This window comes from Scardinius erythrophthalmus (genome assembly GCF_964197995.2).
Source record: "Scardinius erythrophthalmus genome assembly, chromosome: 9".
NCBI classification, from domain to species: Eukaryota; Metazoa; Chordata; class Actinopteri; order Cypriniformes; family Leuciscidae; genus Scardinius; species Scardinius erythrophthalmus.
Genome location: NC_138229.1, coordinates 6,606,835 through 6,721,030, shown reverse-complemented (window position 1 = coordinate 6,721,030; position 114,196 = coordinate 6,606,835). Strand labels below are relative to the sequence as shown.

General features: G+C 38.6%; 5 protein-coding genes and 1 long non-coding RNA gene across 10 annotated transcripts; all 6 read left to right on the top strand.

The window, feature by feature from the left end:
* The first annotated feature begins 12,711 nt into the window (after positions 1-12,711).
* LOC308695555 (CD48 antigen-like) lies at positions 12,712-27,484 on the top strand. The gene is made up of 7 exons (XM_081373739.1): positions 12,712-12,955; positions 14,153-14,461; positions 14,710-14,973; positions 15,158-15,283; positions 25,850-25,890; positions 26,303-26,359; positions 26,543-27,484. The coding sequence occupies exons 1-7, from the start codon at positions 12,901-12,903 to the stop codon at positions 26,669-26,671; spliced, it is 981 nt and encodes a 326-aa protein (XP_081229865.1). The 5' UTR covers positions 12,712-12,900; the 3' UTR covers positions 26,672-27,484.
* Positions 27,485-32,474: 4,990 nt separating this feature from the next.
* Positions 32,475-36,888, top strand: LOC308696173. Of its 2 annotated transcripts, none has more exons than XR_014030789.1 (4): positions 32,475-32,782; positions 34,971-35,294; positions 35,632-35,841; positions 36,178-36,888. It is a non-coding gene; the product is annotated as an uncharacterized lncRNA (long non-coding RNA). The 2 variants fall into 2 exon arrangements; XR_014030790.1 differs by having other exon boundaries at positions 35,632-35,984; positions 36,059-36,571.
* Positions 36,889-41,750: 4,862 nt separating this feature from the next.
* Positions 41,751-48,203, top strand: LOC308695530 (uncharacterized protein). 2 transcript variants are annotated; one of them, XM_081373706.1, is made up of 14 exons: positions 41,751-42,542; positions 42,630-42,862; positions 43,037-43,137; positions 43,224-43,380; positions 43,654-43,734; positions 43,824-43,871; positions 43,979-44,104; positions 44,188-44,355; positions 44,446-44,600; positions 44,714-45,039; positions 45,131-45,309; positions 45,748-45,920; positions 46,003-46,229; positions 46,754-48,203. In XM_081373706.1, exons 1-9 carry the CDS (start codon positions 42,458-42,460, stop codon positions 44,575-44,577), a joined length of 1,131 nt encoding a protein of 376 aa, XP_081229832.1. In that variant the 5' UTR covers positions 41,751-42,457; the 3' UTR covers positions 44,578-44,600; positions 44,714-45,039; positions 45,131-45,309; positions 45,748-45,920; positions 46,003-46,229; positions 46,754-48,203. The 2 variants fall into 2 exon arrangements, with proteins under 2 accessions (XP_081229832.1, XP_081229831.1); XM_081373705.1 differs by having other exon boundaries at positions 41,893-42,542; positions 46,003-46,217.
* Positions 48,204-59,286: 11,083 nt separating this feature from the next.
* LOC308696255 (CD48 antigen-like) lies at positions 59,287-78,153 on the top strand. Its single transcript, XM_081374777.1, has 8 exons — positions 59,287-59,358; positions 59,583-59,658; positions 59,802-60,101; positions 61,257-61,523; positions 61,682-61,810; positions 62,217-62,260; positions 76,978-77,103; positions 77,321-78,153. The coding sequence occupies exons 2-8, from the start codon at positions 59,604-59,606 to the stop codon at positions 77,468-77,470; spliced, it is 1,071 nt and encodes a 356-aa protein (XP_081230903.1). The 5' UTR covers positions 59,287-59,358; positions 59,583-59,603; the 3' UTR covers positions 77,471-78,153.
* Positions 78,154-85,473: 7,320 nt separating this feature from the next.
* LOC308696256 (CD48 antigen-like) lies at positions 85,474-96,483 on the top strand. Of its 2 annotated transcripts, XM_081374778.1 has the most exons (7): positions 85,480-85,626; positions 92,661-92,966; positions 93,207-93,470; positions 93,646-93,780; positions 94,428-94,468; positions 95,766-95,825; positions 96,000-96,483. In XM_081374778.1, exons 1-7 carry the CDS (start codon positions 85,578-85,580, stop codon positions 96,171-96,173), a joined length of 1,029 nt encoding a protein of 342 aa, XP_081230904.1. In that variant the 5' UTR covers positions 85,480-85,577; the 3' UTR covers positions 96,174-96,483. The 2 variants fall into 2 exon arrangements, with proteins under 2 accessions (XP_081230905.1, XP_081230904.1); XM_081374779.1 differs by lacking the exons at positions 94,428-94,468; positions 96,000-96,483 and having other exon boundaries at positions 85,474-85,626; positions 95,524-95,898.
* A 6,395-nt stretch (positions 96,484-102,878) lies between these two features.
* On the top strand, positions 102,879-107,466 carry LOC308696254 (uncharacterized protein). 2 transcript variants are annotated; one of them, XM_081374775.1, is made up of 7 exons: positions 102,879-103,053; positions 103,484-103,786; positions 103,934-104,191; positions 104,335-104,454; positions 105,311-105,360; positions 105,487-105,624; positions 105,766-107,466. In XM_081374775.1, the coding sequence occupies exons 1-7, from the start codon at positions 103,005-103,007 to the stop codon at positions 105,916-105,918; spliced, it is 1,071 nt and encodes a 356-aa protein (XP_081230901.1). In that variant the 5' UTR covers positions 102,879-103,004; the 3' UTR covers positions 105,919-107,466. The 2 variants fall into 2 exon arrangements, with proteins under 2 accessions (XP_081230901.1, XP_081230902.1); XM_081374776.1 differs by having other exon boundaries at positions 102,946-103,053; positions 105,311-105,354; positions 105,766-106,622.
* Positions 107,467-114,196: the final 6,730 nt, after the last annotated feature.

Genomic DNA, 114,196 nt, shown 5'->3' with positions numbered 1-114,196 from the left:
ATGGTAGCCGTCAAAGTTGAAGAACACTTTATGGGAAGGTCAGGAAGCCATTTTGAGAGAGAAAGCAGTGCAGAAGTTCGAACAACAGCACTGTGCAATAAAGAGATCCTTGAGTGGCTAAAATGGGATAGCATCGGTGCTGCTTGTGACCCTACCTGTGGAGGGTGTCGCTGTGGAAAGTGCCCACCGGGAGGAAAGGAGATGTCCCTGGCTGATGAGAAAGAGCTGAAGTTAATAAAGGCAGGTCTAACCTTCAGGGAGAGATTCGCCCACAGCGATCAGCCACACTGGGATGCGAAGTACCCCTGGAAGGAAAGCCCAGCCTCTCTTCCTAACAACCGAAAAGCTGTGGAAGCAACATTCCTGAGGGCTAAGAAGCGGCTTGAGAAAGACCCCCTGTGGAAAGAGGCTTACATGAGGCAAGTCCACGAGATGGTGGGGAGAGGAGCTGCTGTTAAACTCACTAAGGATGTGATGGATAGCTGGAAAGGTGCTGTGTGGTGGGTGAGTCACTTAGCCGCTCCAAATCCCCACTCAGTGACTACGCCGGTTCGCCTCGTCTGGAACAGCAGTCAGGAGTTCCGAGGGGTGAGCATGAATAGCATTTTGCTTAAAGGCCCAGACGTCCTAAATCCCATCAGAGCGGTGCTCCTCAGATTCCGGGAAGGAAAACATGCAGCCATCGGAGACATCACCAAGATGTACAATTCGGTTTGGCTGGAGGAACAAGAGGTCCATGTGCATCGGTTCCTATGGAGAGACTCACCGAAGGATGAGATTGAGGATTATGCTGTCGTGAGAGTGTACATGGGGGACAAACCAGCGGGGTGCATTGCACAAGTTGCCATGCGAGAGACTGCGAAGTTGCCCCAGTTCTCTGATATGAAGGAGGAAAGAAGAGTCATCGAGGAAGACTCCTACGTCGATGACCTCCTCTTGTCCCACAATGACCCACACTGTTTAGACAAGATCCAAGAGGGAGTAGAGAAGATACTGAAAGAAGGAGGCTTCTACCTCAAGCCTTGGGTCCGGTCTGGTCAAAGTGGGAGGCGGGATGGGACAGAGTCCAAGCCAGTTACTCTGACGTTGCCCAACCAGCTAAGGGAGGAAGATAACAAAGCCCTGGGGGTTGGTTATCTCGTACAAGAGGACAAACTCTTTGTGATGGTCTCCATCAACTTCTCCAGAAGAAAGAAGAAGATGAGAACTGAGACTGACCTCACTGAAGAAGAAGTGGAAGTAAAGACACCATACCCACTGACTCGTCGTGTTTTACTGAGCCAGATCGCTGGGCTGTATGACCCGATCGGTCTAGTAACTCCTGTGAAACAGAAAGGTGTGATCCTTGTGAGAAGAGCCTTCCAGGAAGCTGGCAAGCTTACGAAAGACACCTGGGATGAACCTCTATCTGACGAGCTCAGAGGAAAGGCAATTGAGCTGTTCAAGGAGTACACTCGTTTGAGTAGCATCAAGTTCCACAGGAGCCTCACGCCATCTGACTGGAGGGGTAAACCCTGGGGAATCACGTTTTCTGACGGGAGCTGTGAGTCCTATGGCGCTGTACTGTACTTGCGATGGGTAACATCAAATGGTGTGGCCACCCGGCTGGTAGAGTCAAAGGCCAAGTTAACCCCCCTCAACCAGAAAGGTGACGCAGTCAAGGCTGAGGTATGCGGGGCTGTCTTTGCCACACGTCTAAAGGGATATGTATTGAAACATGGACGATTAGACGTGGAGAAGTGGTACCACTTCATTGACAGTAAGACGGTAATGGGAGCCATCCAGAGAGAAAGCTACGGTTTCCAGACATTCTTCGCGAACCGAGTCGGGGAGACTCAGAAGGCTGGACCCGTAACTGACTGGTGGTGGATACCAGGCGAGATCAACGTCGCTGATCTAGTCACGAGGGGGTGCTCTCCTGAACTGCTGGGTGAGAACTCTGTGTGGCAGAAAGGTCCTGAGTTCCTGTCTAGTCCAGTCGAGGATTGGCCCATGAAGTCCGCTTCAGAAGTGGCAGCTGATGCTAGGGAAGTGGTGAGTAAACTCCAAAGAAAGGCCTTTTCAGCAGTACTCACCAGAGCTCAAGCCAAGAAGCTGTTGAACCCTGACAGTCTTGGTGGTGAAGATCAAATAGTCACAGATGGAGTTAGCAGGGCGTCAGCGTCTTCAGAAAATGGGATGAAATTGACCTTAGCCGAAACCAAAGAAAAGGAGACACTGTGGGGAGCAATACTCATAGACCAAGTGGAACCAAGAAGGTACAGTTCTCTATCTAAACTTTGTGGAGTCGTTGGTTATGTCCGCAGAGCTGTGCAAAAGTGGTTGGCCTGTGTAGGCAGGGCCTCTATACCAGCAAAGTGGGAGGCAGTATTGACAGTAAAGGAACGCAAAGCTGCATTCCAAGACCTGTGCCTAGCCGCCCAAAAGGGAGTTACGTTTCCTGTGACGACGCTAAACAGACTCGTTGTTAGCAGGGATGAGGCTTCAGGGCTCCTAAGATGCTATGGTAGAGTCCAGGCCATTACCCAGGGAGAGACCGGTGTGCCCCTGGTCCCCTACAATGCGTGGATAAGCACTCTTCTCACACGAGAGGCCCATAAAGCTAACCACGAGGGTGTTGCTGGCACACTCCTCCGCGTGAGGTCTAAAGCATGGGTGGTGATGGGACCAAGGATTTCCAGAAAGGTCATTGACTCCTGTATGCACTGTCGAAAGACCAAAGCGAGAATGTGCAAACAGATGATGAGTGAGCTCCCCCTCGAACGAACTGAACCAGCCGCACCCTTCGAGTTTACGACATTGGACCTTTTCGGTCCTTATGTTGTTAAAGATACTATAAGACGAAGAATAAAGATGAAAATCTGGGGTTTGGTGTTCAGCTGTATGGCTTCGAGAGCAGTACATGCCGACATTGTGGAAGATCTGTCGACGGAAGGGTTCTTGAAAGCATACCATCGCTTCACAGCTCTCAGGGGTCACCCAAGAAAGCTCTGGTCGGATCAAGGGACCAACTTTGTGGGTGCCAGGCCAGTATTACAGGAACTTTATGAGTTCCTAAGTAGCATTGACAAGGATCAGGTCCAGGAGAAAGCGGCAGCTGTAGGAACTGACTGGATGTGGGTGTTTCACCCGGCGGACTCTCCCCACCGAAATGGGGCAGCTGAGGCAGCTGTCCGTGTACTCAAGAGAGCGTTAAGCAGTGTTGGCAAAGAAGGTAACCTGACAGCGCTGGAGTTTCAGACCCTCCTGTACCTGGCTGCTAACCTGACAAATGAGAGACCAATCGGTGCCAGAGCCCAGGTACAAGATGAGACCGTGGAAGTCATCACTCCCAACTCTCTTCTGCTTGGTCGCGCAGGACCCAGTGGGGACTCCCGAGGGTTTAAATATCCAACTTACCCTGTAGTGCGGCTGAGAGCAATCCAGATCGAGGTTGACAAGTTCTGGAAGAGATGGAGCCAGCTGGCAGGTCCGGGCCTCTACATCCGTCAAAAGTGGCACGCGCCTGCTAGAAATGTTGCAGCAGGGGACTTGGTGTGGTTAGCTGACCAGAATGCGCTGAGGGGCCAGTTCAGGCTGGGTCGAGTCATGGAGGCGTGTCCTGATGTGAAGGGTGTGGTACGAGATGTGAGGGTGAGAACATGTCGAAGCTGTCCAGTTTTTGGCAGACAGGTCAAGAAAAACCAAGGTATGGAGAACTATCCCTCCACCATCCTCCACAGGGACGTTAGGAGGTTGGTGGTTCTGCTTCCAGTGGAGGAGCAGTAAAGGATCCCCACCATGGTGTGTTTCGGTTGATAAAGGATCCCCACCATGGTGTGTTTCGGTTGATAAAGGATCCCCACCATGGTGTGTTTCGGTCTATAAAGGATCCCCACCATGGTGTGTTTCGGTGAAGGTTCAAGACGTTCCCCACTACCATCCTTCCGTAGGTTGGTGGTGTGTTTCGGTAAAGGAGGTTGTAATGTTACCAAGGACAATGCGTGTTGTTTATGGACACTAAAACCAACTTGAGAAGATAATTATTAATGTTATGACATAATACGTTCATATCTGAGTATACAATATTATTTGCATTATCATGGAGAGAATTTCATATCTAGAAGTTTAACTGTTTGGTTATGATGGCCTACTTGGATTCTAGAATCAGTAGACCAAGTGGGAGGTGTAGAACTTTCCAGCAGGTATATCTAGTGTATATATATATATGTGTATATATGTATGTATATATATTACAAGATGTTATTATTACGTTCTGAATTATTCGAGAAAACTATTGTGTACATTCCAAATGCAAGCATATTTATGTTATATTTCGTGTTATAATCTTACTAGGTTACAGGTTTGTTGTATTATCATTCCTGATCCCCTGAATGTCTGTGTATGCTTAAAAAGTTAGTGCGCAGGCGCCTTTAGTTTTAGGTTTCATTTTCATTTTAGTTGATGGTCAGGACTGGTACGCCTTGCCGGTGAGTGACTGTAAACTAACATTGCTAGTAATTTGGGTTGATATTTAATATCACTTGAGTGTGTAGTTTTATTAGTTAATTCTGGTGTTTGTGTTTTCATTGCAGGTTTACAACCTAACCTAACCTAATTTGACTAAGGTTGACTAACGTCACTGACAGGCTAGCGTAGCGATAGCATTCAAGCTACCTTGTGTGAGAGAGTATTGTGTATGTGTGCGCAATAAAATCTCAAAAAGTGACACGAGTTGTATCCGCCGTACTTGTCCTGAAACCCTTCCAGTGGGGAGTTTATTGAGCTATAAAAGGTAGCTTAGTAAAGAACTGGACAGACACTGACAACACAAACACATAACTAAACAGAATTACACTATCCACATCATTCCAAACATATTCCCAAAACATCCCATAACCTAATAATAATAATAAAAATAAAATAAATAATTAAAAAGTGCTATAATGCCACCATTGTCTTGTATTACTAAAAATGCGATTTAAAAGAATCACTGCCATTGGGACAAAAAATGTTTTATACGCATTTCTTAAGGCCAAAGGAATTTGGAGTCTTTGCCATTTCGAAAGTAGTGTAAATGAGTATGGTCATTAAATATCTTTCTGCCCAGTGATCTTATTTGCTTGATTGACTATTTGTGAAAATTTGTTCTTCTGTTTAACTGTTTGACTGTGTGATTACCACACCATGAAACAATATATGTAAGGACCTATAAACCATTGATACATAGGTGTGAATGTTTTATTAAACTGTCTTTCTTTAGTTATTGTTAAGCTAAGCATGATTATTCAGGGGACATTTTAAAAATACAACTTTTTATATGTATTTCATAAGATTCAAGACCAGAAACAACCAGAAACGGGAGATAATCGACCCAACACAACCTACTGCACAGTAGGACAACACCAAAATCCAGCAGGCCCTGTCGAAACAAACCTTACAATTTATTCAACAGTGTGCAAACCACCAACCAAGAAACCACCCACCATTTCATCTGAAGACGCATAACATGAAACTGTGTTTGTCACATGGGGAAGTTTCACAAGGGCTGATCTCAAAATGGCATTCAGCTCTTACTATCTCTGTATGGTAGAAAAGATAAAAACAGTATATGCTAGGCTATTCTGAAATTTGGCCAAGGCTTTTTGTGATAATTAAAATGTGTTTTCTCTAGCATTGGTTTTGTAGTATTGGTTTCAAACATCCAGACCAGGGCTGCATTTCCCAAAAGCATCGTAAGCCTGCTAACGCCTGCGTAAGTTGATCGTAGAACAAATGCCACCAATGGTCTATACGTTCAACTTAGGTTTAAGATACTGTTGAGAAACTCAGCCCTGAACTTCCAAAACTAGACGGTGATCCCTTTACATTCTACATGGTTGTGGTTTCACTGTGCGTTGAAATCATTCTGTGGACATTGTGTCCATTCACATCCAGCACGTGAGCAATATCCAAAACCGATTGACCAGATTTAGCCGTTTTAACAAAATCATCCTTGGTTGCAGATGACAGCTTCTTCCACGGTCCACCATGGTCATTTTTACTAAAACCCTCAAAATAACACCTAATAATATAGCTAATACCCGCCACATAGTGATTTATTGAAATAAAGGCTGGGGATAAAGAGTGCAAGCTTGGTATGACGACTTTGGCCTAAAATTACATTTGCACATACAGTAGGTAGCCTATGTTTCATTGCGTCATGACAATTAAACAATTGAAACATGGAATGCATACATTAGTTTTACACTCACATCATGCATAAAAAATATTCAATACATATTTAAATCAAAAGCTTAAAGTGCGAAGAAGCCACTTTTCCTAAGAGGGACATCACTTTTGGCCACTACTGTATGTAAGGACCACCCATCGGCCCAACAATGGAATCCAACGGCTTGGGCGAAGGTATAATACGTGTAGTAATACTTAACTTAGTAGAATTTAGTTTCAGTTTTACTTCCGCTCTATGCTTAATCTGACTCCAATTTCAAATGATTATTAAATTTAGACTTTTTCCAATTAGGAACTAATCACAAATATTGGTTATGTATTAATTTAGATATTTGATGGGTATCCCATAATTTTTAATAATTCGTTCATTAGGGACCCTCATGTCGGCTGGTCATGTTCTCACGGACACAAACTCACCAGTTCTGATCTTAGTCAGAGTGTGCAGGTCAAACTAATACATTTGAGTCGAACCGCTCCATACTTGTTCATACAAAAAATGTAGTTTATGAGTGTTCTGAGTGCAGGACTCAAGACACTCACACAGCACTGGGGGGGTTTCTGGTTACAGATTCCCCATGACTTTTCTGCCAGTTTCCCCTAAATACCCAAACCAGAACAAAAGAGTTGTAGCCTAAATATTTACTAAACAAATATTTTTGGATTAGTTGGACCTGCTCTCCTACCCTGGTTTTGTTTGATGTTGTTTGGACTTGTTTATGAGTTTGACTTCAATGTTCTTAAAATGTCCAAGCAATTGGGATGAAATCAACAGCGTGTGGTGAGATTTAACTTTTGGCTTCTGAAAATAATCTGATAGGTTGACAAGTGCAGCCTGCTTAGGTCTGCACTCACACTGCAAAGGGCTAGTGGTTTATAAAAAAAGAGGTTAGTAACCGTAGCCTACAGCAGTTTTTTGTGTCAGTTTTTCAGCTTGTGTCGTGCTACAGTAGTATCACTTTGGGCAGTTTGAGTTCAGTTTTACAGATGCAAGGACAGGCTATAGTGACGAAGAGCAGAACAGCAGACATACAGTATAGGCTACAACATTACATTTAGTTTTTGCAATATGCTGTAATAAGCATTTTTGGCTAGACCACTTAAATAAGGTTCACTGAGTGTTTAGACAAAACGATCAACTTCTTCTTGACAAGTAGGTGCTATATACCCAGCTGGATCGATCCAATCTGTCTGTTGCAATGGAATTTATTCACCTTCTAACGCTCTTCATGACAATTCTGATCTCCAGCACAGGTATGAAAAGCTGCTCACATGATTAATGGTTAATTATTATTTCTATTATTATATGCAATACATTACAGTATTCATATTTTATTGTTTCATTTCCATAACTGGCTAGATGGATGTTGTTTATATACAATATTCAAACATTCAAAATATTCCGGAAATTCTCTTAAACTGATTTGGAGATCACATGACATCCAAGGAGTAGGTCACTAATATTTGCATTTATTTGTATTATAAATGATTTACAACTGTCTAAGGCCAGCCGTAACATAAATGAATGTGCGCTTACTCACAATCGTATAAATGATGTCAAACAAAATTAGATTTTAATCACAAGAAACCTAGTGAAAACCAGAAACAAAAGGAACAAATTCAGGAGTGGAGTTTGGCTTCAGACTTCGACTCTTTAAAGGACACTGTTCCATTATAAAAGAACGGTTCGAATGAGGAATCAGCAGTCGATAAAGATGCACATTCTGGTGAACATATGCAACTGTCAACTAGGCCACGCTCTTTGAAGAGTTAGCCTTTCTGCAGTAGATTTCCGTTTCACAGCAGGACAAGCTGCAATGATGAGCTGCCCAACCTCATGGCAGTAAAAACATTCACGGCTTTCCATATTGTCACTATCTCAGTTATCTTTATCAACATCTTTAGAATTCCGTGTACGAACAAAAGAATTTTGCTTAGCAGGTGACGAAAAAACCTGCCACTTGGTGAGTGAGCACAAATTCATCAGAGAAAAGCTGCTTCTGTAAGAGTACTTTCTGTTCCAAAAAAAAATAATTAAAAAAATAATTAAAGATCTCTACCAAGCAGTCAATGAATGTGAAAAAAATCACCATTTGTCTGAATGTGTTGGGTATTAAAGTGACGGATTAATGTGGAATAAGTTAAAATGCCATATTCACAGAGTTTTTTTTTAATTTATTTTGTAAATAAAGGACACTCTTTTGTTAGTGCCTCTTCTTTAGCCACACGGTTCTTTATTGGTATTGATGGTTAGATGAAGAACCTTTAATGGTTCTTCAATCCATGGAACATTATCATTGCTCAAAAGGTTCATTATAATGGAAAAAGTTTCTTGAGGATATTAAATGTTCTTTACACTAAGGAAAAAATGGTTTAAGAACTGTTCACTGAAAGGTTCTTTGGGGAACCAAAATCCTCTTTTGGAACCTTTGTATAAAAATAAAGGAAAATTGAGCCAAACCCATATTGAAACTAAGATAACAGCTCCGCCTAGTGGAGAAATTATGCACAATAAATACATAAAAGTCAATTTGGGTTTTTGCAAATAGTGATGACGTGTTTTGTGGGCGGAGTCTGGTGGCAGAAAATGACAGTTTTGAGTGAGTCATCTATGGAAGCCACAGAATAAAAGATCTCACAACACACACACAAAAAAAAAAAAAAAAAAAAAAAAACAAACAAACAAACAAACACAAAGTTCATTTTATTAATTATACTTAAAGTGTATAATATATTTTTAAGTATACTTTATGTAGTAAGTATACTAATATTAATGTACTAGTAGTATAGTTACTTATAAGTGTACTATTTCAATACTACTTGAGACTAAAGTGGCCCACATTTTAGTTTTTAAAGTATACTTTAAGCAGTAGTAAAACTTTCAGTACACAACTAGCTTACAAATATTTTTTTTGTTTGTACTGCAACTTACAAGTGAATGTATAGGTATGATAGTTTAGAGTTCTTAAATACTTGTAAAACATTTTTTAGTTTACGAAAGTACATTTTTAAATATAGTACATTAAGTATGTAGTTTTGTACAGCAAGTACTTCATACTTAGGCCTGGTTTCACAGACAGGGTTTAGATTTAGCCAGGATTATGACTTAGTTTAATTAGGACATCTAAGTAGCTTTTATATACGTGCCTTTAGAAAAACAACAACAATGGCATTGACGTATTTTAAGATACTTTACTGTATTTCTACAATGTGCAAGCAGCTGCAGTGATGTACAGTAACTGTGGCGTCTGCTCCCTAATGGTCTAAATAAATACATTTAAAGGTTAAAAGTCGTTGTATTGTTAAAAGTTAAAATTTAAACCAAGGCATGACACATTTTTTAAAAATAACTTCTCTTCTTGTTTCTCTCCTCAGCATCCAGAAACCATGTGTTTGTACAGACGGGAGACTCTGTTAAGCTGGACATCAAAAATAAAACACTGCCACACTTTATAAGATTTGTCTGGATAAATGATAAATCAGTCAATGTAGTCAGATTTTCAAATCAATCTGGAGATTTAACATCTCACAGTTTATATAAGGACAGAGTGGATTTTAACACGGAAACCTTCTATCTAACACTGAAGAACATGCAGAAGACCGACAGTGGACTCTACACAGCAAAAACAATAGGAGAAAAAGACACAATTGTTGCTGAACACAATATATCAGTTATAGGTGATTGTTGGACAATTTTTCAGATCAGAATTTCAAGAGTATCTGCGCTATGATGTGGCAGAAACATGGAGGATATTATTAATTGTGCATCTACTTACAGAGTAAAAGTTTACAATGCATTTTTTTTGTAAATCTCAAGTAAATCTGCAGTGGCTAAAAATATTATTATTACACGGAAATGGAAGCAAATACAATGTTTTACATCAACTAAAATATGATGTGATGTGATGCAGTGGTTGTTCTGGTGTGGCGAGCAGAAGTCAGCTCACTTCATCTAAAAAGGATCCAAGTAAAGTGTCAAATAGAAAGTTTTCTCACCCAACATCAAGGGAGCAGAAAAGCACCAGAATAATTGTCTTTGTTGCATTGCATTGCTACAACATGCTCTTTAAAAAGTAATTTAATCCATATCTTCAAGCAAAATGTTCTTAAATATGTGTTTCAGATCCAGTGGATTTTCCTGTCCTGAACTGGAACGCCACCATGATCAGTGTTAACTCCTGTATTGTGAATGTCTCGTGTAGTGGTTATGTCCTTACACTCAGCACCAGCTACCACACCAACAACTGCAGTGAAGAGCAAGTGACATCTACTGAAATGCAGACTCTAATCCTGCATTGTATAGAGAACATAGTTGTTTGTAACTATAGTAACCCAGTCAGCTGGAAGAATGACACCATAGAGATTAACCGCATTTGCACACCTCATGAGCAAACCTTAAGTAAATAACTTACATCATGTAATTAATTTCTTTAAAAAGTATTCTCAATACTGAGATACACTCAATGATTGTTCTGATGGCTGTAGTTGTTATTGTGATGTCTTGCATTTCAGCAGAGAATCCCAAAGAAAGCAACAGTCCTCTCAATTGGCACTTGATCATCGCTGTTGTTCCACTGGTGGTTTTAGCAGCAGTTTCTGTAATCTGCTGCTCTTACAAGAAGCATAAAAAAAGGTATTTTTGTCTTAATGAAATAAAAAGGGCTGTATCCTCGATTTATTCGAGGTACTCAATTGCTGTCTGAAGGAAAAGCAAAGAACACACACAAATAGTCACACTTACACTTTCTGTGATGACAATAATGATCAGTTGTTTCTTTAAAATAATACTATTCTAAATCTCTTAGGGGCCCAAGAAGAGAATCAAACAATTTATGCACAAGTTCAGGTAATATTTTTTGTGCAGCCATCTTAGATAATAAATGCTCTTAATTCAAGAATGAATTAATGAATTCTAACCCATAATTCTCCAGAATGTCAATTTATGCTGTAGAATTATTGGAAATACATCAAACCTCTTCAGTGTCCACACTACTAGCCATACCTTAAATGTAAATGTAAATGTACAGAAGGATTTGTGACTGTTAGATTGGTTTGTTCCGCAGCCAAAGATTAAAGAGCAAAGACCCCTGGAGATGTTGGAGAAATCAGCGAATCCTCAAACTGTCTATGGGTTTACAGGAGAGCACAAACAAACTCACAATACCAGTCAGAACATGCCTAGCCCTGAGGTAAGAAAGAGAAGAAGACATTTACTTTCCTCATTGTGCAGACACTTAATACATGCTCATTCAAAGCCTTGTGAAGACAGACAGACAGACAGATAGATGGAAAATATATGTAGCCTACTTAGTTTATATTTACTGTATGTATATTCACAGATACGGGCACAGGTGCAAACAGAAAATCACCCCAGCACCACCTACAGTACAATAGGACAACACCAAAAAACATCATTTCCTACTGAAACTGACAATACAATTTATTCAATAGTGTGTAAAAAAAAAAAGGTAGACAACTTGGTCATTCATAACTGAGGATGAATATGTAAAAATGTGTCTGCAAACAGTAGATTCAGTGTTCATCAATAGAAATCTTAAAATAATATACTAACACATTTTAAACTTGCTATGCAGAATGTTAGTCAATAGTATGAGTGATAATTGTATTGTTGTAGTTGCCTGATTGTCATAAAAGTGTTTGTTTTATTAATTGTGTTCTACTTATTTTTGCAATGACACAGCTCATAATATTAACTGGATTTATCATGTCTCTCTCTTGAGAAACATTTCTTTGTATATTAAATGAGTGTTCCAGGTTAAATGTGATTTTGGCACTATTAACAGTATTTTGTCTCACTTGCAAAGGAGAAGATTTTAAGTCATATTTTTCACAAAACAGACAAAAACAAAACTCAAAAAAGTAATGACAGAATTGTACTTTTGTACACAATTTATACAGTAAAGTATAATTACAATTGATATGAATGTCCAATAACAATAGCAATATAAATTTGTTATTGTACATTGTTATTGTGGAAACAAAGAATGATATTTTTGTTAATGAAATTACGAACACATTAAGCTTTAGTTTTTGGGACTAAAGCTGGGACTTGAAAACGACGGTCAGGTGACATATACTGTATATCATTAATTCAATATGACAAAATAGCTGTAATTGACTAATGGAGACATTACAGTATCTTTAAATAAATTAAAGACTATTATGGCCCTGTTTCCACCTGGTTAAGCCACCTGCCTTTTTTGGTGGTATGATTACAAGTGGCCAGCGATAAATGCAGGTGGAAACTGGGTAAAAAGTAATATTTTAAAGTAACTGAGATCAGCTGATTTGAAGCATCAGCTACAGTCTGATTTGGTTTAGCATTTTGGAAAGAAAAAGGCCAATAGAAAAGTGAAATTAGTTCTGAGAAAAGATCTAGCATAATTTGTTTGCAGATGCCACAGGATGTGGTGCAGATTGTAACCTGCTATATATAGAATGCCTTTAAAGTTTCTGTAAAAAACGATTAAAAACCTCCTGAGCCACACACACACACACACACACACACACGGTCCAGCATATATTAATGAGAAGGAGATGTGTTTATTTAATGAGAAGTCAAAATGTGCTTACACTGTTTAAAACAGGACTTCTGAGGAACTTTCCATTTCCGTTATGAGTCTCAGCAGCCGTCATTTTCAGTTCTGTTTTTAATCTTTTCATTTTGTGAAGATGGCAGTACATAACCTACTCGTATTTCTTCTTTCTCTTCTGACCTTTAAAACAGGTAAAAACACATGTTCATTATGTTGATTGGTTATTAATGGTTGTTGTGACTGCATGTGACTGCACATGGCATGGCTCAGATACTGTCATTGCACATTATATATATTTTTTATACAATTATAAAATTTAAACTTATTTAGCTAAATCTCAGTTTTTGATAATTGATTTGTAAAAATATTCTGAAAGAAATTTACTATACACTCTCATGTTTTTAAGTTAAAAAAAAAAAAAAAATTACTACAAACTAAAATAGCTGTGTAAAATCTTAATTTTTTTTCTCCCTTTTTGCCATGCTTGGAAAATACAGATACACCACCATCTAGCAATAAGTGAATTGTAGAACGATTGTGCCAGTGTTAAAGTCTTTCGACTTTTTCTGTACTGAGAGGAGTCACTAAACTTTTTTAAATGTGACAGAGGTTTATCATTCCTTTTTATTTTGACATCTATTACAAGCAATGATTTGTTTGTAATTATTTTAATTATAAGTGTAACAATAGGTAATTATAGGTGTAAAGAGTGTTGTGTAAGTGTGTGATGGTTAGTCACAAAATGTCTGGCAGTTCTGATTATGAAACTCAACAATAATGTAATATCATATCAAAGCATGTAGCATGGATGCATACTGAGACATGTATCATGCAAATGGGGGAATTTCTTCTATTTAAAAGCATTTTCATCATATCAGTGATAACACAACAATTCTCTTTACTCAGTAAGAAGTTGTGAATTTAACTGTTATTTTGAAGTCCAATAAATGACATCTGTAGGCGGTCAGCTCTACCAAACCAACTACGCCACTATGAGAGCCAAAGGAATTACTTTTGAAACAGTGGGCTCTCTAGATTGTTTAAACCAAAACATGGGGCAATCAGACTATAGTTTATTTAGGTAATCAGAAACAAATATCTCCAAATATGTGCATTACAGCTGTATTACGTTTTTATTATGCTATTCTCTCTTGAAGAAAAGTTTTATTAAATGTCAAACATATTATTTATTTGATCATGCCCATTTCAGGAAAAATGTACAATGGGTCTTTCACCAGCCACACTCAGAATCAATACTGTATCTCTCTCTCTCTCTCTCTCTCTCTCTCTCTCTCTCTCTCTCTCTCTCTCTCTCTCTCTCTCTCTCTCTCTCTCTCTCTCTCTCTCTCTCTCTCTCTCTCTCTCTCTCTCTCTCTCTCTCTCCTCAGGGTTCAGTGCTGAGATCTCTGTGTTTGTGAAGACGGGAGATTCTGTTCAACTGGATATACAGACACAAGAACTACCAAAGTTTGATCTTTTATCCTGGAGAAATGATAAGTCAGAGAGTATAGTTAGATATATAAGTGCAACTAAAGAAGTAAAACTTCATTCTTCCTACAAGGACAGAGTGGATTTCAATAATGAAACCTTCTCTCTCACACTGAAGAACATGACGAAGACAGACACTGGACTCTATACAGCAAGAGCAAGTGGAGATTCAGAGAAAGATATTGTTACATACAGAGTATCTGTTATAAGTGAGTGTGATTTTGCTTGGCATTTTCAGATAAGACTCATTTATGTTCTGTCTTTTATTCTTTTGACTGTTGTACAATACAAGTAGTGAAATTAAATGTAAAAAATAAATCTTAAATATATATATAAAAATTATTCATAATTTATCTGCCAACGTTTCAGTCAGTACATTCTGTAAACAGCTATAGGAATGTGACAGCTTACAATAGAGTGATGTATGATATTGTTAAAAAATAAATGTGTGTTTCAGACGCTGTTGATGCTCCTGTTCTGACTGTAAACTCAAACTGGTCCAGCAGTGACTCCTGTACTGTGAACTTCACATGCAAAGCTCATGACCTCATGATAAACTCTAGCTATCAGAACAACAGATGCTCTCCACAGGAAGTGACATCACAAAACAACACTCTCATCCTGCACTGCAGTGAGGAATCCATCATCTGTAACCATAGCAACACTGTCAGCTGGAAAATAGACAGAATAAACATTACACAGCTCTGTGTCAATAATAAAGGTACACACACACACACGCACGCACACACGCACACGCGCGCACACACACACACACACACACACACACACACCAAATCAAATATTTAGTTTTGGTTGACTAAATGAAGTCTAACTACTGAATTGATTGACCTCAGAATACCTGAACTGTCAACTGTAGTTCTTAATAATATGTGTCTCATTTTCAGAGGACAACAAAGGTGACGACGAGACTAAGCCACCTCTCCTGTTTTGGCAATATATTTTGGTGGCAGTGTGTTTTTTTTTGGCAATTGCACTATTTCTAGCATTTCTCTACAGCAAGCGTAAAAAAGGTATGTTGTCTTGTACATTATTTTCCATATGAAAAACAGATCTCACCATCGGTTCATCAGTAAGATCAGGACAGAAATTGATTTGTGCTTGGCCAAAAAAGAAGGAATGACAATAATTATTCAAATGTTTAAGCAAAAGAGCATCAAAAGAGTAGCATAAGATCAAATGTGATGCAAAGGATTACTAAAATCTTATATCTGAAATGTTTTACACTACACCTGATACATGATGAAACCTCTTTCTATACAGTCAGATACAGAAGGACAGTGGACGAACATAATACTACAGAGAATTTAGTTTAGAGTTTAGTTTACAAAGTTTAGAGCAGTTTAGAATTCATAGCCAATATAAAAATCTCTTTTGTGCTTAAAGGGGTGGTTTACTGCCTTTTTTCTTTGCTTGATTGTGTTTATGGGCTGCAATATAACATGTCTTCGTGTTTCGTTTGTTAAAAAACGCCTTATTTTTCATAAATTTCACCTTTATTGTAAGCCGCTTCCTCCTCTGTCATTTGAACGACCGGTTGACTTCCTGATTCTATGAAACCACTCCCTCAGAAAGAGGCAATGGGCTCAGATTGGTTAGTTCGGCCGGTGTGTTGAAGTCCAAAGTAGTCGATTGCCGAGTTCACGCGCGTGATCATAGGTACTAAACCTATGCGCGTGAACTCGGCAATCGACTACTTTGGACTTCACCCGAAAAACAGGATGTAAACAAAGGTATTTGCGCTGGCTTAAATAACATCATTTTTATACATTTCTTTCACATCTACTGCAGTCAGATCCACTCGTGTTCACTCAGAAGGAATCACTCACATTTTCTGTGCACTTGTAATGACACATCAAGGATGTTAAGAGGCTAAAAGCAGGTTTAGTACTTGCGCTATTGAAGTCAACAGGGTGCAAATTTTAAAAATAGAATAACTCGGTGTAGGCAACACCGATTTTTGTCGTTGTTCTCTGTATTGACAGCACTCCAAATGTACAAAAAAATGAGCTCAATGTTAAAATTGACCGGAGTTCTCCTTTAATAGAAAGCCAGTTAATATAAAGTATTTTTGACTCTTTTGTGTTGAGATAACGATGACAAATTCCTCCAAACCTGGCGACAAGGTAAAGGTTATTTACAGGGACACATTAGACAATGTTTGCAAGGCAAGATATGATGAGAAATTGAGTTATATCGATGGAAAGGATCCTTACACAATGTCGAAAGAGGACTGGTTATGTAGGCTAATCCTGCGGCGTACCCCGATATTCAGGAAATGGACATTGCCAAGTATCTCATCCACACCGTTAGTGCGTACACTTTTGACGAATTAAGAGGAAGAAAGTCTCTGGAAGCATACAATTATTTTGTTAGAATGTGCGAGTTAAAGGGCACCTATTATGCAAAATTCACTTTTACATGGTGTTTGAACATAAATGTGTGTTGGCAGTGTGTGAGCAAAACCACCCTAGAATGATAAAAATCCACCCAGTAGTTTTTTTACTATCTCAATAAATCATAAGCACTGTCTCAGAACACCCTGTTCTAGATTTCCCTCACTGTGACGTAGAAATGAGCTAAGCCCCACCGACGTGATTTGATTGACATCTGGTTTTGGCATAGACCCCGCCCTCGGTGATCTGCATCCTCCATTGTTTCAACGACAGCCGGTAATGTCTCCTAAGAAGTGTACGTTAGGTGTTCTGTTGTGGGATGTAAGAATGGACATACTAGTCTTCACTGACATCAGAGCCACTGAAAACGCAGCGGATGGATTTTATTTATGAAGAAAAGGCACCACTTAAACTTCCTAAATACGAGATTCATTTTCTGACTGACTGTTTAGTGAACGAGGGTCAAAGTTAATCCTCAAGTGTGGATCGTTGCCTACAGTTCGCGATCCAACGTCACCTCCAGAAGAAAGAAGTAAGTGTATTTTATGATTTATGAGCAAATAGTCATTTCAATCGATGTCAGCCAGTTCAACAACAAATGCGTCTAAAGCTATTTATTGTCGTCGTCATAGGATGTCTCAACAAACAACGTCAGACAGTTTTATGTCACGTAGGCATTTTTTTTGCAGCATTTACAAATGTAAATAAATTAAGGTCTGCTCTATCTCCATAGACAGTAGGCTATATAAACGTCTATCTCCCTCCCCTTAAGAAAAAAATAAATAAATCGTTTGTACTTAGCAAACGTTATCACAGTAGTGTGTGTGTGTGTGTGTGCAGGTTCAAAAAATTGCGCGAACGTTATCACAGTAGTGTGTGTGTGTGTGTGTAGTTTCAAAAAATTGCGCGAACGTTATCACAGTTCGTGTGTGTGTGTGTGTTGCACATCCATAATGGCAAAGGGGACGCGATTAAAACTTTGTAAGTACATAAATGTATCAAATAACCATTCCGAGACGTTTAGTCCATTCTCATTCGTGTTTATTCTGTGCCGGAGTCTCTTCATCATCTAGGTCCAGCAGCAGGGCGGGGATATACAGCTCATTTACATTTAAAGTGGTAGACGCCAAAATAGCTCTTTTTAAAACAGGCCCCAAAAATGACATTTTCAAATGGTTATAATAAATTAACTGTGGGGTATTTTGTGCTGAAACTTCACAAATGCATTCTGGGGACACCCAAGACCAATATTACATCTTCTAAAAAGGGGCATAATAGGTGCCCTTTAAAATTTTATATGGTCGCATTTGTGCGAGTGCATGGTCATGTAGGCTACTACTCAGTTAAATTCACGCATGAATTCTCCTGCATTGAACTTGTTTTAGCGCCCGCCAAAGTGCATTTTTGTCCCGCCAAAGTCTTATTTGATCGGTGAGTAATGTAGATGAACTGGGCGCATGTTTAACTGAAAGAACGAGCAGATAGAGAGAGAGAGCCGGTCGCGCGCGCTCTCTCTCTCTCTTCGGAGCCAGGCGAAAGGGTAAACAAAACTTCACCGTCTCCAAACTAAGCGCTGTCTTGCTCTCTCTCCCTCGTGGAAATGTTAGTCTGCAGCCCTGCATTGACGGTTCACATCGCTGTAGCCAGGCGGCTGATATCTGCACAGCCTTTGTTATACGGTACATTTAGACTCAGTGTCAAGACAACACCATCTGGGTAAAAAAACAACAACAACACAACGCTCCGAACTCATTTAGTGTAGGAGAGAGATGGAGAGCAGAGGCACGGAGCGATGTGCTCCAGGTTTAGCCTTTGCCTCTGGCTCGACCAGCTGATGTGGCCACAGAGAAAGTGATGAAGGTGGACAATCGTCAGAGTGTGCTTCTGCCCAGCCAACACCTCTCAAGGGCTGTGTCGATAGTAGCCGCCTGGGTTTTGACAGCTGATGAGAGCTAACGTTAGCGCATTTAGCTAGCCCATCTTGGAAATGATTAGATAAAGTGTCACATCTCCAGAGCACAAAACCTCTAAATGTTCACAAGAGCAGCACTGAAAATTAACTGCAGCCAAACGGAGAATAATCGTATGATTTTCATGTTCAGAATAATGCCAATTCAGGATATTATCATGATCCGTAACACAAACGCTTGACCCACTTGACACACAAGATGGCGCCGTAAGGAGTTGCGGGAGAAATGTGACGTCATCGGAAATCTATTTATAACTATTGGCAATTTTAATGGCCCTGCAGTGGACAGAAGAAAAGCGAATGAATAACATAGTTCTCTTTCAAACATTCGCTCGGTATCTCACTATGGGAAACGCCTCTGGGCGTGACAGATCTGGAAGTACCAATTACACCACGTCTGTCAGTTGACAGACCAATCACGACAGTGATGCGGGAGTCCCCTACCCACATATAAACCACTGTAGTGGTCCCTACTTCATTCTTCGATCTCTTCCCCGTGAAGATCAAATTGGAAGCTATCTTTTCAGTAGGACCTGTCTCGAAATAGTTGTTTAACGGTTCTGAGACGAGCCGTCAAGGTACGTCGCTGAACGCAGCTATTTTTGTGAGCGGGTTTTTCTTTCCACTGTAACGGTGTTATTAATCTGGTATACTTAAGAGAATTAACGCGTTACGGCGAATTCTTTTAGATATTCCCTTATTCTGAGTTGCACGTGTCGGTGAACTTAGATAATACTATTATGGCTACTTCAAAGTCTGCAAACGGCGGACCGAAAGCAGAAACTTCTCGCCCGTGTGCGTGCGGCTCGATGATATCGGGCAAGGATCCTCATCCTTTATGCATCGCATGCCTGGGGGTGAGACACGCACAGGCAGCCCTCGCTAATCCCGAGGGCTGTCGTCACTGTTCTCTCTTCCCGTCGAGGGTGTTAGAGAGAAGAGTGCGTGTCGCGGCCACTAACAAGGGTGATCCCTGCTTTTCTCCGCCACCCGCGGAGGAGGCTAAACAGCCTCCGGCGTCCTGCAGCTGGGGCGAATACATGGACGAATTCTCCCCGCAACTACCTCCCCTCTTCGGATCCGTAGGGCTTACGGATGTGAGAGAGGAGGATGACGAGGACGACGAGGCCATCGCTCGTTTGTTAGAGGACGATGGTGAGGATGATGACGAAGATGCGATCCTCCCGCCAAATCCACCCCGGCCGGACAGCGCGTTAAGCGAGGGTTCACCCTTCCCGGCTCAGGCGGAGCTCGACCTGCTCGAAATGTGCCGGAGGGCGGCGGCAAAACTCTCCATAGACTGGCCATCACAGCAGTCGGGCCAGGGGGCAGAGAGAGATCTCTATGACGGCAAGAGACTGCCGTCACGTGCCCCACCAGCTAAGCAGCTCATTCCAGCGGTCCCCGCGTGCGTTTCGGAGATGAAACGTTTCTGGGATAAGCCATTTTCTCACAGAGTTCCCGTAAAGGGATTTTCTAGGCTGGATGTGGATAAAATGGAGGAGTTAGGGATGTCAAATTCCCCTCCTGTCGAGCTGTCGGTTGCACACCATCTCCACCCTAACCGCAAGACAGCTTTTTCCTCGGCTTCAGCCTCACTGCCAGGACGCACTGATCGTCTAACGGCCTCAGTGTTTCAGAAAATTTATCGCTCTTCTGCACTGGCAGTGAGAGCTCTTAATGCCACCTCTCTCCTCACTGCTTATCAGGCAGAGCTAATGGAAGAGATGGGGAGGCAAATGGATGCTGGGTCTCCAAACCCAGCCCTCTGGGAAGAGATTTGTGTTATTGCAGATCTCAACCTGAGAACTTCCAGAGGTGCGGTCCAGAGCTGCGGCCGCAGCATGGGCTTGGCAGTGGTCGGCGAGCGAGCTCTCTGGCTGGGGCTGTCAGGGCTGTCAGACAGAGAGAAAGCAGACTTCTTGGATGCTCCAGTTGAGCCCAAAGCCCTTTTCGGGGCATCGGTCACTGCAATGAGAGAACGGTGCGATCAAAAGAAGCAGGAGGGTGAGGCTTTCCAGACCTGCCTCCCTCGCAGATCCACCGTTAGGGTTTCTCATCCACCACGGCCTAGGTTTGAAGCCCCACAAGGGGGTGGTCGGCCAGATTTTAGAAACCCCAGACCTTCTCAGCCTCAGCGTTCTGAGCCACAGTCAAAGCCAGCTCAGCCGAGGGGTAAACCTTCCTTCGCGGCGGCTGCAGCCAGACACCGTCCGGCAAACCCTCAGGGAGGGAAGAAACGGCGGGCAACCTAGTATTTCGTCAGGTTCAGAACAAAGGGATGAGCAACAGCACTCACGGAGTATCTGTTGCTATCCTCCCTCGAAGAGAACGGTCATTTTCTCCCCCTCCAGCCAAGAGAAGGCGTCGGACAGGGAAATTGTTCACAAGTTCTATAATGACCAGTTCAGATGTGAAGTTGGCACCAGTTCCCCCAGTGCCTCACAGAAAAGTTTCCCTCCCTCCACCCACGGGGTTACAACAGAGGGCAGAGGGCTGTTTTCCAAAAGACATGTGTGCTATGGAAATAATAAACACGTTCCCTGTGCATCCAGGCAGTGTGCCGAGGGCACAGCTATGTTTGAAAATAAAAACACACACAAAAACAAAATTGTCAAAATCAGAGCTGCAGTCCCCAGCTCCACCACTAGTGGGCGCCGCCGCGTCACTAGTGGACGAGAGCTGCTGCGGTCCGCTCGCTGCTCAGGCGGAGAGCTGGCGCGCATGCGCAGTACACCCCTGGGTTTTATCCACAATAAGCCGGGGTTATCGTCTGCAATTTGCTGTAAAACCTCCACTTTTCAACAGTGTGTTAATGTCAGCAGCAGAGGGGGAGTCAGCTCAGGTTGTGGAGGAAGAAATAGCCTCTTTATTGAGCAAAAGAGCTATTCGAGTTGTGCCGCCGGAGGACAGCCATCAGGGCTTTTACTCCCGGTACTTCGTTATTCCCAAGAGAGGGGGAGGTCTCCGTCCTATTTTGGATTTACGGAACCTCAACAAACACCTCAGGAAATACAAGTTCAAAATGTTGACCTTAAAAACGTTATCTCAAACTATTCGTCCCAAGGACTGGCTTACGTCAGTCGATCTGAAAGATGCATATTTTCACATAAGCATCTACCCAGCACACAGGAAATTCCTCAGGTTTGCCTATCGAGACACAGCCTACGAGTTATTGACAGTTCCCTTCGGCTTGTCTCTAGCGCCCAGGGTATTCAGCAAATGTGTGGAAGCAGCGCTCACACCGCTGAGAGTGATGGGTCTCAGAGTGTCAGCATATTTGGACGATCTGCTGCTGTGCGCGCCGTCATGGCAACAGGCAGAGAGAGAGACAACAATGCTCGTGTCTCATTTGCAGAACTTAGGTTTCAAGATAAACGAAACGAAAAGCTGCTTGGTGCCTACACAAGAGATAATTTACCTGGGTCTCAGACTAAACTCAGACCTGTATCGAGCTTCTCTGTCCGAGGAGCACGTCAGGTCTATTCGCGGCTGTCTATCCCTTTTTCAGAAAGGAAACAGAGTGTCATTCAGACTGTGTTTACGTCTTCTAGGTCTGATGGCCTCGACAGTTTCTGTCATTCCCCTGGGACTGCTGCGAATGAGAGAGTTTCAGAATTGGACGGCGGCGCAGGGCTTGTGTCCAAAACGTCACCTCAACCGCAGAGTGATAGTGACGTCACGCTGCATGCACGCTCTCCGTCAATGGAGAGATCGGTCCTTTCTCGAGTCAGGGACTCCGCTGGGAACAGTTTCTCTGAGAAAGGTGGTTACGACGGATGCGTCGCTCACAGGTTGGGGTGCAGTGTGCGAGGGCAGGATAGCGAAGGGGAAATGGCCCGTCTCGCTACAAAACACACACATAAACTTCCTGGAACTGTTAACAGTTTTTCTGGCTCTGAATCATTTTGTGCGGTTCTTAAGGAACCACCACATTTTGATCAGGTCGGACAACACAACGACGGTGGCATACATAAACCGCCAGGGAGGCACACGTTCCCACCGGCTTCACAGTCTAGCACAGAAAATAATCTTGTGGGGCGTGAAGCATTTTCATTCACTACGGGCAACCCACGTCCCGGGAATAATGAATGTGGGGGCGGATCTCTTGTCCAGGGGGAATCCTCTGTATGGAGAATGGACTCTCCACCCTCAGGTAGTGAGCCAGTTGTGGGAGAGGTTCGGCCGGGCTGCCGAGAAGCGGTTTTGAATTTGATTGTGCGGGTAAAAAAGGGTTTGGGCGGGTGGACAAAATTTGGGCTGGTTTGGGATCAGTTCGGCGGTTTTCAAACATCTACATTTTAAAGTCTAATTGGTTAAAAAACTAAAATAAAGTGTGCATGTAGTCCATAAAATCAGTCATCATGACATTACTGTACACACACGCCCATGCAGAGTCAGCTGGCATTGGTGTTGACATCACCGACGAGCACGCACTTTTAGCCAATCAGCGATCAGCAGGCAGATGCGATTGAGCGCGATAAGTTGTAGCTGTATATTCAAGTGATGGCTAATGCCTCTACTAAGTTGTATGTACACAGTAAAGAGTGAGATAGTGAGCAACTCTAAAAATGTACACTTGGTGGGAGATATCGATGGTGACTATAACTCTGAGAGGAGAGCACAGTTATGTCCATGGTCATGTGCACACTAGCCTAACTGTACCAGACATCGTCAACTTTACACCGTCCAGACTGCACTATACTCGCCCCTGACACCTGCTGAAAAAGGTTTGAATCAACGATGAATCAGTTTTGACTGCTAAATTCTGCGTTATGTTCTGCATTGTGTACTTTCCTAGGGTTAAAGTCATCGGTTCATTTCTTGATTGCCGTTTTGACAGTGTCCATCTGGACATTTTAGTCATATTGGCTAATTCTCCTTAATTATTGCCGTTTTGATCTGTTTTCCTGGATTTTTTTTTTTTTTATTTTTTTTTATCATTGTTATTTGTTTTAAGGAGATACAAATTGTGCTTATCAACCTTGAATGACATGGTAATGAAATTATATCATATTATTTTGGCAGTAAAATTTTGGGCGGTTTTTTCTTGTAGTGGGCGGGTTTTGGTGAGCTTTTGGGCTGGAAATCACCGTTCCAATCTGGCAACACTGGAAAAGGGCAGAGGCAAATATTATCTCATTATCACATCACACGCATATCCTTTAATGGTGCGTTCACACCGGACGAAATTTCGCTTCAAACTTTTGTTTTGACGCGGGAATTGATACAAAGTGGTCAAGCGTATCACTAGACGCGGCAGGCGCGATTTTGACATATGATCCCTTTTTGAATTTGACGCGCTCGCGTCCGGTGTGAACGCACAGTTAGGCATAGGCAGTTTATATGAAACGAAATGTTTATAAATGGAATGAATAAGGCCTGTTATTATTTTAATTTCCAGTTAGTTTCTTGATCTCGCGTTTCTGAAATGTTTTGCGGATGTGCTGTTTAGTGGACAAACTCAAGCCTAGGTACTTTTTGAGGAGTTGTAAAATTCTGAAGATTAATAATCCCCTAAAATCACCAAAGGTTTTGAAATGTTGACTATATTCCAGTGTTCTTATTACTGTATAGATTTCATACTCCATTGCTATGGAAATAAGCCTGTTGTTCAAATGAACCTGATTATGCCCTCGGGCGCTTGAGTAAATAAATAAATTAAATATGTGGCAGCCGTTGTGTGCAGTAAACTTTCTTTTAACAAGTCTGTTGTACTGATGTGATGACCAATGATAGTTTTAGAGCTAGTAAGCCTATTTAGAGGTGCAGATTAATTCAGGTAGGACTCTGTGTAGACATATTTTATTATGTGTATTATGAGGTGGTCCGCGAAAATTCTTGATTACAAATAGTGGTCCACACACACAAAAAGTTTGAAAACCCCTGGAATAGTACATTGTTTAAAATTGGCAAGCACCCAACAGGGGAATGTAATCACTGTAGTCAGCAAGAGACAGTTGAACATGTAATACTTTACTGCAGGAAATACAATAATGAAAGACGTAATTTCATTCAGTCACTAATTAAAGCTGAGCATAAAGATTTTTCTATAATAGGTATACTAAAGGAAAAAGCTATATATGATAGTAAGTTTATTAAAGAAACAAAATTAAGTAAAAGAATTTAGGCTGTTTTTTTTTTTTTCTTTTTTTTTTATGTTTTGTTTTGTTGTTGTTTCCTCATGAATTTCCATTCATATGTCGCATTATGTCAATCCTATAAGCATGTATCCTGTCCACACTCCAGTCCAGTCGGTGGCGGTAATGCACCTACCAGTTGGTTTGCCAACCGCCAATAAACACCAAAGAAGAAGAAGAAGAAGATCTATTTATAACTCCTCCTCTTCGACAGCAGAACATGTTCCGGAGGGAGGGTTGAAGGTTGATGTAAATTAGTTACGAATAAAAACCCGGGAAGTATCTCGTTGTAGTCCCATTCGAGTCGTTTTTGTAGGCATTAAACTTCCTGATTTTTAAAAGACGATATCTCCGCTTACGTTGAACTTTCAGCGCAGCAACTTTGCAGATACTGTTCATGCACCAACAGCAACATTACACAGTATTTAAAATGAAAAAAGTGAAATAGCAATCAACCACCCCTTTAAAAAAATCAAGTGTAGCGTCAGTTCTGGCAGGTCATGTTAGTCAAGCTCGCATCAGCTGACTCTCAGCTGATCCACGTCTACCTAATACACAACCCGGGTTGGAATACGACACCTATCACTGTAAACATATATAAGCTCCTTCAGTATTATCAGCAGCTGTCGCGTTTGTCAGGAGTCAGCTAATAACCCTCCTCCCTCCCCAGCTCCTCCTCTCGTCAGTCAGGATTTGGCATTCTGATTCCCCTTGAATCAGAATAAATTCTTGATTATGTTTTACATTAAAATCTTGAATTAATGATATCTGCATTACATTCCTGTTGGTTCTGTTCTGTTTACCCTAAGGGAGGTTAGGCTGCACGGATGCGCAGGGAGTTCTTGCCCAGAACAGAACCATACCACCAATCCAAACTGTATGCTAATTGTCACTTGTATGTGACAATAGTGGTCCTGACAGAACTGCATGCTAAATTCAATTATATTTTAATTAGCTAAAAAAAAATAAAAAATAACATTTAGCTTTTTTTTTATTTTTATAAATGAATGTTCTTTTTATTTGATACGTGTCTCTGTTTATATACTGTATTACTGAACATTCTAAACCTCATAGGTGCTCAAGAAGCAGGTAGTAGAGTCCATGCTCAAGCTGAGGTAAGATTCAAATTACTATTCTTTTATTCATGTTGGAAATATTTTGGGAGGATATATCATATGCATCCCTTTCTGCAATATTTAGTTATTTGTTTGTATTGAGGTATTGCTTCCATACACATAAATAAGTGATTCTCAACCTTATCAGAACATACCTGTATGCTGTATCCTTATTTTATGTCAGAAATTGTATTTCAAATCACCATACATACCATCTAAACATGACATAACTATGGTAAATATTTGGCAATATTTGACTGTTTGATAAATACAGCATTTTGATAAATACAGTAGATGTTTAATAATGGAGCACAGCTTAATCATATGTGACTTTTGTGCATGCAAATACTACTATTTTTTTATTTTTTTTGATAGAACATTATAAATAAAGTTTTTCGTTTAAATATTTCAGGCTCAAGAAATGCAGAAAAACAACAGTGACGGTCATACAAATGATACTGCAGAACAGGTGAGAATCATCTAAAAAGTTAACAGGCTAAGATTCTGAAAAAGGCTTTTATGAAATGCTTGTTCTATAAACTGTAGGTTAGTGAATGTTCTATAAAATTTTCTTTATTTAGTTTAGTAATTGTTCAGCTAAACAGGATTATTCAGGGGACATTTAAAAAAAATATTATTTGTATTTCATAAGGTTCAAGACCAGACACAAGAGCAAACGGGAGATAATCGACCCAACACAATCTACTGCACAGTAGGACAACACCAAAAACCTGCAGTCCCCGTCGAAACAATTTATTCAGTGGTGTGCAAACAACCATAACCAAACTCCATTTGTAACCACCAAACACTATGCTGATGATGCATAACATGAAACTGTTTGTGGCTGTTTGTCTCATGGGGAAGTTTCACAAGGGCAGACCTTAAATGGCACCCTATCTTATCATGTCTGCCATGTCATTATATGTTATAGAAAAAAATAATAAGAACAGTATGCATTAAGTAAGAACTGTTATAATAAGATAATAATAAGAACTGTTCATACATGCAGTATGAACAGAACTAGCATTTGTTTAGTTGTATTGGTTTCAAAATCCAGATCCAAACTGTCTTTATTCTATTCTGAATTTATGCATAACTTCCAAAAACAGTCCGCAGTGAATTTTAACTGAGGTAAACTGTGTGACAACTAACCCCGGTTTGCCCCACATGAAAATCAGTAGAATAAAACTGAAGATGGATATAATATTGACCTCATCACCTTCCATATTATTTAACAAGTATGCATTTCAATTTAAATAGGTATAAAGCCAGACAAGTTAATGCAGTACAAATGCAAATCCAGTAATTTAGCCATACGCTGCATTTACCTGGGTCAATGGATGATTAGTGATCCAATAGCAATGTACAGAATTTGGATGTAGTAGATATGTGAACTCCAATTCAACATTTAATTTGATAAATCACGTCATAGGACAGAACCGTTTCAAAGGAAAACGAAAATAGTAATTGCATCTTAAAACTAATGCTTATTTTTTTTCTGTGTAGCCTAACCTTTTTAATTTGTGTGAACTGTTGTTTTAACTCTAATGTGAAATGTTTTTTAGAACTGAAACTAAAACCAAATAAACACTTTAATAAATAAATCATGTGATTTTTTTTTCTAGAAAGGAATGCAGAAATACTGCACAGAACAAACTGTCTTAACTGCTTAGACAGCATGTTAGAAAAAGTAAAGAAATCTAATCATTTTTGGGGTGCAAAAATGCTCTCTCTCTCACACACACACACACACACACACACACACACACACACACACACACACACACACACACACACACACACAGTCCCCTTCAAAAGTATTGGAACAGTGAGGCCAATTCCTTTATTTTTTCTGTAGACTGAAAATATTTGGGTTTGACTGCAGTGGCGCAGATAGGATTTTTTAACTGGGGGGGACCAAGCTGTCAGCAAATGATTTAAGTCAATTCGTTTTTTTGCGTAATTTGGGCTTTAACTAGTGCTCATAGTTACTTTGCGTAATTTGGGCTAATGATTTGCACTAAAAAGCCATTGGGGGATTCTTATTTGAAATCATGGATAAACAACAATGAACAAAGGTAAACAAAGGCCTACCTGATCACCACTAGCAATGCATGATCAGACTGTTTGACTAGTATGCCAATCACCCACCAAAACTTCATGTCTTCAGCAAAGTATGTTTTATTAAAACATTTGCTTATCTCAGCATACAAAGTCTTTCATTATGAATTCTACTGTCTCTCCTTCCTCATGCTGTCATTTTCTACTGTGGCTGCCCTCCTGCAGATCCTCACTTGACTGACTAGGGCCTGCCTTACTGTCATCAGAAATCGCCTGCAGGCCAGGAGGACAACATTTTAAATCTTATAATTTCAGTTAACCCTCTATATACCTCTATAGAATTTCACAACAATGTGAAATACAACATATTCCTGAGAATTAATGGCTAAAACTACTATTTCAAATGTCTAAGAATAACTCAAAATTTTTAATTTAAGTGTTAATTACAAGTTAGTTGCAATTTATAGATTAGAAATATCTTTCAAATGATGTATAACATATTAAGAAATGTTTCATAGCCCATAATTTAAGAATCTACATGATTTCCTGCTATAAGAGGATGTCAAAAGTCTATGTAGGCCTTTATTTGTTGTTTGCATAAAGCTTGCACCACACAAATTTACTTATAATTATTTTTATAGTGGCTTAGTCGACAGTGAACATACCTCAGTCAATTCATACAGTACAATGGGTTAAATGATAAGATAAAACATTATTTCCCGACGACGACCGTTCTTCGGTCCATTCTTTTTGTGTTCATTCATTATTTGCCTCTGTCCACTCACCTAAATGCATAGTTATGGTCTCCACATTTTGCTGTGTTTGCTAAGTGCAAAAGCCTTCTTGCCATTATTGTCAGACCAGCTATTCCCCTTAACAAATCTAATCTACCACATCTGGGAAAGTCAACAGGCATAGGTTACTTACAATGTTTGGTTTTTGAAAAAACGGAGTGATTGTTTTTTGTCTCTTCATTGCCTTTATGTGGCATTTATACAGTCGATTTTTTTTCAGTTCAGAAAATCCCCGACTCAGTTCAGTCATAGATGGTATATGATCACTATGGTTACCGCTCCTACAGGCACGATTGAGGCAGCCATAGGAGGCAGCTACCAGCTCCTCATAGGACCCCGGCGTCACTCATGTCCCCCCCGTCCCTAGTGCCATCTGCGCCCCTTTGACATCAAAAGATGAATATGAGACAAGAGATCAACATTTCAGCTTTTATTTCCAGGTATTTACATCTGGATCTGATACACAACTTAGAAGATACAATCTTTAGTTTGAACCCACCCATTGCTCATGTGACCAAAAGTATTGGAACATGTGACTGTCAGGTGTGTTTTGTTGCTCTGGTGTGTCCTATTACATTGATTATTCAAACAATAAATAGCACTGAATGTCTGCACTCAGTTTCAGACTTTGGTTTTACCTGTGCAGACTGCATTTATAATTAGACATGTAACCAACATGAAAACCAGAGAGCTGTCTATGGGTGGAAAACAAGCAATTGTGAAGCTGAGAGAAGATGGAAAATCAATCAGAGCCATCGCACAAACATTGGCCATAGCCAGTACAACCATTTGGAATGTCCTGAGAAAGAAAGAAACCACAGGTGTACTAAGTAACAGACCTCGAATGGGTAGACCAAGGAAAACATCAGCAGTTGACGACAGAAACATTGTGAGAGCTGTAAAGAAAGACCCCAAAACAACTGTTAGTGACATCAGCAACAACCTCCCAGAGGGCAGGAGTGACGGTATCACAATCTACTGTTCGCAGAAGACTCATGAACAAAAGTACAGAGGCTACACCAGAAGATGCAAACCTCTCATTAGCAAGAAGAATAAGAAGGCCAGGCTGGAATTTGCCAAACAGTACAGAGACAAGCCTCAAACATTCTGGGGCAAAGTTTTATGGACTGATGAGACAAAGATGAACCTTTACCAAAGTGATGGAAAGGCTAAAGTTTGGAGAAAAAAAAGGATCTGCTCATGACCCTAAACAGACAAGCTCATCTGTGAAACACGGTGGAGGTAATGTCATGGCTTGGGCTTTCTGGACGGGCTCATTAATCTTCATTGATGATGTAACACATGATGGCAGCAGCAAAATGAACTCAGAAGTGTACAGAAACATTTTGTCTGCCAATTTACAGAAAGATGCAACCATTGGGAGATCCTTCATCAGGCAGCAAGACAATGACCCAAAACACAGTGCCAAAACAACAAAGGAGTTCATCAGAAGCAAGAAGTGGAAGGTTTTAGACTGGCCGAGTCAATCTCCAGACTTAAACCCTATAGAGCATGCATTTTACCTGCTTAAAAAGACACTGAAGGGAGTAGCCCCCCAAAACAAACAACAATGAAAGATGCTGCGGTGAAAGCCTGGAAAAGCATTACAAAAGAAGAATGCAGAAGTTTGGTGATGTCAATGGGTCACAGGCTTGATGCAGTTATTGCAAGCAAAGGATTTGCAACTAAAAATTAAGTCTTAATCTATTTTAAGTTAATCTGTTCCAATACTTTTGGTCGGATGAGCAATTGGTAGGTTCAAACAAAAAGTTTTATCTTCTACGTTGTGTATCAGATCCAGATGTAAATACCTGGAAATAAAAGCTGAAATGTTGATCTCTTGTCTCATATTCATCTTTTGATGTCAAACCCATATATTTTCAGTCTAAAGTAAAAATAAAGGAATTGGCCTCACTGTTCCAATACCTTTGGAGGGGACTGTATATATACATATATGTAACGTAAATCTAACATTTTGCTCATACAATTTTAGAGCATAACATTAATGAAGAATAAGAAAATCAGTACAAACACAACCCCTCCACTTGGCTACACCAAAGTCCCGTTCAAGTCCAAAAACACAAGTATTTTTAGTGCATTTTAACATAACCACTAGATGGCGACATTGTATCTTATTTCTGCCATAGGTAGGCTTATGTGGAGAGAGATTGTTGCCTGCTCTCAACACTGGATATGAACCGAGATGTTGGAGGTGAAATATGGCCTGTTAGTGTTTCCATCAAAAGAAGATAATGGTAATGAGATAGTGTGTGAGGTGTGTCAACTCTAAGTGAAATGTTTTTGACACTCTGATTGGTGGATTTTCTTTACATTATAGGCTAGGCTAATGTAGGCCTAGTTGTTCTCCACAAATTCTGCTGTTAAACGGATATATTATTGCTTAACCCATTCAGTATAATGTAGCAGGCTATAACACAATAAATAAGTACAGACAGACAGACAGACAGACAGATAGATGTATTGCCATAATTTTTTGTTTTGTTTTGTGCGAACCCAGTTTCGCCGGACAGCGGGGCTGCGAAGACCCGTTGTCTCACAGTCATACAGAACTAAACAGAAAGACAGACAGACAGATGGATGGATGGATGGATGGATGGATGGATATAATTGCGGACAGTAGTGACCGGTGGGATTAAAGGGCATATTGCAGGTAAAAAAAAAAATCAAAATGAATACAGTGAGGAAAATAAGTAGCCTATTTGAACACCCTGCTATTTTGCAAGTTCTCCCACTTGGAAATCATGGAGGGGTCTGAAATTGTTATCGTAGGCACACACGCACGCACACACGCACGCACACACACCCTTTCCATTTTTTTTATCCTTTTTTATACATAGCATTCCTGTATTCAAACATTAGAGCATTGTAACACTATAAGGTCATGGGTTTGATTCCAAGGGCAAGATCTGATAAAATGTACAGTAATGTACAGTATACCTATACAGTATACCTTCAATACAATGTAAGTCAGTTTGGAAAAAAGCTTCAGCAAAAATGCATTAAAGGAGAAGTTCACTTTTAAAATGAAAATTCTGTCATCATATACTCACCCTCATGTTTTTTCAAACCCATATGAATTTCTTTCTTCTGCTGAACAGAAGATATTTAGAAGAATGTCAGTAACCAGACAGTTTTTGGGTCCCATTGACTTCCATAGTATATATTTTTTCCTTTGAAACAACATGAGGGTGAGTATATGATGACAGAATTTTTATTTTAAAAGTGAACTTCTCCTTTAATATAAATATACTGTTCAAAACACAAGACTAAATTTTGTACCACTTTGTTGTTGTGAAACGTTAAGTAGGAAGTGAGGGCAACTGACTAACACCGCCCTAAACCACCAAAATAACTGACTGAAGTCACTGCTCAAAAAAGAGGCAAAGAAAATTGAGAATTGTTGTGTGGTTTAAGTGTACAAATCTTTATATATATGACCATTACATATCATGCGTGTTGTTTCCAGTGTGTTACTTTCTGTTTTTGTTGTAATCTAAGTTATGAGGATATTTTAATTTCTCTTCCATTCATTCTGATCAACTTTTGTTTCATTTGTGTAATAGTGCACTTACACACACTACTGTTGCTGCGTATTCTTTGTGGATTCATTCAAATCTGTTTTTGTTCCCTATTCCTTTTGTTGTGCGCTTCACTACAGAAGCCATACTGTAAATGACAGCGTAATATGGGCGTCATATTTGTTCAGGAACTGACACCCTGTTGCACTGAACATCTTTGATGGGCTAAAAAGAACCGGTTCATAACTATAACTTGTTCTTGAATTCAAATTCATTATTTATATTAGTTTTTCATTTACACCTCAAAAAAAAAAAAAGGATGTAGGTTATAATTTATGTTAGTCTTCTTAACAGATGCACTTCCTTTCTAAGTGTGCGGAAGGAAGATACTGTAGCATTACACTGGAGTGCAATTTTAGTCGACTACTGTCATAATGGATTTTATTTCATTACTTTTTATTTTTTCCGCAACTGCTCATCTGATCACCACTACTACAGGTACCATACCTCTGTAGCATACCATAGCTTATTTGTCATATTTTGCTTATTACTATGATTATTATTACTGCCATGATTATTAAAGAGAAATGCTTTCAAAATATTGATTAGATATTTTTTGAAAGTGGTGAAGAACTTCTGGTTGGCTGTTCGGGTAGGGTTGAGAAGATAATTTTTGTTGAAGATTACTGAAGATCAGGAAAGTGATTTGGTAATGCAGTGTGTTAGTGCTGAGGTGCTGTTCACTCCATTTCACTTTGTGACGACAGGCCTCTGTAAGTAACAATAATTTGCATAAGGAAGGGTAACAAAAGTAAGGGTTAAAAAAAACTTTTATTTTTGTCTTATTCTGTAGTAAAAAACAAACAAACAAACATTTAAACGTCCTTAAAACTTAGTAAAACTTAGTAACTTAGTAAAGTAATGCTTCATCATGTGACCAAAAAAAAAATCTACATGTTAACTGATGAAGCACACATTAAACAATGAGAATTTCAAAAAGTCGTGTCCACACTTGTGCTTTTAGAAATCCAATTTGTTTTCTGGTTTTCTTTGTTTAGTCAATTTTGCCTCCATTTATGAATTGTAAAGCACTTGAGCAGGGACAGGAACGATTACCAATCGGTGGGCACTTCAAAACCAGTATGGGCATTTTTCATTACTTAGAATCCAATAAGGTAACTGATAAACTTTACAGCAACAACAATAAACAAAGAAAAAAAAAAAAACTAGAAAAGCTAAATAAAAGTAACCTCCACACTTAAACTGAAAAAGGTAAATGTTGGAGACACTCACCACAATACAATTAAAATACAATACCACAGAGTAGAAAGTGAAAGTTAAGCAGATATCATGTTCTACAAAAAGATTGCAAACTACAGCACACACAGCTCTTCTGATGGATCTCGACAATAAATAATACATCTCTGGATGTAACAATAGCAATGCAGGTTGAATCTTTATAAATACATTCTTGAAACATACGACTGACTAATTGATATAAGTTATGCATTTGCTTTTTTTTATGCGCATGCTCATACTAGTAGTAATACTTACTTATAAAGAAGTGTAAATTGAGCTATAATTCATTATAATGTGTTTCATAGTGTTACCAAATTCTTATTTTTGTATATAAAATGTGATTAGTAAAAGTGTTGTTTTTTTTGTTAATTCAAAATTTTTGTATGGATGAGGAATCCTCTAACAGATGGTATGGTCCATGCAAAAATCTGATCATGCAGTCCATCTGGGATTACATGAAAAGACAGAAAAAAAAAACTAAGATAGACTGAATCCATAATAACTGTGGCACCATTTGCTAGACGCTTGTAGAAATCTTCCTACAAAGCTACCTAAAAATATTTTATATATTTTATATTATAAAATATAATTATAATTATAATCCTCTGACCTTTTCCTCTTTGTTAATATCTCAAACATCTCTCTTTTTTACTAATCTCCCTCTTGTTCACACTCTTTCTCCTCTACCATCATGAGTGTATAGATCCTCTTCTGCTGATTGGCTACAAGAGTGTTTCGGTGCTCCGTGGATCAGTTTGATCTACTTAGTTTTTTCTCCCATAGACAGCACAGAGCCAGGACTATGTACAAACACAATTTTTTTTTTTTTTTACAGCACACAAAGACATCTAGCAAATATTCAGTAAATTATAAACACTGTCTTTGCTATGCAGAGTCTGTCCATCAGTTTCTTGTCAAAAATAAACATTACAAATCATTTTAATATGAAATATCAAGACAAATGCACTTTCAGGGTCGCACAGCCATACATGACAGCAGTTTCTAACCTGCAGCGTCAGGCCAGGAGTCTCAGACAGGAAGTTTGGGGAAGAGCTGACGAATACTTAAGCCACTCCTCACCACTAACCTTAACATAGTTAAAACAACAAGCTCCACCCTAATGAATGCATAACCTAACCCCTGCCCGCCACTAAAACTATCCCCACTGAGCGTCTTACCCTAATGGCTAGTCTGAGGCTGCTGGTCTGGCATTGCTGGTAACTGCTATAAGGTCTGTAGCGCACATAGTAAATCTTACTTTCATTATGACAACAAATCCACTAGGATGCATGTGTGTCATAGTATACCAGTATACATGTATCATCAAAATTCCCTATGTAGTGGACCTGATCTATTACAAACTAAGTTTCCTTTTCTCTCCCTGCAGTGTCCTTTGCTGAAATCCAGCCCACAAATCTGTCTGTGCAAGCAGGAAAGCTTGTTGAGCTTGTTCAGAGAGAACAGCTTCCAGAGTTTTTGCTGCTAATGTGGATGAAAACCTCATTTGGCAGCAATATCTCAGAAACCATCATAACATACGATAAAAAAGAAATCAAACTTCCTGCTTCTTACAAGGACAGAGTGGTGTTTAGTAATACAACCTTCTCTCTAACACTGAAGAGCATCCAGAAGACAGACAGTGGACTCTACTACACAACAACAATTGGGAAAAAAACTGGTAAAGTTTCCCAGTACAACATATCTGTTGTTGGTAAGTGTAGACTTTAGGACCTTACAATACACAACAATAGAACACTATTCAAAGCAGATTCTGCTCTAAGAGGGTAGTGACATTATTTAAATCTGGACTCTCTCACCATCATCTATTTTATTAAAAAAAATGTTGCTGTTATCTGTAACAGTTGCATCCCAGTCAACCTGAAAGATTCAGCTGTGTGCCCATTAAGTGTTAATCTATCCCCCACTTGACAAGTATATTGTTAACCTGTTGTGAATCACTCATAAGACATCTCTCAGCTTTTTTGTTAGAATGTTAGATCTTATTTTCGATCTGCAGTGTATAATGATGCATCTTTTCTTTTTTGCAGAAAACCATGGATCACCCACTACTATTGTACCTTGGATATTGTTCACTTCTACTCTCAGCACAATGATGATGTTCTAAATTTAGCTATAGCCACAAAAGTAAAAACTAAATTTGCAGAATAAGACTCAAAAAAAGATAATGATTAATGAATAATAAAACAATATAATAAAGCATTGCCTACTACACTGTAAAAAAATCTGTAGAAATTACAGTATTACGGCAGCTACTTGCCAGTAACTTACTGTAGATTTAAATTGATGTTATTTACTGGTAACTGTTTGTTCAAAGTTAAATGAACTTTAAACATTAACAAGTCTTTATCTTTACAGAATAAAACTAAAATAACAACCTAATGCAAAGCATTCTGGGAACCAAAATCTGAAGAAAAAAAAAACAGACAAAGGTTGATGAAGATTTCTGGTTCCCAGAATGCTTTGCATTAGATTGTTATTTTATAGTTTTATTCTGTAAAGATTTGTTAATGTTTAATGTTCATGTAACTTTGAACAAACTGTTGCCAGTAAATAACATCAATTTAAATCTACAGTAAGTTACTGGCAAACAGCTGCATAACTACAGCAATTTTTTTTTACAGTGTACTTCTTTATATCTTGTCAAAACGTGGAGAATGTGAGAAAACTTTCTCATTATAATCATTTTATGTTTGCAGTTGACATTGATATAGTACATTTGTTCACATTCCACAGTCAAATTTGTTTCCAGGAAATGTTACAAAGCTATATCTAAACATTTTTTTAAGGTTCAGGATTTCAATAGCATATGGAAATGTAATGCAACAGTAACACATTTAATAAATGTTTGCACTTAATATCTAGCCCTGTCTTAAAGAGTTAGTTCACCCTAAAATGAAAATTAAGTAATAATTTACTCATCCTGGTGTTGTTCTAATGCTGTATTCTCTACTTTCTGTTTTGGACCACAAAAAAAAAAGTCCAAATTTGCTCATCCATATAATGGCAGTGAATAGTGACCAAGATATTTAAAAAAAAAAGATTTATGTATCACAGAGTGGTCCCATGTGATACATGTCGTACTGTATATTCCAGGTGTTCTGGGGGTATATGATAGGGTTTGGTGAATAACAAACCAAAATTGTATGTATTAATTAACAAAAACCCTGACTTGGCTGTTGGTCTTCTGTACACAGCTAAGTTCACTTCATACAGTAAAGCACACAAGTTGTGAGAAATCAAGATTAATAAAAATGCAACGTGAAATCCAATAACTAGAAATCCCCAAAAAGTGTCTGTGTACTTTTTTCGCTGAGTTAAATATCTCTGGACCAGAACTGACAGATGTGAATCCAATAAGGCCTAATTGTTGCGACAAACACAACACAACAGATACTGTATATTCATCTCAGAGAAGAAGGTACATGGATTGCATTTCATATTGGGTTTTTATTCATCTTGATTACCAACAACTTGTATGCTTTTTCTGGGTGAGGCGGAGTGAACTGCAGCGCTAATAGAATTCAATGGCCAAGGTAAAGATTTTCATAAAATAATAGGCCTACATTAAGTTTGTTTTTCACCAAAACCTTTCATGTGCCTCCAGATTACTTGGGATGTACGGCACGTATTGCATGGGATCATTCTGTGATAATTTTGCATCTCTTTTAAAAAACTCGATCCAGCCCAGCCGGTACAGATATGGTAATAATTTCAAGAACAATTTTTCGGGACCTATAACAGAGCTCTTTGGAATGTAGCCTAATACAAATGCATCAGGCCTTGGTAACATAGGAGTTTACAGACTGAATGAGATGCAAATAGTGACCGCATTATTAATTAAGTTTTTTTTTACTACCCCCACAGTGTATGAATGCAGAACGTGTGTATCTTTTTATTGAACATTGATGGAGCAACACATTTTGTTATGAGGTGGCAAGAGGGGCCTTTTACTCCACACTCAATGTAAAAGGCTCATCAGCATGGAGCATAAGGTATTCAGTATGGATACACATACTTTAGCTAAAGTAATATGTTTTTTATCATATCTAAATTAAAACTAAATTAAAAATGTTTAGTTTGATAATTAAAAGAATTGTGTTCAATAAATACACAAATTCAATAATTAAAATATGTTAATTTATAAAAATACAGAAAAAAAAAATCTAAATGTTTGTTCAGCCAACTTACACCTGTCCTGAACACCCAACTTAAAAGGTATAGAGCTGGTAAGTCCCGCCCCTTCCGCTAACCCCACTGGACCTCTAGGTTGAAAAATCGTCAATGCAAGTGAATGGGAGAAAATAATTATTTTCTGGTCCCGTTTGAATTGTGCCATGAATGTGAACATATGTTGTCTGTGAATTTTTTATATAACTTTTCGTGTAAAGAATGCTACAATTTAGCGGGTAGAAGTTTGATACGGTTAGACTTTTTGTGAGAGCACTTTGTGGACTACAACTCTCGACGCGTTTGAAACGTCAACACCACTAGCACACGGACACTAGCTCACGGATCCCGCTAAACATGGCTGTGTCTTTGGTGCACTTCACCGCCTTCTTTCAGGGAGAGGACAAAATCGTTGAGGTTGGCGAAAACGACGGGTAAGTCAACTTTATGGGGTGACGTCACATAGGCGACATGTAGTCTTTCTCGTTATGTCTTTTCCACAACTGCTAGCCGAAGAATCATACCATATACTGTCAAACTCGTAACATGAAAAATTATATTAAAAATTCACAGACAACATATGTTCACATTCATGGCACAATTCAAACGGGACCAGAAAATAATTATTTTCTCACATTCACTTGCATTGACGATTTTTCAACCTAGAGGTCCACTTGGGGTTTTACGGATGGGCGGGACTTACCAGCTCTATAGAGAGCCTAAGTCCCGCCCCTCCGCTTCCGGCTCATGGGACCTTACTTCGGAAAAAATATGTATGGAAGTCAATGGCGAGAGATAACTTATCTTTTTATTCCGTCTGAACTGTGCCCTGAACTACACATATGATGTTTGTCAATTTAAACATAATTATGAAAGTCAAGAAAGTCGCAGTTTGTCATAAAACAGAAGAGTAACGTTTAGTTTTATGTGAAAATCGCTCAATGAACTACATCTCTCGTCTCGCACTATGTACGTCACAAGATCCGTTGCTCGTATGTGTGTATTCTGGCTCAAAACACTCAGGCATGACGGCGTAACGTTACGATTATAATGTAAGACTATAGAAAAAATGACAGACGTTAGCTTCAGTAAAGTTAGCTTCATTCATTGAGAGAAAAGGTATGACGTCACATGTGCGCCTTCTGGGTTTGTAGTCTTTCTAATTACGTATTTTCACAGTCTTATACCTCAGCAGTTTTACATCAAGCTGCGACTTTCTTGACTTTAAAATGTATCTTTTAAATTGACAAACATCATATGTGTAAATCAGGGCACAATTCAAACGAGATCAAAATATTTGTTGTCTCTCGCCATTGACTACCATACAATATTTTTCCGAAATAAGGTCCCATGGTGGTCGACCGGAAGGGGAGGGACTTAGGCTCTCTATAGTGGAAGATCTTTCCGAGATTTAGATAAGACCCGCCCTCTCCACTTTTTGAATAAGTTTGATTGATTCACCAGAATGATTGACAATGGGCTTTATGCACAGCTGCACCACTTCCTGAAATTCAGGCAGGTCCTTTGTTTCCTGTCTGCCTTTATTGGACAAACTGATTAATCCAGGTGTGCCTGACCACCTGGATTAATCAGTTGGTCCAATAATGGCAGACAGGAAACAAAGGACCTGCCTGAAGTTCAGGAAGTAGTGCAGCTGTGCATAAAGCCCATTAGGAGAAAAAAATCCTCCGCTATAGAGGGAGTGCCACTTAAAAATAAAATGAAGAATCAATTTATCAATTTAATAATTCAAACATAAAAATGTATATAATTAAATCACTTTTAAATGGACAAATTAATAGACATTTTTAAAGTTGTTTATTTTATTCATGTTTTAAAAATGTATTTTAATAAAACCATAAAACAATAAATAAATAAAAACATTTTAAATGTATGAATAAATAGACACATTTAAAATTGTTTTTTTAATTCATGTTTTTAAACGTGGATTTTAAACGTGGATTAATAAAACAATAAAAAGTACATTAATAAATCATTTAAATGCACATGTTAAATTGATTTTTTTTAAGCAATTGGCAAACCTTTTCTCTCTCTATTTGCCAGATGCTTTTCTTTGTAGTTTTGCCAAATGCTTTTCTTTATACATTTGTCAATCGAGTTAAAAAAATGCCATTGGACAGTACACACGTGGGATCAACCAATCAACTTTCGCCTCAATTTGAAGCGCCAAACTGTCATTGGACAGTTCGAGATCAAGGCTTTATCCCGCTTTAATTTACTTCTGTGGGCTTCTGTGGCGCTAATTGATGGTGATGACTTTTTGGCGCTGTGGTGATAATTGTTGTGCATAAAACATAAAAATGGCAGACATTGCAAATATTTTAAGAAAACTAGCCAATGATGTGGATAGTGGTTCGAATTCTCATGTCCCAGACCGACCAACTCCAGGAGGACGTAATGCAGTGGACGGTAAGAAAAGTTGCTTATCTCTTTTCTTAAATTTTGTAGTCTGTCTGTATGCGAATGTGTTTGATCACATATGACTTATGCCAATATTATTACATGTTATTTATCACATGTCAAATTATATTACCCATTTAAAACGAGGCATTTGTCGTGCCGCGTATGGTGTAACTTAACTTTAGCAGCTAGCAGCTAGGTATTGTTTTAGTCAGACACCCGCCCCATCCTGGCCTAGTCTCCAATCAATGTTGCTAACGAAGCACCTTTGTCACTTTTTTTTTGCGTAAGCCTTAGCTTATATCATGGCTTATATCCAGTTGAAAAATATCGCCAATATCGATCTTGCTCTCCCAGCACAGGATCGTCTCTGTGTTGATCGTCTCGTCTGTGTTTTGGCCGAGAGAAGCTGTAACGTTACATTGCCCGCAGCTGATTCGTTCGTCGTTTGTTTCGATGCTGCGCTCAGCATTAATATTTACAAAATTATATAGCCGCTTTTTAACCTTGGTGTAAGGTGATTTTTGTCAGATCATGTCACAGTTATAAATCAGGATTTTAGCAGGTCAGTGAAAGTGATTGCTGGTATAATGGGTCGCGTTTATTCACTATTTTTATTACATGGCTTGGCTGAATTCCAATGTAGAATGCGGTCTGTTATTTCTTGATAACAGACCGCTGCGAAGTATAACAGACCGTTGCCATGAAAAACAGCGCGTTGCTATGGACGCGGAACGGACTATTTTCTTTGGCGGAAGCAATACAATCGTTTTTAAATCAATAAACTCCTTTTTAAATAAATAATTTGTCAAATTATTTATTTATTTTGTAGGTAGCCATGTAATAAGCGGGATAATGTATAGTGAGCCGGTTGTTATAGTGAATAACAACCCCTTCAGGCTGATTCAAGATCCCTCCGCTTCGCGTCGGGATCCCGTTCAGCCTGTCGGGGTTGTTATTCACTATAACAACCGGCTCACTATACATTATCCCTTACATATTGTTCTGTTAAAACAGAAAATCAAAAACGCCTTTATCGGGGATTCAGTTTATTGTTAAATATAGTATGTGACAATTTAGAGTAGAATGACGTCACGAATATTATCACGTGACACCCTTCTAAATGTAATAAATAAATGAAGGGGATTTAAGAACTACATTTATGTATAAAATATTTTGGCAGTAGGCTATTTAATGTCATTTGATTAAATAAAACAAACCACAGAAGTCCTGGACTATCCTGTACAATATGTATTGTAAATTAAAGGTGCTCGAAGCAATGTCACGTGTTTTTAGGCCAAAACATTTGTCACATACAGCAAACTTCTCCTCGGTATTTGCTTGCTGTCTGTCCCCTGAAGGCCTGAACACACTAAAAAAAACAGTTGACAGCCCAGGCTCCACAAGCGGCAAGAAAAACAAACTGGGCTAATCCGCACCACGAAACATATCAAACTGTTCCAGCCAATAACCGACAAGAAGGATTTAAGGGTGGGGTTTGGGGTGTTAGTGCATGGATGAGGAGGAGGGAGGGTCTAGCTAGCCTCAGTTTTTTTTTGACAATACTTTAAACGTCAACAAGAAGTGTCACCCAACATCGCAGATCACCGTTAAAAGAGCATCAGCAACCACCTCTTTCTTTAACAGTTGATCCTGTATTGTTTTTCAAAGGAAAAAAAACTACATGAAAAATGTTCCGTATGTTCAGATTGGTTAATACAGAAGTGGTTTCACAGATAAGGTCAAAAGATGTCAAACGCATTAAAGCAATGTGCATCAATGAAAATCAGTTTTGCACACTGTACATTTGAAGTAGCTTTTTAGTTTTTTGCCCAACATGACCTCAGTCATCATCAAACTGAAACACAATTGTCTCTGCAGGTGATATTTGCTTGCACAGTACCTGATAGAGCCACCTATACTGAAACACTGATATAGGAGATAGGGAGTAGTTTCAGACACAGCTGTAGTCGCACAAATTCCTGTGGGATATCTATGTACGTCTATTAAGGTCTATACAGTACAAAAACTTCTCATATGTTCAACTTTATTTTTTCAAAATAGCTGCAGTTTAAACAAAGCATTTTTAAAATGTCATTGTTATGGGGTTAAGTTAACATTGACATTGTTTTCAAATTTACAGTTGAAGTAAATAGACTTTTCGCAAGCTATGGAGCAGAAGCCAGCAGGAGACCTTTGAGTCGTCGTAGTCGTTCTACAAGACCTCGCAGTAGCTTCACAAGAGTTTTCTGCTGCTTAAGTTGCATGACACAAAGTGTTGCACCAACAAAGTTTGAAAGGGAGGAACTGGAAGCTACAGGACTTGGAGAGAAAAAAGTTACATTTTTTGGTGGGTATTGTGTAAGTTTTTGTTTATAGACAAAAGTTTTTAAACAAAAGTTTTGCTTCTAAAAATGTTGCTTTATCTTTTTTACAGGTGATGAAAATAATGCAGAAGATTTCAAAAACTACATTCTAACGACATATCCAAAACTTGGTGACTGTGGGGGATTTGAGATTTTAAAAACATCAGGCATGACCCGATCTAGGAATCTGGTGGTGTTGCCTTGCCCAAACACAGGGTACACAATTAAGACTCTAAAAGAAAATATGGGACATGCTGTCATCTACATACGTCCTATGCAAAAAGACATAGAACTGTCCAGTTCCGTAAGTTTTTTTTTATTATTAGTTTTTTAGTTTTTTTTTTAACTAGAGTAAATTACTTATTTGCTAAATTCTATGCTTATTACATTTTAGGCAACACATGTTTTTATCGTAATGTACTAAGTTTATTTTCATTTACAGTTATCTAAAATTCTGAGATTGCTTTTTTAATTTAAGGTTGTCTCTGAATCTCCCATGCTTGGGCCAATGGAGAGATGTCTTGCCTGTGAAAAACAGTTCAATTTCAATGAACTTAAGGTTCACATTGAGAGCTGCAGGTATGGAGAACATTGACTGGTCATAATCTTGATTTAATATTCAGTTTCTTATTAGGAAAACTAATTTTAATTTCATGTTTTTCTAGGCCTAGAACTGAATGTTCCAATCACCTGCCACCAACATTAGAGAACGAACACCTAAATGCACATACTTCAGACAGTGATTCACTTATCAACCAGTCACCCACTGAGGAAAATACTGACCAACTGTTCATCGATTTAACAGATGAAAAAACAGACATGGTAAATTTCAAGTTTGCATTGCTAAGAGCTTGTGCTACCATCAAACATTTTCTTCTGCCATAATTTCAGTTTGTAGGTTCACAATATTAGCATTTCAAAACGCTTCTTATTTTTCTAAAAAAATATATTTTTGCTACTTGTTGTAATGTGCATCAAACTGTAGAAGAGAGTGGTCTTGTGGATCATCCACATTTATTTGATACAGGTTTTATGGTAGATGCTCTTAGGAGTGTCTTTAATATTTCTTAATTTCCTATCTCAAAATATTGCCAGGAATCTTTAAGTGAATGGCGGAGGATGCGTGAGGAGCAGGATGAGGAATATAATCAGTCTTTGATAGCAGATCAAGCCAAAGTATGTAGGGTAAACTTTATAACAGACATCCTCTGACATTGTGTAATCTTTCTGTCTGCATTATAATCTGAATTTGTAATTTGTTTCAGGAACTTCAAAAGATGAATAGCGAAGAATCTGAGAATAGACGCAGAAAGGTAAGTCTAAGTTAAGGAAATCAGGATGTTGCTGCCTTAAGACCTTATACATTTACTTTTTGTTCACTATTACCATTTGATTTTGAAACTTGCCTACATTATTTTAGGCTATAGATGAGAGACGAGCGCGAATGGCAAGTTTACCTGAACTTGGTCATGGTGTGCCACTAAAAGTAAAATATCCAAGTGGCTTAATGAGGACCAGGAAATTTATTTTAAGTGAATCAATTGAGGTTGGTAAGGTTTATTTTATAGTTTTTTTTTTTTGGTGTGCAAAGTCTTCTGTGTTTAAAGGTGAAATAATCAAAATGTCTAGGCACTGTTTGACTTCGTTGGAGAGGTGGAGGACGCTACAGAATGGTTCCATATTCAGGAAGCCTTATCACCACCACTTAGAAATGACCTATGTGGAACCATTTTTGAAAGAAATATCAGAGGGCCAACCACACTTTTTGTCCAGTGGATTTCCTCCGAAGATGCAGAGGTAGATTTACAAAAAAAAAGTTTTTTTTTTTTTTTTTTTTTTTTTAAATCTTTCTTAGCTTGTCATTTACTGTTTTATGTAATTCATCAGTTTATGCAGACCATTCTTACACCTGATGGCAATGACAACCATGATAAAGATGGTTATAATTCTGGGACTGTCAGCCCATTGGATCAACCTAGCACCTCTAATGAACGTCTGGCATCGTTCTCCCCTCCATAAGAGCAGGAAGAGACTGTCCAGAAGTATGAATTAAAGTGTTATAGTACCAGTTAACCCTTAGTCATCTCTATACCTGTATCCCATTTGATTTACAATGTCATTTATCATTTGCATTCATAATAATATTGTTTTCCAGGACCAACCTCCAAACAATACTGAGTCTCCTTTCAGCCAAGATAGATGATGATAGTCCCACTAGTAATCAGATCAATGTTGTAAGGGATTATAAAGGCAATACCCACAACATACTGAGAAGCACTGTTCAGGCTTTTAGTCGGCGACGATTTAACCTCGGAGCAAGACTGGATGTGATTTTTGTTGATGATACAAAAGCGGCGGAGGGGGCTGTGGACGGTGGTGGTCCAACTAGAGAGTACCTCAGATTACTCCTTAAGGCTGTCCAACAGTCTAGCATATTTGTGGGCCCTGAAAAAAGTAAGAGGTTGCAGCTCGACAGTGAAGGTAAGCATTTTAACTAAAGGTCTTATTTAAATGATTTCATAACATTAAGTCATTGTAGTTACTTATAATATTTTGGTAATTTTCTTTACAGCTTTGCACAAAGGTCTCTACAGGCAGATATCTCAAATGATATCAGTTTGTATAATTCATGGAGGAATGGGGCCACATTTCTTTTCAGAAAAGCTCTTTCTCCAGGTTTGTGGTAAACCCACGTGTCCTGCAACCTTGGATGAAGTAGATGATGAGACCTTTAAAGAAATGCTTTGCAAAGTAAGCATTTTTCTTAAACCGCAGCGAACAAAATTTGGAAGTTATGCCCCATTAAAGGAATAGTTCACCCAAAAATGAAAATTCTGTCATTTACTCTCCCTCAAGTTGTTCCAGACCTGTATGACTTTTTCTTCTACTGAACACAAAATATATTTTTAAGAAAGTCGGTAACCAAACGACTGATGGTCCCCATTGACTTCCATAGTAGGGAAAAAAAAATACTATGGATGTCAATGGGGACCAGCAACTGTTTAATTACCAACCTTCTTTAAAATATCTTTTGTGTTTAGCAGAAGAAAGGAAATCATACAGGTTTGGAACAACTTGAGGGAGAGTAAATGATGACAGAATTCAGAAATCATTTTTGGGTGAACTATCCCTTTAATAGTGTTTTTTGTATTTTAGCTGCAACATGACGTTGATGTTTTGTTTTTTCAGATAAAAGAAGCCGAAACTCTTCCAGAAGCCAAAGCTGCCATTGAAATGGCAGAAGATTGCCTGTCCATAATTGGAGCCTTCAGATCCATTAGTACTCTTAAGCAGCGGGACATGCTGGTACAGTCAGCTGTGGAGTATTATGTTGATGGGAGATGCAATGTTGCACTGCAACAGTACGTAGTATCAAAAACTTTCTTGTTTGTTGAAATTGTTTTCATACCTTGTTCTTTGTAGATTCTATATGTTTTTTTACAGGTTTGTCGATGGTTTTAACACCCTTGGACTTCTTCAAGAAATGCAGACACACACAGATCTGTTTCACACCATATTTGTTGAAGACAAAAAACCACTGAGATCTTCAGACCTGACATCACTTTTTGAAGTAAACCTGTCAGATCAAGACACCTATAAGAGAGAACTAGAGACCAGGACCTTGTGCTTCTGGAGAGACTGGATCATTGATGTTGAAGGTATTTACAAAGGTAGTTTTTTTTTTTTTTTTTTTACATATTTTGTCCTATAAAGTTTTATACACGGCTTCTGTATTCACTATACATTTACATGTGATTAAATGTGTGATATTGCTTTTATAAAGTGGTTCATCCAACAGGTAAGTGACATTTCACACAAATATTGATAGATCTTACCTCTATCTCGGTTCCAAAAGAAGAGAGCCGTTAGAGATGTCATTGCTTGTCTTAAATAACAGTATTAATACTAAATTAGATTTCAGACACTATTGCAAATTTTGCATTTGTGCTCTGTCAATACTGAACCATTGCATTTCTCAAAACATTGCACAGTAGCATGGTTTCTCTCCTGAACGAATCACATTTTTAATGAGTTACATGGAAAATGATTACATTATTTATTTTATTTATTTATTTATTTGTATATATACAATTATTTACTGAAAATGTGAATACCCACCACAAATACACTGTCAGCTTGTTTGGAATGGCACAAACAGTACAGTTGTTAGACTGAATTTCTACATGTGTTACAGATGAAGAATGTACACCATTGACGTTGGAGAATGTGCTGGAGTTTACTTCAGGGTCTTCAGCCATTCCACCCCATGGCTTTCTGCAGCAGCCCAAAATCGAATTTCTTCATGACGCACCAGAGAAAATATTTCCAGAGGCAAACACTTGCAACATTGTGTTAAAATTGCCCATCCATTACAATTACGAGTCATTCAAAACACACATGAGCAATGGCATACTGTGGGCACCAACATTTGGCGTAGCGTAGTTCAACACATGCATTAAAGGGATACTCCACCCTCATGCCATCCTAGGTGTATGACGTTTTCCTTTCTTCAGCCAAACACAATTTGAGTAATAAATACAATTCTGACTGCTCATAGCTTTGTGATGGCACTGTTGTGATAAACAATTCAATATGAACTGCTAGGATTTTGTTAAATGTTACTCCACATGTGTTTGGCTGAAGAAAGGAAGATGTTGTACACCTATGATGGCATGAGGGTGAGTAAATTATGGGGTAAATTTCATTCATGGTTTAACTATTCCTTTTTAAAGGGATACTCCACTTTAAGATGAAAATTCTGTCATCATATACTCACCCTTCATGTTGTTTCAAACCTGTATGAAATTCTTTCTTCTGCTGAACAGAAAGGAAGACATTTAGAAGAATGTCAGTAACCAGACAGTTTCTGGTCCAATTGACTTCCATAGTATATATTTTTTTCCTACAATGGAAGTCAATTGGACCAGAAACTGTCTGGTTACTGACATTCTTCTAAATGTCTTCCTTTCTGTTCAGCAGAAGAAAGAATTTCATACAGGTTTGAAACAACATGAAGGGTGAGTATATGATGACAGAATTTTCATCTTAAAGTGGAGTATCCCTTTAAAAAGGAATAGTTAAACCATGAATGAAATTTACCCCATAATTTACTCACCCTCATGCCATCCTAGGTGTACAACATCTTCCTTTCTTCAGCCAAACACATGTGGAGTAACATTTAACAAAATCCTAGCAGTTCATATTGAATTGTTTATCACAAAGCTATGAACAGTCAGAACTGTATTTATTACTCCAATTGTGTCTGGCTGAAGAAAGGAAAACGTCATACACCTAGGATGGCATGAGGGTGAGTAAATTATGGGGTAAATTTCATTAGGGTGGAGTTTAAATGCATTGTTGTTTGAAAATGCTGTTTTTTTTTGACAACATGAAATGTTAGTTGTTCAGCTGTTTTATTGCTCAGTGACAATGCACTATAACCAGTCAAGTTCATACTACAAGATTTGTTCATTGCTGAAAGCATTAGCAAAAAAAACCCTAATATAAACATTAACACATTAATAATTGATGCATGAGTTAATCTCGTCATACTGACATTGTTAATTACAACTTTTAATGAGTTTAAAATGTTGTTTACAGCGTGTTAACGCATAAAAAAAATTAAATGAAATGCTTTTTCAGATATTACTGTGTCTGTGATTCCTGATCAACAAATACAATGTCTTTCTGATATGCACATATACAATATCTCAGCCTAAAGTATTTTAAACCTTTAAAAGAGAAGACTATGATTCACCAATCATTTGTTTTACAGCAAGAACGGTTTCCATGTAGACAGATAATGCATCTGAGAAAGGTACATCCGGGTTTGGTAGTGTTGCCAGCTCTTCTTCGGTCAAGCCTCGAGGCAGATCCAACTCAGGAACATGAACACCTTCTGCTTGTTGCCCTTGAATATCTTCCCTGACTTCATCATCAATGTCAATCTACAACAGTTTCAATATGAATAAATCATTTAGAAAACTTAATTAAAAACAATTAAATTAATTGATCAGTACTTAAGTTTACATTTTTACTCATAGATTTTCCAGTGTCAATTTATCAGTGAAGAAATAATAAATGAAAAAAAAAAAATGGGCCATCCTTCTATAAAAGCAAAGTAATTAACTAAACCCACTGCATAATTACCTGATTTGAGCCTTCCTTCTCATGATTTGACCAAAGCTGCAGTGGAGTTCTGTTGCCAGCAGATCTTAGACTGTGACTATTCCAGGCACTCTGAAATTCTTGTAGATGCCTCTGAATTTGTGGCATGTAAGACCAGTGCAAGGCAAACAAGTCCACTTCCTGGTCCGGATTATGCCATCCTTCATCTTCCAACCGACGAAAGGTGGTGTAGAAGAGGTCTGTTACTTGGTCAAAGACATCTCTCCACAACCGCTCAATTCTTACATAAAAAAAAAAAAAAACTTCAACTTCAAACAGTTCAGCGAAGGAAAACGCTATTCATGTGGCTACAAGTTAACAAGCCTACCTCTGGTTGTGCACACTTCTTCCTGTGATGTGTGAATGTCTGTTTGCTCCTCTGGTTCTTATCATGAAGCGGGCAACCATTACATTTTCTCCCCCCTTGTCAGAACGCACTCTAGAGGGAACACCATATATTTGTACAGCAGACAGGAAGCTTTGCAGCACTGTTTGAGCCTTGTTGTTTGTGGCAACTTTTAAGTACGCCACAAGCCGGGAAAAGCCGTCGATTCCCCCATGGATAACAATTCTCCATCTGCAAATTTAAGTATTTAAAGTTACTCATTTAAGAATACAACATGTATTAAATAACTTGTCGCACACAAAAACTATGCAATGGCTACAACACTGAACATGCTTTTGTGTCCAATAGTACAGGAAAGGTTTTAAGGAATGGCTTTCTTCCTAAACCACATATTCACTTATGTTAATAAAAGCATAACATGAAATCATTACATATAACAAGTAGGGCAAGATCATGCATGCAAACTTTTTTGCATGTATTCTTTCAGATCTATCAGAATATAATATAACTTTGTGACTGATGGGAATTTTTTTATGTAGACATGTGTAAAGGATTATATTTAGGTGTGTAAGAGAGCAGATTATGTGTGACCCTAGACATTAGCATCATTAACCATTAACTTTACCAAAAAAATGCTTAACACCAACCGAATAAGTTTATGATTCCCATCAATGTGCCACACACTGTTGGGAGCTGGTACACTGTAACGTCGGCGTCGGGCCGTCCTAAGACGTAACCTGCGCAGTTCCATTCCTTCCGGATCTACTCGTCTTAATGATGCTAAAACCCTGTGTCCTGCAACAGATTATAACAATAATATTCATATGTTAGATCTTGCATTTTTTTTAAGGGAAACTGCACATTTTGGATGCCTTTTTAAGCAAGTTTTACATAATTTAAATCTGACTCAAATGAACTAGCGGCGCATTGTTATTTCTTGCGTAGTGATGGCTATCTATGTTAAAGTACATCAGATACATGCAGATGATGTGCAATTAGACTGTATTTAAAACATACAGTATATGACTCACGCATTGAGTAATTGCGCTCAATTTGTGCTGGTTTGATTTAATCTTCCCATTAAAGTGAAACATAACTTGGCAAGTGATTTGCTGTCACTCGTCACTGTTATTTTTTCACCCACATTTGCCTGCCCAAAACACAATAGAAAATTGAATGGTTTTATTGGTTATAATGGAAACTATAATGGTGCCTACTGGTATGTGATGGATACTATTGGTGGGATGTTTTCTGGCAGATGGGGACCAATGAAACACCATTAAATCCTATTTATCGGATTATATAGGAATAATCCCAAAAACAAACAAAAAGGAATTTTGTAAAGGTTTAAATGGAAAAAGCCAATGGTAGGGATGCAACAAAATTTCAGCTGCCGAAATTTTTCAGCCAAAATGGCATTATTGGTTTTCAGCCAAAAGAAAAAAGGCCGAAAATATCTGTTAATTTCAAACTTGGATGAGACATTAGATTATTAAAATGTTAATATTTGCTACATTTCCTACTTTGAATATGAAGTTGCCTGGATCTTATGTGTCCCAAGATCATCTTGTAGCCAGCATTGGGGTATCTGTGGTGTATTTCCGCCACTATTCTATCCAACTCCTCATTCGTAATGGAGGTGTACAAGTCACGTTTCCTAAAAACAAAGCATGTTTTAATTATAGTAAGGCATTACACACAAGTTTTACATAATACAATTATATTATAATATTTTAACAAATTCCGACTTCACTGCCCTTTAAAGCACTCACATACATTCGAGAGCCGTCTCACCAACAGCCCCCCCCCACCCCCCCCCTCCTCCTCCTCCTCCTCCTCCTCCTCCTCTTCACGTAACCAACTTAACTGTAGTAAATATCCAGCCTAATGTTTATTTCTACCGTATATGGTTTCTACATGCTGTAACCTTATATGTAAGGGATAAGGCGGTTGTTATAGCGAAAGCGAAGGGGTCTTGAATCAGCCTGAAGGGGTTGTATTCACAATTGTATTCATAATTTGACACAAAATATTGATTTAAAAGGGAGTTTATTGATTTAAAAACGATTGTATCCCTTACATAAGGTCAGTCATGCGATTGACCGCTGTAGTTAAACGCAATATTCTTTCTGGAAACATTGATAAAGTTACAACATTTTCTTTTACATACCTTAAGCCATCACGTGCAAGTTTTCGTCGGACTGTCCTTAGCGACACACCGATACATCTTGCCGTCTCTTCTGCTGGTACCAACAACTGGTGTTGTTCAAGAATGCTTGGAACAGCAATAGCGTGACGGCTGCTACAGTCCGAGGGACTCAGACGTTGAATGACACTCTGTGCCTCATCAAACGTGACCCAAATCCTTCCATTAATTGTACAGCCACAATTATCCGCTGCGTTTGCAACGTCTTCCCTCAACTGTGAAACTCTCCTATATACAAAATGATGATCGAGAGGAGAATTTCTTTCGCAGAAATCAGCTAAAGCTAGCAAATCATCCACAATCCCTTTCCAAACACGATCAGATCCACCAGACATTTTTGCACAACAATTATACCGTTCAAGAATGGCGCCACAGAAGCCCACAGAAGTAAATTAAAGCGGGATAAAGCCTTGATCTCGAACTGTCCAATGACAGTTTGGCGCTTCAAATTGAGGCGAAAGTTGATTGGTTGATCCCACGTGTGTACTGTCCAATGGCATTTTTTTAACTCGATTGACAAATGGATAAAGAAAAGCATTTGGCAAAACGACAAAGAAAAGCATCTGGCAAATAGAGAGAGAAAAGGTTTGCCAATTGCTTAAAAAAAATCAATTTAACATGTGCATTTAAATGATTTATTAATGTACTTTTTATTGTTTTATTAATCCACGTTTAAAAACATGAATTAAAAAAAACATTTTAAATGTGTCTATTTATTCATACATTTAAAATGTTTTTATTTATTTATTGTTTTATGGTTTTATTAAAATACATTTTAAAACATGAATAAAATAAACAACTTTAAAAATGTCTATTAATTTGTCCATTTAAAAGTGATTTAATTATATACATTTTTATGTTTGAATTATTAAATTGATAAATTGATTCTTCATTTTATTTTTAAGTGGCACTCCTGGTCCTCCATAACGTACATGCTCGTAGTTTCTTTTGCGTGATACAGTGCGCGCTGCATTTGCGCTTGATATTGAAGAGTGCACGCTGCGAGCACACGGCTGATACGACAGGAAAGTTTTACTGACATATAGCAGCAAAGCAGCAGCAAAGCCAAAGCACAATGAAATAAGGCGAGGGGTTTACATAGGCTATTGCCCAGTTTCATTTTTGTCAGTCAACTTTTCAAAAAACATTCAGGGCTACACTCAAAACATTCGGGGCTGAAGCCCCGGCAAAATCGTTAACGCATGTGTTGAGGGGGTGCTAGATCATTGACAGGGGGGGCTGCGCAATTATATATATATATATATATATATATATATATATATATATATATATATATATATATATATATATATATATATATATATATATACACTATTAATAAATGAGCTAAACTTGGCCACTAAATATTTAATATTCAATTATTTTAATGATCACAATTAAAGTTTTAATTTTATTAAATTAAACAAGCGCAACATTCAGCATTCAATCAAATATTCTAAAAGATGTATTAATTAATAATAATGTTATAATATGTGTGCGTACAACAAGCAAGATGTGCGTTTGTAAATCCGGTGGCGCGTGCATTGATTTTTATTACAGTGTCGGCTGCAAAGATGAAGTTGACGATCGCCATATTCGCAGTGAACGCGCCTGTAGAGAGAAATGCACATCATGAATTACATAATCAGAGAGTAGCCTTTTTCTTTTCGTTTTGAATTATTTCGTTTAAAGACATTTCAAGCTTTGTGTATTTGATGTATTTCTCATGTCTGTGTGAGGCATACACTGAGTTTCGTTAAGTTAGGATGAGATGCGCTCCAGTTAACGTGCAGTGCAAGTGACCGCGCGGGCGCCTCCATGATTATTGTCTGTTACATTTGCAACTTATTCATTAAAAACAATCAATTGGTTGATGAAAAATGTATTAAAATTAAGATACAATTTATACAAAACGAAATTCACTTTAAAGAAAGGCTTTCTACAAAACAAAACTTAATGAAGTGGTCAAAATCATATAACCCGCTCCACGTCTCTCGATATATTGCGCATTCTATCTTACTCATGCTGTTGCACTTTTCATAAATCAACATAAACGAAACAAAATAACATCATAATATTTGAACAAATATGAAACTAAATGCGCTTATTTAATGGCTACAACAGTATAGTAGGCCTACAGACTCTCTGCAAATTGCTGCACATTCATTTAATTCTGAATTTCTCACAAACAAGTTGAAAGGCATTTGATCAAATCAAGTTCACGGATAATTGTGCGTGCATTTATTAATCATTATGATACTAAAATCATAACAAAGTAGGCTATGTAAATCAGATGAGCCCAGAATATGAACGCAACGTTAAACGCAACAAATGCATTGCCTACACGTTAAGCATTTTCCTCCCATATAACCATTATAAGAACGCTTAATGTGGCTTAATGCAGATAAGAATGTCCCCTTATTATGGCGAAATTACGAGATATTATGTCGAAATAACGACTTTGACAGATTGACGTAATACAACAGAGTTTCTATTGGCCCAAAGTTAAAGCGAGGGGAGTGCTGATGAACACAATGCGCCTGTTTAATTGGCTTTTATTCATTCATTAGCTGTGAGACGTGAAGTTAAAACCTGAGGGAAATGTTTTGGTAGATTGGCGTAATGTAAAAGCCGAATGTTCATTGGTCTAACGTTACACGCGCGGGAGTAATGAATGACGATGGGCCCTGCACTTTCTCCGGGTATGTTTATATTTTATAGCGAACTTTCCACGGACCCCCAGGCAGTGCGCCACGGACCCCTAGGGGTCCGCGGACCCCACTTTGAGAACCACTGACTGCTCTATAGAGCTGGTAAGTCCCGCCCCTTCCGCTAATCCCGCTGGACCTCAAAGTTGAAAAACCGTCAATGCAAGTGAATGGGAGAAAATAATTATTTTCTGGTCCCGTTTGAATTTTGCCATGAATGTGAACATATGTTGTCTGTGAATTTTTTATATAACTTTTCGTGTAAAGAATGCTAGAATTTAGCGGGTAGAAGTTTGATACGGTTAGACTTTGTGTGAGAGCACTTTGTGGACTACAAGTCTCTCGCTGCTTTCGACGCGTTTGAAACGTCAACACCACTAGCACACGGACACTAGCTCACGGATCCCGCTAAACATGGCTGTGTCTTTGATGCACTTTATCGCCTTCTTTCAGGGAGAGGACAAAATCGTTGAGGTTGGCGAAAACCACGGGTAAGTCAACTTTATGGGTGACGTCACATAGCGACATGTAGTCTTTCTCGTTATGTCTTTTCCACAACTGCTAGCTGAAGAATCATACCATATACTGTCAAACTCGTAACATGAAAAGTTATATAAAAAATTCACAGACAACATATGTTCACATTCATGGCACAATTCAAACGGGACCAGAAAATAATTATTTTCTCCCATTCACTTGCATTGACGATTTTTCAACTTTGAGGTCCAGCGGGGTTTTACGGAAGGGGCGGGACTTACCAGCTCTATACCTTTAATAAATTATACTGACCATCTGAATTTACCAATAGGGCTTGGGCGTCGTGACGGCCATGTTGATGGCCTCGCGAATGTAAACATACAGCAAGTCGAACGAGGAGAAGCAGAGTTGGGAGAAAGAAAAGAAAGAAAAAAGATATTAAAGTCCCGAAAAGGATGTGGAATTTACGGGGATACGTTAAATAGGCCAGGGACCAGTAATGTTATGTGGACAAAATCGGCAAAAAAGTGTAGTTAGTAACTTAGCTGTCAACCCTCCCGTTTTTTCCGGGTTTCTCACGTATTTGAGCTCTTTTCCCGCTGTCTTCCCGATTTAGTATTTTCCTATAAAATATCCCGAAAAATGAACATTTCAACATTCATCTTTCTGTTGCTATCCCTCTGCTGACAGCAAAAATTCGTACTACAAAACTGCAGCATTAACTAAGCGAGTTGTGAAGCTAGGTCTACGTGACTTTGCTTACAGATTGGCGTGAAATCGTGCTCTCACAACAACCACGCTGTTATCTTAAAAAGGCCAATATCACGCTAAGGTTGCCTTCAAGTAAGCAAAACGATGCTTTGAAAACATCTGTTTCGCTGGAAGGGCAAGGAGGTAGCAACAGGACAACAGTACAGAGACTGACAGGTCAGATGGAAGGGCTAACATTAATGTTATGAGAGTAAGTTATTAAAATACGGGATATTTAACAGGAAAATTTGTCCACATACTGGTCCCTGGTTTCCCTATTTAACGTATCCCGGTAAATTCCACATCCTTTTCGGGATTTTTAAAGTAGCGTTGGTCTATTGGGTGAAGCGGTCATAGCCGTGTTTTATCGTGAATAAAGCACAGCTATTGACCAATCAGAATCAAGGATTGGAACTAAACGTTTTATATATATATATATATATATATATATATATATATATATATATATATATATATATATATATATATATATATATATATAAATTCAGATCAAGTTTCCCAAATATCCTCCGATGTCACTGGTCAGATAAACAGATAGTCATGCCCCAAACTCCCACCATTAATAGTTTTAAATGAGAAAACCAGACCTACTGTAATTTTTACTTCAAAATCAAGTGTAGTTCTGGCAGGTCACGTTAGTCAAGCTACAATATACAACTTCCTTCAGTATTATCAGCAGCTATCGCGTTTCTCAGGAGATAATAACCCTCCTCCCTCCCCAGCTCCTCCTCTCGTCAGTCAGGATTTGGCATTCTGATTCCCCTGAATCAGAATAAATTCTCGAATGTTATGTTGTACTATAACATCTTGAATTATTGATATCTGCATACATTCATGTTGGTTCTGTTCTGTTTATTGCTGCTCTCCCTGCTATCCATGCTATGGCTGCACGGATGCACAGGGAGTTCTTGTCCAGAACAGAACCATGCCGCCAATCTAAACTGTATGCTAATTGTTAATTGTATTCAACGATAGTGGTCCTGACAGAACTGCACATTTTTCCTTCTCTTTGCACAATTTGCACAAATTTGCAGGAGCTTTTCTTTTTTTTCACATTTTCCAAGTTTTACACATGCTTTATCTCATAATTAGAACAATCAGTTGCCAAACTCACATCCTACCAGGGTTGCCAAGTCTCCGGGTTTCCCACGGAATTATAATAATAGACTTTTAACAAACAATACCTTGCAATAGGTAAAATGTGTAATGCATAATTGTGGCTGTAAAATATGTTTTGTGTATGGGAAAGTTAATTTTGATTGATGTCTAAAGAATCTATACTGTATACAATATATATTGAATGTAGCCTATGGGGCGCCGTTTGTAAAGCGGCTCACGCTGAAAATAACAGCAACATTTTGTCACATTTAGCTTCAAACAATGTTAAAAAAACTGGTATGAATTTTTGATGGTCACTTTTTACCACATTTACAACAATATTTGTCAACTTAGAGATATTTTAAATAGTTAAATCTAAATATTAAATGTTACACCTAAATGTTAAATATTAAATCTAAATGCTAAATCTAAATCTAAATGTTAAATCTAAATCTAAATGTTAAATCTAAATCTAAATGTTAAATCTAAATGTTAAATGTTAAATCTAAATCTAAATGTTAAATCTAAATATTAAATCTAAATCTAAATGTTAAATCTAAATGTTAAATCTAAATCTAAATGTTAAATCTAAATATTAAATCTAAATCTAAATGTTAAATCTAAATGTTAAATGTTAAATCTAAATCTAAATGTTAAATCTAAATATTAAATCTAAATCTAAATGTTAAATATAAATGTTAAATCTAAATCTAAATGTTAAATATAAATGTTAAATATAAATGTTGAATCTAAATCTAAATGTTGAATCTAAATGTTTTGGGTGAAACTAAATATTTAACTAATATGCAAATTCAAAATGCCGGAAGTGGCAAAATAAAAGCTCGAGGTGGTCAGTGTGTGTTTATAGCATGGTTTATAGTGTCAAATAATGAATAAAAATCATCTCATAATAATAACTATAATATAACGATAATAACTTCCTAAAATAATAAACACGTTTGGAGAAACTGTAGAGTATCGTGATGAGAGTAATGACATGACATTCAGTCAAAGTGAGCCCCCTAGTGGCTGGCTATTATGGCTACAGGTCATAAGTCCCGCACTTTTCATAAAAGTGACACTAGCCAACTCTTCAAATACAGTTTCTCCAAACGTGTTTATTATTTTAGGTAGTTATTATCACGATAATCTATGTCCAAGAGTCCATTTCCTCGGATGAGATGGTTTTTATTCGTTATTTGACACTATAAACCATGCTATAAACACACACTGACCACCTCGAGCTTTTATTTTGGCACTTCCTGTTACCGGCATTTTGAATTTGCATATTAGTTAAATATTTAGTTTCAACCCAAACATTTAGATTCAACATTTAGATTTAGATTTAACATTTAGATTTAGATTCAACATTTAGATTTAGATTTAACATTTAGATTTAACATTTATATTTAGATTCAACATTTAGATTTAGATTTAGATTTAACATTTAGATTTAACATTTAGATTTAACATTTAGATTTAGATTTAACATTTAGATTTAACATTTAGATTTAGATTTAATATTTAGATTTAACATTTAGATTAAGATTTAACATTTAACATTTAGATTTAACATTTAGATTTATATTTATATTTAACATTTAGATTTAGATTTAACATTTAGATTTAGATTTAGCATTTAGATTTAACATTTAACATTTAGGTGTAACATTTAATATTTAGATTTAACTATTTAAAATATCTCTAAGTTGACAAATATTATTGTAAATGTGGTAAAAAGTGACCGTCAAAAATTCATACCAGTTTTTTAAACATTGTTTGAAGCTAAATGTGACAAAATGTTGCTGTTATTTTCAGCGTGAGCCTCTTTACAAACGGCGCCCCATAGTAGCCTAAATATTGTATTAATACACATATTTGTATGTTCAGATATCCATACATCAAAATATTCTGGGGGCCAGTTTTGTGAAAATGATCAAAAATGCTGGTTCTGGCTGACAACTGAAAAAAAGAAAGAAAGAAACAATGGCGGGGAAAGAGTTAAGGGTGAGCAGTGCGAGTTGCTGTTGTAATGTCACAATCATGTTGCATTGTGGTCTGTGGAGCTGCTCAGCTGCCTGAAGACTGTCAAGATCAAGGGGTCGAGCATCTCTCCAAATAAACTTCCCTCATCCACTTGAAGAAGGACATTTCTAAATACTCACACTTGTGGTCTTGGCCACTTGAGAGGACATGCACGCAGCAGGAAGTGAGTGCGCAAGACTGTCCCATGTCTAAAAAATGGCAAAGCACAGTGCCCTTAATGCACACTAAACCCACGCTTTCTTGAATAATGAATACTGCATTGGAGCAGTATTAGAGGTCAAGCGTATCCCATCAAACATTTCACTGTAAGTTAGACTAATCATATATTACATGTAGTTTGGTAGTAAAACAACAGTGTATTTTGTACAACATTTGCAACTGCTTTTTTTAGTAGCACCACAATTTTAAGAGAGAGGAAGTGCTTAGGGAGGTTCACGAGTGTATGTCTAAAAGTGGAGTAAAACGCAGCCCAGGAAGTGAAGCGGCATGATCACCTGCATGAAAGAAGTGTGACTAAAATAAATGTGTTTTGTTTTTTTGTCAGTGTGATTTTGTTGTTTGCAGTTGTGAAGCACACAAGATGCACCAGTTACAGTACATTGAAGCTTTTATGCACAGGAGCTACATAACATTTTTTATGTTATGTAGCCCCTGTGCATAAAAGGGGCTGTGCATCATCCAATATAATCAGATCACATGTATTTATTGCTCACTTTAAACATGACATAATATGCATTTAAATAAAAAATAAATGTTTTAGTTCATATGAAACATCAGATCTATGAAGTGCAGAGATGAAGACAAGAGCTTAGATCAGTATTTTAAAGACACTTAAAGATCTGAACTTAGATATGAATAGCCACACTTGCTCTCACAACTAGGGCTAGGGGTATATTCTTCCTGTGGTATGTGGTCGCGACTTGAAGAACACAACTTATTCTTCCTCTCTCTTTTCTCAGCAGGTTTTTGACACAGTACAGGTAGCAATTCTGGTTATTCATTTAACAGGACTTTTGCAAGCATACTGTATATGATGCTTGAAAAGAGTTTTAAATAGGCTCAAAATTTTAGAAAAAAAACCAGCATATGTTGGCCTAGACGTATATAGTTGATTGTATGTTATATATTCCAAGGTAAGTGACACTGCCTGGACAGTTTTAATAAGGTTATATAAAACACTCAGTTTTCTCTAATATAACCACAGCAGGACAGGCAGTTTATTGCAATGGCTTTTGGTCATCTGCTCATGATCTTCATGGCCATGCTGATCTTCAACACAGGTACGAAAATCCTTCTTTTTAAATTACTGCATAAATGGACACAGAGAATATACAGTAGCCTAATTAATTAAGCTTTTGGTGGAATGTGGGAGCTTACTAAATTACATAAATTACATATTTTGCATTATCCTATCTGTTTGTAGCATTCACGTGCAATGCCGAAAATACTGTCTCTGTGCAGACAGGAAGTTCTATTCAACTGGACATACAGGCTAATGTACCACCAGATTTTCTTTCCTTGGTCTGGATGAATGAAAAATGTGAAAATATTGTGACATTCTATGATAAAGAGACAGTGAATATTAGGGACAATGTGGTTTTCAACCAAACAACCTTCTCTCTAACACTGAAGAACATGCAGAAGACAGACAGTGGACTCTACACAGCAAAAATATATGGATCTACGAATAAAGATGCTGCTGAGTACAGAGTATCTGTTATAGGTGAGTCTGAGTTGCAATTAAGACAATATTAAAAACCAATATCAAGCCAAATCTCGTTTTAACAAATGTTTTCACATCAGTTCTTGGATATAAAAGAACAGCCAAGAAAGTGTCAGTGTTTGATATCTCAGTAACAAGATAACAAAAATGCACTGAAAATACTATGTTGTTTGATCAAGTCCTATATGTCTATATTATGTGTCATCAACTTACGATGATGTAAACAAAAGTTAGAAGTAAACGGTATGTGCTCCTGGAACTGTAAATACTGATTGAATGAAATTTTATCTTCTAAATAATCTTGCACTGTTTCAGTGTTTTCTGAATGTAGAAAATGCACATTATCTTTGCAGACCCTAACAGGGCAAGTTGTACAGTCACACCTTTAAACTAGCTACAAAAAAAGTTAGTAAAAAAAAAAAAACAAGGCCTGTCATGCAGCAGTTTTCTTAAAGAGGGGGTGAAACACTCAGTTTTAGTCAATCTCATGTTAATCTTGAGTACCTATAGAGTAGTATTGCATCCTTCATATCTTCAAAAAGTCTTTAGTTTTATTATATTTATAAAAGAAAGATAGGCTGTACAGAGTCTTTCCGAAAAAAAACGAGTGGCTGGGGGCGTGCCGTGTGGGCGGTGCTTACGCGCCGATAGCTAACAACACACAGACATTTGAAGCAGTTTGTCTATGAGTTTTACTCACCGCCTGCGGTTCCAACGCACGACCGTGAACCTTTATCGTTGGGACTGCTAAATCCGAACTGGGCCTTGTTTATAAAACAATCATCGTCGAAATGCAGGGAACAAAGTCCTGTGACTGCAGCGAGCTCATCACTTAGATGAGGTACTGCTTTCGCTCTCTCGCTCTGGTCTATGGGTGCGCGCGCCCTTCCGGGAGAAGTGCCCTTAGGACCGTATAAGGAAATTCCGCCCCATCTGACGTCACACATGCCCATAGCCATACTCGGAAAAAAAACTTTCCGAAACTTGTGACAAACCGGAAGGAGTATTTTTGGTACAGAAATACTCCATCAAACGTACAAGTTAATTTTTGAAACTTTGTCCATGTTTAGCATGGGTATCCAACTCTTTAACAGTGTAAAAAACTCGGTATGCATGAAATAGCATTTCACCCGCCCCTTTAAATATGTGTTTCAGATCCAGTGGATTCTCCTGTCCTGAACTGGAACATCTCCATAATCAGTGTTAACTCCTGTATTGTGAACGTCACATGTAGTGGTCATGACCGTAAAATCAGCAACAGCTACCACACCAACAACTGCAGTCAGGAGGAAGAGACATCATTTGAAATGCAGGCTCTAATCATGTATTGTAAAGAGGACATAGTGGTTTGTAACTATAGCAACCCAGTCAGCTGGAAGAATGACACAATACAGATTAAACAACTCTGTACACCTTATGAAAGTAAATAACCGACCCACCAACCACATGCAAAACCTATACATTTTAAGACAATTTCTAGTCTCTTATAATTAGTTTATTAGCTGTTTATTCTCACTACTGTACCTAAGATATGAGTGTGCTGATGACTGTAGTTATAAAATTGATGTCTTTTGTTTCAGATAAAAGTATTGAAGAAAACAACAGTTCTTTTCCTCTCCTTTGGCTCCTGGTTATTATTGTTAGTGCTTCACTGATGATTTTAGTTGCAACTGGCGCAGTATACTGCTTTTGCAAGAATCATAACAAAGGTATGTCTGTCTTATCTCAGAATAACAGATTTTTTTGGAATTCAAAGTTGTTGGTCATGTGATATGATATACCAGTTAGAGTTTAATTCATTTTTTTCTTGCACATAGATTACACACTGAATACAAAAATGGTGATGTAGTCATATACTACTGAATATTCAAATATGAAAAGTTTATATATATATATATATCAGTGTCCAATACAGAACAATACTCCTACACAACATATATTTGATTAATTCACATACTGTATGTGTATGCAAGTGCTTCATTTAAAGCAATGCTTCACTATGCTCCTCATAGTGAGGAAAGCAGGGACCATGTACAAATAGTCACACCTACACTTTCTGTAGTGACAGTAAAGGTCAATTGAGTCTTTAAAATAATACTATTTTAAATCTCTTAGGTGCCCAAGAAGAGAATGATCAAACAATATATGCACAAGTTCAGGTAAGCTTACTTCATTATATATTTGTGACCCTGGATCACAAAACCAGTCTTATGTTGCACGGGTATATTTGTGGCAATAGCCAACAAAACATTGTATGGGTCAAAATTATAGATTTTTCTTTTATGCCAAAAATCATTAGGATATTGAGTAAAGATCATGTTCCATGAAGATATTTTGTAAATTTCCCACCTTAAATATATAAAACGTTTATTTTTGTGAATGGATGCAGCACTATCGCCAATAGAAATGGACAACTTTAAAGGCGATTTTCTCAATGTTTCGATTTTTCTGTACCCTCAGATTCCAGATTTTCAAATAGTTGTATCTCGGCCAAATATTGTCCTATCCTAACAAACCATACATCAAAGGAAAGATTATGTATTCAGCTTTCAGATGATGTATAAATCTCAATTTAAAAAAAAAAATTACACATAAGACTGGTTTTGTGGTCCAGGGTCACATTTGTGCAGCCATTACAATTCACAATAATGCTCTTAATGGTAATACTTTAGAATAATGGTTAAAAATGTATAACTATGCAGGAAGTGAGTAGGTGCAGTAGTGAGTAGGAAGTGAGTAAGTGCAGGACAAATGAGTAGTAGTACATTAATACTCTAAGCTACTATTAACTAATATAGAAACAAGATTTACTAATAAGTAAGTAATAGCTGAATTATTAAAGGGTTAGTTCACCCAAAAATTAAAGCTCTGTCATCATTTACTCACCCTCATGTTATATCTTTTTGATGAAATCTGAGTGATTTCTGTCCTTCCATTGACAGCTACGCAATTACCACTTTGACGCTTCAAAAAGTTCATAAAGAGATAGTAAAACTAATCCATATAAATTGAGCGGTTTAGGCAAAATTTTCTGAAGAGACACGATCGCGTTATATGATTGATAGATTGAATTTAGGCTTTTGTTCGCATAGACATTCATCAACACACACATCAGTTGTGATAAACAGAAGCTCAAGCATGTACGCTTTACTTGTAAGAACCAATGAGGTTAATTTTCGTGTTACACAGCACTGTTGAGCTTCTGCAAGAACCAATGATGTTCATTCTCATGTTATTCAGCACTGTTGAGCTTGCCCCTCGAACCCGGGTCTCCGGCGTGAGAGTCAGGCGCTCTAACAAGGAGGCTAAAGACTGCAGCCTCTAGCGTTTGTCGCTAGAGCGCCTATTGAGATCAGAGGATTGAGGTTTACTCGCACAGCGACTACTAGCTGGCCTCCGTTACACGTTAATCAAAGTTTTTTGTCCAGCTGGAGCAACAACAGGAAGTATGATAATCTCAGGTATTGTTTATGTGCTTTATTTATGTAATGTTAAAAGTGTCTGTGTGCCGTACTGAGAGCAACTCACCTCAGACCTTCAAAATAAATAAAAGTGAACAAGAACGTTCAAACTGTCAACTCATTGTTAACAGACAAGCGTATTTTATGACAACGATTGTTTCAGTAACTCAGTATAAATTTTAATAATGTTAAAATGGTGTAATATTCATGAATTTCATTATGTACTTATCCATTTTGTTGCTGTGAGCTTGCTGAGACCACCCGCCCACACAGTCTTCTAATTGGCTGTGATTTTTATCACGTCCCATAGTCGCGTCGTGTCTGATAAATTACAGATACGGACAGATAAATTATTTGTCGCTGGAATCTTAACTTCATTGCGTCTGGTTGGTGTTCTGCAGCAAGAACCATTGAGGTTTGTGTTTACGCGTGTCAAGCAAGTTCGGCTGAGCTTCTATTTATGTTTGCTGATCAGTGTTTTATATGTAAATAAAGGCCTAAATTCAATCTGGTCATCATATAAAGTGATTTCATCTCTTCAGAATATTTCGACTAAATTCGCTCAATTCAAATGGATTGGTTTTGCGATATCTTTATTAATTTTTTGAAGCATCAAAGTGTCAGTTGCATAGCTGTCAATGGAAGTACAGAAATCTCTCAGATTTTTTTAAAATATATTCATTAATGTTTTAAGATGAACAAAAGTATTACGGGTTTGGAACGATATGAGGGTGAGTAAATGATGGCAGATTTTTTTTTTTTGGGTGAACTATTCCCTTAAAGGTGCATTGCGCAACATTTCATGTTAAAAATACCCGTTTTTCTAACCCATACATGCTTGAACAATTGCCTGATGGGCTGAATGAGTCCTTCTCTGATCACTGCGATTGCCTCTATAATCCTGTACAGTCAAATAAATAAGAGGGATTCGGGTCGGAATTTGAGACTGGGCCTATTAAATTGCCTATATTGCAGTTTCGCTTCTTGCCAGAGGGGGCATAGTTCTGCAAAAACTCAGAGACTTGCGCAATGCACCTTTAATGTAGTACCACTCATTTGTCCTGCATCACCTCCTGCATAGTTACCTAATGATGGACCATTATTCTAAAGTGTTACCTTCTTAATGCTTCCCCGCCATTGACGGATATTTCCGGCTTTCCGTGTTTTCACTATTATACGGTAGGTGGTGATACACATCTTCTGAAAGAGTACTAAATCTCCTGATCAAAACACATGCGAAGAAAATGCAGGAACAAACTATCTTATCTTATGTGTAATCGTATGCATGTGTAAAATAACGCGATCATCAGCATTAAACAGCATATGTCACTGCAAGAAATGTTGACCCAGGACGAGCTATAGGACTGTGCAGGCATTAGGGGTGTTGATGGACTCGATTTACTGCATCTATGTTTTGATCAAAATGTTGCTTTTTTATGAAACTTACCCACGTTCAAGTGTTGATGAAAAAATAATAAATGAAGCTAGAATAAAACATGTTTTTTTTAGTTTGAAAGCAGAGGGTCTGTTCTTCTTTTGATATATTGCATGTTCAGATATTCATACAACAAAATATTATGGGAGCCATGCAAATTTGGTGAAAATAATCAAAAACGCTGGAGGTGGCTGGCAACTTTCCCCCGCTGACGGGGAGAGAGTTAATTCATAAATGGATCTTCATGTGAGTTGGAGGTGGTGTGGCCAGTAGCTCAGGGGTGGTTTGAGGTCTAGAGTAGAGGATATGAGTCATCAACATACTATAATTGTACTTGTATTAAGTGTATTGAAAACTATTCTGATAAAAACATCTACTAAATGACTACTAATATTTGCATACAGATATTTTTTTAATTTGTTGGCAGTTTAATGCAGTCAGAATCTAAGCAATGACTGTTTCAGAACATACACTATTTATATGACCCAACTTATGAGGAAAGTGCAGCTGTACAGTAGCAGGTGCTTTCTGAGCATTTAATTTCATAATGGGACTTAATGGGTAGCTGGTCCCCCTAACAGCCTCTTATCTTATAGAGAGGTTTCTCAAATCTGCAACAACAGGCAAAACTTGATTTTACATCAACAGTGCAGAAAGTGTCTGAAGGTGAGCTTAAAAAAAACAATTACAGGCAGGCAAAATAGTGGAAGAGAAGATGCTACCACTGCATACTGTAGAATCTCCATTTTTTTCCAGAGAGACTCACATTACAGGGACAGTTCACCCAAAAAATGAAAATGACCCGATGATTCACACACCCTCAAGCCATCTAGTTGTATATGACATTCTTCTTTCAGGCGAATACAATCAGAGATATATTAAAAAATGCCCTGGCTCTTCCAAGCTTTAATTGGCAAGGAATGGCCGTTTCTGTTTCCCTAACCATAACCCTAACCCTAAGTCCATAAAAGTGCATCCATCCATGATAAAAGTTATCCACAAAAATATCCATATTTAATTAAACTTTTCCCCACCATTGACTGAATTTTACAGCTATCCATGTTTTCACTGTTATACGGTAGGGGGCGCTATATGACATCTTCTAGTACAGAATCTCTCCGGATCAAAATACAGGAGAAGAAGAAGCTGAAGCAAGTGATAGAAGATTGCTCACTCAAATGTAAAATAATGTGATCATCAAACATTAAACAGCTTGTAAATCAAAACTGCTTAATGTTTCCAAATGAAATGAAGCGTAGGCATAACCCATGAAGAGAAAACGACTAAAGCTGTGGGGGTGTCGCCGTGTCGGACTCGATTTACTCCATCTGTGTTTGATTATCGTTCTGAATCTGATCAAGGCGTAACTTTGTCTTTGACAAAAATGTGATTTTCTCAACTATTTTGTTTAAAATGTTGCCTTTCTTTATGAAACTTACCAACATTCAAGTGTTGATAAAAAAGGATGCATGAAGCTAATAAAATGTCAATGTTAAATTCAAGTATAAAAAATAACATTTGAACATAGTAGTATATTGGCCTACTGCAACTGCAAAAATTGTATATAAATAGTAAACTATAAGTATAATGTTAAGTTCATTTAAAGAAAACTTGTATAAAACTACTAAACTAGTAGTTTACTGAGAGTACACTAAAGAGCAAAAATAATATATAAATGGTAAACTATAAGTATGATGTTAAGTTCACTTAAAGAAAACTTGTAGTATAAAACTACTAAACTAGTAGTTTACTAAGAGTACATTCAAAGAAAACTACTAGTTTAGTAGTTTTATACTACAAGTTTTCTTTAAGTGAACTTAACATCATACTTATAGTTTACCATTTATATATTATTGTTGCTCTTTTAGTGTACTCCCAGTAAACTACTAGTTTAGTAGTTTTATACCGCAAGTATACTAGAAAGTTTTCTTTTAGTGTACTCTCAGTAAACTTGTAGTATAAAACTACTAAACTAGTAGTTTACTGAGTATACTTCAAAGTTGCTACAAGTATTACAATAGTAAACTACTAGTATACCCATAAGTTCACTTGCAGTACAAATGAGAAACGTAATTATGAACTAGTTGTGCACTTAAAGTTTACTACTGTTACACTTATAGTATACTTAAACATATACTTTTATATACTTCAAGTGGGCCAATTTAGTCCCAAGCGGTATTAAAATAGTACACTTACAAGTTTACTACTAGTACATATTGACATTAGTATACTTACTACATAAAGTATACTTAAAAATATACTTGAACATTACTTAAGTATACTTCATAAAATTAACTTGAAGTATACATTTTTTTCGTAAGGGTAGACCATGTGTGTATGTGTGTGTGTGGCAAGTCCTTTTAACTAGTGCTAAGGTGATGGGTGACAACTGGTGGTGATTAATATTCAGGTGATGGCGATAAGTGTGACTAAGTGAGAATGAAGCCTGGTGATTCCGTGCAGGTGAGCATAAGGAGGGATAATGGGAAATTTAGTGCTGGATGGTGACTGTGACAGTACTTCCTCCTCCCAGAAGGCGCGACCTTGCGCCTAAAAGGAGTCTAACCATGGAGGGAGGGCGGTTGTCCTGTAGTCATGGTGGGTAACCAGGGCAGTGCTGGCAGGCCAAGTAGCCTCCATGGCGGTATCGGTGACCAGGGTGGAGCCGCCAGCTCAGGTACCGAGGGAGGCACCGGCAGTTCAGGGACCCAGGGCGGTTTGGCTTCCATGGCCTTGACTCCTGGCTTGGCCACGATGGCTGGAGAGGAATAGCAACCCAACTTTTTCTGGGAGGAGCTATGGGCTATGGGCTTAAGGGCTATCCTTTCTGTGCTGTAGAAAGTGCAAACATCAGACACGGAACAGATCCCCTGGTCACTAACGATGTCCCGGTTGCCATTTTGTAAAAACTCCCCATCTTAGAGCGCAGAGGAGCCTGTTAGAAGGCGTGTGCGCCTCCGCGAGTGCTCAGCTCTCATGAACGCATGAGAACACATGAAGGTTCCACAGCTCGGGGCTGGGGTGCCATATTGTGCCGTTCGCCTTGAGACAGCAGGGGGGATTGCCATGGGGGAGCCACCATTAACTCTCTCAGGTCCGCGAATTTAGATAAGCACAGCGTCAGTAGCCGAATAGCGCCGACAGCTGTGAATATACGCAGTTAGATCAGAATAACCAGTTGCACTGAAGGATACAGGGCAACATTACGGCATAAACATCAGTATGTAGGCTACATAAACACAGTGTCAGTGGCCGTAGCGACAACAACTGTGAATATACGCAGTTAGATCACAATAGCCAGTTGCACTGAAGGAAACAGGGCAACATAATGGCATGAATACATATCTGTACATAAACACAGCGTTAGTAGCCGTATAGCGCCGACAACTGTGAATATACGCAGTTAGATCAGAATAGCCAGTTGCACTGAAGGATACGGGCAACATAACGGCATAAATACATATCAGTATGTACATAAACACAGCGTCAGTGGCCGTAGCGACAACAACTGTGAATATACACGGTTAGATCAGAATAGCCAGTTGCACTGAAGGATACAGGGCAACATAACGGCATAAATGCATATCTGTACAAAAACACAGCGTCAGTAGCCGTATAGCGACCACAACTGTGAATATACGCAGTTAGAACAGAATAGCCAGTTGCACTGAAGGATACAGGGCAACATAACAGCATAAATGCATATCAGTATGTACATAAACACAGCGTCAGTGGCCGTAGTGACAACAACTGTGAATATACATGGTTAAATCAGAATAACCAGTTGCACTGAAGGATACAGGGCAACATTACGGCATACAAATCAGTATACATAAGCAAAGCGTCAGTGGCTTTAGCGACAACAACTGTGAATATACAAAATTAGATCACAATAGCCAGTTCAGTTGCACTTAAAGGAGAACTCGGGCAACTCTAGCGAACTCTAGTCACTTCTTAGCTGATTTTCCGTTTTGTTGCCGCATGTTTTCCCCACGAGCTCCCCCTACAGCTGTGAGGGGGCATATATTTTACAACACGGCCGTAAAAAACTCACTTGCGGCGGCCTCCTCCCCCTCTCTACCGCTGCTCATGTGCGTTTGTTTTGATCGGAGCAAGCCAACTGTATCGTGTGGAGCTATGTCTGACTACCGAGGTGGGTAATCTGGTAATACATCACACATGCGTGTTTATGTCGAATTGCCATAAAGCAATTTGTGTTTCGCGCTCGTTCTCGTTCTCGCTTCTCACGAGACTTCCAATTTCAATCTTGCCGGGACGGTAGTCCCCAAGTTGCAAGGTTGGTTTTCCGCCTGGGAACGCTGGGGGGAGCGGGGAATGTCACCAATATCACCAGAACAGGTTGTTTAACCATCCAAATGATTTCTAGACAGTTTTGTTAAGTTAAAAAAGTTACCAAGTTCTCCTTTAAAGGTGTTCTAAGTGATGTTGGGTGATGTCACTTCTTGTGGACGTTCGAAGTATTGTCAAACAAAACGGAGGCTAGCTAGACCCTCCCTCCTCCTCATCCATGCACTAACCCCCCAAACCCCACCCCCAAATCATTCTTGTCAATTATTGGCTGGAACAGTTTGTTATGTTTTCGTGGTGCGGGTGAGCCCAGTTTGTTTTTGTTGCTGTTTGTGGAGCCTGTGGTGTCTAGAGAGACCGCGTTTTTTTACAGTGTTTTCAGGGGACAGGCAGCTAGCGGATGGTGAGGAGATGTTTGCTGTATGTGACAAAAAATATTTTGGCCTAAATAAACGTGTGACATCACTTAGAGCACCTTTAAGGAAACAGGGCAAGATAACAGCATAAACGCATATCAGTATGTACTGTACATAAACACGGCGTCAGTGGCTGTAGTGACAACAACTGTGAATATATGCAGTTAAATCAGAATAGCCTGTTGCACTGAAGAATGCAGGGCAACATTACGGCATAAATACATATCAGCACACAATCACAGCGTCAGCAGCCTAAGCGGCAACGACTGCGCAACCCCGAAGTCTAGACAGAAGACTAGGAAATAGAGGATATTCACTCACCGAAGAAGATCTATGAAGATCAGCCGGTTGCAAACATACAACCTTAAAGACACGTATACATGTCCCCTGAAGAGGTTTCTAATAGACCTCGACGAGAGAGCTCACGGAGGGTCTTCCCTCCTGAACGTGTGCTAGTGATGTGCTCAGTCGATGGGTCCCGGGTCCATTATCAGACGGAGTCCTCTATCCCTCTTGGGCACCATGAAATAGCGGCTGTGCACTTTCACTCTCAGAATGGGGTGTTGTGAGGCAAAGTTCAGTGACGGACCCACGTCTGAAATGCTCATTTTCACTCAATCTCCTGTTAATCTTGAGTACCTATAGAGTAGTATTGCATCCTTCATATCTCCAAAAAGTCTTTAGTTTTATTATATTTATAAAAGAAAGATAGGCTGTACCGAGTCTTTCCGAAAAAAAAACGAGCGTCTGGAGGCGGGCCGTGTGGGCGAAGCTAAAGCTGTGCTAACCGAGCTAACAACACACAGAGACATTTGAAGCAGTTTTACTCACCGCCTGCGACCGCGAACCTTTATCATTGTGACTGCTCGGTCCTTAAGCATTAGACGATCTGCAAATCCGTCGATCTGGGCTTTGTTTATAAAACAATCATCGTCGAAATGCAGGGAACAAACAGTCTCGCACAAAAACAAACAGTCTCTGAAAAAACAAACTCCATTCACTGGTCCCTTAACGCCGGGTTCTTTGGGAATCTGTGCAGGGTTGTCTTGCCCTGGCAACCAAAAACCCACTTCTTTGGACCCATATAAGGAAATTCCGCCCCATCTAACGTCACAGAGACCCATACTCGAAAAAAACTTTCCGAAACTTGTGACAAACCGGAAGGACAATTTTTGGCACAGAAATATTCCTTCAAACGTACAATTTAATTTTTGAAACTTTGTCCATGTTTAGCATGGGAATCCAACTCTTTAACAGTGTAAAAAACTCAGTATGCATGAGATAGCATTTCACCCCCCCCCCCTTTGACAAAACAGGGGATAAAACGTACAATGAGCTACATTTTACTTAACGTTACTTTGTGAAGTTTGTCTCTCTTAAATTGTTGATTAAGTTTCTCCTCTCACGAACATGAACACTTGAACATGAACACTGCGCGTGCGCGTATTCGCTGGTAAAGATGTTTGTTTAATCTATCGTTTAAAAAATAAAATATTAATGTAATGTTGTCTTTCATCAATGTTCATTGTTTAAAAAAATGTAATGATTCTACAAATATTAATCCACTCTCTCTGTTTGGGGAGCTAGTTATTTTAGTCTATAAAGTTTTAAAGGGCACCTATTATGCAAAATTCACTTTTACATGGTGTTTGAACATAAATGTGTGTTGGCAGTGTGTGAGCAAAACCACCCTAGAATGATAAAAATCCACCCAGTAGTTTTTTTACTATCTCAATAAATCATAAGCACTGTCTCAGAACGCCCTGTTCTAGATTTCCCTCACTGTGACGTAGAAATGAGCTAAGCCCCACCGACGTGATTTGATTGACATCTGGTTTTGGCATAGACCCCGCCCTCGGTGATCTGTACACCATCCTCCATAGAGCATCACAGTCCCGCCCACAGCCCGAGAGCGCTTCGGTGCCGGAAGTAAATTTCCCATTCATTTTTCCCATTGACGTTTTCGAAAATCCGTATCTAACGAGTTTTAGAGCATGTCTGAGGATAACCAGCTACGGCTGAACTCATAGGCATACAACATATCATTTCGAGTGAAAAAACGGCGAGAAAATCCAAAAAAAGTCAAAGGTACAAGACTGTGTACATATTTTCATTTCCGAGCGAAGGAACTACTCATCCCATAAACCACCGCGCCTCACTGAAGTCGACTGAAGCCACAACCGCGAAAGAGCCTTTAGAGCGACTTTAAAGTCTGACGACAGCCACGCGAACTTTTTCTTGTGCCGTTTATAGCAGTTCTTTCAGTAGTAATTGTGTAAATAGACTGGAAAGCATGGCTGGCGGTCCGCGGCTCACGGGTGCAGATCTGGCAGTCCGCGCTGCGTTCTGCTCATCAGTTTCAGCGGCCCACGGGCAGGTTGCTGACAAATGCCTCAACAATTTCCCACTTGTGGTCCATGCTCATTTTATTCATGAAGTTATAGTTCATCCTTAATTTTAATAACATTTAATGTATTTTCTTAATAACAACAAGTGAAAATTAAAAAGTGAAGGTCAGCAAACCAGAAAGTGCATCATATTAAGTTTATTAACTTGCCATGAATTATTACACAAATGTTCAGTAAATGCATGAAGAGCTCTCTATGGCTCTGGGTATGCCTAAGCTAAATATTGTTTTGACAGTGGCATCATAAAATGCTTGATATGACTCATACCATATATGAAGACTCCTCGGTTCAAATGTCACATCACCTAGGGTGACCAGATGAGATTGGCTGAAATTCGGGACGGGACGGCGGGGGGGGACGGCGGGGGGGGGGGGGGGGGGGGGGGTGTCGTTGTTTGGGGAGGTTTTGGGGTAGTCCTACTATGATATTAGACTACATAGCCTATAATAAAATGAATTTTCAAACCTGAACCAGTCCTACTATGATATTAGACTACATAGCCTATAATAAAATGAATTTTCAAACCTGAACCAAACATATTTTTATTCAAAGATCAATAACAGTTTGTTTGTCATTAATATTTAGTCTGCCACAAAAAAAACAATATTAAAATCATGAACTCAAATGTCATTGTGACCAAAAAAAAAAAAAAGACTGTTGTAACAGTGCGTAAATCAGACATTTCAGGCTATAGTAAAGTCTAACGCTAATAAGCCTTATGCCAAAATTATTATTATGACGAAATTGTCGGTCATTAAATAAGAAAACTAAATAATTGTGTAGATGATTTGCTTTGTGTAACCCAACATCAGACATTAGGCCGAAGTTTTTTTTGCACACAGTGCCGCGACCAATCAATCACTCCTTTCCTGCACATTCACTGTCCTCGCGGTTGCGGCAACTCGCGCTCGCTTATCAATGCATTTTAATTCGCGCCTACGGTATCTTTGTTGAACTTCAAAAAAAGAAAAAGAAAAAGATGCTGCAGCCAATAAGCAGCCGGCGGGGGCTGGCTGCAGGACGACTCAACCTCCACGGACAGTTTTTAATGTTTTATCAGACAATAACTACTCAAGAATTTGCTTTAGTATAATTTTCGGGACAATTAGGGCCGGATTCGGGATTCGGGACAACAGCTTAGATTTCGGGACTGTCCCGAATTTTTCGGGACGTCTGGTCACCCTAGTGATACCGTGCAAAAAAAACGCAACAGTTTTAGTTTTTTTTTTTTATCTTGAGTCTTCACGAACTTTCGCGGGGTTTACACGAGCTCCACCAATCAGATGCATCACTGTGGGATTGTGGGATTGTTTAGGATTGTGGGTAATGAAGTACTTCTCCAAGACATCGCGAATAAAAGGCATTTATCTCAAAACAAGGTTAGTGCCCCATTAACTTTTTGCGGTTTTATGAGCATATACAATCGCTTAGTACAGCCGTAGCTGGTTTTAAGTCTACCATGTATGGTTACGTTTTTATGGCTTATACGTCCCCAACTGTCAATGGAGAAATTGTATTGAATTTTTACTTCCGGCACCGGCTGTGGGCGGGACTGTGATGCTCTATTGTTTCAACGACAGCCGGTAATGTTCTGTTGTGGGATGTAAGAATGGACATAGTCTTCACTGACATCAGAGCCACTGAAAACGCAGCGGATGGATTTTATTTATGAAGAAAAGGCGCCACTTAAACTTCCTAAATACGAAAATCATGTTCTGACTGACTGTTTAGTGAACGAGGGTCAAAGTTAATCCTCAAGTGTGGATCGTTGCCTACTGTTCGCGATCCAACGTCACCTCCAGAAGAAGTAAGTGTATTTTATGATTTATGAGCAAATAGTCATTTCAATCGATGTCAGCCAGTTCAACAACAAATGCGTCTAAAGCTATTTATTGTCGTCGTCATAGGATGTCTCAACAAACAACGTCAGACAGTTTTATGTCACGTAGGCATTTTTTTTTGCAGCATTTACAAATGTAAATAAATTAAGGTCTGCTCTATCTCTATAGACAGTAGGCTATATAAACGTCTATCTCCCTCCCCTTAAGAAAAAAATAAATAAATCGTTTGTACTTAGCAAACATTATCACAGTAGTGTGTGTGTGTGTGTGTGTGTGTGTGTGTGTGTGTGTGTGTGTGTGTGTTGCACATCCATAATGGCAAAGGGGACGCGATTAAAACTTTATAAGTACATAAATGTACGTTTAGTCCATTCTCATTCGTGTTTATTCTGTGCCGGAGTCTCTTCATCATCTAGGTCCAGCAGCAGGGCGGGGATATGCAGCTCAAGTGGTAGACGCCAAAACAGCTCTTTTTAAAACAGGCCCCAAAAATGTCATTTTCAAATGGTTATAATAAATTAACTGTGGGGTATTTTGTGCTGAAACTTCACAAATGCATTCTGGGGACACCCAAGACCAATATTACATCTTCTAAAAAGGGGCATAATAGGTGCCCTTTAAAGTAAATTCCTATGTACACCTGTAGACTAGCCTACACAAAAATTCAGATACGCAGAATTAGAAACATATCTGTTTTATATCAATATTTTAATCAATATTTTCAAACAAAGTTTCATAAGACTGTATATGAAAAACAATGTAAAAAAAGTATATTTAATAGGCTACTCGATCAAAAGAGTTAACACAACTACAAGCCAAGTATACTTTGAATAATTAAACTTTTAAGTATATCTCGATCAAAAGATTGAGTACAAGTATAGGCCAAATATACTTGGACTTTTCTCTCAGTATAAGTCAAGTACACTTAAGTGTAATTAAGTCTATTTTTGAGAAGTATATAAAATGTAGACTGAAAGTATGCTTTCTTCTTTTTAGTTGAAAAGTATACTAATAGAACACTTGAATAAACTTATTTTCCATGCTTATTTTATTTGCTCTATAAGCTATTCCACCCGAAAGTTTGTTACTATATAAAGCTGAACATGTTAGGCTAGTTTATAAGACGGTGTGTAATATTATGTTTTTAAAAAAGTATTTAATAAGCTACTCAATCAAAATAGTAAACACAAGTACAAGCCAAGAATACTTAGAATACTTAATTATACTTTTAAGTATATCTCGATCAACAAGTATAGGCCAAATATACTTAGACTTTTCTGTCAGTATAAGTCAAGTATACTTAAGTGGAATTTGAAGTATATTTCTGAGAAGTATATAAAAAGTAGACTGAAAGTATACTTTCTTATTTTTAGTTTAAAATAAGTATACTAATAGCACACTTGAATAAACTTCTTTTTCGTAAGGGTAGTCTCGTCTATAACTCGGACCGAATACATTTGGATTATCACTTACCTGAAGTATACCAACCTTCTTGTTCCTCTCCTCGTTTCTGGTTCCAGTATCCAGTTCCCCGTTCTCCTCCAGTCTCGGTGTGATCATTCTGAAAACAAAACGTAACTGCTAACATTGTGTTGTTTCACAGCTGAGTATTGTAGCCAATTACAGACATATATGTTGAGCGCATGAACGCAGTGTCCACTCAAAGGTGTTTTTAGAGTCACCATACAGAGAATTTGCTCAAAATGTATGTGTTCAGAATCAACACGAGCTTTATACTTTCGCTCGAGAGGGCCTCAGTGATCTAATTACTCTCACAACATCTGCCTCAGTGATATATTCTATGTTGAAAGCTGGCTCTGTCTCTTCGACTTGGCCAGTAGTGTTCTTATATTCAGAACTTGATATTTTCTACTGATTCAATGAAATGATTATTGAGAGCATCAGCTACTTCAGCTGGCTTGTCTCTTAATTTTCCACCAACAACAAGTTCAATTGATTTGGCTTTGTTAACATTTTGTCCCATTAGTTTTCTTAACTGGCTCCAGATAGTTTAAGTATTACCTCCTGCTTTTTCAATTATGGTCAAAAAGAAGTTTGCTTTGGCTATCTCTTTACTCTATTCCGTAGCAAAGTGAAAAAAGGTCTATCATCGCTTGCTTTAGATTTAACGGCAGATTTTAAAGCCATATCCCGTTTTATCATTAGATTTAAGATTTTTGTGATTAACCAAGTAATGGTGTTCTTTTTTTCCTATGCAGTTGTCTGCATGTAAATGCATCAATTGATCTCTGCAGTTGTTGTGTAAATCTTTGACTGTCTTCTTCCAAAGATCTACCTAAAAGTACGTTATCCCAGTTGATGCTCTGGACAGCACCTATAAACTGACCCTGTATTTTTGGGGATATTTAATATGGGGGGTTTAGTTAAACTGCCCAATGTTCTTCAATGCTCCACCTCCTGCACATTCTTTGGTTTTCCAGAATCTTTTGCATATTTGACCCCTTACTAGCATTGATTGTATGATTTTGAGATTCTGAGGGACTCATACACAACTATTACAAAAGATGGAAACATTCAGTGATGTTCAAGAAGGGCATGTGCTCAGTGGGTGTAAACTTTTGAATGGGATGATCGGTGTAAATTGTTCTTATTTGTTAAATTCATTCATTTGTTTAGTACTGCCCTTCAGAGGCTTAATCAGATATTAACATGCAAAATTTAAAAGATGAAAATTTTACGCACCACAATCAACTAGCTCAAAAGTTTACCCCTGGCTCTTAATGCATCGTGTTGCCTTCTTGAGCATTACCTTGCAGATTCTGAAAGTTGTACAGTAGGTAAACTTATGACTGCAACTGTACATTGCAATCTAACTAAGAGGGGTGGGTCTTTGTAAAAGGTCAATTTTTTGTCGAGTTTGGACTCAACTCGACAAAGGTGGACTCAGACCCAACACTACTATTATGTAGTGTAAAAGTAATTATGCATGTAAATATAAAGCTATATAAAAGGATTTGTATGACTGTTTGATTGGATGGTTCTACAGCCAGAGATGGAAGTACAAAGACCCCTGGAGATGTTGGAGAAATCTGCAAATCCTCAAACTGTCTATGGGTTTACAGGAGAGCACAAACAAACTCACAATACCAGACAGAACATGCCATGCCCTGAGGTAAGAAACATACATATACACACAGTTTCACACAGTTTCTAGTTAAAAATGGAAAATAAAAGTTAACGGTAAAAATATCTTGAGACTGAATGTTTTTCCTAATTTCAGTTCAAGGATTTTCTGATTTTGTACATTGCAATGTTACTATGGCTTAACAGATAAGTTATTCCTTGTCTATTTTTCACAGATTTACTATGTATTATATATATATTTACAGATACCGGAACAGATGCAGACAAACAATCACCTCTGCACCACCTACAGCACAATAGGACAACACCAAAAACCATCATTTGTCACCGAAACAGACCATACAGTTTATTCAAAAGTGTATAAATCCCCACATGGTAGACCACATGTCCATTAATACAGTCAGTGCTCGAAGTGGGCCACTATGCACCATTACGCAGTACCAGCACTTTTATTCTTCAATCTTTAGTGTGCCTTCACTTTTTCTTGTTTACCGCCACTTCTCACATGTTGCCGGTACTTTGTCACCCAGAGACAAAGCATAATTTCTTCACTGTAGAAATTTTAAATGTGATAATGATTTGCATATGCCAGCCGGTGCACAAGAGAGTACTGGCACTTTTTTTCCCACTTCAAGCACTGAGTACAGTAGCTTATGCACTGTTCATTTTTGTGTGATTTTAACAGTAAAAGAGGTAAAAATCCTACAGTGAAAAACTGTTAATTGTTTAACAGAAAGTTTGATTTCTGGCAACCACAGCTGACGTTTTTTACTTTAAATTTAACGGATTTTTTTTTACAGTGTGTAAAATGAGACTGAAAACTGTAGACATTGTTTTAGACACCGTCTTTTTTGTCAATATATATCTTAAAATATATATTTTTAATTGGTAATGATGGAGGGTTACTGTCTCAAACAGGACATTGTTCTGTGCTGAGTTTCATGTGTTTTTTTTTTTTTGTTATCATCTGTAGAGTTTCATGATTTTGATCATGCATTGCAGTCTTAAAAGTTATGTAGAATATCCATGAGTGTTTTAAAAGTTAAGTGTGCCATTAAACAGTTTTATAAGATCTGTACTCTGACTTCATGCATATTTATTTTCCGTTGTTACAGCTAATGATATTAAAGGTAGGGTTGGCAATTTTTTTCATAAACACTTTGTTATTCTGGTTAAAGCTCTCTTCACATCCTGATAGCAATCAGTAATATTGATTCCATAAAATCAATACAATTTGCATCCAATAATTCAGTCCAAATTGTAGTGCATTCCATTAAGCTATAGAGAGTTGTAGACAGACGTCAGTCACCGAGCATTGCAAACAAATGACAGCCGCCTTTAACAGTTCCCCCTGAATCAAAACAATGAGCTTATGCTGATTTCATGCCATGTTGTAACCGTAATCCAGAAACGGCAACCCGTGACATTCTACCTGGAGCTGTTCATGTCCTCAGACTTGATATCTACTTTATGTCAACGGTGAAATGAATGATGCTATGCAAGTTGTTTACGTTCATTATTACTGTAATCTCATGATGCTTTGCTGAATCAGCTCTGGCTGTACGCGACCTGCGTTTTGTAGGAGGTGTGACTTTGTAGACTCTATAAAGGGAGGATGGGATCTAATGCTTGCAAAGCTAGCACTCTGAAATTGCCTACCCTACCTTTAATTTTATTGATATAATTACATTTTACATTTAATCATTTAGCAGATTACACAATTACTAGAATATAAATAAAGGTGAGATGTCATGCCTCTCTCGCTCTATTCCTCCGTCTCTGTGTCTGTCTGTCTGTCTTATCTATTAGCACATTTAAAGAAATGGTCTGTGTAGCGAGTGACATAAATCATATAAATTGAAAGTACTGTATGTGTCTGTATGTTACGAACTGCTCCGAGACACAAAGGTTGAGATCCAATTGCAGCTTTATTTGAAGCGTAATCCAGAATCGTAATCAGCACAAGCAGGGGTCAAACACACGTAAGCAGTCCAAACAAACAAATAAACAATCAAAACAGGCAGGGGTCAAAGGCAAAAGAGTAATCCAGGGAACAGGCAAGAAATCCAAAAACCAAGAGACATGAAACCAGGGAAAACGCTAGGAAATGCAGTGCAACAACATACAAAACTTCGCAGTAAGTGATGGGGTGAGCCAGGCTATATGGGGTGAACTAAACAAGATAATGAGTTACAGGTGAATGTGATAATGAGTGCTGATGAGTCCAGGCAGAGAATGATGGGAGATAGTCTGTGAGTGAACAAGATAGTCTGGTGTGGAGTGCCCTCTGGTGGCTTTCAAGGGCACTCCAGCTGGTGACCGTTGCACTGTATCACATAGTAGACTCTAATAACAAAACAGCATTTAAACTCTCTACTCTTATTTACATTAACATTTAATCATTTAGCAGACGCTTTTATCCAAAGCTACAAAGGAGGAGAGCAATAAAAGCAATTAAACTAACAATAGGACAACAATATACAAGTGCTGTGACCCTCCCCATTTTAGTCTAACACAGAATATGCATAAAAAATAGATATATAAGAGAAAAAGAAAAGAAAGAGTTAGTAATGGATCAAGCGGTGGTTAGGGAAAAGGAGTGTTCTAAGAGAGAGGCATCAAGCGAAAGACCTGAAATGTCAGGAGAGGAAGGAAATAAAGTTAGGAGAACTGGAAGAACTGAAAAGTTAGTCTTACTGTTTAAAGTTAAGGGAACTTATCAAGGAGATGTAGGATTTAGGGTACTGGACCCATTCAAGTTTACCATTTAAGAGTCAGATAAGCAAGGATTTTCAGGCCAAAACATTGTATAATGGACTGTTAAGATATTGTTGCAAAAAATAGGAAACAGTATGATGATGCTAGAGATGCTAGAGATAGAGCTCCATTCTAATATGTATAATTTAGGTATGTATTTGAATGTCTATAAGTGACATATTGTGGTAGTTTTATTCTACGAGTAGTAGTTGTATTTTTTATTTTTATTTTTTATTAGAAAAGCCTTTCTAGGGACCTGAGATGCAAATTAGCTTTTGCTATACTCTCTGTGCAATACATATTTTCCAGTTTTGACTGGGATCATGTTTTTTTGTACTGTCCCAATACAAATAAACTTAGAAATAAATAAATAAATAAAATAAATGTGGAAGGTCAGGGTGGAGATGTTGGTCACTAGAGGAAGCATGAAGGGAGTCAAGGGAGTGGTATATGGAGTGTTTGCTGACTTCTGAGAAGGAAATCTTAGAAAATGTTAAAGAGTTTCTGCAGCTCTGGAAAATGTAAGAGTAGGAAAATCTTAAGCTCGTCCTGACATTGTAGAATTAGGTTTGCTTGCAACATCAGTTTTTGCTGGGTTCCCGGGCACGCTGCACTGTAAAAAATTATTCTGTGGCTTAGTAAATATTACAGAAATTTTTAACTTTATTAACTTAATAAAATCTCTGTATATCGTTTACTTGATTGTTTGAGTTAAACATACCAAAATAATTGAGTAAAAATCCAACAGTTAATTTTATCTAAAATTTACAGATATATTTAAGTTTTTTTCAATAAAATAATTTAGTATTTGACTAACCAATTATTTCTTTATAATATACTTAATATATATGTGAAATTTCTATCAAAATATTTGAGAATGTTTAATTAAACTGATCTGTTTCAAGAAACAAAAAAATTACTTAATTCAAATCAATATTATTAATATATTTAACACGCTCTTAAAATTGAGTAAGTTTACTCAATTAAAACAATGCCCCCCCTCCCCCACCCTCTGACGTGACGAAAACTCGACGGTTGGAGTGAGCGTGGCTGTTTGAACTCTCCAGTCTCCAGAACAACAGCTCTCTTCTCAGCGTCGCAGATTTGGTGCATTTTCACTGTGAAATTCAGGTTGGTGTATGTTTTATTTTATCTATAAAATCATTACTGTGCTTTAAATCATATTTAATGCAAAACAACATAGCCTACAGAGGCGTAATTCGACACCTAAACGAGACGAGAGCCGCGTTTGTCTTTTTGCGTGATTGAAACGCTTTGCATAAACACATGACTGACTTTCATAATGATAATGAATATAATTATTATCATTTGGATGATAAAATGTCCTCAGAACTATCACTTTTTGTTTATTGGCAGGTTATGTCAGTCGCTCGCAGTATCTTTCGGCTGTGCCTCAGACAGTGACTGTGAGTGAAACGCAGGACGGCGGTATGAAGTTCAAAGTTCACCCGCAGAGCGCGAGTCTGTCTCCGGCACGAGGACCAGCGCAGATTCGGTGGATATTGGATAACAGAGTGGTTGATTACACTTGAATTTGGCTACCTGAATGTTTAAATATTTCATTTTTACTTGTTAAATAAGTTTAAATGCAGGCAATATTGTATACATGAAAAAACAGTCTAAAATGTGCTGTATTGCTGTACTCATTGAAAATAAAGGCCAATGTAATGTATAATGGTGGTTGTCTGGAGTACTATTTTTACAAAGGTTTAGAGAAAATAAAAAAGTTAATATTACTCATTAATAAAAACAGTTAATATTACTCATAAATATTGTTTTTTTAATGTTTAAATGTTAAATTATTTCTACTCAATTTTATTTGTTAATGTACCAGATGCAGTTACTCAGATTTACTTAATTTTTTTACTTGCATTTACTCAATTCATACAGTATATTTCATTGATTTCACAGCTTTAAAATTTACTCAATTTTTTTGAGTGTAAAAATGTTTCACCAATAAAATTGAGTAAATAATAGTTAAACTTTTTACAGTGTGGGTGAGGGGGAATGAGCAGGTGGACAACACTGCAAAGGAGAGCTTAGGAAGAGAAGTAGATGTCTCTGTATTATTGGGTAGAGTGGAACTGAGAGAAATAATTAAAGAGGGCTTAAAGGAGAACTCCGGTCAATTTTAATACAAATTAGTAATCCATAGTAATCGATTGTCGAGTTCACGCGCATAGGTGATCACGCGCGTGAACTCGACAATCGATTACTATGGCCTTCGACCGAAAACAGGATGTAAACACAGGTATGAGCACTGGCTGAATAAACAATTTTTATCCATATCTTTCACATCTACTGCAGTCAGATTGACCCGTGTTCACTCTGAAGGAATCACTCACATGGCTGTGCACTTGTAATGACACATCAAGGATGTTAAGAGGCTAAAAGCAGGTTTAGTACTTGCCCCATTGAAGTCAACAGGGTGCAAATTTTAAAAAGAGGATAACACAGTGTAGGCAACACCGATTTTTGTCGTTGTTCTCTGTATTGACAGCACTCCAAATGTACAAAAAAATGAGCTCAATGTTAAAATTGACCGGAGTTCTCCTTTAATAAATTTAAATTTTATTTAAGCAGCTTTTATAAAAATGTCTCATAAAAAAATAAAAATAAAATAAAATTACTGGTGGGCATCTTGAGACAAAACTGTGGCAGTAACATTTTAAGATATGGAAGTGCAAGTTGTTTTCAGTTAAAGGATTAGTGAAAATTCTGTCATGTTCCAAACCTGTATTAAGATATTTTTGATGAAACATGAGAGGTTTCTGAACCACCCATAGACAGCAACGTCTTTGCAACTTTCTGTCACGGACGCACACACAGGAAGGTAAGATCCAAGTGCAAGTTTAATAGGGTAATCTTAAGTCATCCAGGCAAAGGGTCAAAAATCCATACAAAGGAAGTCCAAAACAAGAAACAAAACAGGCAAACAATCTCTGAAGTACAAGTGACATAAAACAAGGAATCTACAAAAATCACAGAAACAGACAGGGTATAAATAGACAGAAACTAACAAGGTGACGGGAAACAGCTGTGTGCAATGATCAATGAGTGACAGAACAGGATGATGGGAAATGTAGTATGAGTGAAAGACACCGTGGGGGAAGAGGACCTCTAGTGGTTACCCAGGGAAACACAAACCAGACACTGTGATACTTTCAAGGCCCAGAAAGGTAGTAAAAACATTGTTTAAATAAACAGAGGTTAAACCTTAATATTATGAAGCGACGAGAATACTTTTTGTGCACAAACAACCCCAAAATAACGACATTATTCAACAATCTCTTCTCTTCCATCTCATTCTCCTACGCTGTTTACGTAGTGTAAACAGTGTCAAGTCACCTTCATTTATGTAGCGCTTTTAACTATATGGATTGTTTCAAAGCAGCTTTACAGTGATAATAGGAAATTACCAACGCTTTACAGCAGCTCTAGAATAAAGTTATTAGATCGACTATTTTTGACTGTCAAAATGCTGGCGGACACAGCTTCAGTGAGTTGTTCAAAATCTTTCTTTTTAGTAAACTGTGTACACAAACAATGTTCTCAATGCTCGAGTTCATGTGTAGTCTCTGGTGATACGTTGAGCAAAGTTTCATGTTGTGTCGAGCCTTCTTAGTGTTTTAAAAATAGCGATTGTTGATAGGTTGCATTTTGGCGAGAGTTATCCTTTAAAGCGCTCAGGCCCACTCATCCGCACAAAACAGTGCCTGGTGGCTCGAGAACGTAAACCCTGTTATAGATTTCAAGGTGCAAGCACTTCTGGGTTCAATGTCAAAACGTAGGCATATTGGCCAACTCTGGTCATGTGTGATGACCCAGGATCTAGCCAATAGTGAGCCTACATTCTGATGTAGAACCTAGAAGCACTTCATTGTTTACACTACCTCAACAGTGTAGGAGAATGACATGGAAAAGAAGAGATTATTCAACAATGTCGTTATTTTAGGATTTTTTTTGCGCACAAAAAATATTGTTGTCACTTCATAATATTAAAGTTGAACCACTGTAGTTATTATTTACCAATGTTTTTACCACCTTTCTGGGCTTTGATAATTGCAATGACATTGCTGTCAAAGGAGGGACAGAAACCTCTCTGATTTTGTCAAAAATCCTTATTTGTGTTCCATTTTTGGGTGCAAACATGCATTTTAGTATGCAAATGTCATGTTTAACATTATCATGTAGTCATGTATGCAATAAAAATGGCAAGGCTTGCAATTGAGTTAAATTATTTCTGTCACAAAGGTTTGGGATTCTGACAATGTGTGCTCTATATAAACTTAGAGTGTATGGCTGCCTTTCCACTGATACTCTGATGGGACCTGAGGGGATGGTATTGTTGTAGAATAAAACTTTAAATCTGGCAACCCCACTTCCAAAAGTTTAGTTAGTAGTATTTATTATGACAGTGCGCATGTAAACAGTAAGTATTTTAACCAGAAAAAAATATCAGTTATTGATCACAACATCCAACATTGCATTGCATACATTACCAGACATACACCTCTCTTCTACGCTTTGTAATACCACACTCTTCCTATCTCTTTTACGTTATTTATATAGGGCTTTTTTTTTGCCCCTGCAGCAACCACTATACACATAAAAAATAGGCATACACTATCTACATAACATGTTTTCCAACCCTTTTTAACAACGTAATTGTGACCACCTGATGTAAATCACTAATCAATCTACACAATCACTAATAATACGTCCCAGCGTCTGTCAACTGAACTGTTTTTTCCGGCCCTGGTATTGTCTTGTCTCATTTCCTTCTGTTGTCTGTCTGTCACCTCGTAGTGTTTTAGGTGTTATGTGTTTCACTCTGCTGTATGTGGTGCTTTAATCCCCCATGGTCTTATAAGGATCCAGGCTCTTACTAAAACATGGTGAAAGGTGATGGTAGGACAACAGTTAAATGCACTGAATATAAATGTAATTTGAATGTAACATATTGCGCATGTACTTAAAAAAATATATTGCCTTGCAAAAAAATAAAAATAAAATAAAGTTGTCCTCTGAAGAGGTCTTGGATTATTTTATAAAAAAATTAAAAAAAAATTTTTGTTTCATTAGTGTAATAGGGCACTCTCGCTGAAGTGTGTTTTTTGCTCATGCTCATGTATCTTGCACAGACCATGCCGTTCTTTCGTGTTGCACATCTCACTATTTCCATGCATCTTGATGCAAGTAGCAGGATGTGCTGCTAAACGTGTAAAAATGTATCAGAAAGTATATTTGGCTGAATTCATAAGTGGTTTATTGCAATGAGAAAGGAAGGAAGTGGTGTAACTTGTTATATGTACGATTTTTTTGTTAAAAACTATTAGAAACCCTTTGAACAAAACACACTTTGTGTTTTCACGTTATATGGGGACTTTCCATTGACTAAATGATTTTTATTATGTACAAACTGTAAATTCTATCCTCTTTTATACCCTACACAGAAACCGTCTGCATTTTTACATTTTCCAAAAAAAATCATTTAGAATGACTTATCAGCGGTTTCATGGGGGCATCACAAGGTTTTCTGGGCCCCTGTAGAACTCGGCCCCAATGCCCTGCACACAGTATACCCTTTCCTCCATCTCAGCACCACGCCTGACTCTGAGGCGGAAGAGGAACTTCTATGATCACACTTCATGTTTCCGCTTTTACACATAGGAAGCCACAGCATTCTTTTTGAGTTTCATTTTATCTTTTTAGTTTGTTACAATGGGATTAAATAATCTATTATTTCTTTTTCTTCTGACCTTCAAAACAGGTAAAAAAAGATACATGTTTGTTAACTTGATTAATAATGATTATTTTGACAGTGATGATTGCACAGGGCGAGGCTCAGATCACCATACTTATTAACATCCTCTAGGCTACCTATTTATATATATTTTATAAAATGATATAATTTACACTTATTTTGTTTAATCTGTGTTTTTTATTATTCATTTGTAAAAAATATTCTGAAAGAAACTTCCCACACTTTAGTTCTTATTTTAGACCTCCATTAAGCAGAATCATTTTGTATTTTTTAATCATAAATCTTTATTTCTTATTTTAGACCTCTATAACAAGAATAATCATTTAGTATTTTTTTAATCATAAATCTTTAGTTATTATTTTAGACCTCCATTACAAGCAGAATCATTTTTTATTTATTTTTAATCATAAATCATAGACGTGAAGAGTTGTAAACTTCAGTTGCAAACTTCAGGATGTGTTACAACACTTAATAACCTGTAGATTGATTATTACTGTGTGACACATGAAATGAAAAACACAGCTTTTAATTAGAAAAAAAGTACTGCTTCAGTAATTTACTTATCGTACTCGAAAACTGCTTTCCGGACATAACCGAGGGAAACGATGACGAAATCACGTGGTATTTGGCAGCTCCGTCAAGGGGTGCGTACTGAACATGCTGTCATAGATTGAAATGCTAGTCAGGGCTCTGAGAAAAATCGCTTTGTTACTTTCGTCCCGCGTTACTTTCGCCCCGGTTCTCCCCTAATATATTGCTGATACATTTACGCATGCATTATAAACACATATATAGAGAATTACATAATGTAATGTATTTCTTGTATTTTATAATAATTTACAATATAGGCTAAATGTTCCACATTTTAGCTAGGTAACAAAAGCACAAGTACACATGCATGCAAGTATCATTATATTCAGCAGAAAGACTAATCACAGTGCTAAGAAGGGCACCGCAATTATTTTATTAACTAATTACATTTATTGTGGAATTTGGCCAATCGAACCACAGACTCTACTCTTCAGCACAACAATGGTAACCCCAAAAACTCAGACATAGCAGAAAACCTTTTTAAATCCAAAATAATGGAACATTAAACACTAACAGATCTCCCTCCTATATGAATATTGAGTAAAACACATCAAATAACACTTCATTTTATCATTTGCTCTCCTTTAACAGTCAGAAGCAAAGCATGCTGAGAACTGAAAATCTGTTGTAACTCATTCAGTGAATGTATATGTATTTTCCCATATATGGAAATATATTATGTAATATATCACATTATATTTTGCAGAATATTCCCATATATTTTTGTACCGTAAGGATGTCCTCCCTCTCTCCCAGTCTACTCATAATAAACAGGAAAGACTATAAACAAAATATTCCCAAACAAAAACACAGAGCAAAAAGAGCTACTTCGAATATAAATTATGTTTTATTTACAAAGTTCGGGAGGACCACATTCAGATAATCAAACCTAATTAGGCACGAGTGGAGTCAAGAGGTGTATATACACAGCAAACTTACCTCCATTCGTTGACTGTTTAACCCTCCACCACCCCATCTCCTCACTTCTAGTCCTAAATACTCTTACAACAACGGGAGAGTACTCTAGGTTCGGGCAAAAATTCCGAGCTCGGAGCCCTCCCCCCGGACAGCACGCCAAATATGCATAATATTTACTCTGTCACATTAATTCATGTAAGTGTGAACTCGTGAAATGAAATATCGGAGGAAAACAAGAAAGCACATGGTTGACTTTCTGTCAAGAAACATTTCATCACATTATCTTGAGACCACTTACCTAGCTACTCCAAGACAACACAAATATTGAATCAACAAGTGATTCTAGAAGGCAGGAGAATGAACCCATTATAGTAAAAGGAGTCTCTCCAACATCAGATCCAATGCTGCTTATATATCTGTGCTCCTCCCCTTCACCATCAGTCATCTCAGTCATCTCAGGCACAAGCTCATCAACCGCAGCTGATAATCTGAGCTCCTGCATTATGGTGGAAAAGAGAATGTGCCAAAAACAAACCAAAATAGCACAATATATAAAAATATAATCAAGCACAATACACATGATATAATACAACTGTTACGCAGTGTTGTATAAAGTACTAGAAAGCAATACTTGAGTAAAAGTACAAGTATTGTACTAGAAAAAGACTTTGGTAGAAGTGAAAGTTACCTTTTAGAATATTACTTAAGTAAAAGTCTTAAAGTATCTGATATATACTGTACTTAAGTATCAAAAGTAATTTTCTGATATTTAATGTACTTAAGTAATTGAAGTAAAAGTAAAAGTTTTTTTTTTTTTTTGATTATGCGTTGAATTCAGCGATCACGGAATCGCGAAAAACTGGAGGGACTGTGTAGCCTGCACTGTAGGCTACTTGTGTTATCGTTTATCTCCCACTGCATGTACCTTTAGCTGTAAAAAAAAATTTGCATCACAATAAGTGTATTGTGATTGTCACTAACATTTTTGTAATTAAACTGAATTTTATTAGGTTTAGTGACATGTTACAATGTTTATAATTTCTGGTAAGCTACGCTTTTTTATTATTTCAATTCAATTCAATTGTGATTTGATTTAATATTGACTCATTTGTATAAATATTAGGTAGGCTACTCAAGATCTGCGTTAATTTTTCTAAAAATAAAAAATTAAAAAAAATCCCCTAATGCTGTAAACATACAGAGAGCCCTAGCTTGTAGTCGGCTATTATTTAAGGTTAAAAATAATTAAATAGAATGCGTTTTTTTTATTATAATAAAAACTTTAATGATATAAGTAAAATATAATAAATATGTAATATAGAACACATATTTAGCAAAATACTCTCTATAGCTATTTATTTGTCTTGCCAACTGTGCTATAGCCTATTATTAAATGGCTTTCCTGAGGTAAATGTGACATAATTGTCCTCCAGCTATGTTATTGACCTCTTCACGCTGATGAAAAACACTTATTGATCGATATTATGTATAAGGAACACTTCGGTAAGTTATAGGCCTACTGTATCTTTCAACAGTATTCATGTTTTTTTTACTATTAGCTAGTACAGATGATCGGTTCACTTGAGCTAGGGATCTGTCATCTGTCACGTAACATTTACAAGCGCCAAAACAGTATTTATTTTTTGAATTTCGTAATAAAATTGACATAATCTGAGTTAAAAAAAAAAAGTTTTATATCATAATGTAACCTGCTCTGTCTAGTCTGTCGGTCGTCCTCTTTGCTTCGCGATTTTTCTGTGCGTGAGAAAATTGATGTGAGGCGTGAGAGCGCGTGGAAAAAGTCAATTGCGTGAGTCTCACGGTGAATGCGTGAGAGTTGGCAGCTCTGTAAGTTAAACGTGCTCCAGGTCCTCCGGCAGGTTCTCGTGCTTCCATGGCGGTTTCAGTTGTGCTTCCTCCTCCTTTGGCATGGCAACAAACAAGCATTACGCTGAAATAGAGCGCGCGCCGTGCGTACTGCAGTCTAGGAGCAGTGATTCGCCAAACCTCCCTTATTGTAGTCGCACACATTTCTTCTGATTTTATTTTGTAGTAACGAGTAACGAAGATGCTTAGTGGAAATATAGCGGAGTAAAAGTATACATTTTATCTAGGAAATGTAGTGGAGTAAAAGTGAAAGTTGACATAAATGTAAATAACGAAGTAAAGTACAGATACGTGAAATTTCTACTTAAGTACAGTAACGAAGTATTTGTACTCCGTTACATTACAACACTGCTGTTACGGGATGTGGAGGTAGAACCCAAAAGCAGACGAGGTGCAGACACTCAAGGTTTATTTAAACACAAAAACAGAAAACAAAAACCCACGAGGGGGCAAAACAGAACTGAGGACAGGTAACTCTGACTAAGACAAGATAACAAACAATGACTAAACGATGACGGGAAACGAACTCACAAAACTGATTTAACAGGTCACTGACAAAGTACTCACAGTCTTAAACAAGCAACGTCTCACAAGGAATAACAGGCAAAGTTAGATAATGTACCGAGTACCGACACAGGACAGAAAACATGAGGGGATTAAATAGGGAGCAAACTAATCAGGAACACAGGTGATAATGGGTAAAGCAATCAAGACAAAACGAGGATAACAAGGGGGCGGGGCATAGAACGAGACAACACAAGCACATGGCCCAAACAAATGGCCATGTGCTTGTACACAAAACATGGGTCTGTCATGATCCTGCCTCAAAACAAGAAAGATCTAGGACATGAAGGCAGAATCATGACAGAACCCTCCCCCCAAGGAGCGGCTTCCAGACGCTCCCTAGAGGGAACATGAAACACGGGACAAGACCGACTGAGACATAGACACAAACCAACAATACATGACAAAAACTAATAAAGGCAGACATGAATACACAATTACAGGATTGGGGTGACATAATAAAAATAAAAAACAAGGAAGAGGAGGCGGAGACAACACAGAGTTCATAGGGGAATGTCCAGGGTGGGTGGGTGGGACTGTGGTCTTGGGTGGACAGGACGATGGCTGAGGGCGAGGGGTCCGGGCAGACTTGGATGGGGACACACGAGGAACAGTCTTGGGGGAAACAGTCCGGGGTGAAGTGGTGACAGAGGGAACAGCTACAGCCGGCAGCGGAGCGAAGACAATGGGTGAGGCAGGTGGTAAGGGAGTGGAGAAAGATGTAGACTGTGATGCTGGGACAGGGCTGGACACAAAATTAGGGACAGGGCTGAACACAGACATCCTCCTGTCAGCTGGGACAGGGCTGGACACATCAGCTGGGACAGGGCTGGACACATCAGCTGGGACAGGCATCTCCAGAATCTTGGCTAGACTGGACAGATACTCGGACAAGGCTCTTGCAGCGATGACAATCGGCATCTCGTGGCTCGCCGAAACCGACCGCAAAACAGCCTTAGCAGCTGAATCGGCCGCTGCTCGCTCTGCAGCCCTCATGACTGCAGACTCTGGAACAGCGCTCGCAGGAGCTGGCTCTGGAACAGCGCTCGCAGGAGCTGGCTCTGGAACAGCGCTCGCAGGAGCTGGCTCTGGAACAGCGCTCGCAGGAGCTGGCTCTGGAACAGCGCTCGCAGGAGCTGGCTCTGGAACAGCGCTCGCAGGAGCTGGCTCTGGAACAGCGCTCGCCGGAGCTGGCTCTGGAACAGCGCTCGCCGGAGCTGGCTCTGGAACAGCGCTCGCCGGAGCTGGCTCTGGAACAGCGCTCGCCGGAGCTGGCTCTGGAACAGCGCTCGCCGGAGCTGGCTCTGGAACAGCGCTCGCCGGAGCTGTTCGAGCTGGCTCTGGAACAGCGCTTGCCGCCGCGGGCTCTGGAACAGCGCTTGCCGCCGCGGGCTCTGGAACAGCGCTTGCCGCCGCGGGCTCTGGAACAGCGCTTGGGACAGCGCTTGCAGTAGCGGGCTCTGGAACAGCGCTTGCAGTGGCGGGCTCTGAGACTGCGCCTGGGACAGCCTGAGATGAAGAGCGAGAGGCTCCCTTTCTCCTCTTCTTTCTCCTTGGTCGCGAAGCCGAATCCGTAGCTGGACTAGCGACCAGTTGGAGATGTTCTGCGGAGACAGTAACTGGTGCTGGTAGGGAAGTCTCAGGCAGCGTTGACTCGGTGGAGGAAGACTCAGACGGGGAATCCCAAGAAACCCGTCTCCCTCGTTTACCACGGAGCTCAAAAGGTGGAGAAGAGACCTCAGGAGAAGTGGAACCAGCCGGATCACCATGGGCAACAACGGCCAGGACGCGATCCTCCGGGACAACTGGCAGCGAGGCGGGTGGAGAGAAGATGGAGCACCGCAACTCCCTTCGCGACAGGCAGTCCACCATATCAGCAAACGGGCGGTCTACCAACCTCTCCCGTTCAGCAAGAGGCGGAGGAGCGTTGAGACCCGCAATGAAGTAGCGGTTTAGAAGGATGTCAGGAAGGAAAAAACGCTTCTCATGAGCGACCCGAGCGTACTGCTTTATGGACCTCTCTCCCTGAGGCGGAATCGGCAGCTTGCCGATCCTGATGTCTGAACTTGTCTTCTGCCACCATTCAACTAAAAGGTCCGCTTGGGACTCGACAGGCGAGGACCTTCTGTCTGCTGGGTTCGATGTTGGTCGGTACATTCTGTTACGGGATGTGGAGGTAGAACCCAAAAGCAGACGAGGTGCAGACACTCTCACAAGGAATAACAGGCAAAGTTAGATAATGTACCGACACAGGACAGAAAACATGAGGGGATTAAATAGGGAGCAAACTAATCAGGAACACAGGTGATAATGGGTAAAGCAATCAAGACAAAACGAGGATAACAAGGGGGCGGGGCATAGAACGAGACAACACAAGCACATGGCCCAAACAAATGGCCATGTGCTTGTACACAAAACATGGGTCTGTCATGATCCTGCCTCAAAACAAGAAAGATCTAGGACATGAAGGCAGAATCATGACAACAACAACATATGTCTTGGACATACCACTGCTTTAACACAAATAAAATAATTTATGTCGTCTCAACTTAAATGGATTAAGTAAACTGAATGAACAATTCATTTGCAGGTTTGATTAATTAATGTAAATTGAATACATTTCTTTTTGAGTGCCTTTTTTGATCAAGATATTTCAAAATGAAAACATTGAGTTAAGACAAAGAGCAACAGTTTCAGGTCAGTTTAACATTATGCAATTGTGTTTGAATGAGAAATATGTTACAATGCTGTTCAATCAAAATTATTTATTTAAATAAAGTGAACAGCAAAAAATAACGTTTTGAGTTTTGTAATACATATATAATATTTAATTTTCATAATTATGTCACCACCTCCCATTTTGATTATTTGGATAAGCAGTGACAAATATCTCCAGATATGTGCATTATACCTGTATCATTCTCTAATTAAAAAGAAAAAAGTTTTGAAAGCAGTGTTTTTAAATGTAAAACATTTGATTTATTTGAGTATGCTCATTTCAGAAAAATGTGTACAATGGGTCTAGTGAATTCACCAGCTGAAGTCAGAAACTCTTTCTCTCTCTCTCTCTCTCTCCTCAGGGTTCAGTGCTGAGATCTCTGTGTTTGTAAAGACGGGAGATTCTGTTCAACTGGATATACAGACACAAGATCTACCAGAGTTTGATCTTTTATCCTGGACAAATAATAAATCAGAGAGTATTGTTAGATATATAAGTGCAACTAAAGAAGTAAAACTTCATTCTTCCTACAAGGACAGAGTGGATTTCAATGATGAAACCTTCTCTCTCACACTGAAGAACATGCAGAAGACAGACACTGGACTCTATACAGCAAGAGCAAGTGGGTTACTCAACAAAGACATTGCCTACAGAGTATCTGTTATAGGTGAGTGTGATTTTGCTTGGTGTTTTCAGATCATAAGACTCATTTATGTTCAGTCTTTTATTCTTTGGACTGTTGTACAATACAAACAGTGAAATTAAATGTAAAAAATAAATATTAAATATATAAAAATGTATTTTATCTGCCAACATTTCAGTCAGTACATTCTGTAAACAGCTAGGAATGTGACAGCTTACAATAGAGTGATGTATGATATTGTTAAAAAATAAATGTGTGTTTCAGACGCTGTTGATGCTCCTGTTCTGACAGTAAACTCAAACTGGTCCAGCAGTGACTCCTGTACTGTGAACTTCACATGCAGAGCTCATGACCTCATGATAAACTCTAGCTATCAGAACAACAGATGCTCTCCACAGGAAGTGACATCACAAATCAACACTCTCATCCTGAACTGCAGTGAGGAATCCATCATCTGTAACCATAGCAACCCAGTTAGCTGGAAAATAGACAGAATAAACATCAAACAGCTCTGTGTCAATAATAAAGGTACACACACACACACACACACACACACACACACACACACACACACACACACACACACACACACACCATTTAGTAATCATATGTTAAATTAAATATCTCATTTTGGTTTACTAAAGCTAGTTTAACTGCTTAACTGACAACTACAGTTCTTAATGATATGTTTCTCTTTTTCCAGAGAATGACGATAAGCCACCGCTCCAGTCTGGGCAACATATTGGGGTGCCGGTGAAAGTGATAGTGCCAGCGGCAGTGGCAGTGTGTCTTTTGGCAATTGCAATTCTACTCTTTCGATGCTGGAAGCGTAAAAAAGGTATGCTCATGTTGCCTCATACATATTTTCTATGGAAAACATCTCTGTTCATCAATTTGATCAAGTACTTTTGTACTAAAATAAGTAATTGAAAATTAAGTTAAAAATAGGTTTACACCATTTTTTTTTTCTCTTTTGGTCAATTTAATAATGCAGAATACTGAGACTCTCATCACATCATTTAAATATCATAAGTTAGTGACCAACTAAAAAAAATGTGTTCATCTTAAACTATTCTGTTTTTTCCCAGTTAAATTCATATTCACCTCAAGACAATGCAATCTTTTCAGGTTTAAATATGACAATATTTTGCACATACAGAAATGTATTTGTTCTTTGCTGGTGCCAAAAAATAAGGAAAGGAAAACAACAAATTCAAGAATATTCATAATATTTAGCAAATATTAAAGCAAAAGCAATAATTATCTTTATTTATAATTTAAATGATTTACACTACACCTGTTGTTTACACAGTATACTCGGTGTAAGAAACCTTTCCTGTAAAAACCTTTTCTATCCAGTCAGATGCAGAAGGTCTACAAATTAGAAGACACACTGATTAGAGCAGTTTGACAGTTTTAAAAAAAATTAATACATTCCCTTTTATTTTGATGTTGATATATTATTATACATTCTAAACCTCATAGGTGCCCAAGAGGCTGATAATACAGTCTATGCTCAAGTTCAGGTAAGATCCGCATTACTATTCATCATTTTGTTTGCAGACTTTATGGATATGTTGTCATGCTGTAATTTTTATTCAAGTTATGTTTTCTATTCATGTTATCAACATGAATAATTGGTTTCATATTTCCTTGTAATTTTTTATGTCAAATTTGTCTAGCAAACGTATTACTATGCAGAATATAATCTAAACAAGATGCATAACCACATTATTTAACCCATTAAAACATTATTTACATGAAGGCAATGTTTGACTTTGCATAGCAGAAAGTGTTTAGACAGTTATATAAATTTCGGTTATAAATAAGAACTATTATTGCTGCTTACTTTATAATTAAACCTTATGCCCAAATCCTGAATTAATCCTTCTGCAACTAAAATCAATAATCTGAATTGATTACAATTTTACTTTTTTTGGCACCAGCAAAGATTTGTTTCTCTTGCTAATAGAACAAGAGTAATATAATACACGTCATGCATACAGGTTTACAGTGAAATAGATAAAACTTTTCGATTGCTAAAAAGGTATGTTCTTTAGTATGTAATCCAGATGAATCACATTCGCCATGTTGTCATTATCATGTGACCCCCCACCAGTGTCAGTTGTGTTGCTTCACTGCCATTCACATCCAATCCTCTCCCGTGGCCTAATGGGATAGTGAAGTCAACACTGTATGCACACTTCAGAATCTCACTGGAATTATTAAGACTTATATAGACTTTTTTGTCTATGAGTTCGGACATACTACTCGTTACATACTGTTTTTCACCTACTATATTAAGAAGAATGACCATTCGCTTCTCTTGTCCTGCCTCCTTGTTTCCTTTTGCCACGTCCACTCGTTTAGTCCTTTTCTGAATTCAGAACAGCATACTACACTTGCCATAAAAAAATAAGTTCCGAATTCAGAATCTGTCTAGTCCTCGTCTGACTAATTGTCCTTACTTTCCTCAAATGTCCTCTGGATTGTTTTGTGGCTGTTTGTTTTGTGCTTTTCACTTTTTTAATCCTTGCTATAATCTCTGTATTAGTCTTGTTGTGTCTCCATGTTGTTTCAGCTACATGCCTTATTCAGTGGAGTCCAACCAGAGACTTGCTTCTCAGCTGGTGTTGCTCTCTTCTCAAGCTGCCTATCACAGCGTGGCAAGCCTAAGCCAGTGTCCATGTACTCCATTTACACATACTATTAGTTTTTGATAGAACATTATAAATAATGTTTTTTTTTTAAAATAATTTGGCAATTTCAATATTTGTATTGTTTGTAAATTGTATTTTACATTGTATTGTTTGACAATTTCAGAGTCAACAAATCCAGAAGACTAACAATGACAATGGTCACGTATATGATTTTCCAGAACGGGTGAGAATAATCTAAAAAGTTAACAGGCTAAGATTATTAAAAATGCTTCTATTAAATGCTTGTTTTGTAAACTGTAGGTTAGTGAATGTTTGTTTAAATTGTCTGTCTTTATTTTAGTAATTTTTCAGCTAAGCATGATTATTAAGGGGACATGTTTTATATGTAATTCATAAGGTTCAAGATCAAACACAGGAGCAAACGGGAAATAATCGACCCGACACAACCTACTGCACAGTAGGACAACACCAAAAACCTGCAGTACCCGTCGAAACAGACCATACAATTTATTCAGAAGTGTGCAAACCACCAACCAAGAAACCACCCACCATTTCATCTGAAGACGCATAACATGAAACTGTGTTTGTCACATGGGGAAGTTTCACAAGAGCTGATCTCAAAATGGTATCCTCTTACTACCGCTGTCATATCGGCATATGGTAGAAATAATAAGAACAGTATTCTAGTATGCTATTATGAAATTAGAATCAAAATCATACAAAATCAGTATAAAACTGCAGATAGATATAATATTGGCCTCACTTCCCATGTTTCCCATATTTAATAATTATACATTTAAATTTAAACAGGTATAAAGACAGACAAGTTCATGCAGTACAGACACAAATCCAATATTACTTACCCACAGTGATTAGCATAAGTGAACACATCCATGCTAAAGTTGACTAAAAAGAGGAACAAATAATCTTTTGGAAATTGATTTTAATGCCTTAATTAAATAAATAAAATGTCGTAAATAAATAAATGTTCTTTCTTAAAATACAGAGTGCATAAGTCAGGACACCCCTATGGTAAATAGCCCCACATCATCACATACCCTTCACCATACGATTAGCATGGTTTTATTTCAGTTAGCCTAATAGCTGGTTTGATTTGCATTGAGAGATGATCTTATGGAAAGTATCCCATGCCAATCTCTAGGTATGGTGAAGGCTATGTGATGATGTGGGGCTATTTTAATTCCAAAGGCCAAAGGGAACTCTATCAGGATGCATATCCTGGATCCATGAAGTAACTGGCCTTTAAAAATAAAAATCTGCCTGCCTCTATGTGTCCTCAAAGGTTTTTTTTAATTAAGGCATTAAGATCAATTTCTAAAAGATTATTTTTTTTATTAATCTTTTTAGTCAACTTTAGCATGGGTGTGTTCACTTATGCCTAGTAGAAAAATCACAAGTTTTCATAGTGCATTTTGACAGATATCCACTAGATGGAGACATCGTATTCCTAGAGCTGCACAGTTTAGCTATAACCTGCTTCTACCTTAAATACACCTGATCCAGTTAGTCAAGTCCTTTAGGCTTAGCCTATTTGAAAACTACAGGTATATGTTGAAGCAGGGTTGGGGCTAAAAACTGTTGGACTGTGGCCCTCCAGGGACTGAATTTGACACCCCTGTTAAATTTATATCTTATTTGAATAAGATGTTTGTTGATTGTTAAATTTGATTTTATCTTTATTAACCTCTCAAATCCTAGCTCACAAAACTGAATATGTTGAGAAAATATGCCACAACAACAACAACAAAAAAATCTGATCAGAGTGGCTTATGTCTGGATCTTTTCTGATTTTAATTAACTGCTCTGAACAACTTTTTGTTCAAATCACATACTCTCAGGTACTTATTTTGAATACATTCTATAGTATGAATGTGTGTTTTGTATAAATATAATTTGGATGTTCTACATTTGTCATCAGCATGAGTTACTTTGCTTCACTGTCATTCACAAATCCTCTAACTTCAGAATCTCGCTGGAAGTAGAGTAGGTCGTTAGTACGGTGGCCGAGAGGTGCAAAACAAATCACAATTATAAAAACAAAATAACAAATCCAAAAACAAAGCAACAAATTATAAACACAATGGCCAATCACCGATAAGAATTCCATTCTCAAAATATACCTAGGCTACCTTTTCCGTTTTGTATGAATTGTCATTGTGTTTTCTGAATTGTCGTTGTGTTTTCTGAATTGTTATTTTGTTTTCTGAATTGTTCTTTTGTTTTTTGAAATTTTTTGTTTTCTGAATTGTTATTTTGTTTTCAAAATTTTCATTGTGTTTTCTAACTTATTTTGTTTTTAGACTTGTGTTTTGTTTTTCACCTCTCGGCCACCGTACTACTTTTTGTCTACTCTTCCTACTGTGAATTCATTCATAGGCATACTTCTTTTGTCACATAGCCTACTGATTTTCACCTGGGCTACTATAGGGATAAATGTGGTTTCAATGACAGCCAACAAACCGAGTGAAATTATAATATTGGTAGTGAAGTAGAGTAGCCTATTGGTAGAGTAGCCTATAGTTAATCAGTCACTTTAATAGCTGAAAAGAAGTTTTACGATGGTTAGTTTTAATAAATGGAATTTTATTATGAAATAATTATATTTTATTTATTTGCACAATTTTCAATGAAGATACGTAGGCCTATTTGCATGAATATGGCTTTATTTGAATGTTTTGAAGAAGGGCCTATGTAATAGAGCAGCACTGATGCACTCATTATTCCCAGAGGGATTTTTTTTTTAAGTCTTTGTTGAAGAGTTACCAGCTACGAGGTGAATAACAACATTACAAACTTTTATTTGAAGCAAAAAACAAAAGTATTTGAAAATTGGACAATTTTGTTTCCAAAAGTTTTTCTTCACAAATTCTGCTGTTAAATATGATCATTTGAAAAATAGTCAAGTCGTCACCTTTATTTATATAGCACTTTTTACAATAGGCTACAGGTTGTTTCAAAGCAGCTTTACAGTAGCCTAGAAATCTAGATGCACCCTAGCGGCAGCAAAATTTATTTTGCAGCCAAGGTAGTCTTACACTGATAATCCAGAGTTCTCGCAAGAGCTCAAGTTGAATTTGCACAGTGAGTTACTCTGGTGTCCAGTAATGATGCTCATTAAATATGCCCCTCGTTCTGAGCTGCACCAATCACATCGGGTTATCGCATATAGGTGGGGGGCCAGAGGCGAGCTAAACTGATGACGACAGCGATGTGACGTCAAAGTCATTAGTAAACATTGCAAGATGGCTATGGATGAACACCAGTTGTTTGAAACGGCTTTGGCCGCTATAATGAACGAGTTAGACTTGGCTTTTTATCTAAAACAGGAACAGAAGACGCCGCTCGAATCGTTCCTTTGCAAGAAGGACGTTTTTGCTGTTTTGCCGACCGGATACGGTAAGAGTCTAATCTACCAGTTAGCTCCGCTGGTAGCTAAGCCTATGGGGTTTATTGGTGTGATTGGTCGTAGTGTTATCCAGTTGCGTGCAGTGAGATTTTCAAATGCATGCTTGGTGCCGCCCCTCGAGCTGGCCGATTTTCATTAGTCGACGCCAGACCATTAATCTTTTAGATTTAGGTCTGGATTTCCAGTCTAGGTTAGTCTAGCAACTCTCCGTTGACTTTCGAGCTGGATAAACCAAACTCTAGTCAGGCCAATCAAACCGTGTATAGAGTCAGTGGGCGGGCTTAATATAATGACTACAGAGTTTTTTTTTTTTTGAGAAAAGAACGAAGAACGGCACTTAAGTCATTCTTAAAAAAGGAAGATGTGTTCGTAGTTTTGCCGACCAGATACGGCAAAAGTTTAATCTATCAACTAGCTCCGCTGATGGGAAAACGCTCTGGTTGGTTGTAGTGCTATCCTATTTCGTGCAGAGTTAATTTGAAAGACAACCGTTTATCCCGCCCCTCGGATTGAGCCGTGCCAAATGGTGAGTTGCCAGACCTAACATCTTGATGTAATGTTAGGTCTGTCTTGCCAGGCTTACAGTGATAACAAGAAAATAATGCTACAGAGTTTGTTTCTGCTGTTTCTAAGAAGAAAATAGTTATAGTGTCATAGTCCAGCTTAAGTAAGTTCAGTGTTGATTAATTTCAGTTGTACAAAAGTTATTAATTTAGTTCATTTATTTATAAATACAGCCGCTCTGGAGAAAACTGTGATGTCATAGTCATCATATAATGGTGCCAATGCAGGCAGATCAATAGTATTGTTGAATATTAAATGTCCTCAACTAAGCAAGTCATGCACTGCCATGTTAGGAGCTGTCTTGATTTTCATTTGATTGGACTTTATTTTCATTAGTCAAACTGTTGGAAACTATTGGAAATAAGAATGGCAATGTTCTGTAGTGAAGACTTTATTTTTGAAGTAAGATAACCTGTTTTTTTTTTTTTTGTTTATTTGTTTAGATTGTAGCATATAGCCTAGCCTAGCTCATTTCATTTGCGAGCGATGTTGCGACTGCGAGCAGCCTGCCTCAGCTTTTCAGAAAAGTTGTTTTACTGTGGTTGTGACAATAAACGTTTAAACTAACTGTCTGTGTGGTATGCTTTAAGTTTTTTATATCTATGGATTTTATAGCCAAGTAAAATGTTGATTTGAGAGGCTAAATTGATCAAACATGTTTAACTCGCTGTCGGCTGCTTGGTCGTAATTAAAAAAAAAATGCTCCGAACAATTGTCTAAATGAACTTAATAAAGAAATGAAAAGAAACATACCTACTTTGCCATTGAAAACAAAAATGACCTGTTTTAATGGCTGCAACATGTGGGCTGTGTAATGAAGAAAAAACGGGCTCCAGTCGGACTCGAGCTGAGAATTGATGAGCTGTCGGACACGGGTCGGGCTAGGGCCTGAGCGTCTCGTTCCAGGGCCGGGATAGGGCCTAGATTTGAAAAAGCGACATTGGCAAGGAACCATAACTCATCAGGTGACAGAATGGAAAAAAAAACATTGGGAGAAACCAGGCTCAGTGTGGGGGCAAGTTCTCCTCTGGCCAGCCCAAGTTAAAATAATGTGAACATGGCTTCAACAAAAACATATAGGCCTACCATAGGCTACCATAGATTAACAACCTAGCTCATAACAGCTCTGTCTTTAAAGGTTTATAAGTTATTGTTACAAATCGGTTTTTTTTTTTTTTTTTTTTTAGCCTATGCATGCTTGAACAAAGCACACGTGAATACAAATAAAGTATTTTCTAATCTAGACTAATCTGATTTATAATTTAAGGCTTAATGCCCTAGAATAAATTATAATTTGTATATGCTAATGTGCAGGTATTAAAATCTATTTTTGATATAATTGTTGAAATTATGTAATTTCTGTATTAGCTTCAGTAAATTTAATATGTAGATAGACTGAAATTTGCAACATGGTAACAACAATGTTTTGAGTACACATTATTCATTTTCAATGTGTTAAATGTGGGTTTCAGCTTCTGTCTTGTACAATACTATGTACACTGCCCTTTGGTCAACTACTGTTTTTGTAAATGCGCTTTAGAAATAAACTAAACTTGAAACTTGTCTTTATTAAAAAAAAATTCAATTAATTCAATATCTTCTCGGATTCATTTGAAATGTGTGTTTTTTTTATTTTTTTTGGTTGAAAATCATGAAACTGTACATTCCAAAAAAATAATAAAAAAAAATAAAAATAAAAAAAAAAATATATATATATATATATATATATCAGAGGGATTTTTTTAAAACTAAAGTCAAGAAGTTGTTTACCCTTCTGTAAGCAGCCATGTTTTAGATAGTAGAAATCCATTGCTAAAAGTAGCATTATGCATGTTGGCAGTACAAGGTACACACACTAGGGTTCACATTTAAAATAATGATGGATTAATTATTGTCAGGTAATGATGAGGTGTGGATCTAAATGCAAGCTGTTTGTTGATTTATTAGAGAAAACAACACTGAAACACAAAAGAAACCACAGAAATCACAAAATCAGAACACAGTCCAAAGGATAATCCACAACATAAAGACAAAATCCAAATGAGCACCAACTTAACAGTTTAATAAATTAAAGCAAGAAACAACCAAGAAGAAGGAAAACCAAAAAGTTACACACACAAAGGTAAATGAGGAGCTAAGAAAGAATTGTGATATAAATGATTAACTAAAGGGAACTAACTAGACAGGAAGTAAACACATGAAGTGATGCTGGAAAGCAGGAAGACAAAGGCAAATTAAGAGTCTAAAGATAAGATCAAACAAAAGCAAAGACAAGTTTGATTATGTATATTTATATAGCTATAAAATTCAGTTGCTCATAATGTGAAAATATTTAGGTCTGATAGGTTGTGAATGAACATCCAAGCTTCTCACTTTTATGTAGCAGTTTTTACATCTGCATAATCATAAACTGTGCCTGTTATGACTTGAGTACATGTTGTGTGTATTTATGGTCCTTAACCAAACGTGCAAACAGGATGTGTGTAGGTGTAAAGAAGTGAGACGTGGGGGGACAGTGAAGTGGAACACTGAAGAAAGACCCCTCGTGAATTTAAAAAGAAAGTCAGATCGAACCATATGTGATCATGGACCACAAAAACAGTCGCATGGGTCAAATTTTTTAAATTGAGATTTGTACATAACATTAAAGCTGAATAAATAAGTTTTCCATTAATGTATGGTTTGTTAGGATATGACAATATTTGGTCGAGATACAACTATGTGTAAATCTGGAATCTGAGGGTGCAAAAAAATCGTAACATTGAGAAAATTGCCTTTTAAAGTTGTCCATTTATATTCGCGATTGTAATGCATTCACTCACAAAAATAAATGTTTTATATATTTACGGTAGCTTTTTAATATCTTTATGGAACATGATCTTTACTTAATATCCTAATGATTTTTGGCGAAGAAAAATCGATAATTTTGACCCATATAATGACCCATATAACTTTGTATTGGCTATTGCCACAAATATACCCGTGCTACTTGTGACTGGTTTTGTGATCCAGGGTCACATATAACCCTTCAATCAAACGAAATTTACAGGCTTTAGGAAAAGCTAAAGACCCTGTAGAAGAAAAACAGTGTTCATTTATCTAAAATACTAACAGTAGTTTTGTGTTGTTTGAGTTTGCTATAGTTCTGGGCCATCTTTGACTTTCTGACTCTTTAGGAATGAATTTCTTCTCACATGAACTCAAAGGATGCAAAGTGTTTTTTATAGCTAAAGTCAGGTATCATATTTGCACTTTGTCATATAGTTCCCTTACGGTCATGAGCACAGAAGCACAGAGCAAAGCGGAAATGACGTTTCCTCCTATCTGTGGTCCTGAGGTTGAAGTCACATTACTTCTCAAACTTCCTCCATTGAAAAACCCACACAGAAACGGACATTTTTGTTTGCTACGATGGCTTTTATGCTGCTCCTGATAATTTCTCTTCTTACTTACAACACAGGTACAAAATCCAATTATTTTACTAAGATAAATAAATCTTTGATTAATGTTTTTTAGTTGTTGTTGTTTGATAATGAATTGAAGGACAGATTTAAGATTCTCTCAAAACTTACTTTTAATTCTTAATGTTTATTTGCCTTATGCTTAGTTTAATGTCAAAAATGGTTTAAACTAAAATTTTGTCGAGATTTAAATGATTTGTTACAGTAGTTTTTTCTTGAACTCGGCTTTCAGTTCATCTTTACAGAGAAAGATCTTGTTTTTTTCCTTATTTAGCGGAAGCCTACTGCATGCTAAAATGCCCATTAACTAATAAAATTCCAACTAAAACCTTTAGCTTGTGGAAACTATTACTGTAAAGTAAAACAGCAGTAAGCAAACAGTTACTAAACAGTGTCCTTTAATCAACGTCTTATTTTCTCTCTCCTCAGGGTTCAGTGCTGAGATCTCTGTGTTTGTGAAGACGGGAGATTCTGTTCAACTGGATATACAGACACAAGATCTACCAGAGTTTGATGATTTATCCTGGACAAATGATAAATCAGAGAATATAGTTAAATATATACATGAATCTAAAAAAGTAAGACTTCACCCTTCCTACAAGGACAGAGTGGATTTCAAGAATGAAACCTTCTCTCTCACACTGAAGAACATGACAGACACTGGACTCTATACAGCAAAGACAAGTGGATTATTGAACAAAAATATTGCTGCATACAGAGTATTTGTTATAGGTGAGTGATATGTACTGCTCATGATGTAACTTCATATAAGACAATGTCAATGATGTCTTGTCCTGGTTTACCCAAGTTTTGAATAGGCAAGTTCTAGCATCACTGAATCTGTGTATGTGGCCTTAAATGTTTTAATGTGTGTTTCAGATGCAGTGGAAACGCCGGTCTTGACTGTAAACTCAAACTGGTCCAGTTCTGACCCCTGTAGCTTTACATGTAAAGGAAGTAACATTATCATCAGCTCCATCTATAATAGTAGCAGCTGTTCTCCAGAAGCAACATCATCAGATAACTACACTCTAAATCTGAACTGCAGTGATGGATACATCATGTGTAACCTTAGCAACCCAGTGAGCTGGAAGACTGACACAAAGAAGGTTAATGAACGCTGCACTGTTGATAAAGGTACATACCCGTACTGTATCCATACACTCACATATGAAGAAACAGAAAATGAATGAGAGAATGTAACTAAGCACTGGTCTGAAATGCCTGTTTGTTTAAAATTCAGTCTGGGAAAACTGTTTTTGTTCTTATCTTTCATGTAGAAGAACCACAAGCTATAAAACATTCACCGTACCCCACATGGTTTATCCCCCTAATTTGCCTATTGACAACATGTATGTTGGCATCAGTGATCGGCTGGTGTCTCTACAAGAGAAAAAAAGGTAGAAAGCATCTAATCTTACATTCATTTTAAAGACACATTATAGAGAATTTAATTAATGCTCTAGGGCATAGGCACTATTTTATATTGAGTGTTAAACATACTAAGAATATGTTTCTCTGAAAATAAAAGACTGTACTATGTGTGTATGTCAAATGTCTTTTATTAATGTTAAGAAACAAATATAATCATATTTACAGTATTTGCACAAAGCTCATGATCTTGTGCCTCATCCATTAAGCTTTTCAGCAGTTAGAACAACACTTAAACAGTTAAAGTTTGACATCAAAAATCTAATGCAAACCTACTTTTTTCCAGAGTGATTTTTGAAAGAGTATATGACTATTTCTTTTATTTTTTGACCCAAAAGTAGTTTTGCCAGTCTTTGGAACTGAAATAACTTCACCTACTATTCTTCACAGAGCAGTTCAGGTTTCAAAATATATAAATAAAATAAATAAAAAAGAAATGTATATTTTCTAGTAGCATATAGACCACATGCAGATTTAACCATTGACTAAATGTGTGTAAAAATTTAATATTTGGCTGAATTAAATATGAAACTGACCATTTAACCTAGTACAGTATTAAGTTGAAGTTGTTGTTCTAAACTTCATAGTGGCATCATTTTTAATAAAGCTACTAATTTATAACAATTATATAACAATTCTTGTATTTAATATTAGCATTTTTATTTGTACTGATTATTGATGTCTTATTAAAGTTCTAAATGCCAGAATTAAAATTCTAGAATGATGTTTCTTGATAGCTCAGTTGATGTGCTTTTAATAATAAAGTTTTTGTTTTAATAAACATCTTTAAATCTTTATGTCTGATGAGATTTACGATGTTTTCAGATCAATCCTACACCCCTGACAAGCAGAATGCTGATTATGAAAAGGTTGGCGTAAGTTTCACATTACTATCCTTCATTAACCACTCATGATAAATGTGGTTTATTTCTTTTTGAAACAAGTTTTGCATCACTGAGTGTTATTTTGATTGAAATTGTCTGAATATTAAAAATATTAAGCCACAACAAAGTCCACTGGAGACGTTGGAGAAAACAACGAATCCCTGCACACTGTATGATACTGTAAGAGAACATGGACCTCCTGATGTTACGATGGAAGCCAACCAGATCTCGACCAGTCAGGACTCTGTGAATCAGGTGAAGATGAAGCTCTTACTCTAATTTTACAGAAAATACCTTTGGATTAAAGGCACGTTCAGGCACTTGAGAACCTGTAGATGTTTATATGTGTTGGAAAAATGTTTTAATGAACGCAAATGATTTTGTTCTTTATTTCAGAGTGCAACACTAACAGAGAACAGTAAGCCAGATGCACCAGCCACTATCTACTGTACCATTCAGAAGCAACAAAAATCTGATGATCACACCATTTATGCTACGGTCAATAAACAGCCAGCCGAGGATAAATCTGCACATCCAAAACCAGAATAAAATATAATAAAGGTGAACTTTTAATAAAGCTGAACCCTTACATGAATTCAAGTAACAGTGAGGCTGTTGTTCTCGGTGTAAATAAGCAGCAAGTACATTGCAGTTTGAAATTATCCATGGCGAATATGTGAATTAATGTAAGTTAAATTTAAATAAAAGCAGAAGTATTTTTTATGTAAATTTGTTGCACATGTGGCTCAGACAGGAATGCAAAATCTCACATATTTTCTGTTAGAGATTTCTTACCGCCTTTGCATTCAACACCTGAAAACCACCTCCTGGAATGTGTGTTAGTCTATAACCTTAAGTCCTGTATTGCTTTAACTATTTTTCCCCACTTGTCTTACATTTCTTCATCACTTAATCTATTCTTGTTCAGTTTCTTTGTTTTTGTCTCTTTTTTGTAGTCTGTCCATGTATTTGTGTTTAACTGTTCTTGCACCTTATACCAGACAATATTTAAGTTATTTTGTTCATTTGTGCAGCTACAGTATGCTAAGACATAACAATAATGCTCAATTGCGAGTGTATGTTACAAGAAATTGAAGTCCTGTACAGATATTTTGATAAATGTAAACCTAAAGCAGTATTGACTGTAAATAAAAAATATTTTCATGGCCTAAATGAGTATGTATGTACGGTTATTGGAATGTGCAATACATTGACTGTTTATACAATACAATATTTATTTATAAAGCACATTTAAAAACAACCAAGGCTGACCAAAGTGCTGTACAGAACAGAATCAAATAAAAATTATACAACCAATAAAGGAACACACAACAATAGATTAACAATAATCATACCTAAATCAAGGAGTATTAAAAGCCAAAGAGAATAGGTTTTTAAAGAAGATTTGAAGGTGGAAACAGAGGGAGCTAATCTGATGTAAAGAGGTAGAGTGTTCCCAAGTTTTGGGCCTGCAGGCGCAAAAGCCCGATCGCCTCGTTTTTTTAAGTATAGATCTAGGCACAATGAGTGATCGCTGGATCTCAGAGTTCTAGAAGGAGTGTACGGACAGAGAAGATCGGTCAGGTTCTGAGGGGCCAATTTGTTGCAAGCTTTATAAACAAATAATAACATTTTAAAATCAATTCTAAATTTGACAGGTAGTGTAGTGTGGATAAAATAGGGGTGACCGACTCATACTTGCAGGTTCTAGCAGCTGCGTTTTGCACTAGCTGTAGACGGGAGAGGGAAGACTGAGAGACACCAAAATAAAGTGAATTACAATAGTCTAGACGAGTTGTTACGAAAGCATGAATCACTGTTTGGAAGTTACTCTGGGATAAAAAGGGTTGCATTTAGAGAGTTTGTGAAGATGAAAAATGCATGATTTTACAACAGTACTGGGACAGTAAATACACATGGGATTGTCCAATATACTTTCTACTGCTCATTTATCTCTTGCCGCTATGTTGAGTTGTATGTTACATTAACTCAGTGTTTTGTATTGTGCTTGTGTGTTAATTTTACCAGAAGGAGTTTTGTTGTACAGCTAAGTGCAATGACAATAAAGGCATTCAGATGTATGTGAAATTAAACTACACTAACAGCAGATCCTGAATCCATGGCAGGAAATTAGTTTTACTTTAAAGAGGGTATTCCGGACAATCCCTGTCTTTTCCCTACTTATTTACACACTTGTTACGCTAAACTGTTCTATAAAATCAATATCGCACAAGCTTTATCACAAATACAAGGACAGCACAATGCAGTGTAAAATATAGCTTATAGAGTCTAGCATGTCACAACAGGAATTACCACTTCCTGTGAACTACAAGCTTAACACTTCTGCTTTTAAATCTTCTGACTGTGTATTTACTGTAATCATTTTTCAGTCTTGCCACAGATCCTGATCACTGTAAGATTAATCACTGAATATTCCTTTGGAAAGTTCCAGATTGAAATAAGAAACATTTTCATCAGTTTTAGTTGTAGCCTACATGAGATATAGCCTACGCTACAAAGTTCTTATTCTTGAAACACCAAAAATTGTGGTTTTGAAAATTGATATTGTATGTTAAACATCATAGTTGCCCAGCAGAATGAGCAAACAGTCCATGCAGAAGTTGGACGTGAGTTTCTGTCACGATCATGTTTAGTTTCATTTTCTTGTTTAGTTTCTATAGTCATGCTTTTCTTTGTCACTTTGTCATAATTACCGTAATTTCGTGATGACAACATGTGATGTTCTGTTGGGGTTTCTGAGGGGAAACCAGTTCCCTAATTCATGAGTGATCATATTTAAGCCCTCAGTTCCCTTACGAGAACGTTCTCTCGTACTGCGTTGCAAATGCTGTGGGAAAACTCCTTTTCTCGAGAATATTGAAGCCTTTATTTTAAAACGCATTGCATGCAGCACAAGCGAGAGCTGATAGGCTGTGCTGTGGGCAACTGCACGAACCAATGGCGGATCAGCAGAGGCGCGCGAACCAATCAGGTCGCTTGGCACACTGCCAGTGTCAAGCGCGCGAAACTGCACGTGATCAAAGCATATAAATATAGATAATAATCCGCCATTTGACAGATTTAATCTCCTTCAGCTCTCGACTCACCTCGTCGCTGATCTTCTCCGGATAGAAGCCTCTCGTCGTCGAACAGCCGTCCAGCGGAACAGCTTCGCATCCCGGCATCTGCCAGCTGAGCGTTTCCCTGTGGCCTCCGACGAGTATCCTTTTTCTCTATCTCTCGCTTTCTAAAAGAGCTAAATCGCTGTTTTCACAGCGCGCGGCGTTGTTTCAAATGCCGCTCTCTATTTGTGAATCCTGCGGGGTTCCCCTGCGTCTGACAGACACACACAGTGTGCGGCCTGCCTCGGCCCTGAGCACGCCGAGTCAGCGCTCACTAAAGGCGGCTGCCTTCTCTGCGACGGGATGCCTGTTTCTACTCTCCGCTCGAGACTCGCGCTCGCTTCATCGGTGAGTGGTCCCGCCCGTCTTCCATCTTCGGCGCCTCGCGAGCCCCGTAGGAAGAAGCGGCGCGATCAGAGGCGTCCTGAACGCGGTGAGTTTAGCGAATGCACGCCGGGCCTTTCTCCACGTGCTTCGCCCACGCCCTCTTCTCCAGTTCTGTTCTCTCAGAGCGACCAACGCCCCTCGTCTGGAGCGGCGGGACTCGTCTCTTTTGGCGGATCTGTTGAAGAAATGGATGACGCAGTTTCTGTGGCGGCATCTGAGAGTGAGGATTGGTCGGGCTCCGCGGACCCCGCCCCCCCCCTCTCAGTTAGATCCTTCTGACACCCGAGCGAACATCGACGCCGAACTCTTCCGTGTCATGTCTCGACCTGTCGACGAGCTGGGACTCGACTGGCTTTCCCCAGCCGAGCCCGCCAGAAGCCGCCTCGACGAGTGGTACCTGCCGGGGCGCCAACAGGCCCCTCGTCAGCGCGCCGCTCCATTTCTGCCCGAGGTCCACGAGGAGCTCACTAAAAGCTGGCGCGCGCCCTTTTCAGCGCGAATGCCCTCATCGGCTTCTTCAATGCTCTCCACTGTTGACGGCGCTGAAGAAAAAGGTTACGTGTGTCTCCCCCCACTGGAGGAAGCGGTCGCTGCACACTTATGCCCTCCCACTGCAGGAAGTTGGAGGTCTAAAACTGTGCACCCATCCAAGCCGTGCAGACCTACTTCGGCCATTGCCAGCCGCGCTTATGCTGCCGCCAGTCAAGCCGCCTCTGCTCTTCACGCTATGGCGACCCTCCAAGTGTTTCAGGCAAAGCTCCTCCGCTCTATGGACGAGTCAGGCCCTGACCCAGACACTTTTAAGGACCTCAGAAGTGCGACAGATTTGGCGCTACGGGCCACAAAAAACACCGCTTAAGCCCTGGGCTGCAATATGGCCAGCCTGGTTGTTTTAGAGCGCCACCTGTGGCTGACTTTGACGGAAATCAGGGACGCAGACAAGACCGCCTTCCTCGATTCTCCAGTCACGGCATCTGGTCTCTTCGACCCATCTGTCAGCGGCTTCGCAGAACGCTTCACTGAGGCTCAAAAAGCTTCCAGCGCTATGAAGCATTTTCTACCCAAATGCTCCAGTTCGGTCCAACGGCGCCCCAAGAGCACGCCGCGACCTGAGAGGGTAGCTTCAGAGGTCCTCCAGCCCCGCCCAGTGGCTGAGACCAGACAGCGCCTGAAGCATGCAAAGCGGTTCCCGTTCCCTAAGCGCCAGGGCCCGCGGCCGAAACTCACGCTCGATCACGAGCCCAAGAAGCCGTCCTAACCGACATAAAGAGGGGTCATTGTCCCGCCACGGCCGGACCAGCCCCGAAGATCGCTCGAGTGCTACTCTCAGCCCCCTCTTCAGTTCAGGCGGTTGGAGCAGTTTTAAATGCAGTACATGGGCCCCTGCACACAAATGCTGGTTTAACAGCGACCCACAAAAAGCACAAATCGAGCAAAATTTCCCCCTCACATACATGTCAGTTCGAACCCCCAACTCCGGGCGTTCCAGATATGATAATGCCTCTGGCTCTGCGGGCTCTAGCTTGGCAAGCTATCCCCGGAGTTTCAGAATGGGTGATGAACATCATAAAGCGCGGTTACTCGCTTCAGTTCGCCTGCAGACCACCGCGTTTTCACGCGGTTATACAGACCACGGTAAGGAGCACACTGAGTCATGTCCTCTGCACCGAAGTGTTAAGTCTGCTGGCCAAAGGGGCCATCGAGAAGATCCCCCCTTCTCAGAGCGAGTCAGGTTTTTACAGCCGTTACTTTCTTGTTCCAAAGAAAGACGGCGGCCTGAGACCCATTTTAGATCTCAGACATCTGAACAAGGCTCTCATGTCACGGCCGTTCAGAATGCTCACGACCAGACACATCCTGCGCAGATTCGCCTAGGCGACTGGTTTTTCTCAATAGATCTAAAAGACGCTTACTTTCACATTCAAGTGAACCCCCACCACAGGCCATTCTTGAGATTCGCCTTTGAGGGGCAGACATACCAGTACACAGTCCTACCATTTGGACTGGCACTGGCACCTCGTACATCCACAAAGTGCATGGATGCAGCTCTCTCCCCCCTGAGACAGCGGGGCATGCGCATCCTGAACTACCTCGACGACTGGCTCATATTGACTCAGTCAGAGGCAGAGTCACATACTCACAGAGCCTGGCTCCTCAGACATCTGGAATGTCTAGGGCTCAAGGTCAATTTTGCCAAGAGTATTCTGTTGCCCAGCCAACGTATCACGTTCCTGGGAACAGTTTTCGACTCCGTAATTATGAGAGCATGGCCCACACCGGCCCATGCTCTAACAATTCAGCAGCTCGCGACATCGTTCACGGAGGGCTCTTATGTACCCCTCAGAACGTTTCAGAGGATCCTTGGCCTCATGGCCTCTGCATCATCAGTACTCCAACTCGGCCTACTGCGTATGCGTCCTCTTCAGTTGTGGCTAGCACCTCTGGTGCCACCCCACGCCTGGCACTCAGGCCACTTGATTATCAAGGTGGCCCAGTGCTGTGTTCAAGCCCTGGCCCCTTGGAAAGACGCCAGCTGGTACCAGCAGGGCGTAAGCATGGGGGTGGTCTCAGAGAGGAGGGTGATTTCAACAGACGCTTCCAACTCGGGTTGGGGAGCTCTGTACGAGGGCAGGCCTGCCTCCGGCCTCTGGTCGAGCTCGGAGTAACGCCTACACATCAACTGCCTCGAAATGAGAGCAGTTTTTCTAGCCCTAAAAACCTTCCTCCCTCACCTGGCTGGACACCACGTGCTGGTCCGGACGGACAATATGTCGGTGGTCTCTTACATAAATCGCCAGGGTGGCCTCAGGTCCCGCAACCTGTTTGCCATAGCCACGCAGATCCTACTTTGGGCTCACACCAACCTGCGCTCGCTCAGGGCAGCTCACGTGCCAGGCACGTTGAACACAGGAGCAGACATGCTCTCTCGGGGCACAGTTCCCCCAGAGGAATGGTCTCTCCACCCTCAGACAGTTCTCCTGCTATGGGAGGTCTTCGGGAAGGCAGAAGTAGATCATTTCGCCTCAGAAGACAACTGTCACTGCCCAATCCTCTTTTCAAAGAACAGGGATGCGTTGGCCCACGACTGGCCCAACCTTCCTCTCTATGCGTTTCCTCCGGTCTCGATGCTCCCTCAGGTCATCGAACGGATCAGGAACACCAAAAGCGCGGTTCTCTTGGTGGCTCCTCTCTGGCGGACCCAGATTTGGTTCCCAGAGTTGATGCAAATGTCTGTAACAGACCCGTGGCCAATTCCACTGAGGTGCGACCTCCTGGCTCAGGCCAACAGGAGAATCTGGCATCCCCGTCCCGACTTGTGGGCCCTAAATGTATGGCCACTCAAAGGGTACCCCAGGATCTCCCAGAGGGTGTCCTGAACACTATTATGGAGGCTAGAGCTCCGTCTACTAGACGCCTCTATCACCTTAAGTGGTCAGCGTTCTCCAGCTGGTGTTTAGCTCGGAACCTCGACCCACACACTTGTGAAGTGCCAAAAGTGCTTTCTTTTCTGCAAGAGATGTTGGATGCGGGTCGCTCCCCCTCCACTCTCAAAGTGTACATGGCAGCCATTGCTGCTTTTCACGTATTGGAAGCCGGAGCCTCCTTAGGTAAAAACGACCTTATAGTTCGTTTCCTTAAGGGCGCCAGAAGGCTTAACCCGCCTCGGCCACCGTCTGTACCGGCCTGGGACCTTTCTCTGGTCCTGCGGGCTCTTAGGGGACCTCCCTTTGAACCACAAGACATGGATATGTGCCTAAGGTGCTCTCAACTCCGTTCAGAGCCCAGGTTATTTCTCTGTCAGCTCTTCCCTCCTCTGAAGAGGACAGTGATTCTCTCACGCTTTGCCCCGTCAGAGCTTTGAGAATTTATCTGGAGCGTTCGGCCTCTTTCAGACAGTCTGAACAGCTCTTCGTTTGTTTCGGGGGCCGAACCAAGGGCCTTCCTGTGACTAAGCTCACGCTGTCCAGATGGATAGTTGACGCCATTGCTCTGGCTTACACCTCACTGGGCCTCTCTTGTCCCATAGGTGTTAGAGCTCACTCCACGAGAGGCGTCGCCTCTTCGTGGGCTTGGTCGAGTGGTGTTCCTATTGAGGACATTTGTGCGGCGGCCGGCTGGTCCGTTCCGTCCACATTTGTGAGGTTCTATAACCTAGATGTTCCTGCCCTGCAGGCACGAGTTCTTTCTGTCTAGACCCTGGCTCTGTGGACCCAGACTAGTTTTGGAATTGGACACACAAGCTGTCATTATGAATTATGATTAAGCTAATCTGGCCCTTGGCCCAGATCTTAATTATTGGATAATCTCTGGGCCCGATGTTCGGTCTCGTTTATCCTGGCTATTCTGTAACTTCCCGGAACTTCTGGTGAGTCAGAGCGGCCAAAAGATTAATAGCACGGCGTTTTAAATAGCATTCCCACAGCGTTTGCAACGCAGTACGAGAGAACGTTCTCGTAAGGGAACGTACTTGGTTACTTACGTAACCTCGGTTCCCTTAGAGATAAGGGAATGAGTACTGCGTTGCCTTGCCGTGCTATTTCTCTTATGTCAGGTGTTTTTCGCTTCAGTCGATTATACCTGTCAAATGGCAGATTATTATCTATATTTATATGCTTTGATCACGTGCAGTTTCGCGCGCTTGACACTGGCAGTGTGCCAAGCGACCTGATTGGTTCGCGCGCCTCTGCTGATCCGCCATTGGTTCGTGCAGTTGCCCACAGCACAGCCTATCAGCTCGCTCGCGCGAGCCTGATGCTCTCGCCTGTGCTGCATGCAATGCGTTTTAAAATAAAGGCTTCAATATTCTCGAGAAAAGGAGTTTTCCCACAGCATTTGCAACGCAGTACTCGTTCCCTTATCTCTAAGGGAACCGAGGTTACGTAAGTAACCAAGTACGTTTTTCACAGTTCATGTTTCTCTTGTTAATGTCAATGTTAAGTTGTGTAGTTTAGAAAAGAGACCAAGGCACTTCTTCTGGTTCAAAAAAAAGTTTAAAAGCCTTTATTCACATCAAGGTTTTTTAACTTTTTTTTGTACAGAAATAACTTCCTTGGACTCTTTTCTGAAGTGCAAGTAAGCTAGCCTAGAAATCTAGACGCACCCTAGCGGCAGCAACATTTATTTTGCAGCCAGGGTAGTCTCCGTTGACTTTCGAGCTGGAAAAACCAAACTCTAGTCAGGCCAATCAAATCGTGTATAGAGTCGGTGGGCGGGCTTAATATAATGATGACAGAGTTGTGACGGTGTGAAACCAAACACACTTCACCCAATCCTGACTCTGTGAATCAGGTGAAGATTAAACAATTACTGTACTCTCA

Coding starts and splice junctions, on each gene's coding strand:
- LOC308695555 (XM_081373739.1), top strand. CDS start 12,901: ATGGCAGTACATAACCTACTCGTATTTCTTCTTTCTCTTCTGACCTTT. Junction 14,462..14,709: donor ATACAGAGTATCTGTTATAA/GTGAGTGTGATT, acceptor TGTGTGTTTCAG/ACGCTGTTGATGCTCCTGTT. Junction 15,284..25,849: donor CTACAGCAAGCGTAAAAAAG/GTATGTTGTCTT, acceptor TAAACCTCATAG/GTGCTCAAGAAGCAGGTAGT.
- LOC308695530 (XM_081373706.1), top strand. CDS start 42,458: ATGACACAAAGTGTTGCACCAACAAAGTTTGAAAGGGAGGAACTGGAA. Junction 44,105..44,187: donor TTTTAAGTGAATCAATTGAG/GTTGGTAAGGTT, acceptor CAAAATGTCTAG/GCACTGTTTGACTTCGTTGG. Junction 44,356..44,445: donor TTTCCTCCGAAGATGCAGAG/GTAGATTTACAA, acceptor GTAATTCATCAG/TTTATGCAGACCATTCTTAC.
- LOC308696255 (XM_081374777.1), top strand. CDS start 59,604: ATGGCTTTTGGTCATCTGCTCATGATCTTCATGGCCATGCTGATCTTC. Junction 60,102..61,256: donor GTACAGAGTATCTGTTATAG/GTGAGTCTGAGT, acceptor TATGTGTTTCAG/ATCCAGTGGATTCTCCTGTC. Junction 61,524..61,681: donor ACTCTGTACACCTTATGAAA/GTAAATAACCGA, acceptor CTTTTGTTTCAG/ATAAAAGTATTGAAGAAAAC.
- LOC308696256 (XM_081374778.1), top strand. CDS start 85,578: ATGGGATTAAATAATCTATTATTTCTTTTTCTTCTGACCTTCAAAACA. Junction 85,627..92,660: donor TCTTCTGACCTTCAAAACAG/GTAAAAAAAGAT, acceptor CTCTCTCCTCAG/GGTTCAGTGCTGAGATCTCT. Junction 92,967..93,206: donor CTACAGAGTATCTGTTATAG/GTGAGTGTGATT, acceptor TGTGTGTTTCAG/ACGCTGTTGATGCTCCTGTT.
- LOC308696254 (XM_081374775.1), top strand. CDS start 103,005: ATGGCTTTTATGCTGCTCCTGATAATTTCTCTTCTTACTTACAACACA. Junction 103,054..103,483: donor TCTTCTTACTTACAACACAG/GTACAAAATCCA, acceptor CTCTCTCCTCAG/GGTTCAGTGCTGAGATCTCT. Junction 103,787..103,933: donor ATACAGAGTATTTGTTATAG/GTGAGTGATATG, acceptor TGTGTGTTTCAG/ATGCAGTGGAAACGCCGGTC.